The 144,179-nt window shown below is 35.4% G+C and overlaps 11 protein-coding genes across 21 annotated transcripts; 7 read left to right on the top strand and 4 right to left on the bottom strand.

Moving 5' to 3' along the window:
• Positions 1 to 21,501: 21,501 nt before the first annotated feature.
• On the top strand, positions 21,502 to 29,929 carry LOC101894742 (calcium permeable stress-gated cation channel 1). Of its 2 annotated transcripts, none has more exons than XM_005179065.4 (3): positions 21,502 to 21,670; positions 26,374 to 27,460; positions 27,703 to 29,929. In XM_005179065.4, the coding sequence occupies exons 2-3, from the start codon at positions 26,477 to 26,479 to the stop codon at positions 29,146 to 29,148; spliced, it is 2,430 nt and encodes an 809-aa protein (XP_005179122.1). In that variant the 5' UTR covers positions 21,502 to 21,670; positions 26,374 to 26,476; the 3' UTR covers positions 29,149 to 29,929. The 2 variants fall into 2 exon arrangements, with proteins under 2 accessions (XP_005179122.1, XP_005179121.1); XM_005179064.4 differs by lacking the exon at positions 21,502 to 21,670 and adding an exon at positions 21,816 to 22,184.
• A 3,165-nt stretch (positions 29,930 to 33,094) lies between these two features.
• LOC101894480 ((Lyso)-N-acylphosphatidylethanolamine lipase) lies at positions 33,095 to 39,055 on the top strand. 6 transcript variants are annotated; one of them, XM_005179062.4, is made up of 3 exons: positions 33,095 to 33,243; positions 33,509 to 33,716; positions 37,189 to 39,055. In XM_005179062.4, the coding sequence occupies exons 2-3, from the start codon at positions 33,648 to 33,650 to the stop codon at positions 38,425 to 38,427; spliced, it is 1,308 nt and encodes a 435-aa protein (XP_005179119.1). In that variant the 5' UTR covers positions 33,095 to 33,243; positions 33,509 to 33,647; the 3' UTR covers positions 38,428 to 39,055. The 6 variants fall into 6 exon arrangements, with proteins under 6 accessions (XP_005179119.1, XP_058976165.1, XP_058976162.1 ...); XM_059120179.1 differs by lacking the exon at positions 33,095 to 33,243 and adding an exon at positions 33,254 to 33,398; XM_059120180.1 differs by lacking the exon at positions 33,095 to 33,243 and adding an exon at positions 33,283 to 33,443.
• Positions 39,056 to 45,344: 6,289 nt separating this feature from the next.
• On the bottom strand, positions 45,345 to 47,083 carry LOC101894200 (lysosomal aspartic protease-like). Of its 3 annotated transcripts, NM_001286878.1 has the most exon segments (5): positions 45,345 to 45,763; positions 45,828 to 45,957; positions 45,960 to 45,964; positions 45,966 to 46,769; positions 46,923 to 46,992. In NM_001286878.1, coding segments are annotated over 4 exon segments (1,170 nt in total). In that variant the 5' UTR covers positions 46,759 to 46,769; positions 46,923 to 46,992; the 3' UTR covers positions 45,345 to 45,521.
• A 6,563-nt stretch (positions 47,084 to 53,646) lies between these two features.
• LOC101896745 (little elongation complex subunit 1) lies at positions 53,647 to 61,943 on the top strand. Its single transcript, XM_005179076.4, has 2 exons — positions 53,647 to 55,555; positions 55,718 to 61,943. The coding sequence occupies exons 1-2, from the start codon at positions 53,896 to 53,898 to the stop codon at positions 61,168 to 61,170; spliced, it is 7,113 nt and encodes a 2,370-aa protein (XP_005179133.1). The 5' UTR covers positions 53,647 to 53,895; the 3' UTR covers positions 61,171 to 61,943.
• Positions 61,944 to 69,038: 7,095 nt separating this feature from the next.
• LOC101893186 (small RNA 2'-O-methyltransferase) lies at positions 69,039 to 77,272 on the top strand. Its single transcript, XM_005179053.4, has 4 exons — positions 69,039 to 69,367; positions 69,443 to 69,520; positions 76,009 to 76,178; positions 76,242 to 77,272. Exons 1-4 carry the CDS (start codon positions 69,212 to 69,214, stop codon positions 77,053 to 77,055), a joined length of 1,218 nt encoding a protein of 405 aa, XP_005179110.1. The 5' UTR covers positions 69,039 to 69,211; the 3' UTR covers positions 77,056 to 77,272.
• On the bottom strand, positions 71,396 to 80,191 carry LOC101893347 (uncharacterized). Its single transcript, XM_005179056.4, has 4 exons — positions 78,950 to 80,191; positions 78,659 to 78,817; positions 73,736 to 75,834; positions 71,396 to 73,666 (listed from the first exon to the last, which is right to left on the bottom strand). The coding sequence occupies exons 1-4, from the start codon at positions 79,422 to 79,424 to the stop codon at positions 72,998 to 73,000; spliced, it is 3,402 nt and encodes a 1,133-aa protein (XP_005179113.1). The 5' UTR covers positions 79,425 to 80,191; the 3' UTR covers positions 71,396 to 72,997.
• A 6,292-nt stretch (positions 80,192 to 86,483) lies between these two features.
• On the top strand, positions 86,484 to 88,131 carry LOC101893007 (dynein axonemal light chain 4). The gene is made up of 3 exons (XM_005179052.4): positions 86,484 to 87,505; positions 87,572 to 87,655; positions 87,719 to 88,131. Exons 1-3 carry the CDS (start codon positions 87,434 to 87,436, stop codon positions 87,881 to 87,883), a joined length of 321 nt encoding a protein of 106 aa, XP_005179109.1. The 5' UTR covers positions 86,484 to 87,433; the 3' UTR covers positions 87,884 to 88,131.
• Positions 88,132 to 94,769: 6,638 nt separating this feature from the next.
• LOC101892837 (pre-mRNA-processing-splicing factor 8) lies at positions 94,770 to 103,873 on the bottom strand. Its single transcript, XM_005179051.4, has 12 exons — positions 103,718 to 103,873; positions 102,452 to 103,519; positions 102,255 to 102,380; positions 101,488 to 101,910; positions 101,211 to 101,428; positions 100,923 to 101,149; positions 99,825 to 100,842; positions 98,996 to 99,569; positions 98,784 to 98,934; positions 98,544 to 98,720; positions 98,191 to 98,482; positions 94,770 to 98,123 (listed from the first exon to the last, which is right to left on the bottom strand). The coding sequence occupies exons 2-12, from the start codon at positions 103,465 to 103,467 to the stop codon at positions 95,179 to 95,181; spliced, it is 7,167 nt and encodes a 2,388-aa protein (XP_005179108.1). The 5' UTR covers positions 103,468 to 103,519; positions 103,718 to 103,873; the 3' UTR covers positions 94,770 to 95,178.
• A 4,306-nt stretch (positions 103,874 to 108,179) lies between these two features.
• Positions 108,180 to 118,932, top strand: LOC101892550 (golgin subfamily A member 4). Of its 2 annotated transcripts, none has more exons than XM_005179050.4 (8): positions 108,180 to 108,405; positions 108,695 to 108,788; positions 108,863 to 109,044; positions 109,108 to 109,305; positions 110,416 to 114,567; positions 114,639 to 114,710; positions 117,748 to 117,870; positions 117,938 to 118,932. In XM_005179050.4, exons 1-8 carry the CDS (start codon positions 108,328 to 108,330, stop codon positions 117,953 to 117,955), a joined length of 4,917 nt encoding a protein of 1,638 aa, XP_005179107.1. In that variant the 5' UTR covers positions 108,180 to 108,327; the 3' UTR covers positions 117,956 to 118,932. The 2 variants fall into 2 exon arrangements, with proteins under 2 accessions (XP_005179107.1, XP_005179106.1); XM_005179049.4 differs by having other exon boundaries at positions 109,108 to 109,311.
• Positions 118,933 to 119,743: 811 nt separating this feature from the next.
• Positions 119,744 to 139,167, top strand: LOC101892263 (serine-threonine kinase receptor-associated protein). Of its 2 annotated transcripts, none has more exons than XM_005179047.4 (3): positions 119,744 to 120,458; positions 137,822 to 138,487; positions 138,561 to 139,167. In XM_005179047.4, exons 1-3 carry the CDS (start codon positions 120,341 to 120,343, stop codon positions 138,758 to 138,760), a joined length of 984 nt encoding a protein of 327 aa, XP_005179104.1. In that variant the 5' UTR covers positions 119,744 to 120,340; the 3' UTR covers positions 138,761 to 139,167. The 2 variants fall into 2 exon arrangements, with proteins under 2 accessions (XP_005179104.1, XP_005179105.1); XM_005179048.4 differs by lacking the exon at positions 119,744 to 120,458 and adding an exon at positions 137,734 to 137,752.
• A 1,897-nt stretch (positions 139,168 to 141,064) lies between these two features.
• On the bottom strand, positions 141,065 to 143,037 carry LOC101891970 (eukaryotic translation elongation factor 1 epsilon-1). Its single transcript, XM_005179045.4, has 3 exons — positions 142,669 to 143,037; positions 142,274 to 142,576; positions 141,065 to 141,352 (listed from the first exon to the last, which is right to left on the bottom strand). Exons 1-3 carry the CDS (start codon positions 142,747 to 142,749, stop codon positions 141,200 to 141,202), a joined length of 537 nt encoding a protein of 178 aa, XP_005179102.1. The 5' UTR covers positions 142,750 to 143,037; the 3' UTR covers positions 141,065 to 141,199.
• Positions 143,038 to 144,179: the final 1,142 nt, after the last annotated feature.

Raw genomic sequence — 144,179 nt, 5'->3', positions numbered from 1 at the left:
GCTTTTTTTAATTTTCTCGTTCTTTCATCATTGCTGTGAAAAAGATCTGCCAATAGAACTTGAGTCGAACCTGGAGAGTTCCTAGTGTATAATTCGCATATGCTAATTTGCAATAAGTTCGAAATATATACTACTTTCCAGAGAACGGCCCTTGTAAGCCATCATCCACACCAAATATGCCTGATGAGCCGCTTAACCAACGGCGAAACGCGTCGCATAGTGGTGAGTGTGTGATAGTGTCTATCTGGCTTTCCTTTTCACTGCAAATTTCAGATCATTAAGCTCGTCTCGAAAGAGAAAAACAAACAATAAATCATAAAACATATGATCTTCGCCTTAACAAGGCAAAACTCATACATTTTTTAGTTTGCAACAATTTAAAGAATCAAGAAAAAAGAAGAAGAAGCATAGTTTCAAAGCTGTCATTGTTTATGCTACTTCTTATTGGGAGAAAAATAAAACTTGTAGACAAAGTGTTGACAATGTCACATAATTTGATGACAAAAGTAGTGATGTGGGGACATATAAACACAGCCTTACTACAGGGCATGGCAGAAGAATTCAGGTAGATGCATCAACGTTTGGGAGCATTGATATGTCAAAAAAAATTAAATGTTTTTTCAAATATAAGTAGATTTTTATATGTTTTCTTATACGACGTCATTCGGAGGTTATTATAATTCGTGTTTTCAACAATTTTTACAAATTTAAAAAATTTTTCATTCAACATTTTCAATTCCGAAATTGGTTTGACAGTTCATTGTCCCAGCAGCTGTGTCGATGCGTCTACCTATATTCTTCAACCATGCTACAGGGTTATTTTAAAGGTTTCAGTGTTACCACCTTTCGCTGAAGGTTGCCAAAAGGTTAACGCCGTTATAACCTCTTACTTTTTTCTTTTGTGTATGTTCCAGTAAGTCACTGTAACTCATATTGCTCGCCACATACTCGCTTTTGTAAAATTTCATTCATATTAGCACGTTCACATAATTATATACACTTCCGTTTCTTTCCATCATACCATACGAGGTTTCTTCTTTCGGGTACATACCTAGAAAATTGTTCAGATTGCTTGGAAGCGAGTATTTCAAGTCTACAACAGGTTGGGTTCATAACTTTTGAAGACAAACTAAAACCTGTGACAGAAAAAAAAATGCGAATAAAAAATATGACTGATATTTAGAATCACTGCATGAGGTAACATCATAAAATTAACGAACATAAGAACAATACGATAAATTAAGTGAGAGAACATTAAACAAGTTAAAAAGTGTCAGTCGGTTATGCCGACAGATGTATACCTTCGGCCAATGTTCAATTATTTAAATATATTTTGACTTTTGTTATGATTATTCAAATTGTTGACCCCCGAAGGAACGGACCAATATTGTCCTAATAAATATTGACCTATGTAAATGGTGTATAAATATTGCGCCGTGACAGCCTTGGACTATTTTTGGTTACTCCTTTAACTTTATATGAGATATGTGATAATTTTTAGAAAATGTTGGACTGTGTGTGAGGTGCCAGATATAGTCGACCGAAGAATTTCATACTGCATCTTATACAGATTAAAATGGTGGCATGAGCAAAATTACCAAAAAAATTGAATATTTATGCGAAATCATAAATTCCATATTAATCTCAGGTTTCTGGTTTAGGGAAATATTTTGAAAAATCAATTTGAAAACAACATTAAAGTCTGCGGGGCCGAACCAAAAACGGGCAATTTTATACTTCAAGGATTGTCATCTATCAAATCTTCAAATACAATTAGCTAGCATTATCAAAATACCGAATATCCGTGGGTATAGTTATATGTGCGCTTTAGGAAAACGTGGAACTAAATATTCAATGTTCTGACACCGGTCTAGAACCCATTATGAACTGCAAATATCAATTTTTATCAAAATTTCGAATATAGGGAGTTACCGTTATATGGGGCTATACAACAGCGTGGACCTATGCGTACAATGTTTCGCCACCGGAGCTAGAACCCATTATGACCCACGCATACCTGTGAAACTAGAACTCATTATGACCTACATTTACAACTTTGCAGACAAATCCATGAAAAAAATGTGACGAAAATCATCAAAATACCGAATATCGGGAGGTATTGTTATATGGCGGCTATACCAAAACGTGGACCATATACCTCATTTTCAATACCAACCATAATGTGGGCTGTATCGTGATTTCAACAGACAGATAGACGAACATCATTAAATCTACTTAGAATTTTATGTTAATTATTAATATATATACTTTATGGGGTCTACCATGAAAATTTAGGGATGTTACAAACCGAATGACAAAGTTAATATATCCTCCATTCCAAGGTGGAGAGTATAAAAATCGCTGACTTGTTTCGCAAGTTATGAACCCTCTGTGGGGAGGTACCAAAAAATGATGCAATATCTACCATTTTCATAACAAATCTTGTATTGATAGAAATTTTGAAATATGCCAAGTCCGAATTGATCCGGATGTTAATTTCGCCTTTTATGAGCTTCATGGAAATTCAAAAGTTTGACCCTTTGTGGGGGAGCTAGCAGGAGGAGTTGACCGATATATTCTTACATCACATTTTAAATGAGTTATAATTATACAAAATGTTGACCCCTTGCCAACTCCGAACTTGATCTAAGTTTGATAATAATATTACGATGTACCAAGTTTGAACCAAAACGGATACTCCCTTCGAGAGTTATCGTGCGCACCAATCAGACAGACAAAAACTCAATATTTAAGGAGTTATGGCCATTTTAAAATATTCAATAATTCATGCCTAGAAAAGTTACAGGATATTTGGACATCACTAGATCGACTCCAAATGTCCTGAAACGCATTTGGTCCAAAGAGACCTAGGATTTAAAACCGTTTTTCGATGAGGCGCATTTTGGCCGTATCAAATGACAAAGGCATAAGGGTAGAAATATACTCAAATCTTCTAATGACGCCTTGTTATACCCTCCACCATTCTATGGAGGGTATATTATATACCGGAATCGTTTCAAATTTCGTATTAGAAGACCATAATGGGTACTACAACCTATGGCAGGCTCACATCTTCGAATAGCCCCCATACAACGGTACCTCTCGATAGTCGGCATGTTGATGATTTCAGCAACATTATTTACTGGAATCGTTTCAAATTGCGTATTGGAAGATCTTAATGGGTACTACAACCTATGACAAGAAACTTGCTTTGAAGGTCCACGTCTTCGTATAGGCCCCACATGACGGCACCTCTCGATACTTGGTATTGCATTTTTTTTAATTGTTCACCGGCATTGTAACAAAATTTCGTATTTAACGTTTGCAATGTGTACTACAGCCTATGACAAAAAAAAACCAGTAAAGAAAGTCTGAAAGTCGGGCGGGGCCGAAGCATTTGTATCTTCTAAATTTGGACTTATATTGCCCATTTGGTGTACACTTAATTTGAAACCGGATAAAGATATGGAGGGCTCACTGCTATACCGAACCAAGTCATGAAAAATAAAAATTGCCGAAACTAGTGCCAATGTCCCCGCATGTGGCAACTCTATTTACACTGCAAAGCATAATATCAAAAAGTGTTTCGTTCCAAAGATAACGGTAAAAAACCTAAGTCAACGACTGTCCTTTTTGTTTTTATTCAAAGCAAAAATGAACCAAGTCAGTGTGTTTCACTTTATATCAGTTCTATTAGTTAGCAAGTGTATATTGCCGTTCAGTTTTCAGCAATATAAAAAACAAAACAAGTTAAAAAGTATCAGTCAGTTTTGCCGACAGATGTATACCCTCAGCCATAGTACGTGGAGGGTATAGTATGGAGGGCATATTAAGTTGGTCATTCCGTGTGTAGCACCACGAAATATATATTTTAGACTCTAAAAAGTATATGTATTCTTGATCAGCATAAAATTCAATGTCGGTTTTGCGATGTCCGTCAATATGTGGAAATCACTCTAGATTCCGAGCCAACTGAAGTAGGTTGATAAAATTTTACTCAGATGTGTGTTTGGTCTACAGGGCGTTTGGTATTTAAAATGATCGGAATTTTGATGACTTTCGTATTTCGTATTAAGAATTTTGATGTTTTTGCGATATTATTTACCGGATATTTTCCAGTTTCCCATTTAAATATTGTGATGAACTATGACAAAACTTGCCTGTGCAGGTCCAAATTTTCGTATAGACCCCCATATTACGGTAACTCCCTTTATTCGGTATTTTTATAATTTTTAAAAGTAAAAGATGAATAAAGATGAATAATCCCGGAAAAGTGGAAGCACAATGTGCGTAAGCTTTGCTGCAACAGTGGAAAAGCATACACAAATCAGAAGTGTCTTACAACTTCCGCAAAAACATTTATACCTAATTATGATTGTGGATGCAGAATAAAATGTAACAACCAGGTGAATGAATCTAACAGAGAATTATTTTTCGAGTCATTTTAGAAACTTGCAGATTACCCAAAACAAAATGTTTTTTATTATAAAGTTCAGCACTTGTCGAGTTTGTGATGAACTTGACATGAAAATAAATTTCCATGAAGATGAAAATACAAATTTAATTTGGCAACAGGAACTTCATTTAAAAGCAGCACAGCTAGCTCGAGACTCACTGAATTCAGAAGTACCATCTGATGAACACTATATCTGTACTTTCGACCTTCAAAAAGCATTCCAAACCTATCAACATCAGTTGCTTATTACAAGCGGAACATCAACTATATTTAGTCATATAGCGAACACTTTATTATATTTTTTTGACTTGGTTCGCTTTAACTGTGAAACATTCAAATTTTAATCAGAGTAATAATGAACCAAAGTAAATTTTTTTGTTTTTGAATATATTTTTAGTAATATATTTTATTATTTTTGTTTTTAAATTTATATCATTAGTTAATTTTGAATATGGACTTTTACATTTTCTTTTAGTAGACTGAAATATTCCTTCCAGAAATTAATTGCTGTGCATTTACTTTACCTCTAAATATCTTCGAATTATGTTTTTATGACTTAGTTCGGTATAGCTGTGAGCCCTTCATATGTATTTGAGCTATATTCAAACCGGAACCGATCTTGATAAAATTTGGCAAATATATTTCTGAGCTGTATTTGATATATTTCCCTGAATATCGTTGTTACGGAGTGCATATTACGGCTGTGGGTAACAAATATAACAAATCGGATGAACAATATATGTGGGAGCTATAGCTATATCTGAACCGATCTTCACCAAATTTGACATACTAGCTTCTAGACTTAATTCGTTCGTAAGTGCCAAATTTCATCCCATTTGGACAAATATTAGACGTTTGGTGCACAATAAAAGGTAAATCGGACGAAGTTAAATATGGGATATGTATATGCAAATCCGAACCGATCTCGATAAAATTTAGCAAATGTATTTCTGATCTGTATTTGCTATATTTCCCCAAATATTGTTGTTACAGAGTGCACATTACGGCTGCGGAGGACAAATCGGATGAACAGTATATATGGGGGCTATAGTTATATCTGAACCGATTTCGATCAAATTTGGCATACTTATTTTCAGACCTAATTTGGTTGTATGTACAAAATTCCATACTATTCGGGCTGATATTACACATTTGGTGCACATTAAAAATCAAATCGAACGAAGATATATATGGGAGCTATATCTAAATTTTTACCGATTATCTCCAATTTCAATAGGGTTCGTCCTTGGGCCAAACAAATGATCTGTGCAAAGTTTCATCTGGATCGGGTAATAAATGCGAACTGTACTTTGTTTACAAAAATACATGGTCAGACGGACGGACGGGCTGCATAAATTGACTCAGAATGTGATTCTAGGCAGATCATCAAAAGGAACTATGGGTCCATCTCGTTTCCTTTTGCCTGTTACAAACAAATGCACAAAGACATAATACCCTGACCACCTTGTGGTGTTGGGTATAAAAATGGAAGAGATTTTAAAATAATTATCGTTTCCAGGGCTTGGGTGATGATTTGGCCAGTTTTTTCAAAGGAAATATTTCAATTACTTTTTGGGTACTCGGAATAAATATTAAACACGGTAACAGATAGTTGTCTGTCTATAGCCCTGATAGCACGATACCACCAGATAATTTTATTCACATCATATTTTATTTATTAATACATTATAATTTAAGAAATTTTTCCTTTTTTTTTGTTATTTAGGCTATAACTTCTTTATTATTGAGTTTTCTCATTTTTAGGGTTTTCAAATCTTAGTTATATAGTTTGGAACATTTTATTATCTCATTTTGGCCATAAGTCCTTTATTTGCAAATTTTTGTAATTGTGCCATTATAGCTATATTATATTCGACATTTTTATTATATTTAAGGGCCAGTAGGCAGTTGAAAATGTTTAAATATGTTGGGAAATAAAAAATCTCTACACATCTCTATTTAAGCTTTTAAAATACCCTACTCCACCGGTTTTTCGTTATTATCAATGATCCCATCTGTGGAATTATTTTTCTTCTAAAAATGGAATTTCTTCAAAATTATATCAATGTTCACTCAGCTATTTCTTAAAATCTTAAACTTATATTTTTTATGTATAATTTAAAACATACACCTTTATACGCCTGTTCATAAGATGAATAATGACTAGCATCTCTCTCCTTGGACCAACCATTCATTCTGTCAAAATAATTGAATTTTCTGTTGCTGTCAAAGGTTTGCGCTTTTTTTCACATTTCTGACAATGGCATGTGGCCAGATGTTTCTTTTAAAAAGTTATTAGTTGGCCAATTTAGCCAATGAACTAACCAACCATTTATTCTTCAATGACCAACCAGCCAAGCACCTCCACAAACACCCATCATCATCATCAATGTCTAGTAATATCTGTCAGATAAAACCCAAACACTCTGACTCGACAATTCGTTAAGACTATTTACGTGTTGTTAACTATTATGCAAATTTTGCCTATTCACCTATTCACTTGCTGGCGTCCCATCAAAAAGAACAACAACAGCAAAAATTCTAACAACAAAAATCAGTTAGAAGTCTTTAAAGTTGAGATTGAAGAGTGAATCTAACTTTTTTTTCGCATTGGATAACATTTCCAGCATTAAGTGGCTTTTTGAAAATCCCCGAGGCTCGCTGGGAAGGGGGAAAGATGCAATGAAATTCTGCTGATATTTATGTAATGATGATCACGAGTTGTATATTTTTATACCCTACACCACAAGGTGGTCAGGGTATTATGGCTTTGTGCATTTGTTTGTAACAGGCAAAAGGAAACGAGATAGATCCATAGTTCCTTTTGATGATCTGCATAGATTCACCTTCTGAGCCGATTTATGCATGTCTGTCCGTCCGTCCGTCTGTCCATGTATTTTTTGTAAACAAAGTACAGGTCGCATTTATTGCCCGATCCAGATGAAATTTTGCACAAATCATTTGTTTGGCCCAAGGACGAACCCTATTGAAATTGGAGATAATCGGTAAAAATTTATATATAGCTCCCATATATATCTTCGTCCGATTTGGCTTTTATTGTGCACCAAACGTGTTATATCAGCCCGAATAGTATGGAATTTTGCACATTCAACCTAGTTAGGTCTGAAAATAAGTATGCCAAATTTGATCGAAATCGGTTCAGATATACATAGTTATAGCTCCCATATATATTGTTCCTCCGATTTGTTATTTTTTGTCCTCCACACCCGCACTCTGTAACAACAATATTTGGGGAAATATATCAAATACAGCTCAGAAATATCTTTGCCAAATTTTATCAAGATCGGTTCACATTTGGATAAAGCTCCCATATATAACTACGTCCGATTTACCTTTTATTGTGCACCAAACGTCTAATATTTGCCCAAATGGGATGAAATTTGGCACTTTCGACCGAATTGAGTCTAGAAGCTAGTATGTCAAATTTGGTGAAGATCGGTTCAGATATAGCTATAGCTGTCATATATACTGTTCATCCGATTTGTCATATTTGTTACCCACAGCCGTAATATGCACTCCGTAAAAACGATATTAAGGGAAATATATGAAATACAGCTCAAAAATATCTTTGCCAAATTTTATCGAGATCGGTTCGGATTTGGATATATCACCCATATATAACTTCGTCCGATTTGCCTTTTATTGTGCACCAAATGTCTAATATTTGTCTAAATGGGGTGGAATTTGGCACTTACGACCGATTTGAGTCTAGAAGCTAGTATGTCAAATTTGGTGAAGATCGGTTCAGATATAGCTATAGCTCCCATATATATATTGTTCATCCGATTTGTTATATTTGTTACCCACAGTCGTAATATGCACTCCGTAAAAACGATATTCAGGGAAATATATCAAATGCAGCTCAAAAATATCTTTGCTAAATTTTATCAAGATCGGTTCCGATTTGGATATAGCTGCCATATATATCTTTATCCGATATCAAATTAATTGTGCACCAAATGGGCAATACAAGTCCGAATTTAAAAGATACAAATGCTTCGGCATATTTAGTCTTTTAAAGTTTAAATTATAATTATAATCATAACGTGTATGATTAAATTCTCCCATAAAAGCTTTTAATTGTTATGTGGAGCTCTACTAAATTAGCAAAGTGGTGTAGGGTATCATAAAGTTGGCCCCGCCCGACTTTAAGACTTTCTTTACTAGTTTCTGAATGTTCTTCAGTTGTTCATTCACATTTCTTTTCTATGCTAACTTATTTAAATTTTATGTTGATTGCAAATATCTGTAAGTGGCAGATTGAAATACATAATTTCTCTCCCAACAAGTCGCATAGGTTAAGTGGCTCTATTAAAGTGAAATAATATTAATGGATAACAAAATATTGGCCAACTTCCGCAATTTGTTTATTGTTCAATTTATTATTACATTTATTCAATAGAATTTTCTGTTTTCGGCCATAAATGGGTTTTAAGTCTTTATTTTTATGGATGAAATGTAACCATATTATTTTGGCCATAACTCCTTTATTATTGAGTTTTTCGCATTCTTGGTGTGTCGTTTTTTATACAGGGTGAAATGAGAAAAGCTGCAACCAACTTCAGAATGCTGTCATTTTTAAGCCACTCATCCTACAGCTGTTAAAATTATTCCAGTGACAGCTCATTATATTGTTTACATGCGTACAAAAGCATTTTGGTGAGAATTTTCCCGAAAAAAAATTATTCGTGATGGAATTCAAGCGTGATAGTGTGATTTCTTTATATTTGGCTGGAAAACCACAAGTGGCTATCGTTAGAGCACTCCAGCATTTAAATGCGAATAAATCTTTTGTGTTTCGTACCATCGCTCGTTACCGTGATACTGGTAGGGCAGCCCGACGTCAAGGAAGTGGACGGAAGAAAACAGCAATATCAGCAGAAATGGTTCGAAAAGTAAAGAAGCGACTTGATCGAAACCCGCGTCGCAGTGGCCGAAAAATGGCTCATGAGCTGAATATATCGCAATATTCCATTCGGAAAATATTGAAAAATGATCTCAGGGTAAAGCCATTGAAATTCCAAAAAGTGCAAGAACATACACCGCAACAGTAAGAAAATAGACTCAAAAGAGCTAGAGTGTTGCTTCGCTTTGCTGAAAGTGGTGAACTGCCGAATTTTGTTTTCTCCGATGAGAAAACATTCGATGTCCAGCAGTTTTGTAAACAAAGAAAGTGATCGTGTTCGCTTGCCAAAGAGGTCAGACGAAAATGTGAACCTTCGATTGGCCACCAGAACTCAAGCGCCGGCCATGGTGATGGTGTGGGCCGCCATAACAGTCGATGGACGCTCTCCACTCGTATTAATCAGAATAAATGCCAAATATTATCGCTAAAATATTCTGGAGGGTGTATTAAAGCCTTGGGCACTCAAACATTTTGGCCGCGGACCTTGGACATTCCAACAGGACTCAGCACCATCGCACTCAGAACGCGCCACCCAAAGAATGGTTACAAAATGAGGTTCCTCGCTTTATTTCCATCTCCGGATACTAATCCGTTGGACAATTATGTCTGCAGTATTTTGGAAAGCAAGGTTAGCACTAAAAAATACCAAAATGTCGATCACCTCAAGCAAGCGCTTCGCCGGGAATGGGCCAAAATACCACAGAGCAACATTCGGTCGGGCGTGTGACAGTTTCATTGGCCGTTTGAAGGCCATAATTCGTGCCAAGGGTGACCAATTCGAACAAATCTAAAATTTGATGCTATTTCCGACATTTTTTGCTTTCATTCAATAAAAATAAAAAAACAAGTTAAAAAGCGGACCGGGCCGAACTTTGAATAACGTCCACCATTTGGAACGAAATTGAAAATTTTCAATAAAATAAAATCCGTTAAAAATTCTGTTAAAATCCCAAAAATACCGAATATAGCCGTTATATTGGGATCTATACGACGTGGACCTACAAAGGCATTGTTTGTTATAAGCCATTACCATATTATAAACGGTGTATAATGCAGCATCATCAAAATATCGTATATAGAGAGGTACCGTTATATCGGAGCTATACGAAGACCTGGACCTGCATAGACAATTTTCTGCCGCAGGCTGTAGCATCCATTACGAACTTCAAATAAGACATCCCAAACTATTTCGGTGAGTATTGTACCTAAAATCGTCAAAATACCGAATATAGGGAGGTACTGGTATATGGGGCCTATGCGAAGACCTGTACCTGCATAGTCATTACGAACTCTAAATACGTAATTTTAAACTACTCCGGTGAATAATGACGCTAAATTCATAAAAAAAAAAACGAATATTGGGAGGTACCGTTATAGGGGGGCTATACGAAGACGTGGACCTGCAAAGACAATTTTCTGCCGCAGGCTGTAGCATCCATTACGAACTTCAAATACGACATCCCAAACTATTTCGGTGAGTATTGTACCTAAAATCGTCAAAATACCGAATATAGGGAGGTACTGATATATGGGGCCTATACGAAGACCTGGACCTGCATAGACAATTTTCTATCACAGACTGTAGTTCCCATTACGAACTCTAAATACGTAATTTTAAACTACTCCGGTGAATAATGACGCTAAATTCATCAAAAAACCGAATATTGGGAGGTACCGTTATAGGGGGGCTATGCGAAGACGTGGACCTGCAAAGACAATTTTCTGTCACAAGCTGTAGTATCCATTACGAACTTGATATGCTAAATTTGAAACAATTCTGGTGAATAATGTCGCTAAAATCATCAAAATATCGAATGTGGAAGGTACCGTTATATGGGGGCTATACGAAGACGTGGACCTGCACAGACAATTTTCTGTCCTAGGTTGTAGTATCCATTTCGAACTTCAAATACCAAATTTGAAATAATTCCGATGAATAATGTCGCTAAAATCATCAAAATACCGAATATCGGGAGGTACCGTTATATGGGGGCTATATGAAAACGTGGACCTACATGACCCATTTACAAACTTAACCTGCCTACTGGAAAAATTAACACGTGTGCAAAATTTTAACCTTCTATCTCAATTCGTTCGAAAGATAGCGTGATTACAACAGACAGACAGACGGACAGACAGACAGACATACGGACAGACAGTCAGACAGACGAACATGGCTAAATCGACTTAGATTTTTACGCTGATCAAGAGTATATATACTTTGTTGGGTCTGTCATGAGTATTTCGAGGAGTTACAAACGGAATGACAAAGTTAATATACCCTCCATAGTATGGTAGAGGGTATAAAAATGATTAAAACACGGAAAGACTTGGCAAACTATGAGAAAATGATTTAACAAGACTCTTAAATTATCTAAAGGAAGACTCATAGGTGATTTATTTTGGAAGAGTCGAGGGAGGTCACGCTCCAGCAAAAGTATCTTTTATGATCAGAAAATGCGCTCATATTCCAGTTTTTTAATTGCGTAGAAGGATCAAAAAAGACTCGATTGTGATTAAAATTTTCAAAAAATGCTAACTGAGGGTGTGATCCTTTCTCGTTGATACCTTTTAATTACCTTTAACCGCTATGAAATCCTTAAAAATTTAGAAGTTATAATTATTAGAATACAATTGTGTATGTTCTTATTTTATTTCCTTTTCACAATAAATCAAATGTCCATTACTGTAGGAAAGCTAATAAATCGTTTCAGCCAGCATTACAGGTGGTTGCGGCACATTTTTGGCCATTTCCGATGAACGTAATATTGTAGTTCCCGACGAACCAGTTCCAGTTGGTGTTGATCCCAGGGCCGACAGCAAACGATTGAATAAATTCAATGGTCCAGCAAAAAAGAAACCCTCCGTTGGGTCCAAAGAAACCGTGACAACGATGATTGCTACCCCAAGCAGAAAATGTACGAACTTCATTACGCCAATGTTCTCGTTGAAATGAAATGAACCAAATTCGCAATGTTTGAAATAAAATTTTGCCAAAATGATAAATAAGTGATAAATAAGCTGCTGCTAAATGTCTGCTGATAAGATAGAACAGCGGTAATTACAAGATGTTTGAAACCGGGTAACAAAGAGGTAATGGAAGCAATTGTATGTTTGGTTTAATCAAAAATTGATTGCGGATTGGGTTTTAAATTAAGGTTTTTTTTTTTTGCTTCTGGGATGATGACTAGCTTGGAAACTTAATTATCCATGTTTTCTACAGGAAATAAGTTTCAATGCATTGACAAGTAAAACTTGATAGATAATCGTCATTTGGGAGTTTAGAAATGAGATTTCCCTTTGATGTGAAAAAGAGTTCGGCGGGCCGAACATTTAATACCCTCACCATTTCGAAAGAAAATGAAATATTTCAAAAAAAATCCGAAAACTACCACTTAAATGAAAACCGTTATATGGGGACTATACAAAGACGTAGGCCTGTATACGAAATTTTTTGTCATAGGCTGTAGTGCCCATTACGAACTTCAAATACGAAATTTGTTACAATTACGGTTAATAATGTCGCAAAAATCATGAAAATACGGAGTATCGGGAGCTACCGAAGAGGTGGACCTGCACGGACAATTTTCTGTCTTAGGTTGTAGTACCCATTAGGATCTTCCAGAACGAAATTTGAAAAAATTCCGGTGAATTATGTTGCTGAAATCATCAAAATACCAAAGATCGTGATGTATCGTCATATGGGGGCTATACGATGACTTTAACCTGCATACAAAATGTCATAGGCTGTAGTACCCATAAAAAACTTCTAATATCAAATTTGAAATAATTCCGGTGAATAATGTCGCTAAAATTGTCAAAATACCGAATATCGTGAGTTACCGTTATATGGGGGCTATACGTAGACGTGGACCTGCACAAACAATTTTCTGTCTTAGGATGTAGTACCCATTAGGATCTTCCAGTACGAAATTTGAAACGATTCCGGAAAATAATGATGCTGAAATCATCAAAATTCCGAATATCGGGATGTATCATTATATGGGGGCTATACGAAGACTTGGACCTGCATACAAAAGTTGTTGTCATAGGCTGTAGTACTTATTACGAACTTCAAATACAAAATTTGAAACGTTTCCGGTGAGTAATGTTTTTGAAATCATCAAAATACCGAATATTGGGAGGTACCGTTATATGGGTGCCATACGAAAACGTGGACCGACATGGCCCATTTACGAACTTAACCTGCCTACTGGTAAACTATGCATGTATGCAAAATTTTAGCCTTCTATCTCAAGTCGTTCGAAGGATAGCATGATTACAACAGACATCGCTAGATCGTCTTAGAATTTTACGCTGATTTAGATTAGACAAATCCGTGAAAAAATTTGACAAAAATCGTCAAAATACCGAATATCGGGAGTTGGCGTTATATGGGGGATATATAAAAACTAGGTCCACATTTTTTGCCTACATTGCTTCTCCACCGGAACTAGAACCCATTACGACTTACAAATACCAATTTTTTGACAAATCCCTTGGAAAAAAGGGTGTCAAAAATAATCAAAATACCGAATCTTGGGAGGTACCGTTATATGGCGGCTATACCAAAATATGGACCGATATACCTCATTTTCAATAACAACATAAATTTTGAAGCTCTACGTCAAATAATATGGGCTGTATCGTGATTTCAACAGACAGACAAACATCGTTAAATCAAATTTTATGCTGATTATTAATATACAGGGTGAGATAAATAAACTGCAACAAAGTCAAACGCCATAAATTTTACATTTTTTTTTTTTTGTTTGTTTACAAACTGCTGGCGAATGTTTTCTCATCGGAGAAAACCAAATGCGGCAGTTCACCACTTTCGGCCAAGCGAAGCAACTCCTTAGCTCTTTTGAGTCTATTTTCTTACTGTTGCGGTGTAAGTTCTTGCACTGTTTGGAATTTCAATGGCTTTACCCCGAGCTCATTTTTCAATATTTGCCGAATGGAATATTGCAATATGTTCAGCTCACGAGCCATTTTTCGGCCACTGCGACGCGGGTTTCGATCAAGTTGTTTCTTTACTTTTCGAACCATTCCTGCTGATGTTGCTGTTTTCATCCGTCCACTTCCCTGACGTCGGGCTACGTTACTAGTATTACGGTAACGAGCGATGATACGAGACACAAGACATTTATTCACATTTAAATGCTGGAGTGCTCTAACGATAGCCACTAGTGGGTTTCCGGCCAAATATCAAGAAATCACACAATCACGCTTGAATTCCTTTTTTTCTGGAAAATTCTCACCAAAATGTTTTTGTACGCTTGTAAACAATATAATGAGCTGTCACTGGAATAATTTTAACAGGTGTCGGTCGAGTGGCTTAGAAATGACAGCAGTCTGAAGTTGGTAGCAGTTTTTTCATCTCACCCTGTATACTTTGTAGGGTATACAACGAATATTTGGGGATGTTACACACGGAATGATAAAATTAATATATCCACATTTAAAAGGTGGAGGATAAAATAATGGAACTAATTAGATGAAGATAATAATATTTATTTATTATAATAATAACCTTCGAATGTTGTCATAAAAGAAAACATATAAAAATCTACTTATATTTGATAGAACATTTACAATTTTTTGACATATGAATGTTCCTAAGCGTTGATACATCTACCTGTATTTTTCTACCATGATATACTATTACTGCATGCTAAAATCGGTTTACCAGCTTCAAACTTCTGCCTGACATTTGCAGGGTCTGCAATAACATATTTAATCTATTCATGTTTTTCAAAATTTCTTTGGTCTCAACGGATATTGTTTAGCATTATTTGCTAAAAATAATAATAAGTTTCATTTTCAAATTAGTAACGAAACCTCGAGGCAAATTCATGAATATATAATGAATTTAGTAAGCCTCGTGTCTATACGTAAACAAAAAACAGCTGATTGTCATTTATAACATTTTAGTCATGGCAGAAGAATACAGGTAGATGCATCAACGTTTGGGAGCATTGATATGTCAAAAAAATTAAATGTTTTTTCAAATATAAGTAGATTTTTAAATGTTTTCTTATACTACGCCATACGGAGGCTATTATAACTCGCGTTTTTTCAAAAAAAATTTACAAATTTAAATAATTTTTCATTCAACATTTTCAATTCCAAAATTGGTTTGACAGTTCATTGTCCCAGCAGCTGTGTCGACGCGTCTACCTATATTCTTCTACCATGATTATAGTACTAGCATGGTAGAAGAATACAGGCAGATGCATCAACACTTGGGAACATTTATATATCAAAAAAAAATTAAATTTCTTTTCAAATATAAGTAGATTTTTGATGTTTTCTTATACGACGTCATTCGAAGGTTATTATAATACGCATTTTCCAACAATTTTTACAAATTTAAATAATTTTTCATTCAACATTTTCAATTCCATTGTCCCAGCAGCTGTGTCGATGCATCTACCCATGATACAATGAAGAGAAGGTAGGCCAACTTTGAAAAAATTGCAAGTATAGAGGTCTACCTATTTGGCTTGTAATGTCAGAACTAGTATCAAAACAATAAAAAATCAAACAACTTGTTGCATTTATTTTAAATAATTAATTGAAAACCGCGATAACTGAATGAAAGGTCAACACTTCTTTTCAAAATCATATACTATATATCTCTAAAGGATTATTTCGCTACAAAAACTCTAGATTTTGTCGAAGCATACGCTATTTCAACGACATTTTGAAAACACCCGAATTTGAATATTTTCTGAACAATTTTTTTGTTATTAAAAAGAAAACACATACATAAACCATGGCAGAAGAATACAGGTAGATGCATCAACGCTTGGGAGCATTTATATGTCAAAAAAATTTAAATGTTTTTTTTTTCAAATATAAGTAGATTTTATATGTTTTCTTATACTACGTCATTCGGAAGCTATTATAATTCGCGTTTTTCAGCAATTTTTACAAATTTAAATAATTTTTCATTCAACATTTTCAATTCCAAAATTGGTTTGACAGTTCATTGTCCCAGCAGCTGTGTCGACGCGTCTACCTATATTCTTCTACCATGTACATAAACAAATAAAGATGACATATTAGGCCAAGAAAATAATAAAATTAAAATCATATGGTATCATAGCCCTACCTTGATATCATTGTACCATGCGTCTACCTATATTCTTCTACCATGGTAAGCCCCGTGTCTATACGTAAACAAAGAACAGCTAATTGTCATCGATCTCGTTTCTCGATTGAAGAATCGAGTCGTCTAAATATGGCTTTACAATTTGTTTTTTTTTTTCTACAATAATCCACTATTATTACATTTTTTTGGATATCATAAACTAAAAATCGGTTATCGTAGTAAAAATTTGTACATTCTTGCAAAAAACGGTTTCATATGTAAACACGAGAAGGCCTTTTTTAATTTTGCCGCGGTTGTAGGCAAATACCATGGTAGAAGAATATAGGTAGATGCATCAACGCTTGGGAACATTAATATGTCAAAATATTTTAAATGTTTTTTTAAAAAATAATTGGATTTTAAATGTTTTTATGCGACGCAAATTAGAGGTTATTTTTCAACAATTTTTACAAATTTTAATAATTTTTCGTTCAACATTTTCAATTCCAAAATCGGTTTGACAGTTCATTGTCCTAGCAGTTGTGTCGATGCGACTACCTGTATTCTTCTTCCATGATATACTATTACTGCATGCTAAAATCGGTTTGCCAGCTTCAAACTTCTGCCTGACATTTGCAGGGTCTGCAATAACATATTTAATCTATTCATGTTTTTCAAAAATTTCTTTGGTTTTAACGGATATTGTTTAGCATTGTTTGCTAAAAATATTAATAAGTTTCATTTTCAAATTAGTAGAGAAATCTCGAGGCAAATTCTTGAATAAATAATGAATTTAGTAAGCCTCGTGTTTATACTATAACAAAGAACAGCTGATTGTCATTTATAACATTTTAGTACTAGCATGGTAGAAGAATACAGGTAGATGCATCCACACTTGGGAACATTGATATGTTTTCTTATACGACGTCATTCGAAGGTTATTATAATACGCGTTTTTCAACAATTTTTACAAATTTAAATATTTTTCATTCAACATTTTCAATTCCAAATTGGTTTGACAGTCCATTGTCCCAGCAGCTGTGTCGACTACCAGTATTCTTCTACCATGGTAAGCCCCGTGTCTATACGTAAACAAAGAAAAGCTGATTGTCATCGATATCGATCTCGTTTCTCGATTAACAAATCGAGTCGTTTTATTATGGCTTGTCTAAACATGGCGTTACAATTTGTTTTTTTTTTCAGAATCTACAATAATCCACTATTTTTACAATTTTTTGGATATCATGAAGTGAAAATCGGTTATCGTAGTAAAAACTTTAACATTCTCGCAAAAAACGGTTTCATATCTAACCACAAGATGACCTTTTATAATTTTGCCGCGATTATAGGCAAATATGCAGGTTTACCTACTAGATTTATTAAAACTTCAATACGGTAAGCGTCCCTTTATTCAATGAAGTTGACAATTTTCTAGAAATCTCTACATCACTGACTGACCTCAATAAAAGAAAGAAAATACTCATTTACCAAGTGTTTTAAATTTCGAATTTATTTTAAATTAAAAATGAATTTGAATCCTTTTTTATTGTTCCTCATTTTCTTGTTTCAAACTTTCATAATAAACTGCAGGATATTTGGGAGTTGGCACCACTTTCCCATTGAACATGTCAATATTAGGTTTATTGTTGGGAACATGAGGTTTATTGTTGGGAACATTTACAATCGGCACCGTTGCTGGCAAAAGTGATGGAATTTTATTTCCCAATTGTTGACTTATTGCCAGTTTAACGGGAGCTTTAGTTGCTGACACTGGTTTCTTTCCTGGTGGAGCTGGTCGATTGGCAAGATATTGGCTCAATGGTGATCCAACGGGACGATTAATTTGAATTAGACCTTGGCGTACTTCAATGGGTTGAGTCATAACCATGCTCACCATGATGGCTAAGCTAAGAACAGCGATAGAATATTTCATTTTGTCTCAAATTTCGGCTAACAGAAATAGAACTGAAATTCCGTGCTTTATAATTAATGCTTATATAGTATTTTTTTTTTCTTAATTTAGGAAGGAAATTAGCAAAATGTATATTTCATTGATTTATCTGATGACAATTCTTGGAGGAACATTATAATTTCGTCGAATAGCCGTGTTCGCTCATCAGTAGTTATGTGGATGTAATTATAAATTCGCACCAAGATAAGATAATTGTATTAAAAGTTGATTATTCTTTTGTACGCTTTTGGTACCCTTATCCCAATTTGTTATTTCAGATACCCAGATGTACAACAGACAAGCTAGCTAGTCATGTGGAATTCTGTAAATAAAAATACAATTCACAATATTTCCAATTTTTAGCCAAATTTGATAATAACGCTGTATGTTAAACACGTTTAATTAGATTATTCATTTCAAATCGAATTAGAGTTAATGTCTTTAAAAAATCAGACATATTTTTTATCCGTTAACCAACACTGTTTAAATGTACTCCTAAAAATATGCCACAATTTATGTCCCTGTTATTAAATACTATAGCGTTTACGCCGCTGTATTTTATCATTGAATCATGGTAGAAGAATTCAGGTAGATGCATCAACGCTTAAGAGCATTATTATATCAAAAGTTTTTAAAAGTTTAGGGTTTTTCAAAAATCAGAAGATTTTATGTTTTCTTTTACGACGCCAATCGGAGGTTGTTTTGATATGAATTTTTCAACCATTTTTTTTTTCATTAAAAATTTTCAATTTCAAAATTTGTTTGACAGTTCCATGGTAGAAGAATATAGGTAGACGTGTCGTGTAGACGTGACCAGTTTTGAAATTGAAAATGTTGAATGAAAAATTATTTAAATTTATAAAAATTGTTGAAAAACGTGAATTATCACAACACCCGAATGACGTCGTGTAAGAAAACATATAAAAATCTACTTTTATTTGAAAAAATATTTAAAAATTTTTGGCATATCAATGTTTCCAAGCGTTGAGGCATCACCTGTATTCTTCTGCCATGGACAGTTTATTGTCACAGCAGCTGTGTCAATGCCACTACCTGTATTATTCTACCATGCTTTGCATAAATGAAACACTCTAAGGTACATGTCATTGTTGTTCATTTCCATCATGGCAGAAGAATGCACGTAGTCGCATCAACACAGCTGCTGGGGCAATGAACTGTCAACCCAATTTTGGAATTTAAGTTTTTGAATGAAAAATTATTCATATTTGTAAAAATCTTTGAAAAATGCATATAATAACAACCTTCGATTGGCGTCGTATAGGAAATCATATGCAAATCTACTTAATTTTGAAAAAAAAAAAAAAAAAACGTTTAAAAAATGTTCCCAAGCGTTGATGCATCTACCTGTATTCTTCTTCCATGATTTCTTTTGAAATCGAATTGTCAGAACTCCTAAGAATCTTCACATAAATAAAGCTTTAAATAAAATCGTAGCAGATAACCACCAAAGGATTATGTAAATAGTAGCAGACTAATGCGCTTTTTGACTAGAAGCTATTAAATATTATTTTTTTAAGTTTTGTTTTATTTCTAATTTTTTTAAACGAGCCAACTGTAGAAACATTTGTTCAATTTTACTCTCTATTATTATGTCTGCAGGATTTTTGGTATCGAAAATGGGACATGCAGGTCAACGTTTTGGGTCTAATTTTTTTAAACGACCCAACTGTAGAAACATTTGTTCAATTTTACTCTCTATTATTATGTCTGCAGGATTTTTGGTATCGAAAATGGGACATGCAGGTCAACGTTTTGGTATAGCCCCCACATAATGGTACCTACCTTGTTTTAGTATTTTGACGATTTAAGCTACATTATTCACCGGAAATGTTTCATATTTGGTATTTAAAGTTCGTAATGGATATTACAGCATATGGCAAAAAAATTGTCTGTGCAGGTCCACGTTTTGATATAGCCCCCATATAATGGTACCTCCCTATATTCGGAGTTGTGATGATTTAAGCTACATTATTCACCTAATTTTTTTTTTCAAGTTTCGCATTTTTTCGTCGTCGTATAGACTCAAATATAACGGCTACATTCGGTATTTTTAATATTTTAAAAGGATCTTTAACGGATTTGATTTTTTTAATTGCCTAATTCGTTCCAAATGGTGGAGGATATTCAAAGTTCGGCCGGGCCAAACTTACAGCTTTTTTTACTTGTTTTGATATAAATTTTCATTGCAGGACAATGTGAACATATATTTTGTCTAATAATAGACAAATTCGATGTTATACTTAACGAAACGCCAACGACTATCATGCGGTTATAGAACAGCGACTCCGCATTAGGTAATAAATGGTCTGGAACAGACCATGCCAACAAATGCAATAGTCTATTTGACACTATAAGACTCCAGCACAGAGTTGTATTTTTCTAGTTTCTTTGAAGTTGAGCAACCTATCCTATTGAGCAACAACTACATCTAACAATTTGCAATAATCGTTACACATTTTTGAATTTAAAATAAATCCGTTTGTCAAAAGATATTTTTGTGTGTAAAATCTGCTTGAAAAAAGGTGCAAGATATGCAAAATATGCTTGAAGTCATGGCTAGGCATATTAATGTCAAATTTTAATGGAAAACGACGGCAAGATTTTAGTGCCGCTCTGTAATCCCTTTGTGAAATGTCACAAAATATGCCTAGCCATGACTTCAAGCTTCTTATGTACTTAGCCCTTAAATTCAGATTAAGCACACAACGTGCATTTAGTGTCCCAATAAGTGGAATGTTGGTTGGTGATATAGGTTTTTTGTTTTTGTTTACATATATACTTGATTTTTCACTTGTTATTACTTTATTTTCTTATACCATGGCATAATGAGCAAATTTCTCTGAAACTAAATTAAATAATTTACAAGTTTTAATAAAATATTTCAAATTCTATTTCCATTGTTCATACCGTTATATTCGACGGCGCCACTCCATTCTCACATTACTTAACGGCGTTGTTTTTATATATGCAGCGTCAACGCCGCAATTGTGTCTCATTGTCTTATTCGAATCGCCGACGACTCTTGCCAATTGAAATGACATATGTTTTGTTTTTAGTCATAAAACAACAACACACACAAAAACACCAGACTAGCAGTAGCAGCAGCAGATAAATATAATAATTTAACACAATGAATTAAAGTGGTAGAAGTAATTAATAATAAAGAAAGAAACACACATATACAAATTAAAAAGCCAAGTTTTGTTTTATGAATAGGTAAGAGGAAGCAGAAAGCAAGATAATTATTAAAAAACAGCAAAATTACAATTCATGCAGAAAAGAAAAACGTTCAAAGAAACTTGTACAGGGTGGTAAATATTGAAGTGTGAAGTGAGCGGTGGTGGTGGTTGTGTTGTGAAACAGTTGTTGAAAAAAAAACTAATTTTGCACAAAAATGATTTAACAAAATATAACAAGATTGTGATGCGTGGCAGTTTTATCGTTAGCTTTCTTTTTCATGCACCGTAAAGTGTTGTAGCAACTTTAAATCAATTGAAAAACGTTAATGGTTGAAGTTGAAGGTTTTCCCTGATTTGAAATTCTATATCAAATTGCTGGGCTGTCTGTGGTTTTACAATGCCGTCGAAGAACCCCCCAAAGCTACAACTACGCGTCTCATTAACAATAAGTTGTTATTCAAGCATTTAGTTGCAGCGACTGAAGTACTTGGATAAAGTGTTTGCCCTTAACTGAGTAGTCGTCCCCCATTGATTTTCCTATTTCTACATGGGTGAGTGATTACAATCTGTTGTGACACATATGTTTTTTTCCCCTTCCTACTTTGAGTTGAACCTCCATCTGACCGGAGCCATAGAGGTTTGATGTTAGAATTGATTTTTTTTATGATTTAAAACACCTATGAAGACTTTTCATTTTTGCATGCTCTTTTGTTTGTCGATTGCCGATTTACCTTGGCTTGGGCCAATATGAATATAAGAGATACAATAAAACAAAAACCCGTCTATTCGTCTGGGTTGTTTTTTATCTTACCCGCCTGTCCGATAACCTCCTACTCCAACAATTCAATCCATTTTGTTAGATGATTCATCTTTTGTTGTTTTGTTTTCGAAACGCAAAGCATTACAATATTTTTTTCATTTTTTTTTTTTTCAACTAATATTAAATGTGAATGTACTATTATTGCATTATATTTTTTTGTTTTTGCTTTTGTTGCAGTGCAAAAGAAAATGCCAATGATTTTTCCATTTTTTCCCTTCCATATTTCGTTTTCTTACACATCATTAGCTGGCAAGAGCGGCAAATGGTCATTAGGTATACTTTATACTGGTGGTCATGTGTTGCATTTCTTTTGTTGTGTTTGTTTGTTCTCCAATTTAATGCCTTTTAATTTCTCCCCCAAAAATAACGACATTTAAATTTTTTTCTTTATCATTTAATTGTGATGGCCTTCTTTGTCGGTGTGGGTATTAGGAGGCGTTAAGATAGTAACACACTAATTTTTCAGTTGTATCTCCAGAGTTGTCGTATCACTATTTTGATGTGATCAATGGTGTGGTATGAAAATTATGGGAATATATAAATTCATATTTTGGCTAATTAAATTCAGGCATCGGTCCAGGTTTTGGTATAGCTGACATAAGGGTACCTCCCAATATTCGGTATTTTAATAGTTTTCGCCACATTTTTTACAGATTTATCTAAAAGTTGGTAGGGCATAATGGGCTCTAGCTCCGGTGGGAAAACATTGGTCCACATTTTCGTATAGCTCCCATATAACGGTACTTCGCGATATTCCGTATTTTAATTATTTTTGCCACATTTTTTCACGGATTTGTCCTAAAAGTTGTATTTTTAGTTCGCAATGGGTTCTAACTCCGGTGGCGGAATAAATTATATACAGGGTGAAATGAAAAACTGCAACCAACTTCAGACTGCTGTCATTTCTAAGCCACTCGTCCGAAAGCTGTTAAAATTACCCATTGACAGCTCATTATATTGTTTCCAAAGAAAAAAAGTTATTCGTGATGGAATTCAAGCGTGATAGTGTGATTTTTTATATTTGGCTGGGAATCCACACGTGGCTATCGTTAAAGCAGTCCATCATTTAAATGTGAATAAATCTTTTGTGTCTCGTACCATCGCTCGTTACCGTGATACTGGTAGCGTAGCCCGACGTGAAGGAAGTGGACGGAAGAAAACAGCAACATCAGCAGAAATGTAAAGAAGCTACTTGATCGAAACCAGCGTCGCAGTGGCCGAAAAATGGCTCGTGAGCTGAACATATCGCAATATTCCATTCGGCAAATATTGAAAAACGAATTTGGTTTTCTCCGATGAGAAAACATTCGTTGTCCAACAGTTTGTAAACAAACAAAATGATCGTGTTTGCTTGCCAAGGAGGTCAGCTGAAAATGTGAACCTTCGGTTGGCCACCAGAACTCAAGCGCCGGCCATGGCGATGGTGTGGGTCGTCATAACAGCCGATAGTCGCTCTCCGCTCGTATCAAAATGAATGCCGTGGCATCAAAATAAATGCCGAATATTATCGCGAAAATATTCTGGAGGTTGTATTAAAGCCTTGGGCACGCAAACATTTTGGCCGCAGACCTTGGACAATTCAACAGCTCTCAGCACCATCGCACCATCCAAGAATGGTTACAAATTGAGGTTCCTCGCTTCATTTCCAGCGCCCAATGACCACCATAATCTCCGGATACCAATCCGTAGGACTATTGTGTTTTGTGTATTTTGGAAAGCAAGGTTGATACTAAAAAATACCAAGTGTCGATCACCTCAAGAAAGCGCTTCGCCGGGAATGGGCCAAAATACCACAGAGCAACATTCGGGCAGCGTGTGACGGTTTCATTGGCCGTTTGAAGGCCATAATTCGTGCCAAAGGTGACCAATTCGAACAATTCTAAACTTATTCTAAAACATTTTTTGCTTTTCATTCAATCAAATTAAAAAAAAACACGTAAAAATTATGGCGTTTGACATTGTTGCAGTTTTTTATCTCACTCTGTACAGGTCGACATTTTCGTATAGCCCTCACATAATGGTACCTCCGGATATTAAGTATTTTGATGATTTTTTCAACGGTTTTGTCTAAAAATTAGTATTTGTAGGTCATAATGGGTTTAGCTCCGGTGGCAGAAATTGAATATTTTGGTCCACGTTTTCCTATAGCGCACATATAACGGTACGCATCGATATTCGGTATTTTAATAATCATAGTCACATTTACATACGAAATTGTTTCAAATTTGATATTTAAGTAGATTTGGTAGATGACATTCCTTGAAGTTTAAAATTGTTGAGACTCTCGATCTACCTAAAGAATTCGAACATGTAATTCGAGTGCTAAGGAAAAACTTACCACCGATCATATTTTTAACGTTAAAAAATAAAATTTCAATTTGGACTCACTTACTACTACTACAGATCATCGGTCTCCCTCTCATTGGCGATGGAATATTTTTATAGTCTTAATCCTTTTGGTGATTGAGGATTGTTCCAGTTATAGATGATGTCTACATTTGCACCTCTATCCCACTATTAACTATTTTGGTAGCATGTCAAGGAAAGGGAGTGAGTGGCGACCCTAAATTGATTGATATTTAGGGCTTTATCCCGAGGATAAATGTAAATTTGTATAATAACAAATACTATTTCTAGGCTTCATTAATTAAATATGGTAACAATAATAATATTAGGATATTATTTATTTAAAAGAGAACAATGTTTTTTCCTTTCTCGAGAAGCATCGATTTTGTGGAATAAAATAATCCTAAAAGTTGTTTATAAATGGTCTGTTCCAGAACTGCAAGAATTTAAAAGTTTTTACTACGATAACCGATTTTCTCTTTATGACATCGAAAAAATTGTAAAACTAGTAGATTCTTGCAGATACTGGAATTGAGCAAAAGGAGATCTACCATTATCAGTTTTTGTCTGTTATTTGCCTATCTTCCTATAATAGGGTATATCCCTTATACAATTTTCCATTCGATTTGTCATTAACATTTGAACAATGATTACAATATCACCCCTTCTCACTTCCAGAATAATGCACTGATATGGCAATTGCCTGTCTTTCTCTCTAGAATCATTTTCTAATAATTTTTTCCATTTCATTGCAATTCTAAATCACATTCTCTCTGCACTCACATTCATTCATTTCTAATTATCTCCGACCTAAATTGATAAAAAAAAAACTCACAATGAAATATTATTAAATTGTTTTGTAAACATTTGAATGCAAAATTATTTAACCTACCACCATCACCACAATCAACGTCACGCAGCATGAAATTGCCGTAATATTAAAAAAACCAAATTCAAGTTGATATCAGTTTCTTTGCTCCAGAGCAGACATGTCGGCATAATTTCAATGCGAATATAAAAGATACTGTTGTCGTCATCGGTCAACAATAAATCGAATGGAATTTAAAAGTGTTATGAGACGAATGACCAACAGACCGAACGACCGACCGGCTGATCAAAACACTGGAGGAGGAGTATAATAACGCATAACTTCTTATCTCCCAAGTCAAGGAATTTATTAGAGCATCTCTGTGATTCCGTGTATATTGTTTAGCAGCATCGTTTCCTATATAAACAAAGTTAGGTCTTTGTTTTGAAAAAAAAAGGAATATTAGAGATGAATCTTTAAGCGGCGAGTAAATAATTCACCACAGCAGTCATTAGACAAATGTTCTGCAATCTTTCCAATTCGAGTTGGTACAAAGAAAACTTCCAAAAGATTTCTATTGTAGAATTTGTATTGCTCCTATATTCTCTTAATCTTTAAGCGCGGAGTAAATAAATCCAAACAACAGTTATTAGACAAATGTTCTGTAATCTTTCCAATTCGATTTGGTGCAAAGAAAACTTCCAAAAAATTTGCTCCTATATTCTCCTAAATTTATATTGATACCCCTTATTTTTTATCTTTCCAGGTCTGGTCAATTGCGAACTTTCTAAGGAATTGCGTGCGAACGCAGTTTGATTTTCAACTCCGCCCGCGTAACGTGACCAACGACAAAGCCAATTCTAACAGTCATGGATTCATTTTTCAATATACGCAGTTTCGATGATGGGTCCAGCTACAATTGCTCTGTGGCCAATAAAACAACAGTTATCACAAATGCCTATAATGGCATACCCGAAACCCTTATTCTAAACGTATCGGCCTGGGTATTACTTATAATTTTATTTACCGTATTAAGACATCATGCCGGGGACTATGGTCGTTTGGCATTGGTGAATAATGGCGGCAATCGCAAACGTTGGACTGAAATTTTCTATTCACGTGGAACAAGTCTGGTTGAACAACCTCATACGTCGAGTAATGGTGCACGCAGAGATGATGGGCCATCATCATCGTCCGGCGCCAATGCAAATGGTGGCCTCGATGAACCCCGAGGCAGTATAACCTCACACTCGACGGCGGATTCAACACCTTTATCGCCCATCAACTATGATCAGGGTATCTTCTCATGGATTATGATAACCCTTAAGCTGAGAAAAGAACAAGTTCTCCTACATACCGGTCCCGATGCTGTTTACTATCTCTCGTTTCAAAAGCATTTGATGTTGGTAATGGGAATAATAACAGTTATTTCATTGGTTGTCATATTGCCGGTGAATTTCCTCAATGGTCCGGCCAACAATGTCAACGATGTGAACTCGTTTGCTCGCACTACAATGTCAAACATACCACCCGACTCGGCTTGGTTGTGGGTACATGTTATTGTGGCCATCATATATGTACCTTTGATTGTCTTGATTATGCGTCGCTCCTCGGGACGTAATGCATTTAAAAAGGCCGCTACCCGCACCATTATGATAACCAATATTTCACCCAATGATCGCAATAAGACGGTGATACGAAACTACATACAGGAATTGTTTCCCGATGTCAGTATCGAAGATGTTCAAATTGCCTATAACATATCGAAACTCTATGGAAAGAATTCGGAATATGAGAGGGTATGGGATGCGAAAATGTATTGTGAACAACATCGGGATAGAGACAGTTTGGTGGTAAGTAAAGTTGGTGATATTTTCCATTTTCAAAAAGGAAAAACCTACACCAAATGTAAACATATTATCCATGGATGTAGATAATTTATGCTCCAAGTAGATAAACATATTAACTAATGTGGATAAATTATCTAGGGACATAAACCAATTTTTCCTTCTGGGAAGGAAACTACCCAGGTTTTGGTGAAGGTTATTTCCCCTCCCTCTGTCCTCTGCTTTAATTATTTCCCCTTTCTTTCTAGGTTCGCACACAAATGTGTTCGTGTAAAACCGAAAATGCCTATGAATATTATCAACGCGAAGAACGTGCCCTACATGGCGATGTTTGCCGACTTAGAGCCGCAGCGCTCAATGAACCCCTGGGCATTGCATTCCTCACCGTCTCCACCGTACAGGAAGCCCAGAATATTGTAGCTCACTTTAGTCCAGGCACATATCGTCAATGGGATCTTTCGTTTGCTCCATCACCCAATGATTTGTTTTGGGAAAATCTAAATGTCAGTCGTGGCCATTGGATGTTAAAGTGGGCCACAGTGAATGTAATTCTCTTCGTGATATTGTTCTTCTTAACCACGCCAGCCATGGTGGTGAATCTACTGAATAGTGTCGCCTTGGCCAAGGATAAAATCTATACATTATCACCTTTAATATCGGAATTTTTACCCACTCTCATGCTGTGGGTCTTGTCAATACTGATGCCTGTCATTGTTGCTTTTTCGGACAAATGGATGAGTCATTATACCAAATCGAAGCAGAACTATTCCATAATGACCAAATGTTTTGGATATTTATTATTCATGATTCTAATACTTCCCTCGTTGGGTTTGACCTCGGCCCAGGCCTTGTTGGAGTGGTCCGTCAGTGACCAGTCGTTGCGTTGGGAATGTTTCTTTGTACCGGATCGTGGTTCGTTCTATGTCAATTATATTATAACCTCTGCCTTTATCGGTACCTCATTGGAGTTGATGAGATTTCCGGAATTGATTGTCTACATTTATATGTTGATAACGGCCAAATCGAAAGCAGAGACACCTTATATTCGGAAATCGATCTTGCTAGAATTCCCCTTTGGCACCCATTATGCTTGGTCAACACTGGTGTTTACCATTTCGACCGTGTACAGCGTATTTTGTCCCCTAATCATGCCATTCGCTATGGTGTATGTGTGCTTTAAGCATTTTGTCGATCGTTATAATCTCTATTTTGCCTATGGACCCTCAAATATGATCTCACGTAATGGTGGTAAAATACATTCGACTGCCGTGACAATGACAAAATTCTCAGTGGTCATACTACTGCTAGTTATGGCTATGATATCGGCCGTAAGAGGCTCTGGCATGGCAAGGGCCATAATTCTGAGTATAACTTTAATTATTACCCTTACCTTGTTTACGTTCATGTCACCCATTAAGCGGTGTACCCAGGCACGTAGACCCAGTATTGTTGAAATTGCTGGTCCAACTCCGGTCTATATACCAGATGTCCTAAAGCCTAGAAACGCCCACAATTCCACACCTCTGGGACCACATTCATATAATGGTTCCGGTACAACCACGGTGCCGGCGTCAAGTAATGCAGGAGTTGGAATTGGTGGTGCTGCACCTGGTGTCTTTGGTGGCTATGGTTCAGATTCAGTATCCGATTTTGATGCCAGCTCTCAGTGTAGTGTCAATAATGTAGATGCCTAAATGATGAGATCATAAAGATAGCGGCCGGTGTGTAACAATCAAGATACTTTATTTTGCTCCATTTTTCATAGAGCAGTGGTTTCACAATTATGTTTTTCTATGGAGACATTTCCCAGGGGAAAATTCCAAGGTCCGGTTTTCGCATGATTTCACATATTTTCAAAACACTAAATTCACTGAAATTTTTGATTGAATAATAAAACCTTCCAAATTCCTGTAAAAGACACAAAGTATTTTAGGACCCACAAAATTGTAAATGGCCACAAAAATTATTTTAAATTACATAATTTACCATCCCCTGTATTCAATGTTAATATCTTTTTTTGCACATCAGTTATTATTTTATACTACTATATTAAATTAGCGTGATATGGTTCACAACAAAGAAAATTATCTGTAGAGAGTACACCTTTTTATAGTTATTTTATATATATTTTTTCCTTTAAGTGATTCTATAAAAAAAGACTAGTTTTGCTAATCTATTTCCTCGTGATTCTAATTTTTTATGAGCAAATATTTATTCTTCCTTTTCCCCATCCAAAAAAAAAAGTTCGAAACTATTACAACAATTTGTAAATACTAAACTTTATTTTATTTTTAAGCATCCTACATTTGTTTTCTCATATCTTTCTCTATTTTTTTTTAATTAGATAATTTAAGTGAAATTGTAAATAGTCTACATTTACACACACACACAAAATAATTATATGCTTATTATATAAATATGTATCTTATAATATTTTTTCAAGATATATAATAAAGAATATGCTTAAGAAATAAATTGTTAGTTTTGTTATTTTTTTTTAAGATGATGATATTAAAGAATGTTTATTGATGGGTTTATGTATGAATTTGAAGAAGTTGTTGATGTGGATACTGGTCTAAAGGTCAGAATAAATAGAAAAGGTTTATTCCTGATTGTCAAATGTTTTTAATTATACTACTGAAGATAAATCCTGGCGCAAAAGTAATCCTCCTATCAGAAACTGCTATAAATTTTACGATTGGCCCCTAATTACATCCAAAAAACATCGGAATGTCTGTCAAGTACATATGCATTTATAAGATGGCGCAAAAGTAAACTTCTGATGTTTTTATACCCCATACCACAAGGTGGTCAGGGTATTATGTCTTTGTGCATTTGTTTGTAACAGGCAAAAGGAAACGAGATAGACCCATAGTTCCTTTTGATGATCCGCATAAAATCACATTCTGAGTCGATTTATGCATGTCCGTCTGTCCGTGTATTTTTGTAAACAAAGTACAGGTCGCATTTATTGACCGATCCAGATAAAATTTTGCACAGATCTTTTGTTTGGTCCAAGGACGAACCCTATTGAAATTGGAGATAATCGGTCAAAATTTAGATATAGCTCCCATATATATCTTCGTCCGATTTGCCTTTTATTGTGCACCAAACGTGTAATATCAGCCTGAATTGTATGGAATTTTGCATATGCACCCAAATTAGGCCTAAAAATTAGTATGCCAAATTTGATCGGAAATCGAAATCGGTTCAGATATAGCTATAGCTCCCATATATATTGTTCATCCGATTTGTTATTTTTTCCCTCCGCAGCCGTAATATGCACTCTGTAACAACAATATTTGTTGAAATATATCAAATACAGCTCAGAAATACATTTGCTAAATTTTATCAAAATCGGTTCAGATTTGGATATAGCTCCCATATATATCTTTTTCCGATTTCAAATTAATTGTGCACCAAATGGGCAATACAATTCCGAATTTAAAAGATACAAATGCTTCGGCATATTTAGTCCTTTGAACTTTAAATTATAATTATAATCATAGCGTGTATGATTGAATTCTCCCATAATAACTTTTAATTGTTATGTGGAGCTCTACTAAATTAGCAAAGTGGTGTAGGGTATCATAAAGTCGGCCCCGCCCGACTTTAAGACTTTCTTTACTGGTTTTAGCTGTAATTAAGACATTAGGGGCCAATCGTAAAATTTATAGAATTTTCTGATGCGAGGATTACTTTTGCGCCACCTGTGGAATCAGGATATAAATATTTGCGTATACAAATGTTGATCTTTCATAAATTTTGCGCGTTTTTTGTTTATTGATTAAAAATTAATGATTATTTGACAACTGCAATCCATACAGGTATGTCTATCTGCTTGCAACTTTTTCCAACTTAGCCTACCTTGTCTTCATTGTACCATGATTCTGCCCATGGTACAATGAAGAAAAGGTAGGACATAGCAATCACCTGGATGCATTTGTTTCTTTTGGTAGTCTTGTAATGTCAAAACATACAGGGTGAGATAAAAAACTGCAACAAAGTCAAATGCCATAATGCTCAGTCCTGTTTGAATGTCCAAAATCTGCGGCAAAAATGTCTGCGTGCCCAAGGCTTTGATGCACCCTCCAGAATATTTTCGCTGTACTATTCGGCCTTTATTCTTATGTCACGGTCGATTAATACGAGCGGATAGAGACCATCGGCTGTTATGGCGGCCCACACCATCAACATGGCCGGCGCTTGAGTTCTGGTGGCCAACCGAAGGTGCACATTTTCAGCTGACGCCTTTGGCAAGTAATTATGATCATTTTGTTTGTTTACAAACTGGAGGACAACGAATGTTTTCTCATCCGAGAAAACAAAATTCGGCAGTTCATCACTTTCGGCCAAGCGAAGCAACTCTTTAGCTTTTTGAGTCTATTTTCTTTCTGTTGCGGTGTAAGCTCTTGAACTTTTTGGAATTTCAATGGCTTTACCCCAAGCTGATTTTTCACTATATGCCGAATGGAATATTGTGATATGTTCAGCTCACGAGCCATTTTTCGGCCAATGGCAATGGAGCGAAAACTTTTTTTCGAGGTTAAGTAACGGCGACACCACTTTCAATAATATAGTTGTATATTTCATGTTTCCTAAAATTGCAAAATGTGGAATACTTTATGTATTTGTTTGGCTTTTTCCACGATTTTCTAGCCATTGCTTGAAGCGTCGAGAGATTTGGACCTACAGCTAAGAACTATACATTCAGGGGAATGGCGTGAAAGCATTAAAATTAAATATTTTAAGAGCTATTCCTCTGCATTTTAAATTTAATAACTCAATTTCTAAAAATGAACATTTTTAAAATTTAAATAATTTATTAATCTTTTATATTTTATATTTTTGGACATATAACTCTAACACATGTATTACGTACAAAAACAAATTTGTTTGTGGTTGTTGCTACGTTTTTTGTACAACAACACTTGCTGTTACCTGTATTATTCTATCATGTGCCATACATTGTAATTATTGTACCATTATTTATAGGTATTTCATAAACTTAAAATTAACAAATATAAAAGCAGTAAATTCAGCTGGGTCGGACTGTGAATACCCTCCACCATTTGAAGGGAACTAGGTGATTTACGAAATAAAACACGATGAAAAATATTGTTAGAATCATAAAAAATACTGTATATAGGAAGGTACAGTTATATGGAGAATATACGAAGACGTGGACCTGCTTAGGCAACTATAAAATCCTGCTGACCAAACACATATCTGAGTAATATCAGCTTTCGAGGTGTTATAATAGACAAAATTTAATATACCCTCCATACTATGGTGGAAGGTAAAAAAAAGCAAATATATTAGAACACTTCTTATTTTTATTTTAAATAGTATTGACAAAAAGCGGCCATAACCTAATCTTTTTAACCAACCCTTTTCCTTCTTATTGTGCCATGGGTTTCGTTTGTGTTGTAACATGCTTCCAACGCAGTTACTTTGTAATTATATCTTGAATTAATAACTCTTTATCGATTTCCCGATAGTCGACCTACACTACCCTAACTAGCAAATAGTGGAAACAAAACAAAACCGATAATTACTGTAAAAAATAGACGAGTTAATGTTTTTTTGTTGTGCAAGGGGAGGAGGGTGCACACAATTTTAATCAATCTTCTAACAACATTCGAGAACTGAGAACTCACAACAATAACAATCGGGGTACGACAGAACTTGTACTTCGTTTCGCCAATAATACTTTCTTTCTATTCTATGACAAAACAACAAAGCGTGTGACCACAACTACACTCGACGGGGAATTTAATGATAAAAAAGTAAATAATACTCGTCTAGAGAACTCAGATTTCTTGTAAATACCGACCGACCGAGAAGGAAAACGTCGCAGTCATTGTGACAGTGAATATTTAAAAAATATTAAAACTGTTTGCCTCAGCCAGCACACTCAGCGGCTCTGTATAAATTTTTGCTGGTTAATTGCTTTACTACTTGCATTCATTCATTATTTGGATTTGTGGTGAAATTAATAAAAATCGAAACCAATCAAAAATATCAATAATAATTTATTTAATTTTCTTGTAGTACAAATTTCACAGTGAACAAACTGAAAGAGAAAATTTCAATTTGAAAGAAAACAGAAAAAAATAGCAAAATTCAAAATAAAATACCCATATAGAAAATAATCGCGTAAAACAGAGGAAAAACAAAACAAAAACATAAGATGACTCTGGCACAGACGAACTATTGTCAATCTGTTGCTATTGCCAGTAAAGAGGGAATGGACGTAGAGGTAAGCGAAGCTAGCAAAACATAAGAAACGTAAATTTGTCGAATATCAAGTGAGCGCAAGCAACAACGTCAATAATAATTTTATACATAGAAAAATAGTCTACAACGTAATACAGCCAGCCAGCCAGCCATCGAGCGAACGACCGAACCATCATCATCAGGAAGCAAATGCATGAACAAAAAAATTAAAATACATCTGAGCCGCAATTGTAAATAAGGGGGCCAGTGCTAATCCCGACGTCATGGTTTATTTGCACTTCACCCTTCAAACCGAAAATTGAGTAATAATTTTAATATTGGTTCGTTGCCCCCCTCAGATCCCTTGCCATGATCAATGATTTGTGTAATTGCATTCGTTTTTTGTTAAATAACTTTGCCATATATCAAAGGGCAAATGCAATGCCTTTCTTTTGTATGTTTAAATATGAAAATTGAACAATGACGTTATTTCTATTAGATAAGAATTTTAAAGTGACTTGCAGTTAAAGAATGAAAGAGGACATTTGTATGGAATATCTAAATCAGTTTCAGAATCTATTTTGATTATAAACAGAATCTCTGTATTAAAATCTCTTCAAGTCGGCTATAGAAAGTGATAGTTTTAAAGGCAATTTGCATTGCTAATGGACTGGAATATAATTTAGACTTGTTGTCTGCAGCTCAAAAACTTGAAATTCCATTCCAAAAGTTGTACATTTTATTTCATATGTTCAGGTACTAGTAGTTTAAAAAATTCTATTATAAATTGTTTTATAAAGTATACATCTTCCGGGATTGTTAGAGATGTTGCACTACCATGTGGAATTGTGAAATTATTAAATGCATCAGAAATAGTTTTAGCGTGTATTTTTTTTTTTTTAATAAATCTATTTATAAATAACATGGCAACGTGGGGAATGTGTTGTGAGTTTCTTTTGTGTAAAAATGTGTATTTCCCAAAACTAAATGTATCGACGACTCATTTTATGGCATTTAACATCTTTGTATGTCAAATTTTAAGAATGCCGGGGCGAGTCGTACCGTATATGTTACACCCTTTAAATTAGTCAGCACCGTCATATAGGAGCCTTTAAATTACAAATTATTGATTGTAGACAACTAGGATTGGTAATCAAAGCTCTTTGAAACTTTCACCATTTTCGCCACCAATGCCAAGGTTTTTGGTATTATTTTCAATCACCAACAGAAGGAAAAATACAGAGGAATGTGCGAAGGGATGCCAAATCACTCTTTACTCTTATAAGAACCCGCAAATATTTGAGTCAATCCAAGAGGAGAGCACCATCGATGCTGAATTTGTACTCAGCATTTCGAAGTACTCCTCAGGCAATATTGAACATCTAACTTCACCTAAACCTTAAAAGTCCATTTGTGGAGAAACAGGCAACCAAGTGTGCTCCGGGTTTTAAAGAGCCGATTTTAAGGCTAATATGATGTATAGGGAAATTAATACATATCTCCACCAGCGAACCTCGAGCCATTAGGCATCAAGCCGACATACTGGACAGGGACTTCTGGACCCCTAACAACCCACATCCAAAATGGAAAGTGAAACGGGCCCAAGAGTCTTTTGCAAACATTAGTATAACTTTCAATCTTAACACCGACCGCATCGTTTTCCACGCAGCAATCTTTGCTATCAAAAATACTACAAATCTCTAAACTTGCTTTGAAAGCATCCAATATCTATGCCATCAAATCCATTGCAGTTTTGAGGTGTAGAACAGCGCTGGAAAAGTTTAAGACATTCATCATTTCATTGGGTTCCTAACCATCAAAAAATTGTTGGCAATGAAGTGGCATATAAATTAGCGGAACGCGGATCAGTGTCAATTGGCATGGTGATAAATCACCCGGTGAAGCCATCGCCATGGTATTTCTTGCAAATTATAGAGAAACTTTACTACGGAAGGATCCAACAAAACTGGCTAAATGGGAGGGGTGGCAACGTCTCGAAGACAATTTGGCCAACATCCTCCCGGAAGATCGCCTATCTCCTGGCCTAATTATAAGAGGTCAATGCAACATATCGGACTTGATTTCCGATGCGATGGTTTTCAATGACCTTCAATGGAAAACTAAGGCTTATGGAAGATAGAATAACCCATGACCTGTCTTCTTTCTTTGATGCGGAACCAGCAACATTGGTTAATTTACTACAGAACGGCAACAGTCTTACAAGTCGCAATTAAACAATAATATGAGCATTTGAGGATTAGTTGAAATCAATTTGTAAATGCTAAGTGGGAAAATGGAACTGAATCCCTTAATTAAAGAACTGCCGCCATCAGTCAATAAAAGCCGTTCAGGAGTCTTAATTTCATCTCGAGTTTATTGGTAGATTAATCGACTACGGCAGCCTTTTAAATCTGTGAACAATATCTAGGATCCACAAGAGCTTAACCAAGTCATGTACCTCAATAAGATCCGTTCAACAATCATGCATTGGTCTCAAGTTTAAAATACATGACATGAGATATTTAAGGCTGCTTATCGATCTACAAGAACTAGTTCCTGTAATAACACAGCAGTATCTCCCTCAATATGGCATTTAGGATCTAGTCATGTCCATAGCGATTCCGAATATAAATGCCACGTCTATCTTAAGAATGGGAACATATACAGGAATGAACCGGTCAACATTGCATTGCTGTATACCGGGACGCAATCCATCTAAAATATCAAATTGTCTATACAGACATTTGCAAAAATCGATTACTCAATTTGGAAAACTCAAACCGTCCCACTCTTCCTCTCAAAAAGTATCAATTTCAGACTGGTAGTAGGTATTTTAACTAGAGCACTCACAGGGTCATTGTCCAATTATAAGGAACAGAAGACGACGACTGCTGGGTGACTAAAAAAACAAAGCTTCTGCAACTTTGAGTCAGTAATACTTCCACTTTTCCAGTCTCACAAGATCGCAGACATTTCTCGGAGACCTCAGGTCCATCTAATTCTGTGTACATAGAAAAAAATCGAGATAAGAGGAGGGAAATGATTTCGTCTTTGAAATCAAACACCTAGATGCCTTAGGCAAATCTGAAAGTGAACATCAAGAGCTATTTGTACCTTTCACTTCAACAAGAAAATGTAGCTTCCAATATTTTCTTCTTGTCCTTAAAAATCACTTAATCCTCTGAGAAAATTGGGAATTTAGAAAATTAGCGATACAAATTGAAAAAATTGTTTTTTAATTCGCAATCGGTGTCGAATCAGATTCTGCAAATTTATGTGCTCCATATATTTAGACATATACACTACAATACAAAAATGGCTTAGCAATTCCTTTTGCTCCTTATGATTGGTCAAACTTTTTGGTGGTTTATTTCAAAAACTTAGATGGTTATGGGCAAGATGGTAATGACTACATATTATAAGGCTTTTGAATAAAAATTACAGTCGATTTTTTTTTTGTTAAATCACAATACTTTACTAATTATTCTGTTTGCTGTTGTTTTTGTTTCCTTCAGGACTATAAACCTAAAGGATTTTGGTTATTTCGACTTCTACGCAATTGGACAACTAGTTCACCAACCATGTTACGGGCTGTTGAAAAGAAAATTCTGTCATTTCTAAAGACACCATATCGTGGATTTTTTGTTGATATTGGTCCAGCCATTGGGGAGTCGGATAAAATATGGACGGTGAGCTTTAATACAGAATCCAAGGAAGTTCCATTGGTAATGTTGCATGGCTTGGGTGCCGGTGTGGCCTTGTGGGTTATGAATTTCGATGCCTTGGCCAAAGATCGTCCGGTGTATGCCATCGATATTTTAGGATTTGGCCGAAGTTCCCGACCCAAGTTTTCCAATGATGCCCTGACATGTGAAAAGCAGTTTGTCAAGTCGGTAGAAGAATGGCGACGTGAAATGAATATTAAAAATATGATCTTACTTGGACATTCAATGGGTGGTTTCATAGCATCCAGCTATGCCCTCTCATATCCGGATAGAGTTAAACATCTCATCTTGGCCGATCCATGGGGTTTTCCGGAAAAACCTTCTGATGCTTTGTCCAGCAAACAAATTCCTCTATGGGTGAGGGCTTTGGCTCATGCTCTGACACCGCTAAATCCCTTATGGGCTTTACGGGCAGCTGGACCATTTGGTCAATGGGTTGTACAGAAGACTAGACCGGATATTATGCGCAAATTTTCGTCTACCATTGAGGATGATATTAATCTCATACCACAATACATACATCAATGCAATGCCCAATATCCCAGTGGAGAATCGGCTTTTCACACCATGATGGAATCTTTTGGCTGGGCCAAGCATCCAATGATTCATCGTATCAAAGATGTGCGCCACGACATACCGATGACATTTATTTATGGAACACGTTCGTGGATCGACTCATCTTCGGGTGAGAAAATCAAAGCACAACGTGGCGACTCCATTGTCGATATAAAAGTTGTGAATGGTGCTGGTCATCATGTCTATGCCGATAAACCGGAGATCTTTAATCGTTATGTCAATGAAACATGTGATTTATATAAAATTCGTCAACTGATACGAGATTCAACGGAATCTGATGAAGAACATGCAAATACTTCGGGACCCGAGGCACATTCCAAAGAAACCGAAGCAACAGAAGCCGAATCGGAATCATCGAGGCAACAGCTACAAACAAATGCAACGGCAAAGCAAACGAACGAAAACTCCTCCACATCGACAGCTTTGAAGAGCACCGAAAATCGCACCCAATGATGGTTATTTCAATACGGTTATGAAATGTTTCATCAATTATTTTCTAATTCTAATAGCGCTTAATAAAAGTAATTTTGTGTATTATATATTTCTAGAATAGTACAATTTAATTCTTTCTTCCTTCTTTTCGATTTCATTGTTTATGTATCCTCCGAGAATAGTATTAATTAAAAATGAATTCTCTTTGAAATAACTACAAATTTTTAGACAAAATAAATTATGAGATTTTATACTATTGTGCATGTGAATGGTGGACTATTTCGTATTCGCCCTTATGCATCCAATTGTCAATTGCAAGAATGAATTCTAATTATCGAAAATACAACATCAGCACCAATATATATTTCAAATATTTTCAAAGCTAGAAATTATATGCTACATTTGTCATTTGTAGGTATATATATAAAAGTTATACATATATACAAAACAAAATCCATGCAATTTTATATTTTATTTTAACACAATTGAATTAGAAACATTTTATTTTGTTGTTATTTTAGTTCGTAAATACTATTAATGAAAAATGTTATTAAATATCGATATTTTTGTAATATTAAAAGCAAAATTTTGTAAACCATTAATTGGTATTAAATAAATATGATAAGCTAATGCTTAATGTTATTCATTACTTTGCTCTTTTTTTTTCTTATTCTAATATTTTCGTATTACCATGTGAATGGATGATTATTTTCAAGTATCATACATGGAATTGATTAAATTCTATTCTTGTTATGGACTTTAGCACATTCATGTATTTCTTATGGCATGAATCAATCTTATCGATTTGGTTAGTTTCTTCATTCAGCCTAGAAGTATGCTCTGAAAAAAATGGACAACAAAATGAAAAAAGAAAATGTCAATGCAACTCAGTTTAGATACATATATTACTTGCTATAATAAGTAAACAAATTATTACAGGCCATGGCACAATTACAGGAGGTAGAACAAAACTACCCCTAAATAATTTTTTTCTTTCGGTGCCCACATGGTAGACTCGTCGACACAGCTGCTGGGACAATGAACTTTCAAACCAATTTTGGAATTGAAAATGTTGAAGAGCCTCCGAATGACGTAGTATAAGAAAACATATAAAAATCTACATATATTTGAAAAAACATTTAAATTTTTTGACAAATCAATGCTCCCAAGCGTTGATGCATCTATCTGTATTCTTCTGCCATGGGTGCCCATAATCTTTCAAAACATGTAAACATTTTGTGTATGCGTGTGCATTGTTTTGAATAAAAAAATACAAAAATTTGAAGTTATTTCAAATTCGGTTGCAAAATAAATACATATTTTCGACGTTAATGAGCAATACATTATACAATGGCATAAAACTGCGTTGTCCTACTATTTTATATTCAATCTTGTAGAATAACCCCAAAAAAAAATTAAAAATAACAAAACTAGCTGTTGCATATTTAAAAGTCTATTTGACACTGAAAGATTCAAACTTTCTTATTGAGCCATGTTACAAACTATATAAAAATGGAAATTCTGAAACATAGGTTTAGTTTATCCAAGTCCAAATTTGGTTATCCTTCAACGATTATTTAATTATTCGCAACAGAGACTACAAAATTCAACTATTATTTATTGGTGGCTGTGATGGCTTGTGAATAGAGCTTAATCTCCTTAGGACCAACAGAAGAAGTTGGTTCTCATTCAGACACAAACCTTATTCATAGGCTAATAAATATAAAGACAACGTAATGCTCACAGTGCTTATTATCGAAAAATAAATTCTTGCAAAACGAAATGTGTTTTCGAAATCGAGTAGGTCGGCTACTGATTGAGCACGTTGACTATGCAAAGGCATGCTGAGAGCCACATGGACATAGTATAGAGGTTAAATTTATATTGTCATTCCGTTTGTAACACCTCGAAATATACATTTTAGACCCCACAAAGTATACAGTGTGAGATGAAAAAACTGCAACCAACTTCAGACTGCTGTCTTTTCTAAGCCACTCGTCCGACAGCTATTAAAATTATTCCAGTGACAGCTCATTATATTTGGCCTGTTTCAGAACTGCTAGAATGTAAAAGTTTTTACTACGATAACCTATGTTTCTTCGATATCATAAAGGGATATGATATCGAAGAAAATGGCAAAATTAGTAGATTCTTGCAGTTACTGGAACAGAGCAATTGTTTACAAGCGTACAAAAGCATTTTGGTGAGAATTTTCCAGAAAAAAAGTTATTCGTGATGGAATTCAAGCGTGATTTCTTTATATTTGGCTGGAAACCCACAAGTGTCTATGGTTAGAGCACTCCCGCATTTAAATGTGAATAAATCTTTTGTGTGTTACCGTGATACTGGGGTAGAGTAGCCCGACGTCAATGAAGTGAACGGAAGAAAACAGCAAATTTAGCAGAAATGGTTCGAAAAATAAAGAAGCCACTTAATCGAAACCCGCGTCGCAGTGGCCGAATGGAATTGGCTCGTGAGTTGAACATATCGCTGGTCATCGAGGTCAGCTGAAAATGTACACCTTTGGTTGGCCAACAGAACTCAAGCGCCGGCCATGATGATGGTGACCAGAATCAGAATAAATGCTGAATGTTATCGCGTAATTCGCCATAATTCGTGCCAAAGGTGACCAATTCGAACAAATCTAAACTTATTCTAAAATTTGAAGCTATTTCCGAAATTGTTTGCTTTCATTCAATAAAATTAAAAAAAAATGTAAAAATTATGGCGTTTAACTATGTTGCAGTTTTTTTATCTCACACTGTGTATATATTAGAGATCAGCGTAAAATTCTACGTCGATTAAACGATGCCCTTCTTGCTGCCTGTCGATGTGTGGAAATCACTGCAATTTCAATACAATTTTACTTAGATGTATTTTAGGTCGGTAGAACTTTTGGTATTTAAAATGGGCCCTGCAGTTCACGTTTTTGGTGTAGCCACAGCATAAAATTCTACGTCGATTTAGCAATTTCTGTCTGTCTGTCTCTCCATTTGTGGAAATCTCTCTAGCTTCCAAAGAAATGAAATTGGTTGATAAAATTTTACTCAAATGTTTTTAGATCCGTAGAATTTTCGATATTTACAATGGCATATATTGGTTCGCGTTTTGGTATAGCCCCCCCCTATAACTGTGCCGGCAGATTTAAGGTATTTTGGACGTTTTAGTAGCAATTTAAAACGGAATTTGCAGTTTGTATTCCCAGTATATTGGAAATATCCCTGCATAGAACTGTCCATATATGTCAAATAACAATTTCCTCTAGAATAGTTACAGATTTGGTTCTTGGGTTTCTTAATGGTTAGTACCTCTTATGACAGAAAATGTCCTAGTATAGGCCCCATATTTTATTAAGAGGTAGGTATTTGCAACCTGATTACCTGAAAGTATATTATTCTTAGGGGACGGACCCAGATTCTCAAATAATTGACCGGAAAATCCTGGTCCAAGACCCGGATTAGACCCAGACCTACTTGACCGATATGGACGTCGGGAAAATTTTTCAAAAAAACCGAGAGTTTTACTAAACTAGAGTTAAGACCACCACACAATATTCAAAATGTTTACAATTTTAGAAGTATTTCAACGGACTTTTCACATTATGCAAGTTCTTTCCAAATGGTAGAGGGTATTTAATTTACATATTTAATGACTTCCCATTCATTGACCCCTGGGTTCAGTTGTATTAGGGACTATTGAAATTGCCTTGAATCTCTTAATGAAATTTTATATGTGAAGTAACCGGTATAACTTTGCCTTTTATAGTTTAGCGGTTTTTCCTCAGTTACTCATTATTAGAGGAATAATTTCTCGAGAAAAATGCATTCCGTTGGAATCGAATTCCGCGCGAATATTGGGATGGAAGGGCATATTATTATGGAATCTATCATTTTTACCAATGCAAAACAATAGAGCTAGAATCATTTACTGAATTGAATATGACAACCCAAAATGTATTTTCATATGTAAATTATTTAGGCACGGTGTATGGCAGATTTTACTGAAATAATAAATAATCTCTTATTCTCGAAGTTCCTTTCCACGTAAAAACACTTATACCTTCCATATCGTAGAAAGACCCTGTTTATTTTTTTGTACTTGTGCTTAAACATGATAAAATTAAGAAGGTAAAGTCATATCAAATAAGCATTACCATCTCTGCAATTTCTGTAATTTACCTTGTCAAATTTCACTGCATGGAGAACAGGCTCCCATCTCTGATTTATGAATGTACAATGGATTTTTAAGACGTTGTTAAATGAATAATTTTGAAAAAAAAAATGTGTATATATGATTGCTTGACTTTACCTTATTAATTCTACCCTGGGCTTTAACTTATCAAATGTCGTCTTATTTTAAGACCGCTTAAAATCACCTGCTATAATGATTCTGTACCAAAACTAAAAAAAAGGTAGCCAAGGAAGAATATAATATATAACAGGAAACAAAATATTAGTCTGATAAGTCATGCCATAATTAAAGGTGTAAGTACATAAGAAGCTTCAAGTCATGGCTATGTATATTTTGCGACATTTTATAAAGGCATTACAGAGCTGCACTAAAATCTTGCAGTCATTTTCAATTATAATTTTACATTAATTTGCCTAGCATGACTTCAAGCTTTTTATGCACTTGCACCTTAAGTCTTACATGACTTATCCTTCTAAAGAGAGTAAAAATAACAAAATATTTGGTCGGAATTAAATGCAAAATTCTTGACAACTTTACGCCCATATTTGAGGAAGAACTACAAAATATAAATTTGACAATGAAGGGACCCTGGTAGAAGAATATAGATAGTTGCATCGACACAGCTGCTGGGACAATGAACTGTCAAAAAAAATTTTGGAATTAAAAATTTTGAATGGAAGATTATTAAAAACTGTTGAAGAATGTGTATCATAACAATCACCGATTGGTGTCGTATAAGAAAAATTATAAAAACTTACTTATTTTTGAAAAAAAAAAACATTTTAAAAATTTTGACATGTACATACCTTTATTTTTTCTACAATGGAAGGGACATAAAATAAAAAATTGTAATCATATTACCTTGGGAATTATACCATGATTTTTACTAAGTAAAATTTCTCAGTAACTTAGGGTGGGAATACATAAAGCGCATATTTGGCTGCATTAAGTCATCGACTGGCTTCTTCGTAGAGGAACAAACCAAAGACCTAAAATGGTAAAGACTGGACAAAATACACTATGGAAACATAATACCCTTACCACTATGTAGTGTAGGGTATAAAAATAGATAATGTGAAAAATATATAGGGGCTCTGCAAACAACAGTGACATGTTAGCACAAAAATCATATTTACAGAGGAATTTTACAAATATTTACTGTAAACCAAAAAAATGGACTTAAAATTGTATTCCTTTGACGTTTCCAATTAAATGAAAATTGTATTTGATGTTAAAACAACGTAACATTGGTGATTTTGTTGTTATGAACTAATCACCACAGATCTACTTACACCTGGTGACAATATTTTACTCTGTCTTGTCCCATCTTTATACTCCTATGCCTTTGCTTTGATCCTCTACGAAGAAGCCAGCCGATGAATTAAGCCAGTCAGAAAAGCAGTTTATGTACTCTCGCCTTTACTGACTAAAATTTCTCAGTAACTTAGCAATACAAATTGCATTGCCAATTCACTGGGATTTACTGGACTTTGGGTTATTAAACAACATTTTGTAATAGTTTGTGCAAATGATTACAATTTATTGAGTTACACACCTATTTTCACCATTCCGTTTTTGTCGGATATATTTACAAGAATTACATTCTACGTCGATGTCCGCTTATCATGTAGGGTGTAAATGTGGAGTAACAGGTCATTTCGTTGCAAATGCCTTTTGACTAAATGAAGTTCTATTAATTGTCTTTGCAACACTTCTTCGGAGAACACATAAAGGATATATTTTTATAGGTCGGTTTAAGGATGTCCGCTTCCAAATATGGTGTATTCAAAATGAAGTCGAAATATATTGGTCTAAGACAATGTTGGCTTGGCGTCCTTCCATCGTTATTCTAAGGATTCAATGGGCGTCCATGGAATACTACCATTACAATCAGGCACGCCCCTGATCTAGACGGCCTATAAAAAGTCCCATATTCTTTTGTTTTCACTCCAAACGTTTGCTTAATTGCAAAACAAGACGACTCAATTTCTGTTTGGATTTTATTTTGTTTTCAATGTGCAATCGGAACAGAAGCATTCATTATCTTTTAATGACCATTGAACATATGCAAAAAAAGCGAAAACGCTTTGAAATACATATATTCTTTTTGTTTCCATTTGAACAGAGTTCAATAAGTTATCTGTCTTTGTACTCATGTAAACAAATATTTAATATGAACTATTTATGGAACTATCCATGTAGGGTTATAAATCAAGAGTAATTCCATTGGAATATATTCATTTGTTCCCCAATAAGGAGACAAGATTTTGTATGGGCTAATAAATCTAAATGCAAAACGTTTACATATTTACATACAATACTTCTAGGCATCTTCCTTCCTACCTTCTAGAAATGAAACTGCGTAATCCACATTAAAAGCTGTATCCTTATTTGGCAGACTTAACATATTTCCCACTTCAGTACTGAAGGTAGTTTTAATTTTATAAACACTTTCAGTTCTATGAACAGAAAATTCATTTTTTTTATCAATATCAAATGATTCACCACTTAAAAAGTTGTGAAAGAACTGAACAATTCTCTGAAATGCATCAACGCAATAAACTAAACAATTGCAAAATATAGAAACATGTCGGGCGGAGAGGAGATCGACAAGCAAAAAAGAAGACCAAATGAAATTAATCATACAATTGTGAAAAGCTTATTCACATAAATGCAAAGAAAATCGTTTATAATCGAATGGCAAACCCTCCTTGCAGTCCAGAAAGCAAAAGAAAATAATAAACACCTAAATTGATCAAATTTAATCTTTATTGTTGTTTTGCATTTAATACGATACAGTCCATCATTTTACATTTACTTTTAACAAAGCCATCATACACATTACCAATACAAATAAAATCCAAAACATTTGATAAAATTAACAAAGAAACTTCACTTCTGTTGGATTCACAGACAACTGCTGCTTATTTGGCAATGGCAAAACCAACACGGTCATTGCCCATATCAAATTCTGTATAGTATTTGCCAATGAAAACATCTCCCAAAATCCATAGAGGTCCATTGGGTGGTGGAATGTCAATGCCCATGAAACCGGACAAGCAAATTGTTTTACCCATTTGAGCAATACGCAATACATAGTCTTTACCTTCCAACTCAAATGTTTTGCCACCAAGAACAAATTTAATAACAGGCAACTTGGGGATATCTAGAAAATAAGATTTTACAATTAATATCACATATGATTATTAACATTTTCTAAACAGTATTACCATCACAGGCCACCATGTATTGACCACCCATAATCGGAGTTCCACCAATAGCTTGGTTAATAGATGTAGCTTCACTGGGAGGTAAAGCAATGAGAGAGGTGCCGGTATCAGCAATTACTTGACAGCCTCCTTGGCACAATTTCAAATCACCCATTGATGCCGAGTCCATTTTGATTTGCCAATAAGCCTTGCGTGTTACTGGCAAATATGTAAAATCACCGGTATAGTGATCAGGATCAGAACCACCGAAAATGATTTCACCCCCTTCTGGGGCTTTGGGATCGCGATTTAAATAGAATGAGAAAATTGGTTGCGAAATCAAACCCTGTTCATACATAGCATAGAATGGTGGCTTAACACCATCCACCGATATTGAACTGTAACCCAAGCCCAAAATACCATCGAATTTGGCAGCAACAAAGACCAAGCCGGGTTCACTCAAAGCTTCGGCAAATGTCTGGTCCTTAATATCCAAGCCGCCAATGTTAACCGTATCCGTAGACAAATAACCAGACAGACTACCAGATCCATAATGTATGGCAAATTCAGTACCGTTTTGCTTAAAAGTCTTGGACTTGGTGGCATCGTATTTATTATGCATGAGGCAAGCAATGTTGGTCAAATGACATTTTTTGCTAGGAACCCACAGATTCGAAGAGCCGGTATCGAAAACTACCTTGAAATTTTGTGGTGGTGTGCCAATTGAGATTGGGCCATAGTATTGCGCATCCAAATAATTTGATAAAGGTTCAGGTGTGACACCTCCAGCTCCATATTTTAAACGTAGTTGTTGCAATTCCGTTCCTACCTCATAGAAATGTTTTCGTGCCGATTTTATTTTCTGGATGGGAACTCGAATTAATTTCTCCTCAGCAAAGCTCTCCGGGAGCAATAAGCTGAGTAAGCTTAATAAAATGACAAACTTAATCATTGTTCCACTGTGGAGAAAGAAGTAAAGAGGGGGAAAGATTATTTTCCCTAAACTATTCTTTGTTTAAATAACTGTTAACATCTAATGGAAGCCATATTACTTCCAGAAAATAATAATTATTAACAATAATTATAATTAGTTGTAAATTTATAGAAATACGAACCTTATTTGTGGATTTATTTTTCTACTTGATCTTGGCTTCGAACAAATAAGTTGTTGTTTTCCCGATGGAAATTAATTGCTGAATAATTAATGAAAATAATAATACGAATTATATAAACGAAGCGAAAGCAGCAAATGGCAGACTTGTCTTGTTCGGGATCGGGCAGTTACTGCGCAACAATGAAGAGAATTATGAGAGCGTTGGAAACAAAAATTAAAAACGTCCCAACGAAACGAATATGAAGACCACAAAGGAATACATGATAAAAAATAAACAGAAAGCAAAGACTCGGGGTACTCTGTTGTTTACGAATGAGTGTAATGCATAACGCCCGGGTACTCTGTTGTTTACGAATGAGACATGAGAAAATTGAACATCTTCACTAAAGAGCGCGGAACTAGTTGCTAAAGAAGCCGATGTGAAATTCCCGGCAGCGGCGGCTAAAAGTTTATATTCCCGGATTTTTATAAATTTTGCCTTCGCGGCAAATTAAATTATTAAATAATTTAATAATATAAAGATTGGAATGATTTTCGCAAAAACATTTTTTTTTGGAATCGGTAATTGGTTACGCCGTCAAGACGAGGTTGGCAGTGTTGCCAACATTTTGAGAGCTAGAAGCGTAATTAAAAAACCAGAAAAGCGTAAATGGCGTAAAAACTTTCCCTTAAAAAGCGTAAAAAGCGCTATGTATTTTTTTCTAACCAAAATACCAAAATTCAAAATTGTCAATAAAACACTTTTTATACCCTCCACCTTGGAAAGGAGTGTATATTAACTTTGTTATTCCTTTTATAACATCCCTAAATATTCGTCGTAGACACCATAATGTGTATATATTCATAATCAGCATAAAATTCTTAGCCGATTTAACGATGTCCGTCTGTCTGTCTGCCCGTCTGTCTGTTGAAATCACGATACAGGCCACATTATTTGACGTAGAGCGTCAAAATTTAGCAGAATAATTTGTATTGTGTCTAGGATGGTTGGTAATGAATATGAGATATATCGGTCCACGTTTTGCTTTAAACCCCTATATAACGGTACCTTCCGATATTCTGTATTTTGATGATTTTTGCCACATTTTTTCACGGATTTGTCTGAAAATTGGTATTTGTAGGTCATAGTGGGTCCTCGTTCATATGGCGAAACATTGCATGTATAGGTCTACGCTTTGGTATTTCCTCCATATAACGGTATCTCACGATATTCGGTATTTTAATGATTTTTGCCACATTTTTTCATGGATTTGTCTAAAAATTGGTATTTGTTGATCATAATGAGTTCTAGCTCCGTTGGCGAAACATTGTATGTATTGGTCCTCGTTTTTGCATAGCCCTCCCGATATTTGGTATTTTGATGATTTTTGCCACATTTTCCCAGGAATATGTCTAAAATTTGGTATTAGTGGGTCATAATTGGTTCTAATGTTTTCATTACCCTGAGGTGGAGGGTATTAAAAGTTCGGCCCGGCCGAACTTAATGTTTTTTTACTTATTTGAATAATCTCCACCAATTGGAACAAATTAGGACATTTACAAAAAATTAAAATCCATTAAAAATTCTGTTAAAATCTTAAAAATACCCAATAACGGAAGATGTCGATGGAAGATATACGATGTTGTGAACCTATATGGACAATTCTATTTCAGGGTGTAAAATACTCACAAAGAACTCCTTGTGTAGAATTTCAGAAAATTCCATTGAAAAAATGTGCCATCTATGAACTTACGTTTTTTCTTCAATGACAGGAATGAAAGACAAGTAAAGAATTTGCAGTAAAAAAATTTGCGATAAGTAGATGCCATACTATCAAAATATTCGAATGTATAAACATTGACACATTTTAAAATCTAAAAACCGCTAAAAGCACCAACAGAAAAGATGAAAAGCGTACGTACAGTGCTTTTTTTTTCCGTTTCGCGCTATGCCACTATTTTGGCGTTTAGGGGGTCTAAAAAGCACCATAAATAGCGCGAAAAGCACTAAGTTGGCATCGCTGGAGGTTGGTACGATACCCTAAGTATGCATGTACCATTGCTTTGTATTCGATTAGTGATTATCGATAATTATCTTGGCTTAAGTTGAGTTTAGGGGCTATGCTCGGATTGACCTGAAATTTTTACGACGTGTAGATCTTTTTAACCTGATTACAGCAAGGTAATTTTTTTGTGGGGGAAATACCCGGTTACCCGGTTATTGGACCCGAAAGTTCAGATACAATATTCGGTTTTTATCCGGTTCTACGAAAACCGATTACTCATTTGGAGATCATTTGAAAGCTTATGAAAATACCTATCCAACAAGGGGTCACATGATGAGGTTACTAGAACCGGTTCTAGAGAAATGCAAGAAAATTGGTGTTTTTACTAGTACTTTTTCGGCCGAAGGCGACTACTTACAAAAATTACAATGTTTACAAAAACTATGGATCGCGTAGCCGGTGTTGGACATATCTTAGAGGAGAAAATCTCAAGCCCCGGCCGAAGGCCGCCTACCTACCAAAATTACAGTGTATAGAAAAACTATGGATCGCGTAGTAAGTGTTGGACATATACCAGAGGAGAAAATCTCAAAAAAATACCAATTACATTTGGCATTTATTCAGGTATTCTTCTACCATGACTCGTTCATAGAGAAATGATACCTGTGGCAAGTACAAGAACGTAAACTAGATATCGAATTTAAATGGCAATTCCTTAAAAGCATTATATCAGCCATATTTATGTGTTTCCTCTTTTTTGCCTATGTCATGTTTTACTAGTGTAGTGTTTAAAAATTATCAGCATTCAATTGTCCAGCAGCTTTTTTCTGGGAGAGTTATGCCATGTTTACGTTAGAACTTTTTGCAGGGTTAACCCACTTCAAGATGATTTATTTGAAGTATAAGTAATTGATATGACAATTTTAATCCAAATCCCGGGGGTTAACCCATTTATATGTAAACGTACCATTAGTTATATTATTCTCTCATGGTAGAAAAATACAGGAAGACGCATCAACGTTTGGAAACATTGATATGTAAAAAAATTGTAAATGTTTTTTCAAATATACGTAGATTTTTATATGTTTTCTTTTCCGACGTCATTCGGAGGTTATTATAATTCCCATTTTTCAACAATTTATACAAATATAAATATTTTTCATTCAACATTTTCACTTCCAAAATTGGTTTGACAGTTCATTATCCCAGCAGCTGTGTCGATGCGTCTACCTATATTATTCTACCATGTTATTCTCTTTCGGAAGAATAAAATAAAAAGTAAACAGGAGAAATCCTCGCAAAAACTCGCAAGCCATCAGCTGATTTGTCACAACAAAACAATTTAACAGCAAGTTATTATAATTCCCATTTTTCAACAATTTTTACAAATATAAATATTTTTCATTCAACATTTTCACTTCCAAAATTGGTTTGACAGTTCATTGTCCCAGCAGCTGTGTCGATGCGTCTACCCATATTATTCAACCATGTTATTCTCTTTTGCAAGGATAAAATGAAAAGTAAACAGAAGGAATCCTCGCAAAAACTCGCAAGCAATCAGCTGATTTGTCACAACAAAACAATTTAACAGCTATAAAAAGAAATGAAGCACTCAAAAATCAAGAATGAGCAAACAACAAAACAATTTGGCATTTGATATGTTTTAAAGTGGCTTGCCCAAATATAAATCTCCGGAAGGAGTTTGCAAACTCTCAGTAAAAAATTGTCAGAATTTCCCTCTATTGCAATTTTTTATTTGTTACCAATTTTAGGATAACCAGACACACCTAGCAATCGTTAATCGGGTAATAATTTACACATTCTTGCATTCTCTATTCTCTATTTTCATACCAAAGAGAAAATCGGTATCATGGTAGAAGAATATAGGTAGACGCGTCGACACAGCTGCTGGTACAATGAACTGTCAAACAACTTTTGAAATTGAAAATGTTGAATGAAAAATTATTTAAATTTGTTAAAATTGTTGAAAAACGCGAATTATAACAGCCTCCGAATGACGTAGTATAAGAAAACATATAAAAATCTACTTTTATTTGAAAAAACATTTAAATTTTTTTGACATATCAATGCTCCCAAGCGTTGATGCATCTACCTGTATTCTTCTGCCATGATCGGTATAAAGTGAAAATCGGTTATCTTAGTAAAAACTTTTACGTTTTTGCAGTTCTGGAAGAAAGCAACTAAGTTAAAGTATCAGTTGTCATAGCCGACAATTTTTCTGTGTGACCAACCCAACTTGCTTATCCGAAAACTTTTCAATCAATAAAATTTAGTGCAAAAATTCTGCCACTGAACGTCTAAATTCTGTTGACATTCACAACATACTTAGGTTTTTCATCAAAAGCTAAGTTTTAATTTAAATAAAATTCAACCATGGCAAAATAATACAAGGTAATCTCATACTAACATATGTGATCTGTTGCAGAACCTGCAAGTCTAGTAGATACTTGCTATTTTTTCGATTTCATAAAGGGAAAATTGGTTACTGTAGTAAAAACTTCTACATTCTTGCAGTTCTGAAACAGTTATTTTTTAGTGTTACCCATGGTACAATGAAATAAAGGTATCTTTAATTTCAAATAAGCATTCCCAGCTCTGCATTTTTCACTCGAAAATATCGGATTGCTTTATTTTTTAATTTTAGAAAATTATGTGTTCAAAGGGTTAATATTGACATAAATACATAAATATATACAGTACCATATCGATCTATAGTGCCCTGAACGTAGCGGCATTCTTGACATTTCTAATGTCAGAGAAACGTTTACAGCATGGAAAAAAGGTAACTTCAATTTCAAATAAGCATTCCCAGCTCTGCATTTTCCACTCGAAAATATCGGATGGCTTTATTTTTTAATATGAGAAAATAATGTGTTCAAAGGGTTAATACTGACATAAATATACACAGTACCATACCGATCTATAGTGCCCTGCCCGTAGCGGCATTCTTGACATTTCTAATGTCAGAAAAACGTTTACAGCATGGAAAAAAGGTGACTTCAATTTCAAATAAGCATTCCCAGCTCTGCATTTTCCACTCGAAAATGTCGGTCAGTTGTCGCTTTATTTTTTAATTTTTTTAATATGCGTTCAAAGGGTTAATACTGACATAAATATACACAGTACCATATCGGTAATACAAGGTAATCTCATACTAACATATGTGATCTGTTGCAAAACCTGCAAGAATCTACTATTTTTGCTATTTTTTTCGATTTCATAAAGGGAAAATTGGTTACTGTAGTAAAAACTTTTACATTCTTGCAGTTCTGAAACAGTTATTTTTTAGTGTTACCCATGGTACAATGAAATAAAGGTATTTCAATTTCAAATAAGCATTCCCAGCTCTACATTTTCCACGAAAATGTCGGTCGCTTGTGGCTTTATTTTTTAATTTTTTTAATATGCGTTCAAAGGGTTAATACTGACATAAATATACACAGTACCATATCGATCTATAGTGCCCTGCCCGTAGCGGCATTCTTGACATTTCTAATGTCAGAGAAACGTTTACAGCATGGGAAAAAGGTAACTTCAATTTCAAATAAGCATTCCCAGCTCTACATTTTCCACAAAAATGTCGGTCGCTTGTCGCTTTATTTTTTAATTTTAATTAATTAATATGTATAATTTATATAATTTTTTTAATATGCGTTCAAAGGGTTAATACTGACATAAATATACACAGTACCATATCGATCTATAGTGCCCTGCCCGTAGCGGCATTCTTGACATTTCTGTCAGAGAAACGTTTACAGCATGGAAAAAAGGTAACTTCAATTTCAAATAAGCATTCCCAGCTCTACATTTTCCACGAAAATGTCGGTCGCTTGTCGCTTTATTTTTTATTTTTTTTAATATGCGTTCAAAGGGTTAATACTGACATAAATATATACAGTACCATATCGATCTATAGTGCCCTAAACGTAGCGGCATTCTTGACATTTCTAATGTCAGAGAAACGTTTACAGCATGGAAAAAAGGTAACTTCAATTTCAAATAAGCATTCCCAGCTCTACATTTTCCACGAAAATGTCGGTCGCTTGTCGCTTTATTTTTTAATTTTTTTTAATATGCGTTCAAAGGGTTAATACTGACATAAATATACACAGTACCATATCGGTAATACAAGGTAATCTCATACTAACATATGTGATCTGTTGCAAAACCTGCAAGAATCTACTATTTTTGCTATTTTTTTCGATTTCATAAAGGGAAAATTGGTTACTGTAGTAAAAACTTTTACATTCTTGCAGTTCTGAAACAGTTATTTTTTAGTGTTACCCATGGTACAATGAAATAAAGGTATTTCAATTTCAAATAAGCATTCCCAGCTCTACATTTTCCACGAAAATGTCGGTCGCTTGTGGCTTTATTTTTTAATTTTTTTAATATGCGTTCAAAGGGTTAATACTGACATAAATATACACAGTACCATATCGATCTATAGTGCCCTGCCCGTAGCGGCATTCTTGACATTTCTAATGTCAGAGAAACGTTTACAGCATGGGAAAAAGGTAACTTCAATTTCAAATAAGCATTCCCAGCTCTACATTTTCCACAAAAATGTCGGTCGCTTGTCGCTTTATTTTTTAATTTTAATTAATTAATATGTATAATTTATATAATTTTTTTAATATGCGTTCAAAGGGTTAATACTGACATAAATATACACAGTACCATATCGATCTATAGTGCCCTGCCCGTAGCGGCATTCTTGACATTTCTAATGTCAGAGAAACGTTTACAGCATGGAAAAAATGTGTGTACTTTTACAAGCAGAATAAAAAGAATAAAAACGAGAATTTAATTCTTATGTTAAATTTAATTTTGTGTATTAAAATGTGTTCTAATCGCTCAAATTAATTTCACGACAAACGATTTGTTTTGTGTGGTAAACATTGGTTGACCAGTAATAGTTATAATCTAGCGATTCTTTTACAAACGAAGGAAATTATTTGCGCGAAAAATGGCAGACTTCGATTTCAGTGATTTAAATTTGGATTTCTTACAAAGCACTCCTCCGAAATCGTCCAACTCGGATGAGCCAAGAACCGCTACACCAGTCCCTGCAGTCAGGCATGAAATATATTTTCAAAAAGAGACTGTTGGGGAATCTCGCAAAAAGAAACGTCAAGAATGGGCCAAGAAGATATCTAGTGCGGATCGCTTGATGAAGGAAATACAAAATTTAAAATGTGATAACTTACAATTGCAAACTCAACTCAAGGATTTTCAAACAACCGCTTTGGATATTCAAAGGTTGTATGCGACTGAAAAAGAACAACATGAAATTAAAACCAAAGCACTGGAGGAGCTCAAGAAGCAATATGAAAAAATTGAAACCGAATTGGTTGTCAAGTCATTGGAATGTGACCAATTTGAGGCATGTTTGGAGGACCAGAAAGAGCGACCTGTTGATTACAATGATCTGGTTATGAAATACTTAAGGCTGGTGAACAAATTAGAAGGAGAGGATATGATCAGAAACTTCCCTGACCGCGGCTTGGCAGAGGAATTGAAACAATATTGTGCTAAATTTAAATTGAGATATCTTCCAGCGCGTCTGATCAATAGCCCTCAAAAGTCTTCTTCTCGTATCAGAACACAAAAAACATGCTACGCAGATGCAGCTGTACAGTGTGACCATGTAACAGAGGCACAGCCCACAAAACTAGAGACACGAAACCAAGGAGTCCAGTGTTGCGTTGTATTGCGTTCGCAGGGTACACAACATATTAGCACCATGACTACACGTAGCACCACAACATCATGTTTCATTAGTTATCGTAATGTGGGCACAAGTAGCTCCGATTTGCAAACAATGCCACCTGCGGTTGATGATATTTTGAGAGAATTGGTTCCCTGGCAAAACATTAAACCCGTATCGCCATTAATAGATATACAGCAGCTGACGGAGGAGGCGAAACCCACATTCAAAACAATTGGAACATGCACCTGGTTGTGTAATATAAGGCGGCCCATTGATTTTATACCAAGAAATAAAATAAAGAGGTCGACAACAAACATTGAATTGTCTGAAGCTACAGCACACAATACATTAAATAGAACTGTTATTAAACAGGAAATGATAACACCATCTCCTTCACCCACACCAAATGCTACCTCTAGCCAAAATGAAAGTACAGCAAACGCCACTTCAAATCGTTCCCCTGTCACCAATATTTCAACCAATCCTCTTCTATCTGCAATACATTCAAACCCGCTTTTGAGTCATGGAGCAAACCCAACATTTCACGAACTTTGGCATATATTTGGTAGAATGGTATTGGGTTTATTACACACAACTAATGATAGCAATGCAGGCATTGCTGCTTCAACACAGGATTCAGTCAATCAGCAACAGTTTCACAATTGGCTCAGGGAAATCTATGATAGCTCAATTCTTGCTGCAAGAGAAACACCTGACATTGGTCATACGTCAACTACAACTCAGCAAGAAGCTAGCAGAACACAAAGTGTCGGCACAAGTCCTTTGCATTTTAATGAAAGTTCTGTTCTAACATCAACCAATATTGTGCGACCGGAAGCAAGAAGAACAATTGCTAATATATCAGAGGTAGAGGAAATGCAATTAGCCGGAGCTGAAGAAAGTGTTCATGAAGAAGGTAATTAAGAATAGAGTTAGAAGTATGAGGTATTGTGTAAACCTTCTCGACGTTGATGCGTTTTTTTTTTAATCTGCAAAATATGCTTCATGCCCATATTTATGTTATTCTACGTTAAACTCATTTTATTAACTTTGAAATATATATTTTTTTATTTTATAGATAATCCCGCCGAAATGACATTGGCTTGTAGCAGTTCACAATTGTCAACCCAGCTGAACTTTGATGCAGATTCAACCTCCTCCACAGTTAAACGTCCAATACCATGCACATCTGTATCAGCTGACAACATGCCGAGCAAAAAACCGAAGAGTGCTGAACATAAAAATAAATCTTCCAAATCAAAATGCGGATCAAAAATTATGGAAGATATTAAGGAACTGTTTCCAGAATTGAAAATAAACAAATCGAAACGGAAACATCTCAAGCGTTTGTTAAAAGGCACAAAACAAAAGAAACAGAAAACAAAATGCAAATCACAGCCAATTTCGGAACATGAAGATGTGGAACCGCAAGAAACGGCAATTGATTTTTTGAAAGAAATAATTGGGAGGAAGGATATTGCGTACAATGGGGAACGTTTTGAACAAGAAGAATCCATACAAAGTGATGCTGAGAGTTACTTACCATGTGAAACATCGCAAGATTGTGAACACAATACAACTCAAAATGAGTTTGCAAAACGAGAAAATAGAGATGAATTGGAAACTTTGTCAAATGAAACCTACACAAAAGAGGATATTTTAAAACATAGTGTATTATTGAGAAGTGAAACTCCTACAAGAACTGACTATGAGAGTGAACAACGTGAATGTGATACAGAAAATACTGCAAATGAAGAAATGTACAACCAAAGCGACAGCGATTCTTTGGATTCTCTACCCCAACCTACGGCATTCAGAAGTGATTTGGTTTCTACTAACCTAAGGGCTTTCCATAACTTACCTATAGACAATTTATACCAACAAAAAACGGATGATCATACAAATTCATCTGATCCACAGAATGAACAAGATAAAAAAGAAAATCTTTGCACGGATAGAAGAGAGCAAAGTGTGAATCATCATCCTTCAAATATTCAAGATCTAGAACAGGCAGAAGAATCTACTCAATATTTGCAGAGCAGACAGAAAATACTAACTGCGTCATTTTCATTTACTAAACCTGTCAAAAAGTTTAAAAACCCCAGAGTCTCCAAGAAAAAAGAATTATACAACTCACTCTTTGGCGAGACATCAGATACGGAAACTGACGAATATTCTGGAGATGATAATCAGCAAAATGCAACAAAGAGGAAAAAGAGGTTCACTGAAGAAACCCACAGTCATAAATCAATGCAGAAGGGAAACAATAGTCCCACATGTAATTTAGAACCAACTACCGAAAATAGAGCTGAAGATGTTGAACATGGTTATGCATCTACAACATCTTATGATTCTACATTTTCAATTCCCGAAATACCCACACCTGTGCTTAGAAATGCCGAAATCACGATAATGAATAACCTGAACACTGGATCTTCACTGCTTCTCGAAACTATGGATAAGGAGAATCAATCTATATTGGAATCAATTATTGAAAGAGAACTAGAAGAAAACCCAATTACAACGAATGATGAAACTATGGAAAATATACCACCAATTGATTTTGAAAAAGATTTCGAAATATCCTCCTCGGAAGATGATCAAGATAATGTTGCACCGGAGAACAATAGGAATTTAGCTGTAAATTATATAAGGAAAGATTCCCCAAAGCCTTTGCTTAATCAGAACACAACGATAAAAAATGACTTTGAAATGTCTTCATCTTCTGATGATGACTGCGAAGATGTTCCAGCGGATTCTAAAAGTCATGCGGATGAAAAGCAAGTAGAGACCAACAGTAATGTAGTATCAAATGATGGGGTCAAGGAAAGTCCAATGTCATCTCTCAATTACGAAAAAATGGTAAAAACAGACATGGAATTGTTTTCCTCTGAAGAAGAGGAAGAACATGTTTCAGATGAAAACAAAACGAATGTGGATTTAAATGAAATATCAATTGAAATGGCAAATGATTCTCAAACATCATCATGTAACAATAACTGTGAGGTATCTGTAGAAGAAGAAACCAGTAACATAATAATGGACAGAACGGAAAATAATTCAAATACATCAGCAGTTTGCAGTAAACATGAATCTAAGAACTGTAGAATGAGAGAGTTATTAAATTATCGCCGTAAACCAAGGCAACAATCGCCCAGATTAAATATCGAAGAAGAAATTGTTTTCTATTCAGATCATAAATATTCAAATGTGGATTTTAAAATACCAAGTTCCAAAAATACATGCTTGCACTCTTCACAAAATGAATCCCAAGAATGCTTTCCTTCAAATGTTCCACCAAATGATGAGAGATTGCCTACCAATTTTTCGAGCTCCGTAATAAGAGAAGATCACTCCGCAGTTCCTAAAAATTCATTGGACAAACAAGATTTTTCGCAAAATTGTCAGCCCAAACTAACACCAATATTCAATAATATTTGCTCCAGCAAAAGAGAGTGTTCAAACACAACAATGCAGGTCGAAGAAATAGTTGACTTTCCTACAAATTCGTCCAATACACAACGAGACTGCAGTGAAGAAATTGCAACAGAAAAAATTGTTACAGAAAAAATTCTGGAATCTCCAACACCTACAGATTCATTAAATGTTAAAAATGGACCTCAAGATTCCAAAGAAGAAAATGTATCAAAATTAGATGAAATATATGTCCAGAGTACACAAAATTCTATGGAGTCAAGTACAGAGTCCCATATAAGCGTAATGGATTCCTCAGACGTGACGAATACAGAATATGAAAGTTCAATTATTGAGATTTCATCCGATCCAGCAGAGAGTGATAAAACGAGAGACACTAAATCGCCTTTTAATGAACTTGTAATTGATGAGGATTTACCGGAGGAAAATGAAAAAGAAAATAATGACTCCTTGTCATCCCAAGACAATAAACTGATCACTGTTGGGAACATCGAGAAGGAAAATAATGATACTTTTTCAGCCAATGGACGACAAAATAATGTGTTTAAAATTGAATCTGTTGGGAGGACAACAATATCGCCATCCAAGATACGAATATCATTTACTGAAAGAAATGCGCCTATTGGAGATTACAACAAGGACAGTTCTTTGTCACCCAATTCCATAAAATCTCCCCCTGAACATGATAAGCCCGATGCAGACCAAGCCAATTCGCATACAGAGAATGTTGGATCAGACGACAGCATTAATCCATGTGAAGTTAGTTCAATACTCAACAGTTCTATTTGCAATGATATCCTTACCGAATCAATGTGTCCCATTGTTGATGATATCTTACAAAACACCGATGCTGAAGCCATACTACAATCTCCGGACGCAAATGTTCCCAAAAAACGTGGACGTAAACGTAAAAGTGAATGCCAACCCGAACCAGCCGCACAACCACCTTGCAAACGTTCAGAACGTATCAAGGCTAAACATATTATTTTTGAAAAATCCCTTAAGCTAAGTGTTTCTCCCGTGGAAATTGGTAAATATACTAGAGTAAGCAATAGGCAAAATATGCTAAAGAATGAAACTAAGAGTATAAGTAAGAAGTGCAAGGAATCGAGTGATACAAAAACACCTGTCCAGGGAGAGGAGCAGGAAGTGGCTACAAGAATAGGATTCTTTAGGGAATTGGATGAAGTTTCAATGGAGGAAGAGAAGACAGGTGATAATACAAATGATAACCTTGAGAATATTAAAAATAATTCCGTTTCATTGCCCTGCAACACAACTTTTGTTGCAGACCAAATTCAAGACATACGTACAAATCCGAAAAGAACGTTGACTACACCTCTAGAAAACAATTCCCCTAAGGCAGAACATTTTAGTACACCTTTTAAGGGTAACAAAACATTTGTTGTTGGTGACAAAAATGGAGAAGCCAATTTAAATCTTAATCGTAACAAAACTTTTGTTGTTGGTGACACCATTGAAGAAGCCAAGACAAATTGTAACAAAACTTTTGTTGTTGTAGGTAATAAATCTGAAGAAACTAAGTCAAATCTTCTAAATGAAACAAGTTCAAATCAAGTTACCAACGCTCCTTTGCCTGATGACACCAGGCTTGTTGTTAACCAAAACGAACAAATTACATCACCACAAAGTCCACTTGCAATGGCACCTGAGAACTACGATTCACCCATGTCCCCACAAAATACAACAGAAGATATTCTAAATACCACCACCCTAGATATTCCTTTAGAACTTCTACCTGAATGTAGGCCGCAACGTAAACATAGTTCGCTCATGGAAAGTTTAATACAAAACTTCTCAATTGTCCATTACAATACGATTACACTTACCAAATGCCTTAACGAAGAAACCTTTTCCAAAAAACAAAGATCCCTTACCAGTTATTATAATGATCTTCTAAAAAGCTATTGTTATAATCCCCTGCAAATAGATCCGGACATTCACGCTTCCAAAATTGTAAAGAAACTACAAAATGATACCATAGATTATTCTTTATTTTATCATTGTATTTTGAAAATAGTCAAGCAATCGGAACCATCCGAGGTAAAGGAACATGAGTTGCCCTCAGTTATACAAGAAATGCCGCCGCGACATTTAAACCTTGTACTACAGCGTATGTTCTATCTCATGAAACATCTGATGATGGCGCTGCAGCCCTACAATTGTTGTGAACAACTAAAATTGAGAATAGAATCTCTGCTGTTTAATTGTCAACAGGCTGAGAAGATAAGCCTACACGGCTGTCTACATTTAACCCAATTATATTTGATAACTTGTAAATTTTTAGAAACTCAAGTGCGTTTGCATCCGGCCCGTTTGTATGTAGCTAAATGTCTTTATTTCTATTCCATCAAAGCTATAAATATGATTCACGAAGTTCTCCTGTGGTATCCCAGCGTATTACCGCCTCGTGAAGATCCCGTCTATGATCGCTCAGATGCCCTCATAACTGTAATACAACACTGCCTCATGAGTACTAAATATGATATGACCAATACGGATATGCGTGGTAAATCTCTGATTTCAAAACTACGCTTTGAATATCACTATGACCCCTTTAAACCCAATTACGATGATGTCATATCGAATCTTACCGACAAATTACGAAGTTCCAAACTAAATGATGACATAACCTTTGCCTTTGGTCTGTTCTCGTATCGTATGTATCCAATCAGAGCGGAAAATATTTTATTAAAAACTCATCTTCTACCGCTGGCCAATGAGTTTTTCGAATATGCCTTAGTAAACAGTGATTATGATATACGTATCTCTGCATTATTGGAAATTATATCGATTATTGTTAAACCCTTTCCGCAGGATTGGAATGTGGAGATATATTTGGATTTATTTTCACGTTTCCTCAACGGCTTTTCAAGGAAAATTATTCAGGAGGCAGCCGTTTGTTCGATCTTACGTCTGCAACGCTTCGGTTATGTGAATTGCTTTAATCGTCTACGTGCGTATAGACCCACATATGAGCTCGAGCCACGAACCCAGGCCATGTTTAAAAGTTTTATACACCGTAAAAAATTGGATTATTTGAAGCAAATACAACGGCAGAGTCCAATACAATAGTTTTGTATTAATTCCGAATCTTAATGGTTAGCAAAAAACAATTATAAAAATGGATCGTTTCGATCGGTTGTTATTCTTCTTAAGTATTTTGTGTGAATACGATCATGCAAAAAGGGAAGGCGCTTGTAACATGTTATCCTTACATATGGTCTGTTCCAGAGGTGAACGAATGCAAACATTTGTTCCAACGGTAACCGATGTTTCCTTTATGTAATAAAAAAATGAAAAATTAATACATTCCTGCTGGGCTAGATAATTTTTCTATGGATAACACAACGAAAAATATTTCCTTTTAACATCATCCATTTCACATTTCTTTTCCTTTTTAAAAAATTTCATGTCACCGTTTCATAGAAGAAGAATTGAGTTCTGAAAATTAAGTTCTTAAAGCAATGATCATTAGGAAATATTCATTTCATTTACATTACATAACTTACAACATTTTAGTTTCGTTTCAACTTGTAAATTATTTATACTATGCCAAATGGCGTTATGTATTTTATAAATACCCTAAACAACTATTTTTAAATATCCTTATTTTGTAATTTAGATTTATAATTTATTTACAAAACTTGTAATTTTTTTGTTTCATATTGTCATTGTATAAACAACTCAACTGTATGTTTATTTAAGAAATTTTACATAAATATTATAGCGTGTAAGATAAATATTTTAAATAATGAGAAACATAAATTTGCCAAAAACATAGATTTGTTAATTAATTTTAAAACATTTGAAAAATGCTTAATAAAGCGTATGAATTTGTATTTTCATATTTCTTGAGTTTTATTTTAGTATCAAGGAAAAAATATGCTACAATTCATCCAAGGTCAATCAAACAGGACCATGACCCATATAAGGTCGCCCAAGAAGACTATCAGGTATGTCACAGGAACGAATTCCATACGAAAGTGATTTTAATTTCGTATTTAGCTTCTTCAGAAATCGTAAACGCAGTTTTTTCGGCTTGAAACCATTTTTGTTTTTGCAAGTGAAATTATATTTTTATGGAAACATTCTCAACACACTTTTAAGTAATAATAATAAAAATTTTGTCTTAATGAGGTAAATTTACATTTTTATACCCTACACCACATAGTGGTAAGGGTATTATGTATTTGTGCATTTGTTTGTAACATGGAGAAGGAAGCGAGATAGACCCATAGTTACGTTTGAGGATCTCTATACAATCACTTCCTGAGTTGATTTATGCATGTCAGCCCGTCTGTCCATGTATTCTTGTGAACAAAATGCAGGTCGCATTTATTATCCGATTGAGATGAAATTTTGTACAAATCATTTGTTTGGCCCAAGGACGAACCCTATTGAAATTTGAGGTAAAAATTTAGATATAGCTCCCATATATGTCTTCATCCGATTTGCCTTTTATTGTGCACCAAACGTGTAATATCGGCCCGATTAGTATGGAATTGTGCCCATACAGCTAAATTAGGCCTGAAAATAAGTATGTATATTGAGTCCAGAAGCTAGTATGCCAAATTTGGTGAAGATCGGTTCAGATATAGCTATAGCTCCCTTATATATTGTTCATCCGATTTCTAGTATTTGTTACCCACAGCCGTAATATGCACTCCGTAACAACGATATTCAGGGAAATATATCAAATACAGCTCAGAAATATCTTTGCCAAATTTTATCGAGATTGGTTCAGATTTGGATATAGCTCCCATATATATCTTTATCTGATTTCAAATTAATTTTGCACCGAATGGGCAATACAAGTCCGAATTTAAAAGATACTTCGGCATATTTAGTCCTTTGAACTTTAAATTATAATTATAATCATAGCTTGTATGATTGAATTCTCCCATAAAAACTTTTAACTGTTACGTGGAGCTCTACTAAATTAGCAAAGTGGTGTAGGGTATCAAAAAGTCGGCCCACCCGACTTTAGGACTTTCTTCACTGGTTTCATGGTAGAAGAATATGGGTAGATACATCAACGCTTGGGAACATTAATATGTCAAAATTTTTAAAATGTTTTATCAAAAATTAGTATATTTTTAAATGTTTTCTTATACGACGCAATTCGGTGGTTGTTATATTATGAATTTTTCAACAATTTTTACAAATTTCAATAATTTTTCATTCAACATTTTCAATTCCAAAATGGTTTGACAGTTCATTGTCCCAGCAGCTGTGTCGATACGACTACCTGTATTCTTCTACCATGACTGGTTTAAATTTTGGCGTCCTTTTCAGTAAGGTTCCACCAGTCCGATTTAGACTGTTTACTTTTGGAATTTTGACATTTTATCGCATTTCTGCTAATTTTCCTTTCCCTTATTTTTTGAGCACACCTAAATGAGAATGACACTTCGAACTGTTCTCTCTTCTTCTAGTTTTACTACTAAAAAAGTACTAGAACACAACTTTAAAATATGGTCTGTTCCAGAACTGCAAGTTTTTACTGCCGATTTTCCATTTATGATATCGAAGAAAATTTCAAAAATAGTAAATTCTTGCAGGAATTTTAAAGGTGGGAGTACATAAAGCACTTATCTGGCTGGCTTCTTCGGAAATGAGCAAACTAGCCTAGGGCCAAAATCGAACTAAGTCAACCTAAAACTCCTTTGGTCATCTACGAAGATGCCATGTCGATGACTTAAGCCAGCCAAATATAAAACAAACAAAATAACAATTTTTTTTATTAAAAGGATCATATATGCTCTGTTCCAGAACCTGCAAAAATCTACTAGTTATGCAATTTTGTTTCAATATCAAACGAAAAGGTGGTTATCCTAGTAGTAATGCATGGTAGAAGAATATTGTCATAGCAGCTATGTCGATGCTTCTAGCTGCTATGACAATGAACTGTCATATCAATTTTGGAATTGAACATTTTAAATGATAATTTATTTAGTTCATTTATTAATTTATATTTTGCGATGAGAAAGTAATTTGGTTAATTCAAATTTGTAAAAATTTCACATTTAATTATTTTTGATATATCAATGCTTCTAATCGTTGATGCATCTACCCGTATTCTTCTACCGTGTAATAATGTTCAGATTCTTGCAACTTTCGACTTTGTTATTTATTGTCCTGTTTTTTCCATTCCAGTACTTTGTCAACTACTTTTTTCTGTGAGATCATTTAACTACAAATTTTTACAATTCGCCTTTTTGTTGCTATTGCCACTAAAAATTACAGGAACGGAGTTAAAATCTTTACGCGGCTTCACCGTCATAATTTACCAATGTGTATATTACACGATTGGTCTGTTCCACAACGGCAAGTATGTATCAGATCGAAAACATTTGAAAAACTGGTAGATTCTTGTAGGATCTTGTAGGTTAACCTTCTTTATGTAGATTTATTTGAGGTATATGTAATGAAATTGACATTTTTAACCGACTGGGTTTTCTAAATCCTTTACTACGTAAACGTACAAAAAGGTATCATGGTAGAAGAATGAAGATAAATGCATCAACGCATGTGAACATTAATATGTCAAAAAATTTAATTTTTTATATAAGTAGATTTTTATAGTTTTTCTTATCCGACGTCAATCGAAGGTATATGCGTTTTTTTCAACAATTTTTACAAATTTAAATAGCTTTTCATTCAAAAATGTCAATTCTAAAATTTGTTTACATTCTCCCAGCAGCTGTGTTGATGCGTCTACCTATATTCTTCTACCATGAAATGTACTTTAACACAAAAAAAAATAAATATTTTAAATGATTTCTATGTAAACGTAAATAGATCATTAAAATACGGTGTTGCATCTGCATGCATTCGTTTGCCTTTCTGGACACTTCCTAATCGATGAGTAAAAAGTCGATTTACATATCCCCTGACTCTCATTTCCGTTCTTGTACAACTAAACGTGAAAGATGTCGCACGCCTTCAGTCCTGCCTTCCGTAGGATAAAAATGGAGTTTAGGCCACGTGAAATTAGTTGAAAAACTGTGAATAGTATTACTGAACGGAAAATTTGGTATTTCGTTAGAAAACATGCGACCGGACTTTTCCACAGTGTATATTTGATGGTAAGTTAGATTCTTGAGGATTATTAAGTATTTGTTTGTGTGATGATAATTTAAAGTAGACAAGCATATACCTGAATAATGTTTTTAACATAATTTGTTGATTACTTTCGTCTGATTTATTTCCGCTTAAGACAAATATGTTCCTAAATATTGAATAGTTTACTAATTCGCTGCATTGGTTCTTTTCAGATGTTGTTACATTGTTCAATGGGATCGTCATTTTTCTCATTAAATAAGAGGTATGTTTAATTATATTTTATACTTGTATTACCAGGCAATGATGAGTTTTAGTTATCCCTGTCATAAAGAAAAACCCTTGATGATAAAACTAAACTGAAAAATGCCAATAATTTATTGTTAAAATCATGTCAAAAGTTTTTTGGTTAGTTAATATGTTATTTCTCTTTTTAGGTCCTGAATTGATGAGGTTCATGCTGCAATGCTTGCGGTGCTGAGGAGTGAATATGCAAAGTAAGTTTCTAGTAGAAAACTCATTTTCCATTTTAAATGCCAAAATTTTTCAATGATGCTCTCTATACCGCCCCAGTCTGACATATGGTGTTGATTGGTTTTTTTCACTGATTTTATTTACAAAAATAAAAAATTTTTTTGTATAAAATACAAAATCTAATAACTCAAATTTTTGTTTTGTTGCAGATTGCATTTTCAAGTGTTGTTCTACTGACTTACAGACCGGAATTTTTTAAACCAACATAAAGGTATGTACCATTTTATTAAAAATTAACTACAGATTTCTGTCCGTTCACTTAGTCTTGCATTAAATTTTGAGTATATGATGCTTTTTATACCGCCCCAGTCTGACATAATAATGTTGATTGGTTATCTCTACTGATTTCAAAATCCATAACAGAAATGTGTTATTTTTCTTAATTTTGAATTTAATGATACTAATAGTCATTTCCTTTTTAGGATAATGGGTACGTATATATAATCCCTGTGCCTAACTCAATGGAAAATGGCGTCAAAAAAAAGGTATGTACCCATCGTCAATTAATTTTTATTGCGTATTTCTGATGATATTTATAGTAGACAAGCATATAACTGAATTATATTGTGTTGATTACTTTTTGTCTGAATCACATATAAAAATAGACCTTCAGAAATTAAAAACAATTTTTTAACGCGTGTATTTTGTTTTCATTCTACTTTCAGAAACACGTGATTTTAATTCCAAACCGTTCCCCATCACCCAAGAGGTAAGAAATATGTTTCCGTATTGCATTTCCTCTGTTAGGCAATGATGAGCTTTTAGTTATCCCTGTCATAAAGAAAAACCTTGATGATACCTATAAACTGAAATTGCCCATTAGAGAAATGTAAAATACTTCTGGCTATTAGTATTCTTAAATATACTAATTTAATTTATTTTATTTTTTTTTTCCAGTTGACTGAAACGAAGTGGAATGAAACAGGAAAGTTGCATTTGGCGGCAAAACATGACAACAAACCTATGAGAAGGTATGACAAAACTTTTTTCCACTAATTTCATATGTTGGAATAACATTGTATTTAAATATGCTTTAAATACAAACCTTAAAATATTGAAATAGAATTTACCCCCAAAAGAATTTTCACGTAAAGATACCAATAAAATTGTTATTTTCTATTTAAATTATATTTTTGTATTCTAATTTTTTGTGATCTATGAAAACAAATGGGATCCGAATAGATTATATTACAAAGGCTTTAAGGCTTTGTTAACAAATTTGGAAGTTAATTAATAATTAAATTAAATGATGTCTTTATATACCGCCCCAGTCTGAATAGCTGTGCTGATTGGTTATAAAAATCTGATAATTAGACTTAGATTAGAATATATACCTTGATATATTGTTACAAGACAACATTGCTTATAAAAATTCAATTTATTTTCAGATCAGACCGAGACCAGACTCGTCCACATGCACGATAAGAGACATATCGTAAAAGGTTGGTGTTCAATAAAAACAAATTAAATAAAATGACTGCTACAATTTAGCTTTTGTTATTGAAACTTGATTTTATCAGTCTTATTGCTGACAAATAATCAAATCTATAGCATTAAATTAAGGGAGTTGATGTCGTGGTGCCATTGAACTTGAAGAATACTTTACAAATATCATTGCAATAAATCTTTCCAATAACAAAAGTTAACTTGTAAGAATGTGTCGTCTGTATTGATTAAAATTAAAATGATGTGATTGTTACCGCCCCAGTCTGAGATATAATGCGGATTGGTTTTTATTTAGCTGAATAGCTGTAACAAACACAATTATTTTACAATAAGTTTAAATTTTGTAATAAAAGTTTTTATTTTTTTTTTCAGATGTTATTTTGCCAACTTGATGCAGCCCTGAAATTACATCCCATTAATTAAAAGGTGTGTAGTCCAATTGGTTTAACTATAGAAGACATGAAATGTAATGATGATATTCACAGTAGACAAGCATATAACTGAATTTCACATTATGTTGATTACTTTCGTCTGATTGTTTCAACTTAGAAAATATGTGTTGTATTTTTTTAGAATGTAACTAATAATTATTCTTTTATTTATAGTTGAGGGTCACTTGGCGTGTTACTAGATTTGATGTTTGCAAGTTAACTCACACCCAACAAAAGGTAAATATATCTGTATGATTAACTTTTTAAGCAAATCTTTGCAAAATACGTTAGGTTTTATAGCATAAAAGTCTTACTTTCTTTAACTGTTTGGCAAGGCAATGATGAGCTTTTAGTTATCCCTGTCATAAGATCAATGTATTGATGATAGAACTAAACTGATAAATGTTTTTCATAAAATAGCCTGTTAAACCTATTTTGTGTACTTACTATTACTAATTTCATTTGTTTTCTTTTCAGATCCTTGAGATGTTCGTGGAAACTGGCAATATATTTATAGTGATTAAATTAACTATGATTTTATCAACAAAAAATTAAATAAATTCAATTTTTACAAATCATATTTGTTGTCTTTTATTTTGGAGTTATGTTTATGACAACAATTGTTTTAGGGGAAAATTTATTTTATAGACAAAAAAATATTAGCTTGAATTGGATAAAAAATACAATAGTGATGTTGGTGGCTTGTCGAATTTGATGATTCTTCCAAGTCTTACCAGATTCCAAAGTAATTTCTGCAACTAGTTCAACATATTCGTATGCGCCAATAAACATTAGAAAGCGCAAGGTCTTTTCGTTGTTGATGCCATTAATCATATATGGTACCATACCATACGGTGGAGAAAATACGAATGATCGTTCGGCATGTTTGTGAGCTAAGAATACAGGATCATGGTCGCGAAATTAACTTCAGTTGTTTTGGACCAAGTTCTCGGGACTACACATGGTACCATGGGACTACATATGTATATTTGCTTATAGTTCTTTGCTTTTATAATGTTAATGGGTACTTGGAGGCATGGTACAATTTCAAATTTTTAATTTTCTTGGCTTAATATGTCAAATTTATTTGTTTATGTGTGTGTATTCTTTTCAGTAATACAAAAATTGTTCAGAAAATATTCAAATTTGGGTGTTTTCAAAATGCTTATTGCAGCGTATGAATCGACAAAGTCTACAGTTTTTGTTGGGAAATATATCTTAAGAGACATATAAAACATGATTTAAAAAAAATTGACCTTTCATTCAGTTTTCGCTGTTTTCAATTATTTATTTAATTCATTTTTTCAAATTTAGTACTATGCTTGGAGGTTCTGGAATAGGGCAATGACTGATGTCAATCATGTTGGATAATGTGTACTGCATATTATTTATCAATGCACCAAGTCGATACATTCCTCAATTTATCGATTTCTAAAAGTCCCATCTCCAAAACAGCTGTGAACTCTTTCTCTCTCTCTCCTTCTCACATTCAAGGTTCCCTAATGTGAGCAGTTGCACTGAATTTGTTATTTGTTTCTTCTGTTTAGAAAGAATTTCTTCAATTTTCTTTTCACATTGAAATTCGTCTTCCTAGGAACTTGATTTCCTTTGTGTATTTAACAACAAAGAAAAGGGACGATATGTTCTCATATCGTTTGCCAAACGGTGGTCTAGTCACCAAGACCTACATTACACCCGAAGGACAAATCAAATTTGATCCACCCGTCTACGAGCAGCGATATTCAACTACAGTACGTATCATAGAGGATCCATGTTGGAAACAGCCCCTCAAAAAGGTACGAAAGTCGGGGATTTCCGTGATATGTTCAGCACCTTGATTGGGGATTGTCTTTTTGTTCATATTATTATAGATTGTAGATTTTGGTTGTGCTGAAGTACGTTTGTTGCAATTGATACGGAGAATACCATTTGTGGAACATATTTTAGAGGTAAGATTTGTAATTGATTCACAAACAAGAATAATTGGTGAAACAAACATTCAAAAACAAATAAGCATACCACACAAATTTGGAATCGTGATACAGGGTGTAACGTCTTTGCGATCTGCTTATAGAGTGAGAAGAGACAGAAGGGAACCCTTGTGGTTGTAGCTGGTTCCAGCTCTAAGGCCAAGTTAAAAATCAGCTACATTAAATTGGGTAGGTTTAGAAATAGCAAAGTAAAAAAAGGGGTATTTTTGGAACTTTGGAACCCTATATCTCGGTCGCCGTGATTAGGATAACAAGACCTAACTTCGGTAAAAATTTAAGAATTTTCGCCAGCTGGAACTAATTTTTAATTTGTTCCAAGTAAGGTTCAGCGAGGCCACTGGGACAAAATAAAGGAGATAATAAAAAAGTTGAATCGGTTAGGGGGACCATAATCGCGACCACTAACTAACCCATGATCTTTCAGGTCACATTTTACAGCATGTTCAAGTTGTCCTGGCATGCCACAGTTACCTGAGACAATTTTAAAAGTGGGGTGTGGATACGAAAACCTAGTTAACCTCTTATAAACCGATAAGTCGGTCTGTGCTTAGTTATGCGGCTTCAGTGCGGTCTAAGAACACGAGTGTAATGCAATATAAACGTATTCAGACCTGCAAGAATGCCGCCCTGTGAACTGCAACGGAGTGCCTTCTGATCACTCCAGTGTACCATTTACATGAGGAGGCTAAGGTTCTTCCTTTACGTTGGCATAATTATATATCTTCGTCTGCCTATTTGGTGTAATTACGTTCAGGAGGAATATGTGCGAAACCTTTGCCTGTCGAGTGAAACAAGCCAGCGCAATACGCTGCACCTCCTAAATTGTCCTGCCAAAACTACTTACCCCACTCATTCCAAAAGATCTTGGGTTACAGCCCGCGAAATTGACCAAATTTTTGAGGGGTGAGATGAAAAAACTACAACCAACTTCAGACTGCTGTCATTTCTAAGCCACTCGTCCGACAGCTGTTAAAATTATGCCAGTGACAGCTCATTATATTGTTTACAAGCGTACAAAAGCATTTTGATGAGAATTTTCCAGAAAAAAAGTTATGATGAGAAAACATTCGTCGTGCTGCAGTTTGTAAACAAACAAAAATGATCGTGTTTACTTGCCAAAGAGATCAGCTAAATATGTGAATCTTCAATTGGCCACCAGAACTCAAGCGCCGGCTATGGTGATGGAGTGGGCCGCCATAACAACCGATGGTCACTCTCCCTCCGTATTAATCGACCGTGGCATCAGAATAAATGCCGAATATTATCGCAAAAATATTTTGGTGGGTGTATTAATGCATTGGGTACGCAAATACGCGCTTCGCGGGAATGGGCCAAGATAACGCGGAGCAAAATTCGGGCAGCGTGTTCGAAGGCCATAATTCGTGCCAAAGATGACCAATTAGAACAAATCTAAACTTATTCTAAAATTTGATGCAATTTCCGACATTTTTGCTTTCACTCGATAAAATTAAAAAAAAGTAAAAATTATTACGTTTAACTTTGTTGCAGTTTTTTATCTCACCCTGTACATATAAATATAACAACGGCATGACAAAAACTAAAAGAGTGCTCGTCAAGTGTAGAATGTGTAGGATGTTTTTGAAGGAATTTTGCTGCCGCTTTAAAATGAATAAAGCATGCTCGCCCTCATTGAGAGTGAGAGTTTCACTCTACTCGAATTAGGGCGAGTTTTTCGAAGGTCCGTCGACAGGAAAACTACACAAATCATAATAAGGATGTATATTAGTTTGTGTGTGTACATAAGTGTTGATATGTTCCGCAATTCTTTTGTAGTACTCCTCACGTCCTTTTCCCAGTAAAACAAATGTTCGCTTTAATTTAATATAATTTTTATTTGATTTTGTGTGTTTCATGGGGGTTTTCTCTTCTTGTATTTTTAAAGATAATTTGTTTCTTATGAGGGGGTGTTTTTTTGTTTCTGTATAGCCTAATTTAATGATTTTTATTTCTTTAAAAATTAATATTTTTAGGTTTCTTTTTGTTTTGTATTCTTCTTTACTTATACGAATTTTAAATAGTTACAACTAATACTAATAATAATAAGAATCCACATAGGGGCGGGGAGATAATAGAAAAACAAATGAATTTAAAAAATTAAGAATTTATATTTCATATATGTATATATATTTATAATAGCTAACTGACACAAACGGATAAACAGGTTAAAAATAATAATTAAATTAACATAAGAACTTAACAAAAGAAAAAAATATCAGTTTAAAAAATATGATTGTGGGGATAATGTGAAATGGCTGATAGGTAGTCTGTTGCAATGCAATAATATGTATGTGGGGTATGGTGGTTACAATGTCGCGTTAGAAGCGGTAACGGAAAGGTGATTGGATTTTCTTTTATTATAGGATGAATATTTGTTTCGTGTTTTTTTGATTTGACTAATGTTTTTTTGTTAAGAATAAAAATGAATTGAATTCAATTTTTGTAATCGTTTAAAAATAAAACAAAACCACTTTTTGTTGTTATATGTGTAGTATAAAACAAAATAAATACAATTTCAAAATACCAAACATAAAACGCATCATTTATATGCGTTTCTTTCATTAAGTTTCTTTCATTAAAATTCACTTTCTTTTTGTTTGTTTGTTTAATAACTAAGTTGTGGGGTTTTACGCGTACGTGTGTGTGTGTGGTTGTGTGTTGTATTTCAATAATATTCAATGTCATTTTATGAATGTGTTCTTCTTGTTTTATTCTATATATATTTACTAAGTGATTTTTAGAAGTTTTATTAACTAGTTGTATTATTACTTGTTATCGAATAATTTCCATTTGTTTTTTTTTTTTTGTTTGTATTGAAAATTCTAAAGTTATTGAATTTGTTTTTGTTGAATACATGCCATATTTGTTGTATGGTTTTTTTATTATACCTTAAGAGCATCATCATCACGCTTATTGTGTAAAGCATTTTTACTTGCAATGTTTTTCTTTCTTTCTTATTATGAATTTAAAAATACATCCATGTTGGTTTTTTTCTTTCTTTTTATAACGAAATAATTTTATAAATATTTAAAGCACAGCAGCTCCAAAATATATTTAATACTTTTTCTGTAAATTTCTGTTGTTGTTTCCTTAGTTATTGTATTGACTTACTTAACAAAATCTTTTTTGTTTTGTATAATTTTTGCTTATTTTGTTTTTTTGCATATTTTGTAATTTTAGAAAATTAAAAGGTGTATCCACTAGTTTCCAAGTTATTTTTCTTTTTAACGAAATCATAGTAAAATAAACTATTTCCAAAATCATAAATGGAATTATTTAAATAATAAAAAAATGTTTTGAACAACAATTATTGTTTTGGAAATTAAGGTAAATGTCTATAGGAACCGCCTCAATGATAACAGTGATGACGGTGTTAGTGGTGTGAGGGAACATTCCTTTAGTTTTCCATTTAACAAATCATTTTTTACAATTACGTGTGTAAACGCTTTCCGTGTGATTGCCAGCCTTCCACATATATCCCTCAGGCGTGTAATTGGAATTCGAATCGTCATCCAAAAGACCAACTTGTTCAGTCTTGAGAAGACACCGTCTGGTGCGGCGTTCCCTCTTTGTATTCGAAGATTGTTCATGTTGTTCTACCTCACCGGCGGCAGAAGCTGCTGCTACTGCTGCTGATGTAATAGCTGTTTTGCGACTGCTTTTGGTCATGGCACTGCCACGTTTGGTTGTTGACTTTGCCGTTGACTTGGCCGTTTTCGCAGTCGAAACAATTGATGTAACGGGCGTGGAATTTGAAGGTGACAGCATTTTCACTTTACTGGCATATTTTTTGCGTGTAGTTTTTTTATCCACTGGCGTATCCGATGCCACACCGTTTGGTGTTTTCAGCACAAGTTTACGGGCGGCGGACACTTTTGTTCGTTTATTGCTGGTACTGCTACGCACTCGACTGCTGCTAACTTTTTGACGCCGAGAATTCGTTGTGTGCACTTGCTCTGAGTTGTCGGTAGCATCGGTTTCAACCTCTTCACTTTCATTCACATCATCATCAACATCCATGGCTTCACAATTGTCTCCTGCCCCACCATCTGCCTCATCACACTCCTCCATTTCAACATCGTTTTGCTAAAAAAACAGATATTTTTTTAAACTCAATTTCATTGAAATTCTTAAGAAATCACTATATACACTCACCTCTTCTCTATCCTGTTTAATTTTATCCTTAAGCCTTGCCTTGATTTCTTCATCTCTTTGCTGTTCATATTGCTCAACCGGACAACCCATTCTATGCAAAACCTGACGTATGGCATAGGTAGGCTTGCCTTGATAACGCCTTACTGTATCTTGTTGTATGTCACTCAACTCTTCTTCCCGATCAAATTCGCGTTCAGCCCTTTCACGCGCAATTAGATCAGGATCTTGTGATAGAATCTCGGTCCATGAGAACTTATTCTTCTTCGTTGCTTTTTTGTCCGATTTGGAGCGCAAATTTTTGGGTGACACCCGATTCGAGAGGGTACGTTCATGGAATGGTGTGCCTCCCACTGCGGAATGCATGACATTATAGGCCATGTTGAATACACCATTTGCCCGATTCATATCAAAGAAATCATTTTTGTTTTCAATCTCTTCTTTGACACGTACACAGGTGCGTTGAATTTCCGACATTTTCAAATGCATATCGGCCAAGGGGTAGCCCAATTGTTCATATTCCCTTTCGAAAAGGCGCCTATAACGACTGTAGTCTGGACGTTCATGATAATTCAACTGGCCAACTAAATGTAAATATTCGCCCAGATATTTGGGAACTTGTTTGCCATATATTTGCCTCAGCATCTCACGCACATCGGTCATCAAGTATTCCTTGGCCCGATGCACCTTCTCCTGCTGTTGATTTGTGGCGGCTTCCTTCCAGGGCAGATAGCCCTGTGACCAGAAAAGTAGGTTATAGCCTAAACATTCCATATCACTGCGCCTGGAATGGGCACCCATGTGAGCGTCGCGGGATGTAAATTCTAATGTACCGTCATGGGCTCTACGCTGATCCATGACAAATGGACGATGTATACCATTGTCCATGAACTTTGAAGCCAGACCATAATCGATGAGAAAAATACGTTCATCTTCGACTAAAATCCTTTGCTGTTGTTCCTCTTCTTGTGTGGCCTCAGCTTTGATGGATTTCTTTTTATCGTTCTCTTCCTCCTCCTCCTCCTGATGTCGTTTGTTACGTTTTATGGATGCAAGTTTTTTATTATTTTTCGCCAGTAGCTGTTCTTGACGTCGGGTGAGGCGACGATTACTGCTTCTGCCAACGGATTTTTTTGCACTGCCCGGTGGCACAAATTCCTCTGATTCGTCGTCAGACGATATGCTTTGCACATCGTCTGCCACACTATTACTACTACTTGCATTGTCTTCATTGAAGAATTCCAAATAGCTGACACGTTTCGTTGGCCGAAGATAATGCGATGAGACCATCTCATCATACATGGGATTACTTTTTTCACGGCGACATGACCTCACCGGGTTTGAACCACTATACGGAACTACACTGCGAGAGGATTTTTGTTTCTGTGTACGTTTTTTGTGGATCGGTGTGCGGTAGTTATCCAAACTGTTGCTGTTGGTACTGTTTGTGGTGGCGCCATCATCAAAATCTTCATCGTCGTCCTCATCTTCTTCCTCCTCCTCTTCGTCGTCGTCATCATCGCCATCATGATAAGTGTCATCTATGACTCTATTATAAACTTTACGTTTAACCACAAAATCCTCATCATCGTCATCGTTGGCCTCTTGCTCGGAACTATTACCACTATCCGTCGTTTGTTGTTTCTCCTCGTAGTGATCATCGTATTTTGACGAAGATTTTATGTGTTTACCACCATTGTTCGAAGTTGTGGTACTGTAACATGAAGCCTCATTTTCGTTTGCCGGGGAAGCCTTCCGTGATTGTGCGAAATATTTGCATTTCGATATCATAAGATTCTGGGCCTTGACATCATTGTGGCAGTATCCTTTGTCATGCAAATTTTCTAAGACGTTTATTATGTGTATCGCCAGCGTCAACACAGATTTCTGATGGACACGACACTTTTTGATGAGTGAATGCAGATCTCGATCGAAACGTGGCAAAACCAAAAAACGATATCTTGCATTGCCGAAAAAATGCGAGCCAGACGCTATGTAATCGGGTATACCGGATGGAGGTTCTGAGAGTATGGGAGGATTTGCGGCTGATGTTGTTGTGGTGGCCGATTTGTGGGCTTCAACTTTTGGCTCCGTTTTAATATCTGGACAAGGAGAGAAAAGAAGTATAATTTTAATTCAATTAAAAATCATTGAAAATAAGAAAGATAATAAATGAGACAGATGGGATATTTCCATACTGTAGGACAATCAATTTGGTCCCATTTAAAGATTGAAATATAGAATTTAATCCTCCTCTTTTCCACATATATTTTTAGGTTGACATCGATGCTGATTTGTTGAAAATCTATCAACAACGGGCCATACCCCTTATATCAGACTATTTACAAAAACGCGAAAATCCACTCAGAGTTGACATTATGGTGGGAAGTGTTACTGATGCTGTTGAAGAATTGTATGATGTTGATGTGGTCATAGCTTTAGAACTGTAGGTATTATGTGACACTTAATAAGAATCGATGTTCAAATCGAACTTTCTTCTGCGTTAAAGTATAGAACATCTACATAAGGAGGAACTCGATCTAGTTCCCGAGAATATATTCGGTTTTGTACAGCCAAAATTGGCAATATTTTCCACACCAAATAGTGAATTCAATGTTCTATTTGATGGTTTGTTGGAGAATGGATTTCGTCATCATGATCACAAATTCGAATGGACACGCGAGGAATTTAAGAAATGGGCTCATGACATTTGTAAAAAATATCCAAATTACTCCGTTTCGTTTATGGGCCTCGGCAAGCCACCATCTAAGAATCGTAAATTGGGTCATTCAACACAAATGGCAATTTTTGCCAGAAATGATATGCTCGGCAGGCCATTACACAACGAGGTAATAAAGAATCCACCGGTAAATCCTGCAGCCAGTTATAGAACAGTGTATTCTGTGGATTTCCCCTACAACAAAGATGAACGCTCAAAGGAACAAAAAATCATAGATGAAGCCCGCTACTATATAAGCCAATCGCGACATGTACCACGTTTTTTCAATCGTGAACGTTGCATTTATCAACTTCCGTGGAAAAGTATTATGGAGTATACAATAAGTCTTGGCGGAACGGAAAAGGAATTATTTGACATTCTAGAGGCGAATGGTATTAAGGTGGAGGGAGATTTTATTGTCTTGCCCGAATATGATGACGACGATTATGATGATGATCGGGGTGATTATGACGAGTGTGATGATGATTATTGGAGTACAACACATCCTCCACGAAGTGATGAGGATTTATCACAACTAACACTAGACTGCCAGCTCAATACAAGTAATACAAGTTATGAGGCCGACGAAGAGAATTGGGATTAACTAGCATTCAACATTTATGATAATTTAATTATAGTTTTTTTTTTCAACCCTCATTGTATCATCGAATAATAGTTATAGTTTAAGGTGGGAAGTTTTTTTCAAAATTTTGTATTTAGTGGGTAGAATTATTACTATGTTCATTGCCTATAAGTTACTTTTAGTACTATTTCTTTTATTTTCTTTAAATTATGCATTGAATAAAAGAATTATACATTTTAGATAATTTTTGTTTTGCCTTTTTCTTAAATAATAAAAGTTGAACAAAATTTGAGCAACCCGAAAGCTGTGGCAAGAATTTTAGACACAAAATGAATTGGTCGAAAATGTCATACATCGCAATGAAGGGATAAAATGGATCAAATAGCAACATCATACAAGCGTACAAAAGCATTTTGTTGAGAATTTTACAGAAAAAAAAATTATTCGTGATAGAATTCAAGCGTGATAGTGTGATTTCTTTATATTTGGCTGGAAATCCACAAGTGGCTATGGTTAGAGCACTCCAGCATTCAAATGTGAATAAATATTTTGTGTTTCGTACCATCGCTCGTTACCGTGATACTGGTAGCGTAGCCCGATGTCAAGTGGGCGGGAGAAAACAGCAGCATCAGCAGAAATGATTCGAAAAGTAAAGAAGCGACTTGATCGAAACTCGTGTAGCAGTGGCCGAAAAATTGATTAAAAATTTGGGATATCCAATAATTGAGCAAGCAAAGCTTAAAGCAAGAATATCAAAAATATAAATTTGTTTGGATCACAGTCATGCTTTAAAACTCATTTCTGAGGGAATGGTATCTAAAAAAACAATTCAGTCCTGTTTAGGGGTAGAGACAGAAACAATTTATTGTTACCGTCCTATGCATTAGGAGAAAGTGAAAATAGTGGCCAAAGTTAAGTACATTATAAGAAAGTGGCTATAATGCCACCAAAGCCGTTAAATGCCTTACGTGACTAAGAAGTACTCCTGAATTTAGCCGGCTAGTAGACGAGAAAATGAGCAAAGTGAGTTAGGACATCTGAAGTTTTGTAACATTTTTCCAAATATAAGTAAATTTCATTAGAAAGAATGCAAGAGTAAAGCCCAGAGGCTATCGAATTTTGAGTAGAAGGGTCCTGAGGACATCTACTGTATAGAGAATGGGCCCAGAAGAAATGTACTACAGAGTAAATGGACCCAGAGGCCATCGAATTTTGATTAAATGGGACCAGAGGACATTTACTGTAGAGAAGATATATCCAGAGGACATCTATTGTAGAAAAGATGGACCCAGAAGAAATCTACTATAGAGCAAATGGACCCAGAGGCCAACGAATTTTAAGTAGATGGAACCAGAGGAAATTTACTCTAGAGAAGATGGGCCCAGAGGACATCTCTATAGGAGATATGGTCCCAGATATTTTTATTGTAGAATAGATGGACACTGATGCCATCTGCTTAGAGTCTCCGGAGTCATCTAGATGTTTGCCACTAACAAGGCGTATTATGCTTCACAGTAACGGATATTTATTCAGACTTGGCAGACTATGAATCTATCCTTAGTCTTTTTGATAATGATTAACTTGGAATGTATATATATTTTGTACGATTTATTTTTTTACTTACATTTCTCCTTTTTGGCAGTGTTCATCAGACAGTGAATTTCAACAAAGAGCGGTCCATTTGAGTGCGGCTCAATTTTAACAACAAATTTTGCATTCTCATTTGTGACCGGAATACTGATGTTATCAGATGCTAAAAATATTTCACCAAAATTGCCTTTGCCTAAAAAAATTAAAAAAATGATAATAATAACAATAGAAAAATAACAATGTGCATTGTTGTTGTGATTAACGTTATTAATTGCCAGTGGACAGCATTACGATATCACATCATCGTTGTGTCTCTAATACTTACCAATTGGACGGCCCAAACGCCATGGTTTCTCATTCAAGTCATACAACACGGTGCCATTGACAACGGATGGTCTCAGGGTATATACCGGTTTTGGAGATTCCGTCAGTGATGCGTTCGGTTCATTTGCCAGACTTATGTTTAGGGAATTATTTAGGAGTATCGAGGAATTGTTGGCTTGTTTACTTGATAGGTTACGTGGAGTTTGTGCTACCTCCGGTGGACCATCATTTGATGATGAATCCTCGTCATCGTTTTCATGCCATTCATGGCCCGATGAAGAACTCATACGTTTAGCTTTGCTGTTGTTGATTTTATCATTGGCGTGGTGCTGCTCTGTGGCATTGCCGTTTGAATTACATTTACGTTTACGTATATTACGTGCTCCGGTTGTGACCGGTGTAACATGATGATGATTGTTATTGCTATGCTGCTGATGATGGTGGTCATGAGATTCAACAACAATGCGCTTACCCATCTTCAGTATGTGTGTGTGGTGCCTCTGCTGTGGCTAGAGTTTGCCTGGTGAAACGTGCTTAGAGCGTGGTTGTTTAGTTATTTGGTTTTATGGCCTTTCTAACAAAGGAGACTTTTAGTTTTAATTGTACTGCCTCTTCTTTTTCAGTTTCTGGAAATTGCTGGGTATTCAAACACATTACATTTGGCTAGGTGGTGATTGCAGTATATGATGTAGCTCTTGTAGTTGTCTGCTGTTGTCTGTCATTGGCCAAAACACAAAACACTGGAATTTGGTTATTGTGTGTTAGAATTTGCTCGGTTTGTTTTGCTTCGATGGATGTTAGTTAAGTTGTTGTTTCAAAGCAAATCAGTCTCTATTTTTTAAAGTTTTGGTTGACTTTTTTCTTCAGATTTTTGCTCATATAAAAAACAGGAACGTAGGTTATTGTTTATTTTTTGTGTTTTCTTTTTAACTAATTGAAGACGTTAAAGTCTCTGCTTCTCCCTCAATGAGAATTTGACATTAACACACACACTCTCTCTCTCCGCTTTTATGTTATCTCTTTTTGTGTGTCAAAAGCAGCGGCAGCAGAGCGGCAACAGAGTAGGAGTACTAAACGCAGCAATTTGTCATTTCTCTGAAATTTTTGCATTTGTTTTGGGATGTCAGTTAATGGACTCCCTCCTCCCCTACGACTAAGCAGTTTATTTGAATTTTGACAGTTTTGGTCAATTTTGTGCAGATTGCTCTTTTCGTCCGTAGAATAGCCTTAATAAAAAATTATCTTTATTTTCTTTTTGGTAATCCAGTTTGTGTGCTGGTGTTGTTGCCACTGATTTGTTTCCTTTTGATTGTTGGTTAAGGTTGTAGTTGCGTTGCATTTGATACCTTCTCACATGTGTCTTGTTTTTGTTGTTTGTTCACTTCTACATCCATATATACCAAATCATCGATTGTTTTCATTTATGTGTCGAGAATATAGGTACCAGCCAGCAGTCATAGTGGTTGGTTGTTTCGTAGTGGTGGAGAAGATAAAATGTAGTTGGTTGTATTGTATGGTGTGTTTGCCATGGAAAGAGGAACATAAAAAAACAATACATTTAGTCAAACGGTTAAATTTAATTTTTTGAATGCAATGATTCCATAAAGGTGGCCTCTCAGCTACAATTGCTTATCAGACTGTGGTTTATAATGACGCGAATTTCACAAATTGGGGAAAAAACCTATCAACCATGTTCAAAACAATTCACAATGCTTTCCTGATAAAATAAAATTGAGAATGCAATATTCCTATTTGTATTCTAAAATGCACCTAGTATGCATGGTATGTATAAAACAAACAGAAACAAGAAAATGGGCAAAAGATAAACACAAGCTTCTTGGAAATTGACATATAAAAATAACTAGCAACAGAGATTACCTTCATAACAAATATTAACTAATAAAAAACAGGTCGTCATGCAATTCTTGTGTGTATGCATGTGTATGGAAGTGTAATTAAGTTTTTTTTTTTTCACAATAGGCTTTTCAAGCCCATTAAGATCTACACATACAAGAAAACAACAGACATGAAACTCTCCATAAAAACAATTTTCAAAGCCAAATCGGACAAACCTTAAAAATGAAGACAAAAAATCCCCAAAATATACATAAATTTGTTTTCATTCGCATAAAGCAACGACGACAACGACAGAGCAAGACGCATTTTGGGCAGAGGAAGAGAGAGAGAAAGAGGGAGAGAACAAAACAACGTTTATAAATCGAGGGGGGTAAGAAACACATTAACCAGCCGACACCGCTTTAATAAAAGAAAAACAACAACACTCATATGGAAAATGTCGAACAAAAGAGAACAACAAAAACATACATTTGATTTTACCGATTATTATTCGGTTTCACATTCGGCATATAATATTCGGTTTAATAGCTGGATTTATTATATGCCGAATTGTTAAACAAAAACAAATGTTATCCTTTTGGAAAAATTAAATCACTTTAGAGTATTGTCAATCATTTGGTCAATACTTTGTTTTCTCTCTCTCTTACTCTTCAGGCATTCTTATTGTCTGTTCTATTTCACCGTGTCAAGAACATGTTTCTTGTTGTTTTCAATACAAAAAAATAAATTTCTATATGTTAATATTTGTTCAGCCGAATTTGAAGGTGTATTTCGAATCAAATGCTTAAAAAACATTACATTCGCTGGTGGTGGAGCCCATCAAACACACGACGAAAAGTGGAAACCCAAAGAAAAAAACCGACCGAGAAATTTAATAAAAAAAAATAGCCAGCTCTACTGTGCTGCGATAATCGTCGTTCTGCTTGTGTCTCGAATGTTTGCTTGTACGTTTTCTTCTGAATAACTTTTTTCCTTCTCTTATGTTTAAACTAAAATACATTTCGGATACATTTTTGTTATCCCAATATTTCACCTTGTCTACATTTCACGAGAAATTTCTAAACGGCTTCCAAGGCACTTAATATATTTTAGTTTCATTAAACACCAATATCGTTTTTAATTGCACTTAAAAAATTATGTTTTTTTCTGCTGCACACAAACGCACGCACGTTACATTGTCAATTTTTTCTGTGTTTCTCGTTTCATTTCACACACCAATGAGGAACCTACATTTTTCTTGATTAGCCACATATTGAAGATGGATTTTTCGTTGCGTATATCAAATTAAATTTTACACTTTCTTTTGTTTCGTATGCCGTAGGTGCACCTTTGATGATTTTACATAAATTTATATATTATTTTACTGATTTTACCACTAAAAACTCACAAAAATGATCTGGCTTTATTTTTGCTTCAATCTTCCGTTGTCTCTCATACACACACAAACTGAGCCCATTACATATACACACGAAAAATCAGAGAATGAAAGAAATGCCAACTGTCAAATTGTCAGTTTCAATACCGAATGTTCCGCTTCCATGTGGTTACTTGTGAGTATTCTCCGTAGGTTTGAACAAAAATCCCCAAACATCTGTAATGGGATTTCGTGAAGGTTTACACGGAATGCGATAAAAAAGGCCATAACAAATTAAATATACAAATTAAAATATAAAGTTTAATGTGAAATAAATGGAAATGGAGGTTAAAGATTTGTTTGCTAATTATATACGACGATACTGTATTGTTTGATTCAATGTTGTTTTCTATTACCAGCAATAGACCATGGTAGAATTAAGGAGGTAAAGTCATGCAATCATATGTTTACAATATTTTCCAAAATTATTCATTTGATAACATCTGATTGGTAAATTACAGAAAATTCATGCAAATGCAATTAGCAAAATTAGTCTTTGTGACGTAGGTGTCCCGACAATTATAAAATCTATTGTAAAATCATCAAAGAAAATGTTATAGATCTTATATTCCCCTTCCCTGTTCGTTTCTGTACCCTGTTATTCTGTTTTTCAGAAATATTTAATACTTTTTCTTTTTTTTTATTTGTTTGTAGAGTTAAAAATCGTTAGCATTCATTGTCTTTGAAAAATGTTATACAGTGTCGAAAATAAGAGCATAAGTCTGCATGTTGAGAAAAATACAACTCTAATTACAAAAATTTGTCTCTTATAAACGATAGTTTAATAAAACTGTACGATTTTTATTCATATCGGACTAGAAAACGAAGTAAAAATTGCCATTGATTTACTTTTGAAACTATTTGGAAAAGTTGTTTTGTGATTTTATGACTTGTTAACCACAGATTTTACAATAATTTGGTCTGTTCCAAAACCGACTATTTTTGCAATTTTCTTCGATATCATAAAGGAATTATCAATAAATGAAAATTGTGTATACTTGGAATCTGCTGTCAATCGATCTCAAAACAAGGCACCATAATATAAAGTTACAATAAAAATTAATATCTCTATGGTCATCATAATTAATTTCCCTATAAAATGTTTTCCTTTTAAATCATTGCCACATTTTAGGAGAAAACTATGGCAACTTTAAAATGTATTTTAAAACCTATTCACAATAACAAGAAATATTCTCTACACGTGCTTACACCAATCACGTTTATAATTTACGGACAATAGACGAAAAGGTATGATAAAATTATGCAGCTAGGCACATCATCACAGCTGCTGGTACAATGAGTTGTTAAAACATTTTTGGAATTCTAAATTTTGAATGAAAAACTATTTCAATAACTGAAATTTATTGAAAATCACAAATTTTTTAAAGCATAATGAAACGTTATTAGAAATTATTGACAATATGAGCGTAGTATAATGGTAGTTGTTCGAGTGATTTATCGTGGTAGAAAAAAATAAACTGTCAAACCAATTTTGAAATTGAAAATTTCGATGAAAACTATTTAAATTTGTTAAAATCGACAGAAAATACCGATTGACAACCTCTACTTATTTTTAAAAAATAATTTTATATTTTTTGCATGTATTCTTCTACCATGTGATTTACACTTTGGTACAATAAGGAGGTAGAACAGCTTCGTAAAAATACAGAAATACAGCCCTGCTACATGCTATGTTTTCATATATTCAATATTTTCCTCATTTTTAAAAACAGTTAAACAGCAAGAAAAATGAATAAAAATGGGATCTAAATAGTTCGATCTTTCAATTTTTTGCCTTGTTGTTTACTCAACGACATGGTATAATTATTACATATAGAAGCAAACCCCAGCTTATTTGACTATGCAGTAATACTTGTGTCAATTTCGATGTAACTTTTTATGATTTAATTCCATTTCTTCATATAAAAAAGGTATACACATGGCTCAATTACAAAGGAACTAGAAAAATGCAACTCTGTGCTGGAGTCTTATAGTGTCAAATAGACTTTTAAATATGCAACAGTTGGCTCTGTTTATTTCTTTTTTTTAAACAAATTTCTTATATTGGGAAAACCCCGGGAAACAAAAATGGAATTTCGAGGTTATTTCACAAAATTGCATCTAAAATAGTAGGACAATACAGTTTTATCACAAAATTGTACAGTTTGTTACCTTTCTTATTGAGCCATGCTTGAACAGAGCATTAGACAATACGAAGGTATAATTAAAAAAAGGGCTGAGGAGCTTTCTATGGCCTACTTTATAAATTATGACGGATTAAACAGGATTTGCTGTACAAGTTCATGAATAGAATACGCCTGTAGAATAAAATTCCAATAGAGAGAATCACGCGTTCAAGTACTCCTTAAAGTTGCATATTGTTTACTTCCATTAAAAATTGCGCTCTCTTCTATTATTTGCTTGTTTTTTTTACATCTCGAATTTGAAGTTGACCCTTTAGTGACAGAAAAAAAGGGAAATAAATTAATAAAATAACAATTTTTTTAAGCCCATCATTAAATCTGCGTACATACATTTTTCAAATTAGTTTTTTTAATTTCATGAAATTAGTTTTTTTTTTATAAAAATTGTTGAAAACCGCAAACGCGATTGACAAGAAATAAGAAAAGTTATAAAAATCTACTTATATTTGAAAATTGTTGACCTGTACCTGTATTCTTCTACCATGGCATGGATAAGTAATCACTTTCATGGATATTTAATTATTTTCTAGCCTTTGAAAAAGCTGAGCTTTTATTTGGCCGAAATCAACACTATTATGAATCTAAATTCCACGTTTTATAAAAACATACTATTTGTAAACATTGCTATATGATTAAACTGTTTTGTTCTATTTTTTTTCATGTTTTCTTTACCTCTTTTTTTTAACAACGATTAAAAATATGGCAACTCTGTTATGTCAACAACATTCGCCGGCATCATAGTTCAGGGGCACAAAAATATATTTTTCACGCAGGCGAATGACGTTTACAAACACAGGGTAATTCAACAAAATTATGTGCGAATATACAATAGAAAATAACCGTTGAATAGAAATTTCAGAACTTAAAAATATAATTGGAACATACACATCTCTCCATTACCTCTTAAGATAGGGGTTGAGATTTAATGTTTGGCCATTGTTCCTTTCAAAACATTTAGCCAAACACCAAGAAATCAAACATGCTCTAGTGTATTGTGGTGCATTTAAGAACAAAAACAATAACAAAACATGAGATTTGTTGGACAATTTCATTGCAAAAGTAGCTATTGTTATTGCCATAAATTAAGGGTGAAAGTACCACATGAAGTTTCGCCATCATTGTTGGACGTGCATGTGTTGGTGTCTCTACTTCCGTATATACTAAAGGGGAGAATGGGACATTTGAAGAAGAGCCATAACCTTACGTTATGTTGCAAAAGTTCGAATGAATGAAAGAGTAGATTTATGCGTTACGTTGTATCCAACAACAATAATATAACAATTTGTAGGAAAATTCTAAGAAAATGGTCATTAACATTGTTGTTGTGATCCTTGGCTGTTGAAGCTATTTAAGGGTGAAGTGTCTCATGTTGATGTTTTGCAAGCAAACGGTGCATTGGGGAGTTTGTGTGCATGTGTGTTGTGATTATACTTCCGCTTTATAAATGGGAGTGCATATGGGACATTCCTTTCGATATTTAACTCGTGGAAACAATGTCAAGAATATATAGTATGAAGATTTTTCTCACACTTTAAATGTAAGAACTGTTACAATATTTTACTGGACGTTTCCTTTTCTATGCAAAAGTGCAGTAAAACGGCGCGGAATGTAAGTCATTTTGACAATTTTGTGCTGAGAGTTAGCTGGATGTTCTGGAGAAAGAATGTCCAGTTAACTTTTACACATATGACTTGTTTTTTTTTTTTTTCATCAGGTGTTTAGAGAGCTAATTTCCCTGAAAAGAGAAAAGTCACTCTTTATCTTCCAACATAACATAAAGGAAAATGTTACTGAAAAAATAAAACGATAAATCTTTAATTTAATTAATTCCATCGTAAATCATATCACTTCTAAAGATGAAGATTTTTCTCACACTTTAAATGTAAGAACTGTTACAATATTTTACTGGACGTTGCCTTTTCTATGCAAAAGTGCAGTAAAACGTAGCGAAATGTAAGTAATTTTGACAATTGTGTGCTGAGAGTTAGCTGGATGTTCTGGAGAAAGAATGTCCAGTTAACTTTTACACATATGACTTGTTTTTTTTCATCAGGTGTTTAGAGAGCTAATTTCCCTGAAAAGAGAAAAATCACTCTTTCTCTTCCAACATAACATAAAGGAAAATGTTACTGAAAAAATAAAACGATAGATCATTAATTTAATTAATTCCATCGTAAATCGTATCACTTCTAAATGGAGCGATTAACAAAGATTTTACAATAAATATGCTAACATAAAACTTATGGAATTACTCATATAATTAATGTTTTAAGACAAGTTCACTTAACAAGAAAACAACCCAACATGTGGGTGTTCGTGAGCGCATGCGTTTCTCCCACCAAAGCGGCATTGCAAATTTGAAGCAGAACACTTTTATAAATGGAATATAACGAATTATCAAGCACGCTACATGGAACCGATTTTTGTCATATGAAAAGGATACAGGAATTAATTTCGTTCTCAAAAAAACTTTTTATGTTAGTCGATACGGAAGTGAATGCGAAAGAAAAATACCATTCGAAAAGGAAACATTCTCCATAAATCTCAAATTTTCGTTCCAAATTCTGATATGATTACAATTCCAATCTTCCAAATCGACTTGATCAATTCTTTTACTTCAACATTATTTGTTTGACAAATTCGAAAAACGCGATACAATTCCGTCCAAGTCTTCCTTGGTATCAAACAACATGACAAACTAAATACACCTCCTAAATATTCAAGGATTTTTGTGGTGAATGATTTGATGACAAAGGATTTCAACAGCAATAACATGAAAACAAAATAATAAACACACTAACACACATGCACTTAACAGAAACGCAACCGCAAAAAACAACTCCAAGGGAAGTTTAAAAGTTAAGAGGGCGACCCGTGTCAGTTGCAATAAAGTAAGGAGTTGCTAATGAGCTCGAAAAACTCTGTGACGCATTGAATACAAATTTTTGAAAATTAATTCTTCAAAATAAAATTCCTTTTTGAAAATCTATTAAGAAATTTTCATTAAAAAATGGCTGACGATGGCGGGAATCCGGAAAAGGAAGCCGATAAGAAAATCATACACGTATATCCCCTAGTCAAGGTAAAACATGGGTGATTTTTAAATCTAAATGAGAGATAAAATGAAAATATTTTAAAATACTTCTAGCATTCGGATATGAATGAGGAAATGCGTACCGAGGCCATTGAGCTAAGCATAACGGCTTGTGAAAAGTATGCTTCGAATTATGAGGTAAATCTTAATATTTTAAATTGAAAGCGTACTACAAATATTGTGTTTGGTGTTTTTTAATAGCAAGCGGCTCGCATCATCAAGGAAGCTATGGACAAAAAATTCGGCATTTATTGGCATGTGGTGGTGGGCGAGGGTTTCGGTTTCGAAATAACGTATGAAACTAAAAACATTCTATATTTATTTTTTGCCGGAAATTTGGCTATATTACTGTGGAAGTGCTCTTAGTTAAGGTATTCGTTTAATAACTTACTCACGTAAATATTTTCCGCTGAAATTTATGTACGTTTTATCTTTAGTTAGCTTTAAAATTAACTCAATGTAGATATTTAGATTTGTACATGTTATTTTCTTGGGTGGTAAAAATATGCCTTGAGATAATCAAATATTTTGAAATCTTTGAAATGCATGTACCTATAGTTAATAGTCTTTTTATGGGTGTATACAAAAACTATAATAATAATAATGGAAGTGTAGTTAAGATATTTTTTTTTTCGTATAAATAAACAAATTTCAGTTGTTATGGCAATATTTTAGTACACACCATGACATTGCTGAGAGGCAAAAGAAAAACAAAATTGCAACAGTTGCCGTTATAATTTTTAATTGTATTTTTTAAATAAATAACTGCAAATAGGGTAAGTTTTTGTTATTGGCATTTAATAATGTGTTTTTGTTTAGTTTAAAAATTGTGTGTGAGCGCCTAAAAGTATGCTAAATATAGTAGTCTGTTTATGTATTTCTAAAGAAAACAAAATATCAGTCGGCTTTGCCGACAGATGTATAACCCCCAGCTTGAGTTATGATTAGTCGCACTATTGACCCTTTCTGGGGGATATTTCGAAGCTGTTGGCCAATATTGTCCAATTTGTATCTGACCTAAGTCTGATATAAATATCACAACGTGTCATATTTGGACTCTCTACTTCCTATACTTTTTATGAGATATGTGCAAATTTGAGGTACCAGATAAAGCAGACCAAAATATTCCACTTAATCTAATGCAGATAAAAATATTCGTATGTGCAAAATTTAAAGAAAATCGAACATTTTTATCCAAATGTATACGGTTTATATCAGATTTCTGTCTAAGAGAAATAATTATAAATAGGAAGTTGTATAGAATCGTCAACCGTCGTTTCGCATGTTATGACAGATATAAGTATTGGGAATTGTGACCCTTTGTAGGTGATTTACCAGAAGGCAGATATATATCAGTTTCACAACAGATTTTGCGTTAGCAAAAATGTTTGTGTGAAAGGTGTGTAATTTGATGAGAGTTGGATGCGTATTTCGTGTTTCATGAGCGTTTTATTTTTCAAAATTTTGAACCCTTTGTGGGGGGAGTACCAGAAAGAGTGCGCCGATATATCCCATTTTCACTGCAGATCTAGGGTTAGTAAAAATAATGGCATGTAAGAAATTTGAATAGAACTGTATGCTTATTTCGGATTTTATAATCCTATTAGTTACTCAAAACATTGACCCTTTGTGGGGTGGTACCAGATAGAATGGTCCGATCTCTACCATCTTTATAGCAAATTGTGTGTTGATGGAAATATTGAGATGTACTAATTCTGAATGGAATCGGATGTTCATTTCGCGTTTTATGAGCTTCACTGATATTCCAAAATGCTGAACCTTTGTGCGGGAGGTACCGGAAAGGGTTGACCGATACATTCCACCTTCATAGCAGATCCTGTGTCAGTAGAAAAAATGGGATTTGTGAAATATGAAGAAAATCAGATTCTTATTTCGGATTTTATAATATTTTTAGTTATTTAAAACTTTGTCCGATCCCTACCATCTTTATAGCAAATTTAGTGTTGATAGAAATATTGAGATGTGCAAAGTCTGAATGGAATCGGATGTTAATTTTGTGTTTTATGACCTTCATGAATATTCGAAATTATGACCCTTTGTGAAGGAGGTACCAGGAGTGGACCATTACCAATATCGTGATGTGTGTAATTTGAAGACAACCGGACTCTTACATCACATTTTATAAGAGTTATAATTATTCCAAATTTTGACCATTGTGGGGAGGTACTTGATGGAGTGGACAGATATTGTCCATTTTTTCACTTGACCTCTCCTCAGAAACCATATACCTCGACCACAACTAAAACTGGAGGAAAAATACTGAGGTCCGTCCAAAGAGAGGCTTAATCGCACTCTACTCTTGCAGGAACTCTATGGGTAAAAGTTCGGGTCTCAAACAACATATAAACAAGTGGATATACAAATTAATTGTTCGCCCAATCCTAGGCTATGCAGCTCTGGTGGCACTCTTTAGGTAAGTCATCCTATAGACGAGACATTTACGAAGTTCAAAGAGGCATTAACACACCCTCCAAAATATTTTTGCGATAATATTCGGTATTTATTCTGATGCCACGGTCAATTAATACGAACGGAGATCGACCATCGACTGTTATGGCGGCCCACACCATAGCAATGGCCGGCGCTTAAGTTCTAGTGGCCAACCGAAGGTGCACATTTTCAGCTGACCTCTTTAACAAGTAAACACGATCATTTTGTTTGTTTACAAACTGCTGGACAACAAATGTTTTGTCATCGGAAAAAACCAAATTCGGCAGTTCACCACTTTCGGCCAAGCGAAGCAGCTCTTAGGTCTTTTGAGTATATTTTCTACCTGTTGCGGTGTCAATGGCTCATTTTTCAATATTTGCCGAATGGAATATTGCGGTATGTTCAGCCATCGCCATCCCGAGCCATTTTTCGGCCACTGCAACGCGGATTTCGATAAAGTCGCTACTTTACTTTTCGAACCATTTCTGCTGATGTTGCTGTTTACTTCCGTAAACTTTCTTGACATCGGGCTACGCTACCAGTATCACGGTAACGTGCGATGGTACGAAACACAAAAGATTTATTCACATTTAAATGCTGGAGTGCTCCAACGATAGCCACTTGTGGTTTTCCAGCCAAATATAAAGAAATCACAGTATCACGCTTGAATTCCATCACGAACAACTTTTTTTCTGGAAAATTCTCACAAAAAAGCTTCTGTATGCTTGTAAACAATATAATGAGCTGTCACTGGAATTATTTTAACAGATGTGTGACGAGTGGCTTAGAAATGACAGTAGTCTGAAGTTGGTTGCAGTTTTTTCATCTCATCCTGTATACCTTACTTTGCTAAATTCCACTTAGTCTGCACGTAGAGGAACCGAAAATTTAGCGTGCCGCTCGACTCAGAGAACTAAAAAGAGGCACTGCCAAATCTTTGGACATTCTGCGATCTTAGGTCGTGAAGTCAATACTAGCGACTGCATATCACCACAGTTGAACTTCGAACCACTTGACGTCTGGGCCCGTAACAATTCACCTTTATGCGGTATAGCTATCTATACTGACGGCTCTAAGATGGAATGAGGGACGAGCGTTGGTGTCTCCTGTGATATCCTTTATATACGTTAATCCTACAAATTATATAAGGGTGGTTTTTTAGTTATTACCTTTTTGGCAATAGTGATTTAAACAGCTCAACCACGTTTTGTTGTTGTTGTTGTTGTTGTTGTAGCAGTAGTACATGTGTGTGTTTGTGTTCTGCTAATCTGGTTCCAGCTCCAGGTTTAGAAATTCGGCTACTTTAACGGGCTGTAGCCAGAGATCCTCTGGAGTGAGTTGGGTAGGTTTGGCTGAGCAATTAAAAAGGTGTAGCGTATTGTGCGGGCCTGTATCACACGCCGGGCAGGCGTCACGCACATCTTCATCAATTCGTGCCCAATACGAATTGAGGCGACTACACCATCCTGAACGTAATTGCGCCAAAACTACCCTGGTTTGTCTAGGCAGCTGACGTTCTTCTGCTGCAATGGATGGGGGGTGGACTCCGAGGACGGCATTCACTTTATAACTGCTAATAGCATCCGCGACTGCATCGGTGTGAATGCCACTCAGACCTGCCTGATAGGCTTCTTGATCTAGAGGCTCTCTCTTGTAGCGCTGGACCTCCCTCTCTAGATCATGTATGTCCTTCCTGACACGCCTGGGTGGGGGAGAGTTATCCACCATGTGATGGTTGGGATGGCTCTCACGGTAACACCCAAGCAGGTACTGCAACGAAAGCATATGACTATGCTGACGTAAGGGAAGGACTTTCGCCTCCTCATGTAGATGGTCCACTGGTGTCATGAGGAGGCACCCTGTCGCAGTTCTCAGGGCAGCGTTCTGGCAGGTCTGGATATTCTTCCACTGCGTAGCACTAGTATTCGCAGACCACACTGGAGCCACATAGTTGACCACAGACCGACCTATCGCGTTATAAGAGGTCAACAAGGTTTCTTTGTCCGCACCCCAAGAGCTGCCGGCTAGCGCCTTGAGGACCTTGTTCCTACTTTTCATCTTGTCGCAGATAGCTGTGGCTTGCGCGGACGACTTGAACATGCTGTCGAACGTTACCCCAAGAATCTTGGGGTAGTTCGTGGTCGGTATTAAATTCCCCTCGACCTGAACATTCAGCTGTGTTCTCATCTCCGCAGACCATGTGGTAAAGAGTGTGGCCGTTGATTTCGTGACGGATATTTTCATATTCCTCGCGTGGAAGTATGCGGCAAGCTCCGCGAGATAGGGGTTCAACCTTTCGCATATGTCATCGACCACTGGACCCGACGCCATGATCGTACAATCATCCGCATACGTTACGATCTCAATGCCGTCTGGAGGGCGAGGAATTCCGGAAAGGTAGAGGTTAAACAGTTCCGGAGATATCACCCCACCTTGGGGAACTCCCTGTTTCACTCTACGGGCTTTGGACTTCTTGTTCCGGAATTCCACGTACGACTGGCGTCCACACATATAGTTGATTATCCAACGTTTCAAACTTGGCCGGAGGGTAGTTCTCTGTACGTCCTCAAACAGTGTGGCATGATTGACCGTATCAAATGCCTTTGATAGGTCAAGGGCTACCAACACTGTTCTGTCACACGGCCTGTTCTGGTTTAGTCCTCTACTAATATGTGTGGAAATGGCGTGTAATGCTGTTGTGGTACTATGTTGTGGACGGAATCCATGCTGGTGGTTGGCAACTGCATAGCTTCCTCTAATGCTGGGGAGGAGTAAAGCCTCAAGAGTCTTTGCTACTGGCGACAAAAGCGAAATCGGCCTGTACGATTCGCCTTTACTGGCATCCTTGCCTGGCTTCAGTAGCGGGACCACCCGGCCCATTTTCCAGGTTTCGGGCACTATGTGGGTGGCTAGCGACAAATTGAGAACTTTTGTTAAGTACTCGACTCCCGGCGTATCCAGCTGCTTCAACATTACCATTGAGATTCCGTCCGGGCCCAACGCTTTGGATGACTTAGCGTTACGGATGACATTTGCAACATCACCCATCGTAAACTGTGGTGGTTCCTCCTCGGCGGGAAGAGATCTGATACGACGTAGTACTCTTCGCTTCGCCCTATCACTCTCGGGGTGCTCGACAAATTGTCGGTTAAAATATTCCGCGCACCTCTTCGGATCAGTCACCGTTACGTCGTTAAAAGTGACTGAGGTCCTATCATCCTTTTTTCCAGGGTTCGAGAGCGACTTAACCGTTACCCACAGCTTACTCATATCGGTTCCAATGTTGCAGCACTTCAGATGGTCTAGCCACTTTTTCCTCTTATGCTCCTGTACCAACCGGTTGACTTCCACTGTCAAGTCACTGATTCTAGGATCAGTAGGGTTGGTACGACGGAGATCATCACGCTCGTTTGCTAATCCCGCTGCCTCTGCTGGGAAGTTTGGTCTTATCTCGGGTATTCGACCAGCAGGTATATAGCGAGCGGCTGCAGCTCTGATGATGTTTCGGAAAATCCTTTCTGCTACCCGAACATCAGAAGGGTTGGGCAGTTCTCTGAAGCGGCGGTTGGTGAATTCTCTGAACTCTGGCCAGTGAGCTTTCCCATGGTTAAGGAAAGTGCGGCGTTCAGAGGTTATGAAATCGGGCGACCTGCTTATGGAGACGATTATCGGGAGATGGTCTGAGCCAAGAGAAATGACGGGTTGCCAAGTCACGTCATTTATCAGACCGGGTGACACTATGGTTAAATCTGGCGAACTGTGACACTCTCCTCTTATTCGGGTGGGGGCATCCTCGTTAACCGTGCAGAATGTGGAGCAGTCAATCTGCTCTGCCAGCGCTGATCCCCTCTGGTCATTACCTAGGACGGAATGCCACAACTCATGGTGGGCATTAAAATCCCCTAGTACCAGGCGGTTATTGCCTACCAATAATGGGCTAATATCAGGCAAATAACGTGGTTCACAGCTATTAATCGGCGGGATATACACATTAAGCACCTCTACCTCGGCAGTTCCACACTTGACTGCTACCCCCATACATTCCATGTATGGGTCACTAGAGACTAGCTCAAGCGAGATAGGTCTGTACTGAACAGAATGGTGTAACAGGAACGCTAATCCCCCACCTCCACTTCTGGTGCGATCCTTCCTTAGTACGTTGTAACCATAACAACGTTGTAGGCTGCAATTTTCATTCAGCTTGGTTTCCTGCACCGCTGCGATCTTAATATTCCTCCGACTCATAAATTCCACTATCTCATCTATTTTGCCTCGAAGTCCGTTGCAATTGAATTGCAAGAATGATGCACAATCCGGAGTTGGAACAGCAACATGTGGCGTTAGGTGCTGCGGTGTTGGTTGCTGTTCTGGAGACTGCGGTGGAGTGCCATACTCCGACGACGTCTCTGACGAGGACGACGAAGAAGAGGACTCGCTGGGGACTACGTTACTGCAGCAAGTCGCAACATAGTCCCTTTCGCTGTAGTCTCGCAAACGCCTTAATCCGGAACAGTTCTTGAAGTGCACCCACTCTCTGCATCCATTACATCGCACCGAGACAGATCTGTGGTGGATGACGTTCTGACAAACCGAGCAGAACCAAGGTCCGGGGTTTTCCTCAATCCCGGCACGGACCAATAAAATCCGGAGCAAGCATTCCGGGATATGCTGCTCCCAATGCAGAAAAATAAACAAACACAAACATGTACATACTGGGTTGGCAGCCGCTGGCCGAAACTGGAATCTTGTTGTTTCGGGTCAATCCGGTATCGTAGAACCCGCTGCCGTGGGATTGACCACGTTTTGTAGCTTTTTTCACTGTCAAACATCTTGAGTTTGGTCTATAATTTAACCATAAGAAAATACTTTTATTAAATTTGTTGTAATTTTATTAGTTTAATTTTACAAATTGTGTTAACAAAAAAAATCATTTCACGAAATAACCTGTCGATATCTCTCATCTTCAAAAGCACGAAACTATGTATTTTATTGAATTCGTTTTGCATTCAAAAGTCTTGTATTCCTCTTTTTCTTTTAAATTCCAAATCAAAACGGTGTTATTTTCCAAAAGAAATTAGATATTAAAATTTGTTTTTGTTTTTCAATACAAAGAAACTCTTAATGTCAACTAAATAGTTTAGATACTAAACCCTTAATAGCTAGACTTTATATAATGATAATGTATGGATAAAATAAACGATGCCACAAAACTACGCATATACATCTTCACGATCTGCACCAGAACCGTCGCCGCCATCTTCCAGATTGGCGAATAGTAAAAAGTGTGATGGTCTGTGTATTTCATGATAGAATTCCTTGGGATTTGCCAGTTGAAGTTCGTATTTCATGTTGGGATCATGACGTACACCCATAAAGTTATAATTCCAACTGCCTTGGGCAGGGGTCATGAAGAAGCCAAGGAATTTATTGGAGAGTAACATTTGTACACGTTCATAGTGCGAGGGCAGATAACCTTTGGGATTGTTGCCTTTGTCGGTGTTCTTTGAGCCCCATTCAAAGCCGGAGGGTGTTAATTTGTAGGCGGTAAGCGAGCAGGAGCCGGGTGTAAACGAGCATGTTATGATTATTGTTTTTTCGCCATCCCAGGTGGAATTTTCCTGCATTATCTTTGCATGCGTTGTAATGTCTTGTGGCGATAGTTGAGGTAATTCATTTGGTTGGGTGTGAATCCATCCAAGTGGTTCCATATCTTTGAGATATTGATGTGTCGGCAGACTGTTGGGTAAATTAATAGTTTGATGCGTTCCCCATTGAGGAGGCATAACAATACAACGTATTTCCTTAACTTGTGGATTATCCGGTGGACTAACACCGTAAAGATAACCAGCAATTTGAGCCCTCAAATCGGAGATGGTTACAAATTTCTTAAGAATGTTCTTGGGCAGAATATAGGTGTAGCCAGTCTCTTTGATATCATCCGAAGAGACGTAAATGTGATTTGTTCTCAAATGTAAGTTGGTGGCTGAAATAGCCCTCACACGCCATTCCGTTTTTGAACTGAACGTTTGAGTTTCGTAATTCGAGGTGGTGGAGGTTATGATTTCATCGCCATGTTTGTTTGTGGTTCTCGTCGTGGTAGCAGTCAATTGATTTTGTTCCTTAGTTTGTTTTTCGATTTCGGCAATCTGTTGTCTCTGAGCCGAGGGAGCACTAATTTCCATACCCAAAATAATATCACGAATTTCCGATTGTGTCAGCGAAGCCACGTTGACATTGTTCTTTTTACCATAATCGGCCAAGATTAAATCTTTAAGTTGCACTTCCACCTTAATCCATTCCTCATCGGTTAATGTGGGCCAAATATGATGGGCTTCGGTTATGGTTGTCTTATCGGGTTTCAAAATAATCTTTGTTCTTTCGGTGTTGACATGAAGTGCCCTCAAAATCAATATCAAACGACTGAAGGCGGTATATGAAGATATGGTTTTCAACCAATCATCGTAGAGATTGAACAATACCATCTGTGGCTCTGTGGCCTTTAAAATCAAATCACCAAATTTCTCCACCTTCAAACAAGCCTGGAAGGGTAATTGCAGTTCAGAGCCTTTGATAACAATGTTGGGGAAATCTAACAAATGCACTTCCAAGGGATCCAACATACCCTTGCGGGTGACAATAATTTGTTTTGGCTGTTCCTCCACGGGTAGAGATCGAATAAGAGCTGCAACTTCTTCGGCTGTTTTCCATTTGGCCAATTGGCCCAAACGTTTCTGACCCGCCCATACTGAGGTATGAATAATCTTCAAAAACAGTTGACCAGTACGGGGATTGAAAATGAAAATTGCACCATTGATGGGTTTCGTTGTTAAATTACCCTCGAATGTCTTGTGAATGGTAACACGGTACACATTGGTATCATCCACAAACCAAATGATTTGATTGCTAAACAATTCACCATAATTCTGAGAACTCAGATAGGGTTCTGTGGGCTCTGAAGAATAAAGTTGCAACGCCTTACGTATACGTTCTCTCAACACATACAAGGCGGGGTTAGCTTTCATAATTTTTGCCATGGCCTGTTGTATGAGAGTCTTGCTGCCAGGGAACCAGTTACCATAAGCCGAATGCAAATTATATGCCAAGTCAATGGCTATCAGAACACCCGTAGGTGAAGGATAAATAGACATATTGTCTGTGGTATAATCCAAGAATTTGGCCCTGGCATAACGTTCCACATCATGAGAATCATAGTCACCCCATCTCAGCTGGATATCTAACCAGTATTTCTGGGTTGTGGTATTGTCCATGGTGTCTTTAGTGTCGGCCAGCAACGATGGTCTGGAAACGTTCCATTTGTAGGCGGGGAAAAGTAAAATATCAGCACAGGACGAATTCATTTTATAGGATTTACGTGGATGTATAGTCTCCTTTTGTACCGTTTCAATTTCCAAAGCATCCAACTCCTGATCGAACACCTGACACAAATCCATAACAATGGATTCGTGTATCTTTTGCCATAAATGCGCTCTGAAGATTTGAATCAGAGATATCTTCAGCGTGGGAATCTTACCGTGCATGAAAATACCCGTCAAATCCAATTGTACCTGGAAACCAACGTAGACATTAGCTCTGTTTATGGTGGGTGACCACCACAGTGTGAAACGACGATTGGGAATCTGATTCAAACCAGATCTCTGGGCATTTGTCAATTTTTTGTATTTCATTGACTCTTCAAACCCCGAAGCCTTTTCCCAGAAAAGACCTTCCCATGTGGGGAAATAGGTGCCCTTGAATAATGTGTGCTCTAAAATACCCTCAACACCACCCAGTGCTTGAATCATATCCGTACGATAATTATTTAAATTCCATAATTTGCCATCGTGCCGTTGATGTGTCCACCAGAAGGGATTTTGTTTGAGAACTTGATATTGTTTGAATTCGGTACGTATACGCCAACCTTTGTCATAGGCCAATGTGTGTCGGTCCTTTTGGAACAGGGTATTAATACGAGGTATACCACGATCCCAACTGTCTTCTAAATCTTCGAGAGTTAATCTTCTATTCTGTGTACTGGCTTCTTGGCGTTTCAAGGCATATTCAGCCCAAACACGTTGCGAATCAATGAATTCACTTTCCCATGGCTGTATATAACGGTAAAGATTTGGAATCAATTGATCCTCATCATGGGACATGCCTGAAAGCAAATACAAGGAATGTATTTGAATTATTATATTTTTTTAATAAAATCATTTAAAACTTACCCGATCTGAAATGTGTAATGCCCACATCGGTCTGCTTGGACCATCTCAAATCTGATTGAGGAATTAATACATGGCCCATACTCAACATACCCAAGCCACCTAACTCTTTGGGTGTATAGAAGACCACCGGTGGAAAACGTGAAGGCATTTTGGAGTTCAAACCAATCTTGATACGTGTCTGGATTTTGTTTTCACATTTCACCAACAAATCCAATAATTCTTGGGTATTTACAACAGCCTCACGGAAATAGGTCATTAGACCAATCAAGGCGGTGTTCCATTTGTTGACAATCTATAATAAAACTGTAATTTGAAAGCATTCCTAGGAAGTCATGTTTGAGAGAAATACCCACCTTCGTGAAGGTTGTTGAACCAGATGCCATTAAAATTTGTCTTACACGATTATGGAAACGACCCAACGACTCATCATCCACACGTAGGAAACACTGAGCTGTTCTCTCTTTGGTCACCTCATTCTGCAAATTCCAAACACCATCTCTATGAGTGAATTCCTCATTTTGGGTGCGACACTATAAATTAGAAAAATATTTTTAAAAAATCGACTCTTCACAAATGTGCGTGTAAAAGGGAACCTTTGGTAATATTCTGCATTCAAAACCGCACATATTGAACAAAAGATTAGGATTGTCCTTGGAATACACAGAGACGAATGTGTTCTCCCAATTGATAGTTGTTACGGAACGTGGCAAACGATTTTTGATATCCCAGAATACCGCACGACCCCTGAAAAGGAAACATATTTTAAAATAAAAAATTGGTTTCCATTACTTTACTTTGAACTTACAAATTGACATCATGTTTCATGAGACGCATACGGGCATCTCTGGGCCAACATTTTTTGTTGTTATAACCAACAATATTTTCATTATTTGGATCTGGATGTTCGGTCAAGTAACGTTGTATCAAGTCCCTCGCCTCTTCGGCAGTAAATCTAAAGAACAGATGTATGCGATCAACATAACGACAATATAAACGTATGGGATGCGCCGTTTCTGTTGATGTATCTTGGAACGTTAGGAAATCATTGGGCATTTGAGGCGGACCAGCCATTTCACTGGCACGATGTAGACCCAAAACCAACAAGTCCAATACCAAACCATAATATTGTGTTATAAACGAGGAGAATTGTAGACCACGGATAATGCCATAACTGTTGGTGTGATTCATGTCTTTGTAATTGATGACAACATTGTTTTTGGCTGTCATGTAATCGGCAATATTGTGATCAACAATAAGGCGTAGCAGACGATTCAGCAGGGTCAAATCAATTTTTTCATACAACTTCTCGAAGCGTGATTCCAACAGAACATTACATTCGCCCTCACCAACATCCCAGACATCTTGCAGATTATTGATACCTTGCGGGGAAAAAGGAAATCATAAAAATTAATATTCAGAAAAATGAAAAATACGTCCTCTTGTTATTTCTTTTTAATGTATCTTCTATGTTGTTTTGAACACCAAATCAGCGTGAGGTTTGCAACAAGGGGATTTCAAATACAAATCACCTTGCTTCAAATCACACGAAGAGTAGGCGTAATGCCAGCACTGAACTATCTCGAATGATCACTCACATTATATCTATCACCATTACCATACATAGATATTCATACCTTGACACCACTTGTAGGCCAACAATGGTGGGGGCTCAGTATCGCTTGGTTTTATCCATGGTGGGAACAATCGTCTCTTGTCCGCCTCATACCATAGATATTGATCCAGGTAAGCATCGGTAATCTTTTCCAAGGGCTCCACATCATATACTGGAATCAGGTGACTGTAAAGATCCATAAATTCTATGCCAACTTCCTTAAAAGCACGCTGGGTAAGCAAATGTCTTTTGATACGTGATAGAGCTTCATGGGGATTATCATACGCCTGTTCTATAAGACCCAACTCTTCACGCTGACTTTGATTTAAACGCGACTTAACACTGTAAGCCTCTTTCAAACGTTCTAAGGCCAAAATTAAAAGTTTTGTATCATGTTTGTACGACAAGGGCGGGAAAGGTATGGGACCAAATCGTCGAGACTCCAACCAATGTACAGTTGTGGTGTAAATGGCTACAGCTTCTTCGGGTGAAATGTAGGGGCCATCCTTTAAATAGTTATGCTGACGTTCCTGTTCTGCCTTCAAATACAAACGTGTTAGACGACCCAAATTCTTTTTGCACACTGTTTTATCGACGGTGGCACCACGTCGTATACGTTCACGATTATAATGGGCCGTATTGGTCCACCAATCAGCTTTCATTTTAACATAACGCAATATCATATTTTCAATGGGTATGGGTAAACCGGGAACTTTCCATGGAATATTAGCCTTCCAACAACGCCAAGCCTCGGAAAGATGTTGTAAAATTGTTCTGGCCTTGTTTTGTTTAATACCCTCAGGCATCATATCGACTATATCGTGCATAACCGAGGCTCTCAATTCCAGATCGAAATGTGATTCAACACGTTGTTTGGTCACCGTTTTGGCTACACCTTTGGAATGACGACCCTCAAACTGACGTGACAGCAAATTGCCCAACCAACGTTCCAACAAAGGTGTTATGCCACGCATAAAGAATAACCAAACACGCCATCCTGGCGCCCAAAATCCGCAACCAGGACCCTTTCCAACTGGACCCTAAAACGGCAAAGAACATGGAAAAATATCGTAAGCTCTATGTACTTTAATTGAGAATATAGATAACAAAATGTATTTACCGTATTAAAACGATAATAGATTAAATGTTTCAAATCCTTGCACATTCTGATCTGCCGCATAAGTTTGTATTTGTAACGATACATGCCTGTCAATTGACCAACATGGGCAAATATATATTGCAAACCATCGGCCAGTTGAAAAGCATCGACATTGTTCAAACGGTATTGAACATGTGAGTCAATGATAAGTTTGGTTAGGCGTAGAATTTCACGACACAAATGGAAGGCTATAAAGAAAATGATAATATAAAATACACATAAATATATTTATGCATTTGTAATACTTACCATTACCGAATCTACTCTTTTTACGCTCCTTGGTGGTCAATGTTTTGACGGGTTTCAAATTGAAATTATAATCCAAATGCAAATAGTTTAAATTTTTGCGATGAATCAAAAGATTCAGCATATTGTAACCCTGGCGACAAACTTGTAGACCAGCTTCAACCCAATCCAGTGTGGTTGTTTGAAAGAATTTCGTTGATTTGAAAGAACGGAAGAGATATCTGTAAGAAAAGATCAGAATTATGAAAACAAAGTAAATGTATTTTGATGTGGAACTTACCGTTTTCTTTGCGGTTTGGGTCTGCGATGTTTCAAGGCATTCAATACATAGTATTTCAATAACTTTTGGTAACTAACACGTACTTTAACCGGATGTCCGGGTGGGCAATGTTCTTTATACCAGCTTTTAACCAAAGGTATATCGATTGCTCTGCGACAACGTCCTGAACGTAAATTAAATGGTCTTGGAGCCCATAACAGAGCAATGCCATTAGCTGTATTGTCAGTATACAATGGAGTGTCTTGCAAGAATGGTTGTACTTCTTCTGGCAATGAGAAATCTTCATCATCGTCGGGTAATGGTTCGGGAATTTTAACAACATTAGCATGACGATGGGATATGGGGTTAATTAGGGGATCGAAATAAAAGGCTGGCAAATCAGGATCCTCAGTTTTTATGTAGACCACATTAGGTGTGTGATACCTGTAGGAGAAATATCGAAACAATTTTAATGAATATAAATATTAAAACAGTATATAAATGGTGTCTAAAAAATTGACGGTACATAATTAAAAAATATATTGTCCGACTTGTCCAGCAGCGTAAATTTCCAAATTCTCAAAATAAACACTTGCGTCAACAAGTCACCTTGTGAATATTTGATGTTATATTGGATTTTTAAGTCATTTTGGTAGTAATAATTTTCTTATAAGGCGTTTTTATATATCACTTCATTTTTAAGTCCGAAATTTACTCTTTCAATTTTGACTTTGGTTAAAAGTGACTTGCTTGAGAACTGAGATCGCTAAATTTTTATGGGTACTTACCACGACAGATGAACAAAGTGTGGCATATTGTTATATAAATAAGGGAATGCAATTCGATACTCGGTACGAATTGGCTGGCGTATAATGACTTTGTTTATGTCATTGAATTCATTCCAATCTTCATCACTGGAAAAAAAGTTAAGAGAAAACAAAAAATAAGAAATGGGAAAACAATGAAAAATTTTAATAGAACTCACCCCACGTTGTGATCTTTGATTAAAGGTTCAAACTTGGGACCACCAGGTATGGCCATATTCAATGCTTTGGCTGTGAAGAAACTCTTCGGGTCAAATAAGTAGAAGAAATTCGAATCCACCAAATCCGTCAACAATTGATTGGCCAAACGATATAATGTGGCCAATTGTGGCAGAGTTAAATTCCATTTGCGATATGTTGAACCGTTTACATATGGTGTACCAACCAATGGACGGTGATCATAGAACCATTTGTACACAGAGCCATCTTCATCCGGATCCAATTCAATTTGTATAGCTTCCAATGGTTCAACATCTAATACGTTATCTGCATAGTCCAATGGAGGTTCTTCATCGTCGAATGGGGGAAAGCGCATACGTTTAAAATGACGACGATCACGTTTTTCACGACGCATCATAATCCACATAGTACCCCATTGGGCTATATAGACAGGTTCGATGACCCAGGGTATTTCATTTACAAAAGTTATAGCGCCCGTTATGTGATACAACACTTGGACATCTCTAATTTGTTCCCATGGCATTGGCATGTTCTCGAGTAGTTTTAGAACGGCGTGCGGCATATATTTAAGAGCACCCAAATAGACACGTTTATCATGCCGATATTTCCGTGAAGTCATATCACCATGATCTCGAATAATTTTACGTATATGTTCTGGAGGCATATCCTCTTTTTGGGCATCCACAAACCCGAATTTACGTTTTTCGGCAAAACGTTTCGATTGTAATTGTTGCCATTTTAAGGCTTTTTCATGTAGCTTCTCCTCTGTTAGTTCAGGTTTTGGGGTGGGTATCTGGCCAAGCTGTGGCTGCCCAGCTTGCGGCGGCATTCCAACCTGTGAAGGAGGTGGTAACGGAGCTCCGGGTGGCGGTATTTGTTGTATTTGATTGGCCATTTGCTGGGCATGCAAGTGGGCCTGTTGGGCTTGAGCCGCAGCATAGGCATGTATTTGTGCCGCCCAAGCATTGGGCGGAATCATATATGGTGGTAAAGACATCTTTCAAAGAGATACTTTTTCTACAGCCTACACATATGTGCGTTTGAAAAACCTGAAAAAAAAATAATTTTCACCCTTTACAAAAAATTTTCACTTGCGAATTAGTGTCTACATATATTTTTGCGGCGGAGACACCACCGACGAAGCACACACGCTCACACAAAACGAAAGCCGCATACATTTCTCAAAATTTTTCAATTACAAAAAATGCCACAAAATGCTATATCTTTCGAACAAAATTTATGCGTACCTTATAGAGTTTTAGTTAAACTTTTAAATGAAAGTAAATTTGTTAAAATATTACATTGATTTTTCCCATAAAATAATAAAAAAAAACTCTAGGAACCACGCACTACACGATGAAAACGTTTTTAGGAATAAGCTGGAGCCGACACAATGGCAATATCGATAGTATCGATTAGAAAGTTAATTTTAATATCGTTTTCAATCGATGCTAATGGATGGATTCCAGTAATTTACAACAATTGAAAAAGGAATAAAAATACAATAGAAGCGTCAAAATATGACTTGGGGTTATCAAAATCATTAAAACAGTATTTGGTGCTCACCAAACATTGTCTTTGTTATGTTTTCACGAAGTAACAATACCATGTAAACAAAATATCGATAGTGTGCCAATTCTAATAGCATGTTTCCATTGAAAACCGAACAACGTTGTTCGCTCTCAGAATTAGGTACACGAATTAACCCGTTCATACGGCACGATTCGTAATTCATAGTAAAATGATTCATTTTTTCAAAAATTTTGTTTGTTGATTTGAATGGGAATTTATACAAAAATACATGAAATTCTCACTAATATGAATAGAAGAAAATATTGTTTTTCTTCCAAAGAATAATTATATCATTAATTTTACAGTTTTCATTCATGTTTTCAACTTTTTGTATTAATTTTGACATTTTGAACATATTTTTGTATTTTTCTATTTTTAAATTTTGCTGGAGAGACACTTGTCAACATTTTTTTCTGCAGATACAAACATTTTGAAAATATTGCCTCTTTTGTTTGCAGTTTTCTATGGAAATTTCAACTCGTGGACAAAATGCGTACCTCTAATGAAAGAGAAAACAAAATGTACTTTCGTTTGAATGTACATACGCCATTCAACATTGTAGTTTTCATTCATAATTTTAAGTCTTCCCAAAAAATTTTAAAATTTCATTAAATTTTTCTATATTTAATTTTTAAATGTCATAATTTATTTTTTCGATAAATGCTCTCTTTTGTTAGGGATGGGACACATTTTTTCGTTGTTCTGAGAGTGATTTGATTTGAACAATGTACGAATATGAGTGTTCGCTCAGGAAATTTTGTGTGAAGAATTAAGTAGTTTTTTCATAGTTAAGGGTCAAACAACGAATAGAGAGCGAATCAAGTGCAGTGGAAACGCCACATAAAGTGTAAGGCCGATAAATAGTGATCGACGTCGTTATAATATTTATGGCGGTGTTACACTATATTTTTATACCCTCCACCATTCTATGGAGGGTATATTAGCTTTGTCATTATGTTTGTAATTCCTCGAAATATTCATAATAGACCCTACAAAGTATATATATTCTGTATCAGCGTAAAATTCTAACACGATTTTAATCAGCCTGTCTGTTGTAATCACGATATCTTTCGAACGAAATGATACAGAAGACTAAAAAAATTTTGCATACATGCATATGGTCTGTTTCAGTACATGCAAGAATCTAGTAGTTTTGTAATTTTCTTCGATGTCAAAAAGGGAAAATCGGTTATCGTGGTAAAAACTTTTACATTCTTGCAGTTCTGGAACAGACCAATATTTTCCATGTAGGCAGGCTAATTTCGTAAATGGACCATGTCGGTCCACGTTTTCGTATAGCCTTCATATAACGGTACCTCCCAAAATTCTATATTTTCATAATTATAGCGACATTATTTACCGGGATTATTTTAAATATCGTATTTGAATTTCGTAACGGGTACTACCGCTACTACGACCAATAATTTTGTATGCAGGTCCACGTCTTGGCACAGTTCCCATATAACGGTACCTCCCGATATTCGGTATTTTCATGATGACAGTATTCACTAGAATTTTTTGAAAATTCGCATTTGAAGTTTGTAATGGGTACTATAGCCTATGACAAAAAGTTTCGTATGCAGGGCCTCAATTCTTGTTCTATGAAAATGTGAAATGAAAACTTTTATAAAGGAAAGAAATGTCAAATGAAAAATTTTATAAAGGAAATATTTTTCACTTCATATTTTCATAGAACAAGAATCCAGCCCCAGGTCCACCTTCCATATGAAGTTCGTTCCAAATGGGTGTTTACGTTAGAACTTTTTGTTGGATTAACCTTCTTTGAGAGGATTTATTTGAAGTAAAAGTAATGGATATGACAATTTAAATCCAAATGCAGTGGGTTAACCCTCAACCAGAACAGGCCGTGCCACAGAATAGTAGTGGTGGCTCTCGACCTATCAAAGGCCTTTGATACGGTCAACCATGCCACGCTGTTCGAGGACGTTGAGAACACTACCCTCCGGCCAAGTTTGAAACGTTGGATAGTCAACTATATGTGTGGACGCCAGTCGTACGTGGAATTCCGGAATAAGAAGTCCAATCCTCGTAGAGTGAAACAGGGAGTTCCCCAAGGTGGGGTGATATCTCCGGAACTGTTTAACCTCTACCTTTCCGGAATTCCGCGCCCTCCAGACGGCATCGAGATCGTAACTTATGCGGATGATTGTACGATCATGGCGTCGGGTCCTGTAGTTGATGACATATGTGTCAGGGTGAATAATTATCTCGCGGAGCTTGCCGCCTTCTTCCACGCGAGGAATATGAAAATATCCGCCACTAAATCGACCGCCACACTATTTACCACATGGACTGCGGAGATGAGAACACAGCTGAATGTGCAGGTCGAGGGGCATATAATTCCGACCACCAACTACCCCAAAATTCTTGGGGTCACATTCGATAGCATGTTCAAGTCTTCCGCGCAAGCCACAGCTATTTGCGATAAAATGAAAAGTAGGAACAAGGTCCTCAAGGCGCTAGCCGGCAGCACTTGGGGTGCGGATAAAGAAACCTTGTTGACCTCTTATAAAGCGATAGGTCGGTCTGTGGTTAGCTATGCGGATCCAGTGTGGTCGGCGAATACAAGTGCAACGCAGTGGAAATGTATTCAGACCTGCCAGAATGCCGCCCTGAGAACTGCAACAGGGTGCCTCCTCATGACGCCTGTGGACCACTTACATGAGGAGACGAAGGTTCTTCCCTTACGTCAGCATAATCATATGCTTTCGTTGCAGTACCTGCTTAGGTGTTATCGCGGGAGTCACCCTAACCACCATATGGTGGATAGAACTCCCCCACCCAGGCGTGTCAGGAACGACCTGCACGATTTAGAGAGAGAGGTCCAGCGATATAAGAGAGAGCCTCTAGATCATGAAGCCTATCAAGCAGGTCTGAATAGCATTCATACTGATGCAGTCGCAGAGGTAGTCAATAATTACAGTATGAATGCCATACTCGGAGTCCACCCCCCATCCATTGCAGCTGAAGAACGTCGGCTGCCTAGGCAAACCAGGGTAGTTTTGGCCCAACTACGTTCAGGATGGTGCAGCCGTCTCAATTCGTATTGGGCACGAATTGATGAGGATGTGCGGAACGCCTGCCCAGCGTGTGATATAGGCCCGCACAACACGCTGCATTTGTTTAATTGTCCTGCCAAGCCTACCCAACTCCGTCCAGAGGATCTATGGCTACAGCCCATAAAGGTAGAAGAATTCCTAAACCTGGACATTGAGGAAGAACCAGATTAGTCGAAAAAAAAACAACAGAACGTGTAAAACTGCTACAACAACAACAACAACATATATATAAACGTACTAGTTTTTACTTGATTTCTGCTTACACTTGAAAAACTCAAAATTCCATGACTAGTTAAGTCCACTGGACCCACTGAGTCTAATAGATAAATTTTATTTATTGTTTAAAAATTAAATTTATAAATTTATTTATTGTTTAAAATTTAAATTTATTATTGTTTAAAAAAAAAAAACAAAATATTTTCAAAATCGATGATTGAAAAAACTTACATTGCGGGGCGCACAATAAAGTTAATAACAATGTTCGTCATAGAATTGAAAGATTGAACACTTTGGATCATATTTTTTTAAAGAAAATCTAGGCATTTTATTCATCTTTAGCGCTATTTTACTCATTTAAAAAATGAGAACAATACCAGATAAACCGAACCAACTTATTGCATAAAGTTTTGAATAATTCTGACAGTGAGCGGGCATAGTCTCAGGGCTGCATTTCCATAGTTTTACAAAGGTGCTAAACTTCCTTATTGTAACATTGTTACAGCCGAATTTGAATATTTCCTAAATCAGAACTGATATTTATGTTACAAATGTATTGCTTGATTGCTTGATTTCACGCAAGCATGGAAATAAACAACAAACCTTTAAATGACCAGCAACCAGTAGAACTTTTCTGGATGTCTGATATTCGAGATGTCAAGAAATCGACGATAGTTGATAACTCATAACCATGAGAATACGTGAATGGCTTCACACTGGATGGCTCCAAAGTAAACATATCCTTACTTTCTTAAAGATCGCAAATCACCGATAAAACGACATATCGTAAAAATCGTAAGGGATTTAATCGATATGTACATTTGATTATAAATCGGTTTATAGATCCCTATACGAGTTTTTTTTTGTGGAGAAGAAAAAAATTAATTTACACGTATCGATTCGAATGTGAAAATAAACAGATTTATAATTACATTTTGGAAACCAAAACCTATCCCACTTAACTACGAATATACAAGAAAACAAGAGAAATGTTTGCGAACCTTAAGAATAAGTTAATCGAGGAAGTAAAAGCTTCACCTTCGAAATTTTTCACACAGTCAAGTCAGGTAAGAAGGAAGATTGTAAATCCCCTCCTCCTCTTCCTTCTATTCCACAAGATTTTTCAACAACATCATCAAATGTCAAAAACTGAGGCCCATAAAAGATGGGGACAACATAAGGCAGCTAAAAACTCCATATACAAACGATGCATATTTTTGCAATTAAGCAAAAAATGGGAACGCAATTTTTTCGGCTAAAAATATCATAATACCCCATTGTTCCATTTTTGTTGTTTTTGTGCTAGATTTCCGATTTATGTTTACATACTTTGTTTTGTTTTCTTTTTGTTTGTAGGCAACAACGACATCTTCGGCGTCTTCGACTACTACGGAAACCAATGCGACAAATAATACCACTAATGAGAACTTTTTTAGTATTACTGAAGAAGGTAAGCACGAGCAGGCGGCTGAGAAGAGGGTGTGGTGTTTTTATAGTGAAATATTAATCTGTTTTGAATTTTAGATACACCACAAAATTCTCCCTACAAACCATTGAAATTGCCAGCTGGTGCTATACGTGGTAGGAACCAAACAACTCCACCACAGGGTCAAAATGGAGGTGCTATACCAAGAACACGAAAACTTTCCAATTCATCAATCCAATCGGATATCTCATTTCGTTTGCCCAATTGGGATGCCGGTTCGGTAAGTGGTTCTAGGTCTGTGTATTGAATGTAGCTCTAATTTCGTTTGTATCTTTTTTTTTAGGTTTATAATTTCCAATCAGATTTGGATGAATCTGGTAGTGAAATGGGCGATGCCCCATCCTCAGCCAAGTTGGATGTCATAACGAAGGAACAATTATTCGATGCATATCGTAAATCATTAGATCGTTATCACAAATATCGATGTCGTTACACAGATTTGGCTAAAAAATATAAGGATTTGGAACGCGATAGTACGAAGGCAAGGGTATGCTTTCAATTTTTATATTTTTTTGTTTTTGTAGTAAAAACTAGTTACTCATTGTTTTGACATTTTGCCCGGGACGGAATACAGAGAGATTGTTTATATAGGCCATATTGATAAGCTTGTAGCGCTTTGTACAGGTAATGTTTGTGGAGAAATCGATAAGAAACATAATTACCTAGTAGTTGTTGTTTTGTTTTTGTTGTATTGTCAAATAGACCATTCTGTGCTAACGTCGTGTAGTCTTTTTTGTATCTAAAAGAAGGAGAAACTACAACATTGAAGTTTTTGACAATTTAATCTCTAGACGGTATGTTAGAAAGTTTAGAGGGCGTTAACAATGTTATGAAGTCATTTAGCAAGCGGTAAAGGTTCTCATAATTATACCAGTTAGAGTCTACCATAAAGAAAGGACACTTCCTAGTATCTTTGTAGCCACTTTAAGCTTTTAACGGAATGTAGAATGTGTATTGGGAATGTCCATGTTATTCTGATTTGAAAGGGCATGACTGTTAATTAGCATCAGCCAGTCAGTCCGATCCCTCAGTGGCGATCCCTATTGCGATAATGATCAACTAGTGTTGCACATCAATCTCACATAATACAAATCTACGTTTTGTTACTTCATCTATCGTAGTGACGAATGAGGACATTGGATTTTAATCTATAACTATAACGTAACATAAACTTTTAGATGGCATATGAATTATTTAATAGTCTTAACTTTTAGAATTCATGGAAGCCTATCCGGCCTCTTAGATTTATACCCCAGCATTTTACATTCTCCGAGAAAACACTACTTGCTATCCATTTTTGTTTACCGTCCTATTTTTGGATACCTGTCAAGTATGCAATGGAAACACGAAAGCTAAAATTTAGGACAAGCGTTTGAATTACTCCTATGATGTACAGTTGGAATTTTATATATTTTTGATAGCAGCATTTCCATCGAATTTATTTAGAAAATGTTTAAGGGAACCTCTGATTTTCATAAGAATCCTTTCTACTACATTTGACAGCCCTTTATGTTTATTTATTTAGCATCAATAAATTATCTCCATATCTGGCCTATTTCTAAAATGTATCTAACTCTTTTTTCCCTTACAGTCCGTTTTGGTGGAAACCCAAGAGAAGGCTATACGTCGCATCAGCGAATTGCGTGAACAATGCTCCTTGGAACAACAGGCCAAGGCACATTTGGAAGAAGCCTTACGCATGGAAATCGACGATATGCAATGTAAAATGCAAGCCTATCAAACAAAATTAAAATTGCTGGGCGAGAATCCTGACAATATTGCAGCTGCACTATCGGGTCAGAACAATGAACAGCTAATCGATTTGAGTAGCAACGAAGAAACGAATAAACCCAGTGACGACACCACGACATCCGCAACTAATGACGAGTTCAAGGAACGTTTAGAAAGTTACGAAAAACTAATACAAGAACGAGATCAACACATCTTAGATTTAAACAAAAAACTAGAATCACTCAAAAAACAAGAAGAGGAAAATGTTTTGCTTTTGGCCCAGACTAAAGCAGCTATACACTCAGAATTGGAGAACAAAGAAGCTGAGGTAAAGAAGTTATCCGAATCGGTAAAACAATTGCAAGCGGAAGTAAACAAAAAATCTGCCACAAATGAGGAGATCAACGAACTAAAGGAAAAGCTAAAACAAACGGTTAGTTCCAAACAAGAATTGGAAGCCAAGGTCATTGCCACGGAACACATTCTAAGTGAATTAAAAGAAAAACACAATGAAAAGGAAAAGACCACAAAAACCTTGGAGGAAAAACTCCAATTACAGACCAAGGAAACAGCGGAGAAGTTACAAGAATTGCAACAACAAAATCAACAACTCAGTGAAATGGTACAACGTTATCAACAAAATGAGGTCTCCTTGGCGGAGGTGGACAACGAATTGAATCGCACGAAAAATGAAAATGATATTCTAAGGGCAAGGCTTGAAAATAGCGAAAAAGAATTCAATCAACGTTTGCAATCTCTGGAAGAACTTAAAACAGAATTGGTTACTAAAGAAGATTTACTAAAGCAGGCTTTAGAAGAATCGAAGAAACTGAAAGAGAATTTGGAGGAACAGCAAAATCGTGAAAAAGAAATTCTGGAAAAGACCAAACAATTGGAAAACGAGCTAAAAACTGCCCAGGAACAAAATGCTAACACAGAATCTGAAACAATTTCAAATCTGAAACAGGAACTGGAACGAATTTCTGCCGAACTAAAAGATGAATTGAAAGCTACCAAAGACCAACTGGCCACAAAAGAAAAGGAATTAAAAACCCTCACGAAAAAATCCTCCAAGTCAGAAAAACAACATGAATCGCATATGTCTCAAATGCAACAACAATTCGAGGAGATTGAAAAACTGAAAAATGATTTGCTACAACAGGAAAATCTCATTGAGGCTTTGCGTGAGGCATCATCCCAAAGGGAACAGGAAGCTGAACAGGAAAAGAATGATCTGAAGGCCCAAGTTACAGGGATATTAAGTGAAATAACCCAAATGGAGGAGCAAATGCGTATTGTCCAAGAATCCCACAAAGAGCTGGAAACGGAAAAACGTCTGCTAGAAGAAAGGGTTGAAAATATGCAACAACAAAGACAATCATCCGAAGAAGACAATGAAAAATGGCATGAACTACTGGAACAAGCCGAGATGAAGCTACGCGAAATGGAAACTAAACTTCAAACGGTGGAAAGTGAACATACCCAAATTGCTGAAAAGAATTGTTTGTTAGAAGAAAATACGCATCGTTTGGAAATGTTGCTGGCCGAAAAGGAAAGGCAACAGGCGGCCACCGAAGAAGCCTTGATAAGTGAGCTACGCCTAAAACTGCAAACCACAGAGAATTCCTTGCAAAAACTCAATGAAAAAATGCAAGAAGTTTTACATGAGAATTCCCGTCTACACAACAATCAGGAGCTAAATGATCATGATTATCGTAATTTGCAGGATAAGTTCGATGCATTGGAAAAGGAAAAGGTTATATTGGAGGATAATCGGGATTGTTTGCAACATGAATTAGCCGATATAAGAATTGAAATGGAAGAAAAGCTGAAAAAATTGGAAGATCAACAAAAAATTTTGCAAGACACTCAACACAAGGTCTTGGAATTGACAAAATCTTTGGAAACCAAGGAGCAGACCTTAAGTGAGGAGCAGAAACTAAGGGAGCAATTGGAAAAGGAAAGGGGTAATCTCAAGGAGCAATTGCAAAACCTCGGTGAGAAACAAAACGAAACTGAAGGCCTAAACGAAAGGTTAAGAGAAAAACAACAAGATCTCGAGGAGTTACAAAAACAACTTGATGAGTTAAAGGAAACTGCCAAGGATTATGAGACTATCAAACAGTCCTTGGACGAAGAGAAGAAACAAAAAATATTGTTGGAAGAGGAAAGGAACAATCTCCGACAACAACTCGAAACATTTGACGAACAACAAAATGAAATGCTTCTCCTTAAAGAAAACCTTAACGAAAAGCAGGCTGCTCTGGGGGATCTTGAAAAGCGAGTGAGTGAATTAAAACAAGCGCATATGGAAATGGAAAAACAGAAACAAGAATTAGAAGAAAAACTTAATGATTTCGATGCCAGCAATCAAAAATTGGAACATCAATCGGAAGAAATTGTTATGCTTAGGGAGCAAAATTCCTCAATGCAAAAAGAGTTGATGGAAAATCAAAATAATTTGAAAGAACTGCAGCAAAAACTTGAGGATCTCAAAGCTTTGGAGACAAACAACGAAAACATCAATGAAAAACTGAAACAACTGGAAAATCATAACAAAGACTTAGAGGATAAATTGAAAGAAATGCAAGAACAAAATAAGCTCCACGAAGAAGCTCTTTCTCATGCAAAGTCCAAAGAAAATGACTACGAATCGTTGAAAGAAAATCTTGAGAAACAATTGGAAAGCAAAACAATGGAATTGCAAGAATTAACTTCTAAATTGCAAAATGAGGAAGAAGAAAAAGCTAAGCTTCTACAATTGGTGGCATCATCACAAAAACAACTGGAAGACTTGCAAAAGAAATACTCCTCAAACATTGAAGAAATGGAAAAACTGCAAGACCAAATAAACAAATTCAACTCCCAGGCCTCTAACACGGAACAATTGCAGCTGGAATGTGAATTCCTGAATAAACATGTCAAACAATTGGAGACAGAGTTGGCCCAACACCAGGATAATGTAAAATCCAAAGATTTGGATACCCATGAATTGAAAGACAAACTCAAATCTCTACAATGTGAGCTGTATGTACTTAAAGAGAATGCCGAACAACATGAAATTGATATGTTGGCCAAGGAGAAACAGTATCAAGAAAGTACGGCCCATGCTAAGCAATTGCAGAATGATTTGGAAAAGGTGCAATCCGAATTGCAACGACAATTGGATCACATCAAGTACATAACCGAACAGGATGATACAGTGCAAAAAGAACTACTGGCCACACAAACTAAACTTAAAGAAGTAGAAACGTCCAGGGACAATCTATCGCAAGAGTATGATCAATTCAAATCCTCAACAACAGTCAAGGAACAAGAACTAACAACCCTAAATGAGCAACTTAAATTGGATTTAGAAAACTCGGCACAGAATTTGGAAAAATTACAAACCGAACTTAAACAATTGAATACGGAACTTGAGGATAAACAGAAGCTGCAAGAAGAGTTGAATTCCTTAAAAATAGAACTGGAGGAAAGGGGAAATACCGTTCAGAAAACTCAACAATCGCAAAGCAATGAATTACCAACAAATATTCCCACGGACTCTGAACATTTGCGCAAACTTAACGATACTCTACAACGAGAATTGGAAGAATTAAAACACAAATCTTCAACGGAAATATCCAATTTGCAACAAGAAATGGAAGATCTACAAGCGACCAACAGTCAAATGGCCGAACGTATTATGGATTTGGAACGCATTAAAGCCACACTACAGGCCCAGAAAATGTTCGGCATGGAAATGCATGTTGAACCTAAAGTCGCGCCTGGAGTTGCCTCCACCTCCACCTCCAATGCCAATAACAATACCATTTCGAATAGCTCCAATACAGATGCGGAGAAACAAGAACTGGAAGCAAAACTAAAAACCATCATGGCTGAAGTTCAAGATGTCTCCAATCGTAATATTTTCCTAGAACAGAAATGTGAAAATTATCTCATTTTGGAACAATCCAATGAACGTTTGAAATTACAAAATGCCAAACTGTCAAGGCAATTGGATGAAACATTGGTAAGTTTTGGGAGGAAAGCTGTAATTTTGAATATTTCTCTAAAAATTCATATGTTTTGTTTGTATTTTAGGTATCCATGCAACACAACGAGGGTATATCAGCCAATACCGAGTTCGAGTACTTAAAAAATATTATGTTCCAGGTAAATATATGTCAATTGAATTTGCTGCTGAGAATCTTTAGTTTATTATCTGGCACAGGGTAATTTATACAAACAATCCATTGCCAGGAAACCTTATTGTTATACTAAGAGTAATGAAAAACGAAGACTTACATAGAGTCTTTGGCTTTCGGGGTTGCGATTGGCCGATTGATGGAATTCTGTCGTAGTTCGTAATCTTCTATAGGTTGTGGTCCTTAGTGTTTATCCTTAAAGAATTTATAGATATAGGCGCAGGAAAAGTTGAAATACAAGCATTAAAAGAAAAGTGATAAGAAGGAATACACTGATCGTAAACATATAGAGCCTGAGTCTTTTTTAAACAACATTGGAAAGCTGCGATGTTCCATAATTTCTGGTCTTATAAGTCTTCACCCATAAGTTTTCTTGTTCGAATTGGTCACCTTTGGCAAGAATTATAGCCTTCAAACGGCCAATGAAACCGTCATACGCTGCCCGAATGTTGCTCCGCGGAATTGAAGCGCTTGCTGGAGCCGATCGGCACTTTGGTATTTTTTAGTGCTAACCTTGCTTTCCAAAATACTCCAGACACAATAATCAAACGGATTAGTATTCGGAGATTTTGGTGGCTGGACATGAAGCGAAGAACCTCATTTTGTAACAATTCTTTGGTGGCGCGTGCTGTGTGCGATGGTGCTGAGTTCTGTTGAAATGTCCAAGGTCTGCGGTCAAAATGTTTGCGTACCCAAGGCTTTAATATTTTCGCGATAATATTCGGCATTTATTATGATGCCACGGTCGATTAACACGAGCGGAGAGCGACCATCGGCCCACAGCATCATTTTGGAAAGGTGAGAGCATCAGCTATAAATTGCCATCAATTTTGTTGACCCCCATAATGGGCCCTTTTTGACTTTTTGGGAGTTTTATAAAAAATCCGGGTACAAAAAATCAATAATTTAACTAACTTCCAAACCGTGGAAGCTATAAGCGATACCTATATTGTCTATATCGGGTAAGTGGATCCGGGTCTAGACGGGGTCTTAAATCCGGACTTTAGGGTCAAACATCTGGGGTCTCGGGTCCGTCCCCCAAGAAATAAAAAAAAATTCCCCGAATCAGGATAAAAATACCAACCTCTGGAAAATTTCTCGAAAAAATCGAAGAGTTTTTACAATTTTTTTGCAATTATTTCAATAATGGGTTTAAAAACGGCCAAGGAACATTGTAAAAATTTACCTTTCCGAATAGTTCTTTGACACTACTACTTTGTTGATCCACAGACCTATTAACATCAAACACGTATACTCTAATTCAAATATTGTAAATTAGTTTAAATTGATTAATTTATTATATTTTATAAAAGCAAAAGCACTTCAAGTTTGCACCAATTCCAATTTGTACGCGACATGTAGGTTACACAAGGTGCGGTGTAGTGTTGCCACATTCGCAAATTATTTTTCTCTGTTATTTATGATTGGAGGAGCTATCTTTCAAAAAAAATGATTTCCGTGGCGATAAAGTTCCTCTCGAATATTCATGCTTAGACTTAAAAGATACTCTCTGCCCGCTATCCAAGTGCTGCCAGCTAGCGCCATCAGGAACTGCCGCGCGATTTTCTAACTAGTTAGCGAAATAAATAATGACAATTATCGATAACAGCAATTGATTATGATCTGCTCCAGATCTACAAGAATGTTTTAATCTCTAATATGATAAACGGTTTTCCCTTTAGGTTATCAAAAAAATTCCAAAAATAATAGATTCTTGCAGGTTTTGGAACAGAGCGAATATTTTCGGCATAATAGAATTAAGAACGTAACCGTTTGTAGTCAATTTCTTTTCAAAATTATTCCTTTGACAACATCTCATTTTCAAAATGTATATTCATAAATCAATGCAAACCAAAAATGGGAACTTATAAAAAAACTGAAGCGCTGTACGATTCGCCTTTGCCGGCATTATTGCCGGCGCACTTTCCACGATTTGAAAACGATGTGAGTAACTAGTGAAATGTTGTGGACTTTTATTAAGTACTCAACGTGCCGGGAGTTGACATTAGACAGTAGACATTTTATCGTTATCTTTAAGATTCTTTCTGAGCCTAATGGTGGAAATACATAAAGCGCATATTTGGCTGGCTTAAGTCATCGGCTGTCTTCTTCGTAGATGAACAAAGGTGTTTTAGGTTGACTTAGTTCGATTTTGGCCCTAGGCTCCTTTGTTCATTTCCGAAGAAGGCAGCTGATGACTTAAGCCAGCCAGATAATCGCTTTATGTATTCCCACCTTATAAGCGCTTTATGTATTCCCACCTTAACGTTTTGGATGACTTAAGGTGAGAATACATAAAAAGCATTTTTGTCTGGCTTAAGTCATCGGCTGGCTTCTTCGGAAAAGAACGAAGGATCGTAGGGTCAAAATCGAACTAAGTCAACCTAAAATCCTTTGTTCCTCTACGAAGAAGCCAGCCGATGACTTTAGCCAGTCAAAAAAGCGTTTTATGTATTCTCTCCTTTAGTGTTTCAGATAACATTTGCCACTTCAGCTATCGTAAACTGAGGTGGTACTGTCGGTAAGTTCAATTGGTTAAAAAAATACAGAGATGGGTCGATCGGCTCTCTCAATTGACTAAATTACTTTGTATATTTACTTGCAACCAACAAATTCAATGATCTGCCAAAAGGTGGACTTATTTTTTCCGAAGTAACCAAATTTTTAACGAAGCTTGGCAAGAGACTAGTACATATTTGATACCTAAATCTTTAAACGCAATTTCCTTCATACGAAAGGTTTATCTAACGAATAACTTAACCACATAAAACGCTTCTTTGACTGGCTTAAGTCATCGCCTGGCTCTCGTCTAAAAGTGAAGCATTTGTATTTTCCCGTTTTGGCAACAGTGTTCTATTTTCACGGCGAAGTTTTGATTTGTTTTAGCCTTAATTTCTGGTCTAGTGTATAGCTTTAAATATAAATTGTAATATTAAATTGGTATTGTAATTGTCATTTGATATTTTATTACTATATAAATTAAATACCTTTTTTAATGTTTTCAGTACCTAACCGGATCAGCAAATGGCAACAATGAAACTTTGGTTAAAGTAATATCGGCGGTGTTGAAATTTTCACCACAACAGACACAAGTAGCTTTGGAAAAGGAACACCAGAGGAGGTCGCTGGTAAGCATTTGGCCCAACGTGCGTCAATGATTTTTATGTTAATTATTTATCTAATCCGTCTTTACAGCTAAGCAAAATTCTATAGCAAGAAAATGAAAAAAGTTACTACATTTGGTAGCAGTAGCGTATAGGTATGATAGATATGTAACAAAAAATTATTAACATGTAATTAATATTATGATCTACCTTAATTATTGTATGTATAGTATAAATTATTATTAATAATATTTCTTTTGATAGATTTTAAGTAATAATATTAATATTAAATAATAGAAATTATGTTAACTAAGTAAACACATAAAGTACCTTTTAATGAAAACAACAACAAGCTGAAAACAATTATATACAACAACAAAAGTTATAGGCAAACACACAGAAATCCTAAAATGCTTTCTACGTAAATTAAAAAAAAAAAAAAACAAACAAAACATTTTTGTACGATAACCGCAAACAACAAGAACACAGATAAATTATAGTAACTGTATAGACAAAAATACAAAACAATCAGCAAATTTATCTAATTGTATAAAACAAAAATAAATAAATATATTTAGTTATAGTACTGCATTTTATAAATATTAACACTTCATAATCCCACAAAATAATATTCAATTTAGTTAACAAGAAAAAAAAAACTTGCTTCAAAGTGTCCCGTTCGCTGAACCTTCAAAAATTTATAATGTTTATATTTGTTTGTCCCTTTTAAAGGTTTTGTTCTTATTTTTGTAAATTATTTATTTTTCGCCAGTAAATTTAATATCTTTTTGTTATCGTTCCTTTGATATTGTTAAAAATCTTACAAACATACAGTGCAATCCTTTTTATTAAAAAATCAAAAGTATCACATACAATATCCAGTAAATGCCATAAATTATTGTATTTTATTTTGTATGAATGTGTATTTTACAATTGAAATTTGTGTTTTTGTTTTCTTCTCCTGTATATACCTAATTACACCATTCACAAACATGTTTTAATTATGTTAAGCAATAATTTACTTTGATTAAAAAAAATAATAATAATCATTTAAAGAAAAATAAAGATTATATATGAAAGAAAGAATCCTGTATTCAATATCGGGTAATTGTCTGATGTTATCAAAAATTCTCGAAGGTCATACTTTTGGGGAGAGTTTCCAATTTAAAAAAAAATCAGATTGATTTTCGGTAAAGCCTTCATTACACAGAAAACTTAATATCGTGCTTTATAAAGATTCGCCATTTATTTGACGAATAATCTTTATCTTAATTTTTCCATTATATGAAAAGTTCTTGTTTTAATTTTTCAAAATATAAATGCCTTGTTCCATATCCTACAAAAATCTACTAGCCATGGCAGATTTAAGAATTAAATTTAAAATTATTCCTTTGACAAGGTCTCACTGTCAAAATGTTTATTTATAGTGATGGGAACGTACTTTATAGTGCGGTAAAATTTGACAATGTAAATTACAGAAAATGCAATGATGGGAAAGCTTATTTGAAATGACTTAACCTTCTTATTTGCAATTTTTACGAAATCATTTTTGATCTGTTCCAGAACTGCAAGATTTTAAAACTTTTTACTACAATAGCCAATTTTCCCTTTATGATATGGAAACAAATCGCGAAGCTAGGAGGTGTTTCATAAAACAAAAAATAAATAATGGCCAGTACGTACAATTTTTTGCATTTTCATTTCTTTTACTTCTCTTTCCTACAGAGACTTGCCGCAAAAAAGCTTGCTTGTTAAAAATTATTTATTTGAAGTTTCAATTTCCCTGAGAACCTAGTATAATCCATAACGACAATTTAAATATATCGATAACATATGTCTCTACCACAAACTTTCGATAAATGTGATTTATCAAGAATCGACTTGTAGATCCCTATAGCCCCCAACTTTGTATTGTCAGTGGATGTCAACGCCAACCATCATTCCTCATCAAACCAACCTTAACGTAACAACAACAATCAGCTAACGTCAGATTGAAGAAAAAATTTTAAGTTTAATTGATTAAAAGTTAAAGTGCACTAAATTCTATCAAAAAAATCATCCTGCTCTTGGTGTAAAACAAATTATCCCAAAGAAACAACACCACAACATTACAAACCAACGGAAGACGGAAAGAACGGCAAAAACGAGTGACTACATTGGCAGGCAGACGAACGGAGAGGAATAAGGCAAAAACGAAAAAAAAAAATCAATCAGACAAAAAATATTTCTTCAAAGGAACGTAACTTAAAAAAAGTAACTTGATCAATTCCCATTTTCGTCCTGCCAGTCAAGGTTGTTAATTGAAAAACAAGATCATAACAATTCAGTAAAAATTATACAAAATATATTGCAAATTACACCGTGACTATTAAGAAAAAAGACTGATCAAAGAAAATACACACAGGGATATTTAACATCTAAGTGCAAAATCAAAAATAATACAAAACAAATTTATTAAATTTAGTGCTTTAATTTAAAGAACAGATTTTCAAAAATGACCACAAATCTACGACAAATTCCATTAACATGCAGTGGTCACACTCGTCCCGTGGTTCATTTGGATTTTAGCGATATTTGCGACAGTGGCTACTTTCTAATATCGGCTTGCAAAGGTAGGTTGTGTGTGCGCTGTTTTGTATATAGTTTTATTTTTAATTTGTTGTTGTTTGTTTTAAAATACTCTACGTTTTATGTTTTTTATTTGTTAAAAAAAAAAAATAACAACAAACTTGATAACTGTGATTGCGAAAGATATAAAAACTTTTCGAGAAGATGAGTCGGTGACAGGGGCATAGTTGCATGTTGTAAATTGAAAATTTGAAAATATTTATGTTCCTTGGACGTTTAAAGAAAAATATTTTTCTTCAAGACCCGGATGTATTTAAACTATTTTTGGATCCGGATTTTTTTGTAAAACCGACAAAAGTTAAAAGGGACGAATTATGGGTTTCCACAAGCATATATACCAAATTGTAGCTGTAACCTTTCCAAATTTGTTCTAAAAAAATCATTTCACATTTTTATAGAACGAGAATTGGGCCCTTGGATATATTTAAGTTTTGGATATTGCTCAAAACCTTAGTTTTTGTTAATTCGTAACCTCGCATATTTCGTTTATTCAAATTATACGCGTATAAATTTTAAATAAAACAAGTAAAAAATATTAGGTTCGGCTGGGCCGATCTTTTAATACCTTCCACGATTGGGAAACGAAAACATTTTTATATAAAAGTAACAGAATTCAAACTTGTTTGGATAATGCTATTAAACTTTTCAAAAACCCATAACGTGGGTGAGGCCGTTGTATGAGGGCCTTACCAAAACGGGAACCTCTATAGACAATTTAATACTCTAAGGATTATCATCTACCAAATCTTCTTAAATACCAAATTTGAAACAATTTCGTGGGTAAATGTGATTAGGATTATCAAAATACCGAATATCGGTGTGTACCGTTGTATGTGCGCTATACGAAAACGTGGACCTAACTATTCAATGTTCTACCACCGGATCTAGAACCCATTATGAACTACAAATACCAATTTTTAGATAAATCCGTGGGAAAATGGGGCAAAAGTTATCAGAATACTGAATATCAGGAGGTACCGTTATAAGGGGGCTATACAAAAACGTTGACCTATGCATACAATGTTTCGCCACCGAATCTAGAACCCATTATGACCTACAAATAACAATTTTTGGACAAATCATTGAAAAAATGTGAAGAAAATCATGAAAATACTGAATATCGGGAGGTACCGTTATATGGAGGCCATACCAAAATATGGACCGATATATGTCATTTTCAATGACAATCATTCAGACACGACACAAGTTGTTCTGCGAAATGTTGAAGCTCTACGTCAAATAATGTGGGCTATTACGCGTTTTCAACAGACAGACGGAAATCTTTAACTAGTAGATGGTATAAAAATTAACATAAGAAGCTTCTGGGCCCCACAATACCCAAGATATTGGACACTTAAATTCCGTAATCATCTTACTTTTTCTCATTGTTAAGATCGACTAAAACTGTGAGACTTTTGTGTTTCTATAATATAATTATTATATTATAAAATATATAGATCGTAACCCAGCAATACTTTTCCTTTTCCCGTCATAGGTTGAGGTATTCAAACTTTAATTTTCAATGATAGTTGTTGTTGTGAAATTGGTACATATATGGTTAATAAATTTCCTTTGGTAAATGAATTATATCTTTGGAACGAAAAGACACAGAAATATGGAGGCTCAATCACTAAAAGTATGGATTTCCGCAAATAAAATCTGAATTTTTACAAAACAGAGCTCAAGGACTTGGTTCGGGTAAGGAGACACGCAGCCTCAAGGGGATCAGCAACAATATGTAGCGAAATAGAAAGAAACGGTTGTAGATGTAAGCTTATCACAATGTTTTTTTTTTTTGCGAAATCCCCTCTTGGAGCTTTAATCGATTGTTAAAATATAAGAAATAACTTTTTTGTTCTCATTATAATTCGTAGTTTAACAAAAGAAAAATTTCTTAAACATAAATTTTTCCACCTTTGTTCTTTGCAGAATTACCTCTAATCATCCTCGTCTTTGTGAGGATTCTAGGAATTCTCTTCATAAGTCTTTTAGACAACACAACCTTGACCTAAATATTCATATTTTGCAATGTAGCGACACAACAACCATTGTCTACAGTTAACTGGTAACAGACAGTCATCATATGTGTCGGTCGGTAGAACACATGAAATAAACGTGAAATAGTTTTATCTCGAAAAAAAAAAAAAACAAAAAGCAACCAACATAAACAACAAAACTTGTTTCGCTAAAACTGAATATGCTTAACTTTTTTTGATGTGATATTGAAAATTTTTATTTTAAATATTAAAACTCATAAGAAATGTTCCTTATGAAACCTGTTTTCTGGCTCTACACGATTATTGTGCACTTTTTACCTGTATTCCGAAACAAATACACATATTACAATATTATCACCAATCCTTATTCAAGTTTATCCCCTAATGCGATATTAGGTATTTATTATTGTAAATTTTCCTCATATCTATGCCGGAAAAATGTCAACAGAATATTTAAACTTTGTCATGTTGCCATTATTTCCGGGTAAAATGTTATTGTACAATTTCTTTGTTAATCAATTGTGGTAACAATAATTATAACATAGTCTCTCAATATGCAATATGAAGGCAACAAATATAAATAATAATTATAATGTAAATATGTATGAGGATCAAATTGTGTATGTTGTAAATTGTTGTATATTATTGCAAATAGAAAAATAATAATTTTGTAAATTATATTTTTCTGATGATTACTACACTTACTCTACTTATATTGGTTCTTCCCACGTTTAGGTATAGCCTCCATATAAAGATACCCCCTGAATTTAGGAGTTTTGATTATTTCAGCCCCTATTTCAAATCAAGCTATTATTTAATATTTCGAGTAGAACAAATCCTTCAAAAAAAAAAAAAAAAAATGAAATAATTTTTTGATAAAGGAGTTATGAACAATACTACCTAATTTTCGGAATTTTTAAAATTTTCCGCCGAAAATGCCAACAAATTTTGCCGTAATTTGAAATTTCGGATTCTCAGTGGTTGCTTCAACTCCTTGCAATAAATATATTTTGAAGGTTTCAGTCCTACTGTTAACAAAGTTGGTTGTAATTGAACATTTCAGGCTTTCATCGGGTAGTTTAACTCCTTCCCACAAAATATTAAATTTCAGAATTTTAAAGGCTTCTGATTTGACACTTGGAGTTCTCGGTATGTAGTTCAACTCTTCGCAAAAAATGTTCAATGTAGGTCCACTTTTTTATATAGTCCGTATTTGAAGGTTTTTTGTTCCAATTTCCCAATTGAATTTCCGAATTTTAAAGGCTTCTGCCCAAATGTCCAACCAAATCTTATGTGATTTGACAATTTGAGTTCTCAGTAGGTAGTTCAACTCCTTGCAAAAAATGTTCTATGTAGGACCACTTCACCAAAATATTAAATAAATGCAATTGAAGGAAATAGGTAATGCAATTTAAATCATCAGTTCTTAATTCTCATTCAAACAAGAGATAAACAAGCAATAAAGTAGCTAATTTCGGTCATTCGAACTTTTTATACCATTTGGAAGCAACTTGAAAATTGAAAAAAAAAATCGTCGAAAAATACCGCTAAAATAAAAACCCTTATATGGGGCTATACGAAGACGTATAGCCCCAATATCAACAAAATACCGAATAGAGGGTGGTACCGTCGTATGGGGATCATACTAAGACGTGGACCTGCATAGACAACTTTCTATCATAGGTTGCAGTACCCATTACGATCTTCAAATTCGAAATTTGACGCAATTCCGGTGAAAATCCTGGAAAACTCTAATTTTTCGGGGTATCGTTATATGGGTGCCATACTAGATCTATATAGACAATTCTCTTACAAGGGGTAAACTACTCAGAGGGAACTCCTTGTGTGTATTTTCAGACTATTCCATTGAAAAATGTGGCTAAAATCATCAAAATACCGAATATCGGAGGCCACCATTGTATGGGACTTTACTATATAGTTGGCTATACTATATCGAAAAAACTCTATCAGGGGGTAAAGTTCAAATGGACTTGGCTTAATCGTCTTAGAATTTCACGAATGATGAGTTACAAACGGAATGACGAACTTAATATACCCTTCATACTATGTATGGTTGAGGGTATAAAAAGGAACTTTCAAAATTTCATTGAGAAATGTCACTAAAATCAGAACATCAGGGTTATATGGGGAAAACGAGGACCTCTATAGCCATTCACTTGCCAAATAACACGATGCCATTACGAACACCAAGTTTGAAATAACGCTGTTTAAAGATGTAGCTGAATTCACAAAAAATGTCAAATATTGGAAGTTATATGAAGGCGTTTGTAAGGCAATTTTCTGTCATATGGAGTAGTATCCCATGGTAGAACACTAAGAAGTTAAAGTCATGTAATTACCAAGTTAATTCTGTAAAAAAGGCAGCTAAAATGGGGGCTATACAAAAATAAGGACTCCAAATCCAATGAAAAGTGTAACACAAATCATCAAATTCCCGAATATATAGAGGTACACTTATATATCGACGATACCAAAAGTTGGTTGTATATGGACACCTCAATGTCGTGTCTAAAACAACTAAAAGACTTTAAATCTGCCGGGCCATACCAAAACGTGGACCCATTTTCAATACTAAAAGTTCTACGGATCTAAAACACATTTGAGTAAAATTTTATCAACATACATTCGTTCGGAAGCTTCAGTGATTTTCACAAACGGACATCACTGTACCGATATAGTATTTTATGCTGATCAAGAATATACGTACTTTGTGGGTCTAAAATGTATATTTCGGAGTGTAACAAACAGAATGGCGAATTCAAAATACCATCCATACTATGATGATGGGGATAAAATTTAAGTTAAGAAGTTCGTGAACCCGTTTTTTCTTTTAGCACAGTTTCCTATAGCTCCACAAAACATTTGTATGCCTTAAAAACAATTGTAGCTCTATTGTGGGAAATACCTTTAGGAGCCCTGGTTCTGTTTTCAATTCTCAGAAGAGTTAAGAGAAGTAAGCTTTTTGTGCCAACTGTCCGCTGAACTTTATGGCGCTAAAACCTGCCAATTAATAAGCTATGATATAGATAATAACATAATTATGACATTTCAACATGCGTATCATGATTTAGAACGTAAACTTTTAAAGTATTCTATCAACCGGAACAGAATTCCGCACACAATTCGAAATGTGCATACAATTTCGTTTCCTTTTATTAATTACAAATCTCTGATTAGAAATACAACAAACAAAGGGAAGTCATTGCAATAGGCGGCTTATTGGTTTACTTTATTTCCTCTCTCACCTGTCGACTTTTTATCAAATTTACCTACATGCCTCATAAACTTACGCACATACATATCACCAGAGATTTGTCGTTTTTTTTTTTTTTTTTTTTTTTGTAACTTTGTTACACCTTTGATTTTTTGTGAAACAATTTATTTTTAAACTTAAGAACAAAAATGAATTTTGAATAACTGACGTTATTTTTCTGTGCAATTTTTCTGGCTGCAGTAGCATTTCTCTCCCGCCCGCTAACCAGAAACGGCGGGTCCATCGTTCAACCAGCAAGCAGCTGTAATTAATTTCCTTTTGAACGAATATGAAATGTTCGCGGTGCGTTCGGTCGCTCGCTCAGTTCGGTTGTTTGTTTTGTGTCCGGCTGTCTGTCTGTTCTGTACGATGACGGTGTTTTGTTATTGAATTGATGATAAACTTGTTGAACGTCGTACGGGAAGCACCTTGAAATTTCTCGTTGTACGCGCGTACCTATGGTGTTAGTGCTGCTGTTGTTATTATTATTATTTTGTTTATAATAAATGTGAGAGAGTGTTTTTCTTTCTTTTTGTCGTATCTTTATGCGGACATAATGTTTTGCTTGTGGCTTTTTACATTAATATTATTTACAACAAAAAATGATAATAATTGGTTTCCAATATTCTCTAGGGAAGTTATCATATTTATTTTGGTACGCACTGATTAGTTGTCAATATATATATGGACATTATTTGTTATAATATGGGCGAATGTAATACATATGTTTAAGGCATATAGGAACATATTTAACATATCGGAAGCAATATTGATGATATTTTGCGATTTAGGATTTTCTACATGTATCCAAGATTTGGTTTAATCCCATATCAAGACATAAACATTTATTCTTTGAATTTATAGGCCCATGGGAAGAATATTGATTTAGATTTATTAATTAATTGAATAAGCATTTGTGGCCATTTGCGCCTGCACTAATCCAGAGCTCTTGCGAATTTATTGGCCCATGGGAAGAATATTGATTTAGATTTATTAATTAATTGAATCAGCATTTGTGGCCATTTGCGCCTGCACTAATCCAGAGCTTTTGCGAGGATACAAAGAATCCAATTTGTTTATACATTTATTTATACATTTTTAATGCATGGGCTAGTGGTGAACAGACGACTCCAACAGTGGATGAAGACACCAGTGCTGGGTATTCTGCTCTAATTTCTATAATTGAGCACTCATATATGCTTAATGACAATTGCAGCGTTTTTCAGGGGGTTATTCATTCTTGCAATAAAAAAGGGCCGTCGAAATAAAGAGTAAAAAGCTGTAAGTTCGGCCGGGTCGAACTTTAAATACCCCCCACATTTTGGAACGAATTTGGCAATTAAAAAAATACGTTAAAGATTATGTTAAAATCTTAAAAAAATCGAATGTATCCGACGCACAGAGGGGTGAAATCACAAAACATGGAGATTAATTGAAAAATTAAATTCGTCTTTTGGAATAAATGTTAAACTATTATAGAACACTAAATTCTACTTCAGTACCGAAAATTTCAATGTCATACGTTGTTTAGTTTTTAATTACACAAAGTTAAGAAATATTTCACTTTTTCGCAAGAAGAAGGAAATAATTTGTCTTTGGTTTTTTTGAAGTGCAATAATTTAGTTTTTTCATCAAAAGTTATTTTAAAATTGAAACATCGAATACAGGTAGTTATCAGTGTTTTAGAATAAAAAAGTTTTAAAAATAATGATGTAAAAATATTTTAAAAACAAGTAAGCAAAGGCTACAGTCGAGCGGGGCCGACCGTTGAATACCCTACAACACTATAATAAATGATACAGTTTATATAGGCGAGATACTCGAATAAATTCCACAAGATATTGTGACAAATAATAAAAGAAAATTATCAGGTTTCGTTCTCTAATTTTCGGATAATAGCAACTTAAACTAATTTGCTCATTTCCAATTTATTAGCAGATTTTGCACGTAAATGGTCTTCCTAGATCTGGAACCAATATTTCCCAAAGACCTATAATCTCCCAGAAGTGGCAAAAGATTAACATTTATTATTGGTTTTTGACTAAAACGCATCTATATGATATACAGACATTTGACTATATTCTTCAACGAAATCAGGCTTAACGAAATACTCAGAAGTGCGTCTTTCCTGTATTTGTGAATTCTCCAAAAAGTCACTGGAATGGATATTTTCTTATTTTGTCTACAAAATTGGCAAACTATTTCACACATTGAATATTTTTGGATGGCTATCCAAAACTATTTGGCTTTTGCAATGTCCGGTAACCTCCATTCAATTACGACTTGCTGATTACTAATTACGACTTGTCCATTTCAACCCCTAAATATATGGCGATTATCTCCAAAAAGAGTAGGCTTCTATTCAGACCCTCATCTTATCCCCATGCAAAATTTCATAAGGATCGGGCCATAAATGCGATCTGTATATGATATCCTGATATCCTAACTACTTAGTTTTGTTAGCTGTAGAAATATTACCAAATGTTTAATTCAAAATGAAAATATGCCAAAAATATGACAAAATTGAAAAAATATGAGAAAATATTACAAAATCAATATTTTCATCTTTAGAGAGATATTTTTATGCAATTTTTTAGACGTTTTTTCTTTCCTGCCAAGATAATGATAATTGTCGAAATCAGTTCAGCCGTTCTCGACATATAAGAGATCTTTCAAGCATATCTTCTTTGATAGACATATATATCGCACATATTTTGCTATATATCCGATTGGATGGATGTTAACATCAATGTAAAGATCAGAAGTAACCTTGTCATGGCTTTGTGATTTCGCCGGGATTTAAAATATTCGCGGTTTAATGAAAAATTTTGAATATTTTCAACACAAAAGATATTGTCTATTTTACCCGCTAAATATTATCCAATGACCACCCAAATTGGTAGGCTTCTTCTTCTTTCTTTTTTTTGTTTAATTTAAAAAATGGTGAAAATAGTCAAGTCAAATAAGATGATTTTTTAAATGTCAGTCACATATATATTTTTTTCTAAATATATTATAAGGTTTTAGTCTATTTCAGATAGGCAGGCTTAATTGTCAGCCAATTTTGTATATATATTTCTTTATAATTATTCCTAACCTTATAAACATATCTAGTATTTTTGTCTTCAGATTTAGAAGGTTTTACAAAGGATAAATTATTTTTTCTCGTTTAACTGAAATTTTGGATTTATATAGGCAATTTTTGTAATATTTCCATCCATCCATTGGGAAACAAAATGCCAAATAATAAGTTTTTTTATGAAACCCTCAAAATACCTAATATTAGGAAGTACCATTATATATTTTGCAGGGAGAAATTCCCAAAATACATAAAATTTGTAACTGCCGTTATATACGGTCAATACTTAATAGCGGATTTATCTTCACAAAATTTAGCAGTTAGAGATTTTGTCCGCCCAGAAGTTAAAATGTCAAGATACTCATGATTGCGTTTGAAATTATGGCCAAAGCCTTCAAAATACCAAAAAATCAGGAAGTAACGCTATATGGGGGCCTTACCGGAACGTGGGCCGATATGTCCCATTTTTAATGCCAAACATATTAGAGGCATATTAGATTTAATGCCAAACATATATGAATGTCTGAGCAAAATTTCAGAGAGATAGAATGCTTCCCTGAATTAATCTCCGTTTTGGGCATCTCACCCCACTGTGCGACGTGGACATGCAATAGCAACTTTTGTCGTAAGCCATTACAATTACTTGAACAAAAAAATTCGGTGAATAAAATCTTTAAAATACAGAATAAAGGGAGGTATCATTATATGGGAGCTATAACAAAACGTGGACCTGCATAGAAAATTTTCTGTCATAGGCTGAAGTATTCATTGCGAACTTCAAATACCAAATTTGAGACAATTCCAGTGAATAATGTCGCTAAAATCATCAAAATACCGAATATCGGGAGGTGCCGTTATATGGGAACTACACGAAGACGTGGACCTGCACAGACAATTTTCTGTCTTAGGCTGTAGTATGCAGTACGAACTTCAAATACCAATTCCGGTGAATAATGTCGTTAAAATCACCCAAATACCGAAAATACCATTATATGGGGGCTACACCAAAACGTGGACCTACATGGCCCATTTTCAATACATAAAGTCCTGCAGACATAATATACATTTGATACATTTGACCCATTCCCGGCGAAGCGCTTGCTTGAGATGATCGACACTTTGGTATTTTTTAGTGTCAACTTGCTTTCCAAAATACTCCAGACACAATAGTCCAACGGATTAGTATCCGGAGATTTTGGAGACCATTGTGGTTTGAAATGAAGCGAGGAATCTCATTTTGTAACCATTCTTGGGAGGCGCGTGCTGAGTGCGATGGTGCTGAGTCCTGTTAAATGTCCAAGGTCTACGACCAAAATGTTTGCGTGCCCAAGGCTTTAATACACCCTCCATAATACCTTTGCGATAATATTCGGAATTTATTCTGATTCTGGTCGGAAAGCGATCATCGGCTGTTATGGCGGCCCACACTATCACCATGGCTGGCGTTTGAGTTCTGGTGCCCAATCGAAGGTGCACATTTTCAGCTGACCTCTTTGGCAAGTAAACACAATAATTTTGTTTGTTTACAAACTGCTGGACAACGAATGTTTTCTCATCGGAGAAAACCAAATTCGACAGTTCACTACTTTCGGCCAAGCGAAACAACTCTTTAGCTCTTTTGAGTCTATTTTCTTTCTGTTACGGTATAAGTTCTTGCCCTTTTTATACCCTCCACCATACTAAGGAGGGTATATTAATTTTGTCATTCCGTTTGTAACTCCTCGAAATACTCATGTCAGACCCAACAAAGTATATATATTCTCGATCAGCGTAAAATTCTAAGACGATTTAGCCATGTCCGTCTGTGTGTCTGTCTGTCTGTTGTAATCACGCTATCTTTCGAACAAATTGAGATAGACGGCTAAAATTTTGCACACATGTATATTTTGCCAGTAGGCAGGTTATGTTCGTAAATGGGCCATGTAGGCCCAAGTTATCATATAGCCCCCATATAACGGTACCTCCCGATATTCGGTATTTTGATGATTTTAGCGACATTATTCACCGGAATTGTTTCAAATTTGGCATTTGAAGTTCGTAATGGATACTACAGCCTAAGACAAAAAATAATCTGTGTAGGTCCACGTATTCGTATAGCCCCCATATACCATACCCTCCGATATTCGGTATTTTGATGATTTTAGCGACATTATTTAACGGAATCGTTCCAAATTTGGCATTTGAAGTTCGTAATAGATGCTGTAGCATAAAACAGAAAATGGGCCATGTAGGTCCACGTCTTCGTATAGCCCCCAATACCGTACCCCCCGATATTCGGTATTTTGATGATTTTAGCGACATTATTTACCGGGATTGTTTCAAATTTTGCATGTGAAGTTCGTAATGGATACTTCAACCCATGTCAGAAAATTGTCTGTGCAGGTCCACGTCTTCGTATAGCCATCATATAACGGTGCCCCCTATATTCGGTGTTTTGATGATTTTAGCTACATTATAAACAGATTTTTCTTCAAGTCTCGCATTTAAATATTGTAATAACTTATGACAAAAGTTGTCTATGCAGGTCCACGTCGTCGTATAGGCATTCGGCATTTTTAAGATTTTAACAGATTTTTTAACGGATTTTATTTTATTTATTTTTTTTTGGAAATTGTCAAATTTGTACCTAATGGTGGAGGGTATTAAAAGTTCGGCCCGGCCGAACTTACAGCTTTTTTACTTGTTGGAACTTCAAGAGCTTTACCCCAAACTCATTTTTCAATATTTGCCGAATGGAATATAGCGATATGTTCAGCTCACGAGCCATTTTTCGGCCACTGCGAGGCGGGTTTCGATCAAGTCGCGTCTTTATTTTTCGAACCATTTCTGCTGATGTTGCTGTTTTCTTCCGTCCACTTCCTTGACGTCGGGCTACGCTACAAGTATCAGTAATAGCCCCTTGTTGTTTTCCAGCCAAACCACGCTTGAATTCCATCATGAATAACTTTTTTCTGGAAAATATCCACTAAAATGCTTTTGTACGCTTGTAAACAATATAATGAGCGGTCACTGGAATAATTTTAACAGCTGGCGGACGAGTGGCTTAGAAATGACAGCAGTCTGAAGTTGGTTGCAGTTTTTTATCTCACCCTGTATTGCTCTCTACGAACTTCACGAATGTTTTTTCAATCTTTTTACATCAACTGCTTTGTTTTTTTTTTTTTGTTTTTCTACTCAACTTTCTATTGTTGTTATTTGTTTTATAATTCTAATACGAAATAGATATTTATTACATTCTATATTCACGCTTTTAGCAGCATATGTTGGGATTTTCTGTTTTTTTTTTTTGCTCTATGTGAACACAATCTGGTTCACCTTGATTAATTAAAAATATGCTTATATATCTGCTTACAATATGAATTCTTAGAATACTGCAAATTTCAATTAAATCATTTTTGTGTGAAATCAATGTTTAACTGCTTTTGTTATTCTAAAAACAAGTAAGCAAAGGCTACAGTCGAACGGGGCCGACCGTTGAATACCCTACAACACTATAATAATACTGTTTATATAGGCTAGATACTCGAAAGAATTCCACAAGATATTGTGACAAATAATAAAAGAAAACCATCAGGTTTCGTTCTCTAATTTTCGAATAATAGCAACACAAACGAATTTGCTTATTTCCAATTTATTGGTAGATGTCGTAAATGGTCTTCCTAGATCTGGAATCAATATTTCCCAAAGACCTATAATCTCTCAGAAGTGGCAAAAGATTAACATTTATTATTGGCTTTTTACTGAAACGCATCTATATGAGATACAGACATTTGACTATATTCTTCCACGAAATCAGCGTTAACGAAATAGTCAGAAGTGCGTCTTTCCTGTATTTGTGAATTCTCCAAAGAGTCACTGGAATGGACATTTTCGTATTTTGTCTACAAAAGTTGGCAAACTATTTCACACATTGAATATTTTTGGATGGCCATCCAAAACTGCTTGGCTTTTGCAATGTTCGGTAACCCCCATTCAAATGTGCCTGAGGATCGGGCGATAATTACGACCTGCTGACAATTTTGCAGTTTTTGGTCCATTTCAACCCCTAAATATATTGCGATAATCTCCAAAAAGAGTAGGCTTCTATTCTGACCCTCATCTTATACCCGCCCTAAATGCGATCTGTATATGATATCCTGATATCCTAACTACTTAGTTTTGTTAGCTGTAGAAATATTACCAAATGTTTAATTCAAAATGAAAATATGCCAAAAATATGACAAAATTGAAAAAATATGAGAAAATGTTACAAAATCAAAATTTTCATCTTTTTAGAGAATTTTTTTGTGCGATTTTTTAGACGTTTTTTCTTTCCTGCCAAGAGGCCATTCTGAATTAATGAGAACTGTGGAAATCAGTTCAGCCGTTCTCATCATATAAGGCATCTTTCAAGCATATCTTCTGTGATAGACATATATATCGCACATATTTTGCTATATATCCGATTTGTTGGATGTTAACATCAATGTAAAGGTCAGAAGTAACCTTGTCATGGCTTCGTGATTTCGTTGGGATTTAAAATATTCACGGTTTAATTAAAAATGTTGGATTTTTTCAACACAAAATATATGGTCTATTTTACCCGCTAAATATTATCCGATGACCACCTTAATTGGTAGGCTTCTTCCCCGCCCTAAACTCTAGCTACATACGAAATTCCGCGTCGATTGGTCTATAATTGCGACCTGTATAGCTACTGCAAAATCCGATATTTTTTCAGTATTTGGTCCATTTCAACCCCTAAACATTTGGCGATCATCTCCAAAAGAAATAGGCTTCTATTCTGACCCTAACCCCACCTCCATTTTAAATTTCGTGAAGATCGGACCATAATTGCGACCTGTAGAGTGATTACAAATTAACATGGACAGACGGACAGACGGACAGACGGACATACATAGCTAGATCGACTCAGCTCGGCGAGCTAGGAAGATCCATATATACTTTCCTATATGGGAAACCAATATTTCGAGGTGTTACATAAATTCTGGCCCAATCAAACTTATAATACCCCAACACATAGTGTTGTAGGGTATAATAAAATATTTAAGGAGTGGCAAATGAAACGTTTTTTGGGAGAAATTACTTGGATAAATGAAAAGTGTTTTTTTCGAGGCGGAGTAAGAATTTGAAACTATCGAACTTAAATGAACTGCAATATTAAACGAGTTTTCAAGAACAACAAATTTTAGATTGACTAAATTTAATTAAGGACAACACCACGAAAATTCTCCCAATCTTCATTTTGAACATTTTTATTTCTGAACCTACAGAGAATTAATTGGCCTTGGAGGTTTTAGTATTAAGTATGAATTAAATAAAGAAAGAAAGAAAGAATGGCCCAAATGTAAATGTCAATAAAGATGTATATAAAGTGTATAAAGGCAAGTGTTAATGTATTCCATCTGGAAGGTAATAATTTTGCAAAATTTTCCCCACCGAAAAATTTAGCGAAAATATTCGTTATTGCCCTCCTCTATATATATCATCTTGTAAACTTAAAATACATTCCTTTTTCAATATCTCTCCAAGAAACTGTTTTATGCGGATTTTTCGCAAATGAATCACCTTTCAGATGCTTCATATGGACTTTTGCATTCAAAAATTCAAATATTTTTATTGAATGTGTTTTTAAACCAACAAAAATTACGCCTAATAATTATGTGTGCATTTCAGAATAATAGATATTTATTTATTTGTATCTTTGTGCACTATATGTAGATTAGTTGGTGAAAAAACAACAACACATTTTATGATGGTCATTGATCACGTTTTCACAAATGTATGTGCAAGTGCGTTGTTTCTGTATCGATAGAAAATGCAGTGATTTGAATAAATATATTATTGAAACAAACTTTACGTTTCGGACTAGTAAACTTTTTCATACGAGGGTTGCTAAATAGAAAAATTTATTTGGCATAGTGAATTTTTAAAGGTTTTCAAACTACTCTGCAAAAAATTGCATGATCTCAAGCCGAATTCGGAGCAACACTGTTCTAATCCCCCATAAACTGAAACAAGTAAAAACGCTGTAAGTTCGACCGGGTCGATCTTTGAATACCCTCCACCATTTGGAACGATTTTGGCAATTTCAAAAACAAAAAAAACCCGTAAAAATTTTGTTAAAATCTTAAAAATAAAGACGTTGACTTGCACAGACAATTTTCTGTCATAGCATCCGTTACGAACTTCAAATACTAAATTTAAAACAATTCCGGTGAATAATGTCGCTAAAATCATCAAAATACAGAATATTTTGAGGTACCGTTGTATGGGGGCTATACGAAGACGTCGCTTAAATCACCGAAATACCGAAAAAAGGGAGGTACCATTATATGGGGGCTATACCAAAGCGCGGACCTACGTCACCTATTTGCAATACCAAAAGACCTGAAACATAATACATTTGAGCAAAATTTTATCAACCTACTTCATTTCGTTCGGAAGTTAGAGTGATTTCCAAAGACGGATAGACGGCCGGACATCGATAAATCGACATAGAATTTTATGCTGATCTTTTGGGGCTTAAAATTTATATTTCGAGGTGTTACAAACGGAATGACAAACTTAATATACCCTCCATACTATGGTGGGGGGTATAACAGGAAATAGTTTTACACCGTTTTTTTTACCCTTCACCATAGTATGGAGGGTATATTAAGTTTGTCATTCCGTTTGTAAATGAAATAGGTTGATACAATTTTACTCAAATGTATATTATATCTGCAGGACTTTTGGTATTGAAAATGGCCATTGTATGTCCACGTTTTGGCATAGCTCCAATATAATGGTACCTACCTATTTTTGGTATTTCGATGATTTAAGCGAAATTATTCACGGGAATTATTTGAAATTTGGTATTTGAAGTTCGTAATGAATATTACAGCCTATGACAGAAAATTGCGTATGCAGGTCCATGGCTTCGAATAGCCCCCATATAACGGTACCGATATTCGATATTTTTATGATTTCAGCGACATTATTCACTGGAATTGTTTCAAATTTGATATTTGAAGTTCGTAATGGATACTACAGCCTAAGACCGAAAATTGTCTGTGCAGGTCCACGTCTTCGTATAGCCCCCATATAACGGTACCTCCCTATTTTCGGTATTTTAATGATTTAGCGACATTATTCACCGGAAATGTATCAAATTTGGTATTTGAAGTTCGTAATGGATACTACAGCCTACGACAGAAAATTGTCTGTGCAGGTCCACGTTTTGGTAAAGCCCCCATATGATGATGGAATAATGTAGCATTTTTCACCGTTTTTTTTTTTTTCAAATTTCGCATTTGAATATTGTAATGGCTTATGACAAAAGTTGCCTATTCAGATCCACGTCGTCGTTTGGACCCTGATATAACAGCTACGAAAGTATTTTTTTTAAGATTTTAACAGAATTTTGCCAAACTCGTTCCAAATGGTGGAGGATATTCAAAAGTTCGGCCCGGCCGAAATCGCAGCTTTTTTCTTGTTTTATTGTCATTAATTTAGCATTTCAAGTGTTCGCAGCTGGAAAGCTTTTAATTAAAATACCTAGCTGCCAATCCAACAAGACATACTTGTCCGGAGAGTCCATTGAGTACGTCCATTGTACTCATCCTGAAAGAAAATTAGTAAGCGACGTGAAATTCAGCCGGGTTGAATATTTTATGACATGTAAAGTTTATCCTCAGAAACCCTAAAATTTTAATAATATAATCACAAATAGGATGGGATTTGGCACAGTTGGCCTAGAAGCTAATACGTTAAATTTTTGTGAAAATCGATTCAAATATAACTGTTGCTGTCCCGCTGTCACCAAAGACGCAATATGCACTCCAAACAATGATATTCGCTACAAGATATCAAATACATCGTCAATGTAATTTTACCAAATGTGGTCAAAAGTGGTTCAGATTTTTAAGTTCTTTGCAAAAATAGAATTCATTTTGTAATATTTAGGCCAGAATAAATTTTCAGGTTCATACAAAACAAAATTAAAATGTGTGTGTCATGGCCAATATCTTTCAATCGACTTATTATTTTATTAATATGTTATGTCACAGTCGTACGAGCTGTGAACATCTGAGTCGAGAAACACTTCTCGGTGTATAAAACTGAATTAAAATATCCCAAGATTGTATACTTAAAACCGCCTAAGAAGTACTTTTTCATTGGTAAGAACAGATGCAGCAAGCTAGTTGGCTTAGATAGCCTCAAATTTTTACCTAAAGCCTTCCATTAAACCCGTCAATTTATTATGGGCCCTTTAGGATGAAAGTTGGATGGTCTCCAAGTCATTAGGTATCTTTGAAAAAGAAAAAGTTCTTTATTATTAAACAATTTTTAAAAGATACTGCCAAATGTGTGTCATCTACAAAGTGTCAATCTTAATAAACCCCGGTATAAATGTTTAAGGTTTACCAAACAATTCTCAACCCTCGCATCTACACACCAACAACAACTGTGCGACAATGCAATTTGTTTGCAGTTCTCTGTGCCCAGTTTTTGTTGTTGCTGCTATTTTGTTTGCTTTCGAAAATGTTTGTCGTTGAATGCAGTCAATGTTCGAGATTGTTGCTGTTGTTGTCACCAACAATCTGTTTAGCTCGATTGGATCGGTTGTTCGATTGGCTGGCTGGTTAATGCACATTGCATTGTGCAGGCCCAGCCAGCCAGCCAGTTCGCCTGCCTGCAAGTCATTTAGTAGAGATAGAGGATGGAAGAAGGAGAACAAATAAGTGGAAGTGGCGGGTAATCAGGTCGTTGGCATTGATGCAAGTCATTGAGTCAAGGTTATTTCCGTGAAATACACCAACTATGATTGAACGTAACAAAATGCAAAAAAAAACTACAACAAAAAACGTGAACGCACAGGCATACAAACAAATGACATTAAAACGCTTTTGCATTCGCTTTTACTTTAGTATAAATCTTTAATGGGTGCGTGTGAGTGTGTGTTTGTGTGAACTTTATTTTAATGGTTGGTTGTTTTGCTTTTTTTCCTTTCAGATGGCAGTCCCATGTTACGACAGGGCGACACTGGCGATTGGGTTGGCACTTTTGAGGGTCACAAGGGAGCCGTCTGGGGTGTAGCTCTTAACAAAACCGCCACATTGGCGGCCACCGGTGCTGCCGATTTTACCGGAAAAGTATGGAATGCCATAACCGGCACCGAAATTCATAGTTTCCAACACAAACACATTGTCAAGTCGGTGGGCTTTGACAGCAGTTCGGAGAACATTGTCACCGGCAGCAATGAGAAGCTGGTGCGTGTTTTCAATTTGGAACAGCCACAGGCGGAACCAGAAATGTATAGCGGTCATGGTGGTGCCATAAAACAGGCTCTATTCTGTCGCAACGATAAATGCATTATATCGGCGGCCGAGGATAAAACTGTACGACTGTGGGATCGTTTGAGTGGCAATGAGGTACAGCGTCTAACATTCCCCAATAATCCCAATAGTTTGGAGATATCGGCTGATAATCACATTCTGACCGTGGCCCATGGCACCAGTATTAGTTTTTGGGATGTAGAGTCGTTGAAGAAGCTGAAAGAGGTTAAAGTGCCAACAAATGTTTCATCGGCCAGTTTGCATCCGGACAAGCATGTGTTTGTTTGTGGTGGTGAGGATTTCAAAATGTACAAATTTGATTACATAACGGGCAATGAAATTGGTAAGTCCAAAAATCATCAATCGGCATTTGAATGTTTTTTTAATTTCCTTCTTTTTCCTGCCTCCTCTTACAGAATCATTTAAGGGCCACTTTGGTCCCGTGCATTCGGTCAAATTTAGTCCCGATGGTGAGTTGTATGCCAGTGGTTCCGAGGATGGTACTCTCCGTTTGTGGCAGACAACAGTGGGCAAAACCTATGGCCTTTGGAAATGTACCGAACCCAATGAGCTGAACAATTCTCTAAATTCCCCTCGCGAAGTACAAGCAAATTAATTGTATTCATTGTCGTTTGTTTTTCTTAAAACTTCACCTCGTATTTTATTTTACATAATGTCATAGATTGCCCATAAATTCTCTCCATTGTAATCATTGTCCATTTCTCTTTCTCCCTCTTGGAAACGTAGTAAAGTAATTTATATAAAATTAAAAGAAATCCATTTACAAAGTTCACATTCATAAATTTCAGATCATCCATTGCAAAATCTACAAAAAAAAAATTATAAATAAAAAAATAACTATGTTTCTGAACGAAAAGGAAATGGAAATGTAACAAAAGAAAAAAACTCTGCTATCTCGTATATTTTAAGTTTTGTATTTGAAAAAAATCATACATAAAAAGGAAATAAAAAAACATAATAATATTTGACTAAAATATTAGAAAAGTAAAATAAAAAAAAGAACTTCATTTTTTTTTAATGATGCAATTAAAATAGCAGAACAGATTTTTCACAAATGATTCTACGATCGAAACATCGTCCAACTTTATGAAGTATGGGAGGTTCATTATAACCTTGAAATACAAAAAACTGCATACGATTTGTGTGCTTTTCAATCCCTTTATCTGAAGAAGCAAACCTGGAGGCCACGAAACAAAGTCAGGACGTCAAAGCCTAACTTGGGTCAAATGGCAGCCACCAAATAACAGCCTCAAAGCCAACAGAGTCGGAAAATAAAATGCTCCCAAATAATAGACTTTGGCCAATGTTAACTTTAGGAAAAAGTCATATTCTATGTCAACTGGGAGTCCATGAACTTCCTCGTTAAAACGATATGTGGTGTATAAAAGATCTGGTTTGCTTGATCAATTAAATTACCTCGAGGATATATACGCCACTAAGTCAACAGCCCCTCTCTTTACAACTTTATCTGCGGACCATGAGATGAGAACGCAGCTGAATATAAAGATCGAGGGAAATTAATTTCCGACCACGAACTAAAACAACGCCCAAGTCACAACTATCTGCGACACGGACAGGGAAACCTTGTTGACTTCTTATAACTCGATATGTCGGTTTGTGGTCTGCTCTGCGGCCCATTGTGGTCTGCGAAAACAAGTACTGCGCAGTGGAAGAAAACCCATTTGGTGGATGAAACTCCCTCACCAAAACGTGCAGGAAGGACCCACACGATCTATATATCAATAATCAATAAAATATCAGAGAGGTTTGAGCAGCATCATACTGATGCAATCACAGATGCCATCAACAACTACAGTGTGTGTGATTGATGTCCTCAGAGTTCAATCTCAATTCTTTGCCTCGAAAGAACGTCGGCTGCCTAGACAGTTTGGACTGGTGCAGTCGTCTCAATTCGTTTTGGTTACGAATAGATGAAGATGTGCGAAACGTCTACGAGAGATCTTTGGCTACAACCTATGAAGGTAGCCTAATTTTTAAACTTGGAGCTAAAACTGGGATAGCAGAAATCGAGCCGCACTTATACTGTTGTCACAACAACAGCAACATCAGCTGCAAAAACCACCAAATGACGAACTAAAGTTTACTTGGATGGAAATTAGAAACAACCCATAAATTGTCGAATACCGGAGCCGTTTGGCCGAATTATGTTGCTGCAATAACTCTAAGGATAAAAGCTCGGGTCATATTACATATAACACATTAGACGTATAGAACTGGTTTTTTGGAAGACTTTTAACAGGCTTAGCTAACTCTAATGCGCTTTGTGCTGCATCGGTACTCTGGGGCTCTAGCTCATTATCTACAGGTTTATACATGTATTTTAAAACGGATGTAACTCAGGCTTGCTTTTAAAAATGGTACCGGGCATAAGGACTACACTCCTCTGATGCTAAGTTGTAGCATAATTGGTATTATTATTATTCAAGAATATATTATTACCGGCCAGCCTCACAATCATTACAGGAACTTCAGAAATTAACGTGGTAATAGGGTGTGTTAAGCAAGGAGTTGGATAATAGAAATTCATACAGACTTGCTCTAATGTTCCAATTCCGTTTTGTGGTTGCCCACGGATAATGGATATGCCTTTGGTTTTTCTGGGTCACTTCGATTATTGATTTTATAACGGTAAATATAGAGAGTTTCTTGTCAAAAAATCACAACTCCCACCTATTTTCAATACGAAATAATGAGATGTTCACCAATATTGTTCCCAATAAGTCAGGAATGATAGACGATATACTCATTTGTTGAAAGATTCGATTTCATATATTATTTGTGCATATCCTTCCCATTTGCCTTCATTTTTCTTTTTTTAATCCTCTTAGAAATTCGTTCTTACCTTTTCTCATCATTCAATGAAACTCCTAAAACAAAATAAACTTTTCATTTTCTAATATTAAATTAACGATAATTTTAAAAGCTTTCTTTCAAGAAGTTAAGAAATATAAATAAATGAAAATAATAAGATACAGTTCAATTGATGGCAAAGAAAATACAAATAGTCAGTTCATTAAACATGTGTGCCCGTTGCCCAGCCATGCAAGTAGATTGTGGTGAAATTCAAAAGCTCAGCTTCTTGACGAATTTCGGGAATTTGTTGTAAGTGATCGAACCAGCGGGAGAGGTTCAAATAGTGTTCTCTGTCGATGGGGGTTAAAGATTTCTGCAAAGATAGAGGGGAATAAAGGGAAATTAATATAATTAATTAGAATAAAATTTATTTTGCAAATTCTAACAAAAAATGAACATAAATGTTTGAAATGTCTTAAATCCGAATTGGACGAAACTTTATAATTTACAGGAACAATATCTGAGTTGAAACCAACTTAAACTAATTTAACGTTCAATGTTCATGGCTATATGTTAATCTTCGCTCATGTAGCTTACATTTCAAGTGGGTGAATTATGTATCGACTCTGTGAATAAATGTAAACTGATTTGATTACATTTTGCGATTATTAACTAACTTATAACTAATAAGGCTATACATAATTTTTTTGTAATAGGAAGCGTTTAAGGTTTTGGTGTATATTATATAAGAAATTTGAGACGATCTAAGCAATTTGCGGAAAATATATAATATTCCGTAACAAATTTTCTCGATATGAAAAACAGAGCTGGTAACGAAGGGCGTCTATGGTAACTATGGATAACTAACTTTCAAAATGTAATGTCAGAAATTTGAGTCATGAATTTATGATTCCACTTTTAAACGTCTTCAAGAAATATACTATTGAGAATGGACTGATCACTAGAAAATATTTATGCTAAAAGCAATCTGTATGAGTAAGATTAAAATATTTATTCAATGACAAACCAAGGATTTTGGACAGTTTACGCTTACGTCATTTCCTTCAGTAGGATTTACGTTAATTTAAGAACTACACCACCTAGAAAGGAGAACATCATGTGATATATCTCCCAACAATGTAAATAAAGAAATCCCGTTTTAGTTTAAGCACACACCTCCTTTTTCACGTTCTCAAATTAAAACCGCACCTAACTTGCAAAAACATAATTACTTTTGTTCTATATACCCTTTATTTCAGGTATGGTATGAAATCGCATTCTCCTTCACACTTACCATCAAATCATGAATGGCATAGAATACAGCCAAATCCGCCAGCGTTAGCGAATAGCCAACCAAATAGGATTTACTCAAGAACAATTTGTTGAAATCCCTCAACATTTGCAGTGAACAGTGTCTGTCTTTAGAACCAGGTGCAACGTATAGGACGGCATATTCAATCCATTGGTAGACTTGAACTTCAATTTCCCGGGAAGCGGTACTATTTTTGGCTATATCCGAATTAGATTCCTTTACCAAGGAATTTAGAATTGTGGCAAATCCAGAGACAGATTTATTGTTGAGTATGCGTGTCACGACCTTCGGGGGGTTGGCAAAAATAGACATCATCACATGAAATTGGGTAAAGAAAGGTCAAGGTAAATTTAATTTAGCTGAAATGTTACACCTACCTGTTCATTATTTAATTGGATTTTGCCAGTGGGAACTTGTAGGCATTTGGCAATTTTGTTAACAGCTTCAACTTCACACATTTTCTCTAAGATTTTTGTAGAAGACTTTCGTTGCAAATGTATTCTTCTTTATTTTGGTCCTAAATGTACACGCTATTTTATCTTCGCAAACGTATGCAGACCACAAAGCTGGATAAACGATTTGACTGCGGCTACTCACCTCTGTTGCAGATGGGCGGCTAAAAGTCAGCGCAGTGTCTACACAGTAGACGTGTTAATAGTTGATCATGGAAAACTGAATTGAAATATTGGAATATTCTCAGAAAGTAATTAATTTATAAAGATAAAAAACTTTTCCAAATGAAGTGTGCACATTTCCTAGTTAGAATCAGCAGCGGCAAAGTTTTTATCTAGCGTAGGGTTTTATAGGTTCGTATGCAACTAATTAACTTAGTGTTGCCAACCTTTTACTGGTGTTAACACTTAATATGTTAGCAAAGAGAAAGGCCGTTACATTATCTTGACAAAAGCGTATTTGTTTTTGATAATTTATGATATCTACATTTGCCAAATTGAAAAAAACTACAGTACCTTTACTTCGAACTTTAGATTATTTAAACTAGTACCCTGTTTGGTCAGCTTTTTAAAATGGTAATAACTCCTTAAATATTGACATTTCGGGGTTTTTAGCATCATTTAAAATAGCAATTATTTAAAGTGAGAAAATAGCGTTTTTTAAAATGGCCATAACTCCTTAAATATTGACATTTCGGGGTTTTTAGCATCATTTAAATTGCAGTTATTTAAAGTGAGATAATAGTCTTTTTTAAAATGGCCATAACTCCTTAAATATTGACATTTCGGAGTTTTTAGCATCGTTTTGATTGCAGTTATTTAAAGTGAGAAAATAGCCTCTTTTAAAATGGCCATAACTCCTTAAATATTGACATTTCGGGGTTTTTAGCATCGTTTTGATTGCAGTTATTTAAAGTGAGAAAATAGCCTTTTTTAAAATGGCCATAACTCCTTAAATATTGACATTTCGGGGTTTTTATCATCGTTTTGATTGCAGTTATTTATAGTGAGAAAATAGCCTCTTTTAAAATGGCCATAACTCCTTAAATATTGACATTTCGGGGTTTTTAGCATCGTTTTGATTGCAGTTAATTAAAGTGAGAAAATAGCCTTTTTTAAAATGGCCATAACTCCTTAAATATTTACATTTCGGGGTTTTTAGCATCGTTTTGATTGCAGTTATTTAAAGTGAGAAAATAGCCTCTTTTAAATTGGCCATAACTCCTTAAATATTGACATTTCGGGGTTTTTAGCATCGTTTTGATTGCAGTTAATTAAAGTGAGAAAATAGCCTTTTTTAAAATGGCCATAACTCCTTAAATATTTACATTTCGGGGTTTTTAGCATCGTTTTGATTGCAGTTATTTAAAGTGAGAAAATAGCCTCTTTTAAATTGGCCATAACTCCTTAAATATTGACATTTCGGGGTTTTTAGC

This window comes from Musca domestica, unplaced genomic scaffold (assembly GCF_030504385.1).
Source record: "Musca domestica strain aabys unplaced genomic scaffold, Musca_domestica.polishedcontigs.V.1.1 16, whole genome shotgun sequence".
NCBI lineage: Eukaryota > Metazoa > Arthropoda > Insecta > Diptera > Muscidae > Musca > Musca domestica.
This window is presented reverse-complemented; position numbering and strand designations above follow the sequence as displayed.

Excerpts from the sequence above, each read along its gene's own strand:
- LOC101894742 (XM_005179065.4), top strand. The coding sequence starts at position 26,477 with ATGGATTCATTTTTCAATATACGCAGTTTCGATGATGGGTCCAGCTAC. Across the intron at positions 27,461-27,702 it reads GGGATAGAGACAGTTTGGTG|GTTCGCACACAAATGTGTTC; the intron begins GTAAGTAAAGTT and ends CTTTCTTTCTAG.
- LOC101894480 (XM_005179062.4), top strand. The coding sequence starts at position 33,648 with ATGACTCTGGCACAGACGAACTATTGTCAATCTGTTGCTATTGCCAGT. Across the intron at positions 33,717-37,188 it reads AAGAGGGAATGGACGTAGAG|GACTATAAACCTAAAGGATT; the intron begins GTAAGCGAAGCT and ends TGTTTCCTTCAG.
- LOC101894200 (XM_011292410.3), bottom strand. The coding sequence starts at position 46,758 with ATGATTAAGTTTGTCATTTTATTAAGCTTACTCAGCTTATTGCTCCCG. Across the intron at positions 45,764-45,827 it reads ATACATGGTGGCCTGTGATG|ATATCCCCAAGTTGCCTGTT; the intron begins GTAATACTGTTT and ends CTTATTTTCTAG.
- LOC101896745 (XM_005179076.4), top strand. The coding sequence starts at position 53,896 with ATGGCAGACTTCGATTTCAGTGATTTAAATTTGGATTTCTTACAAAGC. Across the intron at positions 55,556-55,717 it reads AGAAAGTGTTCATGAAGAAG|ATAATCCCGCCGAAATGACA; the intron begins GTAATTAAGAAT and ends TTTATTTTATAG.
- LOC101893186 (XM_005179053.4), top strand. The coding sequence starts at position 69,212 with ATGTTCTCATATCGTTTGCCAAACGGTGGTCTAGTCACCAAGACCTAC. Across the intron at positions 69,521-76,008 it reads TTGTGGAACATATTTTAGAG|GTTGACATCGATGCTGATTT; the intron begins GTAAGATTTGTA and ends ATATATTTTTAG. Across the intron at positions 76,179-76,241 it reads GTGGTCATAGCTTTAGAACT|TATAGAACATCTACATAAGG; the intron begins GTAGGTATTATG and ends TCTGCGTTAAAG.
- LOC101893347 (XM_005179056.4), bottom strand. The coding sequence starts at position 79,424 with ATGGGTAAGCGCATTGTTGTTGAATCTCATGACCACCATCATCAGCAG. Across the intron at positions 78,818-78,949 it reads GCGTTTGGGCCGTCCAATTG|GCAAAGGCAATTTTGGTGAA; the intron begins GTAAGTATTAGA and ends TAATTTTTTTAG. Across the intron at positions 73,667-73,735 it reads TTAAACAGGATAGAGAAGAG|CAAAACGATGTTGAAATGGA; the intron begins GTGAGTGTATAT and ends CTGTTTTTTTAG.
- LOC101893007 (XM_005179052.4), top strand. The coding sequence starts at position 87,434 with ATGGCTGACGATGGCGGGAATCCGGAAAAGGAAGCCGATAAGAAAATC. Across the intron at positions 87,506-87,571 it reads ACGTATATCCCCTAGTCAAG|CATTCGGATATGAATGAGGA; the intron begins GTAAAACATGGG and ends AAATACTTCTAG. Across the intron at positions 87,656-87,718 it reads AGTATGCTTCGAATTATGAG|CAAGCGGCTCGCATCATCAA; the intron begins GTAAATCTTAAT and ends GTTTTTTAATAG.
- LOC101892837 (XM_005179051.4), bottom strand. The coding sequence starts at position 103,467 with ATGTCTTTACCACCATATATGATTCCGCCCAATGCTTGGGCGGCACAA. Across the intron at positions 99,570-99,824 it reads GGCCTACAAGTGGTGTCAAG|GTATCAATAATCTGCAAGAT; the intron begins GTATGAATATCT and ends TTTCCCCGCAAG. Across the intron at positions 98,483-98,543 it reads GTTCAACAACCTTCACGAAG|ATTGTCAACAAATGGAACAC; the intron begins GTGGGTATTTCT and ends GTTTTATTATAG.
- LOC101892550 (XM_005179049.4), top strand. The coding sequence starts at position 108,328 with ATGTTTGCGAACCTTAAGAATAAGTTAATCGAGGAAGTAAAAGCTTCA. Across the intron at positions 109,045-109,107 it reads CCAATTGGGATGCCGGTTCG|GTTTATAATTTCCAATCAGA; the intron begins GTAAGTGGTTCT and ends CTTTTTTTTTAG. Across the intron at positions 109,312-110,415 it reads GCGATAGTACGAAGGCAAGG|TCCGTTTTGGTGGAAACCCA; the intron begins GTATGCTTTCAA and ends TTTCCCTTACAG.
- LOC101892263 (XM_005179047.4), top strand. The coding sequence starts at position 120,341 with ATGACCACAAATCTACGACAAATTCCATTAACATGCAGTGGTCACACT. Across the intron at positions 120,459-137,821 it reads TCTAATATCGGCTTGCAAAG|ATGGCAGTCCCATGTTACGA; the intron begins GTAGGTTGTGTG and ends TTTTCCTTTCAG. Across the intron at positions 138,488-138,560 it reads CATAACGGGCAATGAAATTG|AATCATTTAAGGGCCACTTT; the intron begins GTAAGTCCAAAA and ends CTCCTCTTACAG.
- LOC101891970 (XM_005179045.4), bottom strand. The coding sequence starts at position 142,749 with ATGTGTGAAGTTGAAGCTGTTAACAAAATTGCCAAATGCCTACAAGTT. Across the intron at positions 142,577-142,668 it reads TCCAATTAAATAATGAACAG|GTCGTGACACGCATACTCAA; the intron begins GTAGGTGTAACA and ends AACCCCCCGAAG. Across the intron at positions 141,353-142,273 it reads ATGCCATTCATGATTTGATG|AAATCTTTAACCCCCATCGA; the intron begins GTAAGTGTGAAG and ends CTATCTTTGCAG.